Raw genomic sequence first — 144,179 nt, forward strand, 5'->3', positions numbered from 1 at the left:
ACGTATTGATTTACCAACCGAAGTCATATAGCTGGAATAACGAGTGTGGCATTAACCAACAATAGTGACCAACAAATTAAATCATGTAATGCATTATATAAGTAGCATGTCGTCCGATGTTCAACCTTCATGATGTAATCTCTAAAATTTTTGGACATTAACTTACTTCAGTGCAGTCCACTTTACCATATCAATTTCGTTTCAAATGTTTGGTGTAACTATGGTTTAATCATAGCCATTTTAAGAGCGCTTCGCGTTATCATGTTGTGAAAGGTTGGTCAGGTAGGTGCCGAATGCCGATTTCCGATTGTTGACATGGCCTGGTTGCAGGGCAGTGCGTCAGTATTGTGAATTTCTATTAACGTGTTTTTAAACTGTTTTCTGAAAGAACATAGTGTTTGTGATCACCCGGACACCACAACGTCTAAATTTTAAAATATTACCGGAAGTTAAAAAACACACTATCCCAGCCGGTCCCTTTACTCATTGCACCTGCTTACTACCCGTGAAGATCCGGGTTAGAAATTGATCTTCAGTAACCCACGCTAGTCGTGCGAGGAGACAAACGAGATCGGGTGATCAGGGGCCCCTTTCACAAAACTCTCGTAAGGCTAAGGTCTCGTAACTTTTCTCGTAGCATTCGTACCTCCTATACTGTAACGTAGTAAGTAGGGATGCTACGAGAAAACTTACGAGACCTTAGGCTTACGAAAGTTTTGTGAAAGGGGCCCCAGGATCGTTGTCTCGATTGACACGTCATCGGTTCCCGATGCCTACGCTGTTCACATTTTGGATTGTCTGGTCCACAGACTCGATTATTTACAGACCGTCGCCAGTGAGGCTTAAAATTAAAGTCAATCACTCACCGGAATGTTATAATTTTACACCGTTCACTCAAAATGGTTACTTTGCCTATTTGCACGTGTCAGGTTGCATCAGCCATTTACGAACTGGCCCCTCAAATTAACGATCAATACTACCTCGGAACATCCACAGACAGGAATTTCAAAAATCCTGAAGGCCAAAAAAAAAAAAAACACTTCTAAAATATCAAACCATCAGTAATTGTTTCAAGAATTTAATATCCTTCTCGTAAAGAGTGATAGCGTACAGATGCCATTTTCTTGTACTATCAAAATCCGTAAATCATCAGGGTACTTGTGTTACCTAATTTAATGTGCTGAAATAAATTGGCGTCGTATTCAGCTGTCAATCCAGACTGCATAGTGACTCATCGAAAACTTCCGCTTTGGCTTATCACAGAATGTCAACTTGTTAATAGTCAATAAATGGACGACAAGAATTCCCTTGATATCTGAGATAGTTAGGTATGGCTTATAATGGCTGAAGTTATCCCTACAGTTTAATATTAACCCATGCCTTGTGTAGAGACTTGTTGGCATCAACCAGTCAAATCATGGATAAGGATTATCGAAGGCCCACAGAAGCACAAAAGGCTGCCTTCTAACCCCAACTATTGTTTTTGGCGAACATTAATGTTGGTTTCCAGACCTGAGCGATGAATGCAGTCTATGGATTCCTCATTTGTCTTCCAACTGTTGCCTGTATTGAAATAGACTTGAGTTACCATCAGAAGCCATCTGGACCGAAAATGTGTGTGCACGTTTGCCGGAATATTGTAGGATGTTCGTCTGTCTTCTTCTCGACAGATGCCTTAGGGTGCCTTGTCATCACAGAGGGAACCCCATCTCTGGATGGCCGCCATGAGCTGTTTACAGAGATAGTGAGTGATTCTTCTTTCAAATATCTATTAGATCACTGCTGTGACATGATGTTGAACCCCTTATGATGGGGGTTAGATTTGATGTGCAGTAGTCCATGCTTGTCGAAAGAGTTTATTAACGTGGTCAGGCTCTCTGGCGTGGTTCACACATATCATTGGCTCCAGACTGTGTGGATCGATGGCCATGCTGATAATCACTGGATAGTGTGGTCTAGACTTTATTATTTATAGACCGCCTATCGCCACTCGATCAATGTTTTATTTTTGAAATGACGTATTTTGGAAATGACGTGCTACTTGAAGGATGAAAAACAAGTTTGTGTTTTTAAATTGTATTTTTAGTTTGGAACCCACTGTATCATGCGGTGTTCTGTGGTTGCTCCATTGATGCAAAACAGGTGATGGCGTTTGTGATTACCTCATCATACACTCGAATAATTATTTATTGCTGGTTATGTATCTAACCACAATCATTTTTGTTTACTTTTATTAAGTTAATTGCATCCAAGTTATTGCTTACATCCACGAGTGCGGATTGGAAGACATCATAAACTCAGTGCACATAAAGCAGTTGTACACTCCTAATGGAGCTGAGATTGATAACAGGATGTACTGTTGAGATTGACATCCAATGATCGAAGGAAAAAATAGCAGCGCCTCGAGCAAGCACTAGTTGCGTGGATATGTGCGCTACATAAATATCCTGTAACAATATTTATACCAAAATAACAAAGTGACTTCCAACAAGATACTTTTAATTTTATCTGTTAATATTTCATATTCTAGTCATTTTACTGTTCTTTGTTGATAGATTTTATGATATAACTTTGTCTATTATCAAAGAATGATTTGCTTTTGTCATTTTGATGTGACTATAATTTGAACTCACCCATTACACATATGAGAACAGGTACCGCGAGAAGATCCGAGGTAAATCCGATCTGAAGCAGCCTGTTCCTGTTGTAAGAGGCGAGTAATGGGAACGGCTGATCAGGCTCGCTGACTTGGCTGACACATTCCATCGTATCTCAGTTACGTAGAGTGATGCTTATGATGTCAGTCTGGTAAAGACACGATTACTGAGCGAGTGAATTTGGTTATACGCCGCTTTTAGCAATGTTCCAGTAATATCGCACCGTGGGAGACCGGAAATGGGCGTCAGACATTATAGCCATGTGGAGACTCGGACCCGGGTCTTCGCCATGACGAGCGAAAGTATTGACCACTAGGCTACCCCAACCGCCTCCCAGACACGATTATTTACAGACCGTCGTCATATAGCCACTGTAGCTCGTGACAGATGGCACCTATTATCTTATCACTTGTGTAGATCATGATGTGAGTCACTGGATTATCTGGACTATTTACTGGAATCCAGACTGGATTATTTACAAGTGTCGGTCATGTAGCCGAGATATTGAAAGTGCAGAGTGTAAAGCCCAATAAATAAACTTGACAAAGAAGAAGGAGAAGGAATCTGAATTTAAATCGCTACATATGCATGAGGGTGAATTACGGCGTAAGTGTTCTGGGTAGCATCTTTGTAAAGACTCTACCTCAAGGTCAATTCCCCAAATGGCAACAATATGAGAAGCCCGCTTCTGGTGTCACACGCCGTGATACTGCTGAAATATTGCTAGAGCGGCGTAAAACGCAACTCACTCACTCACTCTGGTATCCCCAGTTTTCATTGCTAGAATATTGCTAACGACGACTGAATGAGCTATGAACGTAACCCCAAAACCGGCAGCGTACAAGTTCACACAAAAGCGTTGATCATCTTGTGTTTGCATCAGTAATTGTCAGACTGAGATATAGTCGCGTTACAATACACTGTCAGCAAAATCGACTGTAAATGTAACCTTCCTTTCCAGCATGTGAATGATGTCTTCAACCTCCAGGGGAAAACATGTCCCCAGAATTCTAAAGTCATCATCAACAGGGCCAAAGTTAACAAATGCGTAAATCGTAAGTTGAGATGTCATACTAACAGACAGACGTATTTTCTTTCAGTTGATTATTTGAGACACATTTATGAGTTTGTAAAAGTTTGAAATGCCCAGTAATGACATGCGTTAGCACGCTGTCAAATCTCATTTGGTGTTTTGGAACCGAACAAGATCGCGAGAACATACCTATCCAAATTACAATGGTCAGAGGCAAAAGTTTGATGTGCTATCCCCGTGTGTGTGTGTGTGTGTGTGTGTGTGTGTGTGTGTGTGTGTGTGTGTGTGTGTGTGTGTGTGTGTGTGTGTGTGTGTGTGTGTGTGTGTGTGTGTGTGTGTGGAGAGAGAGGTGAAGTGAATTGTAATGGTGACTTTAGTACACATTGAATGTGGCCGTCTAGGAATTCGAAATCCTCACCTACCCTCCCCCCTCCCCTTTCTGAACGCTATCTTCATAAGCTTATCAATGACAATGCGTCATCGTCTAGGGTGTTTTCCGCTGTAATCTATTCGCTCTCAGATTATTACTCGAAGTTTTGAAACTACACGAACGATCAAAATAGGAATCAGTGCAGTGACGGGTTTGATTTAGCTACCAGTTAGACTAGAGCGTAAGACAACTATACATTATTGGACATACATATTCCTATGCATGTATGCGTGAGTGTGTGTGTGTGTGTGTGTGTGTGTGTGTGTGTGTGTGTGTGTGTGTGTGTGTGTGTGTGTGTGTGTATGTATGTATGTATGCATGTATGTCGTCCCGAAGCATGAGCTTATATATATATATATTTTTAGTATGACTTACTTTTAGCTGCCTTGACTTCGTATAGTACCAGCAACGGCGCCAACAGAAAGACTGGTGGATGTGCTATGAATGAACAGGCCAGGAGGAAGAGTAAAGCAAATGAACAAAACCAAATGGAAATTGTTAAACTAAAAAGTAAGTCGCCACCGGTATCACGTAAGAGGGCTCGATTTAATGATGTGTAAGTTGCACGGGTGCAACCCAATATTACAAAGTGCAGCCTAGTTATTAGACTAACTTGAACCAGGTCCAAGCCGTTTTTGAGCGAGTAAGCTTCTGAGAAAAAAAAACAATCTAAATATTTGCATCTGCATATTGCAATAAAAGCGGTGCACCTGGAACCTGACTGGTTCAACTGGGTTTTTATCTTAGGTTGCACTTGGTGCAAGTAGGTCAACATCTCTTAAATCGAGCCATACGCACTCTGAACTCCCTCGTGCTCTCTGTGAGTGAGTTCACATCTTGACGAAACTATGAATTGCACTGGGGATTTTTTTAATAAATGTAGCTCCAGTGTTCATACCATAACACATAACACATGACACATAACATTGCCACAGCTCCCTTCTGAAAACATAATCGAGTTACATATCTTAAACGGTTTTACGTTTTCCATACCTTTCTAATTGTTGAAAGGTTTTCCAGCAGCTAAAAAATACAAATACATAAGTTTATTGGGTGTATTTCAGGTTTAAATGAAGAGTCATTTCCTCGTTTAATTTGTGCCTACGAGGCGGATTTCATGCTTCTGTGTTACTCTGTATGCGGCCGTTTTCGTGCATGCCTCCCTGTCTTTCACTCCTCACTACCGTTTACCCCGCTCTCTATCCCCCCCCCCCACCCCTCTGTCATTCTTTCCTTGTCACTGTCTGTCTCTTGTCTTTTACTCTAGCACCCTCCCCTCACGTTATCGGTGTGACCTTCTCTATTCTGTCCTCTCACCCCTTCTCTCTGTCAGTCTTTCTCTGTCTCTCCCCCTATCGCACTTTCTCCCCTTCTCCGCTGTGTCTTTCTCTATCCATTCCCTCTACCTCTCCCTCACCCCGTCATACCCCCGCCCCCTCTCTCACTCGCTCCCTCTTAGTCTCTTTCTGTCTCTCAGTCTCTCTCTCTAACTCTCTCTTTCTCTCCACTAACCATTCCTTTCTCTCCACTCTCTCTCTGTCACTCTTTCCCGGTCTCTCTCTGACCCTACCCTCCTCTCTCTTCCTCTGTTGTGACCCAGAGTGTTGTCTGCCATTGCAGGACAAGCCACAGGATACAAGGTCAAAAAGGCCGGTGACAAAACCATGTTCATCAAGAGGTATACTCATAAGAAGACCTGGGATGACGCAATGTCCTATTGCCAGGAGGAAGGCGCTCGACTTGTCAAAGTTGACACTCGAGCTAAACTGCAGGCACTTCGAAGCATGTACACTCGATTTCAGCTTGTTAAGCATGGTATGTCACTATCATCAACACCAGTGATGATTCTCGTTAGAATTAGCCCACAAATGTGAAGTTAGATCGGTATGCTGGTAAATGTAAAGTAACAACTTTGACTGAAGGGCGTAAAACTAGGGCAAAAACCAGCGCAGAATCTTTAGACTAATTCATTTGACTGGATATGTAAATATTAAACAGTATGATTTGATACGTCTAAGCACTTGTAAATTACAACACTACGCTCCTTCTAATCGTTGCAAACACGTCGTACAGCGTGTTCTGTCAAACGGAAACTTGAAATCGTTGAAATCTCAACACGAGGCCCTGCAGCTAGACACAGCTGGCGGTCTGGTACGGAGTTGACACTTAATATGAAATTGTCAGCGAAACATGCTATATAAGCGGACCTCGACTCTGAAATGATTTGCATGCATCCCAAGTGCAATACCGTCAGGCTCCCCGTTGTTCTCGGTGTCGTTGCAATTTGGTTTGGTTCTTCCTAATCCTCTATCTAAATCTAAATGTTTCCTATTTCCCACTTCAGAGGTTATATGGATTGGTTTGCGAGATCTCCATGATAACAACACGTTCTTCTGGAGCGACGGAGATCCTGTTTCCTTTAAGACTTGGACCTCAAAGGAGCCAAGTCACATGTTCAATGGACATGATGAAGACTGTGTTGCTACAGATTCTGGCTGGGACAAGAGCTCTTGGACAGATAGAGATTGCGGAGAAACATTTACGTTTATGTGTCAGTTGTGTGTGAGTGAGTGAATCTGTATTTACGTTGCTTTTAGCAATATTCCAGCAAACATCAGGAGGGGGACGCCAGAAATGGGGTCATGTGGGATCACATACAGTGTAGGACCTTAATTCAATCAATTCTGGTGTGAAAATACCTCGTCTCACCTCCACATTCCTTTAGAGCTCGGTGGTGGAGCGTCATGGTAACAACGTTCGCACGTCACCCCCAATATATAGTGTTTTCCCGTAAAACAGCACACTGCACTTTTACTTGAGATGATGAGTTTATTTAACTAACTCTTCAACCTTAACAAGTAAATGTCTCCGATTCTTTCGATCAGTATTACAGACTTGCGTTATATAAATTGTACATGGTATTGAAATTTTAAAAGCTTCAAGCCACATTGGAAATTTCTACAATATAAGTGTACAAACTTTCACAGTCTTATAAAGTATACTCCGTTGGGCAATTTTCAAGTTAAAAACAAAGGTCTGGTCCATCATCGATCATCTCGCACCACGGGTAACTTGATCCAAGTAAAACAGATTTGACAATACTGACATGCATGCTCATTACAAGTTGCATTTGTAAGCAGAATAACGAATAGGTTAAGTGATTTGTCAGTGAATACCATCTAAGATATGGTTAGTGCACGTCCTGTGGAACTTTGGAATATTGCCAATATTCAAAAGCATTCCAGGATATAATATAGGCATCATTGTTGTGATATAGACCCGTGAAGATCCGGGTTAGAATTGGTCTTCAGCAACCCATGCTTGTTCTAAGAGGCGTTACACGGGATTGAGTGTTCAGACGCACGGACATGTCACCGTATCCCATTGCGTAGATCGATGCTCATGCTGTTAATCAATGGATTGTCTGGCCCAGACTCGATTATTTACAGACTGCCGCCATATAGCTAGAATATTGCTGAGTGTGGCGTGAAACTAAAGTCACTCACTCACTGTTAACAATTCTGTGCGCCGTCTGAAACCGCTCTAGCAAAAGACCATGAACACGAGAGAATGGGTTATAATTTACATACAGCCGTCACATAGCTGGAATATTGCTGACAGCGGCGTTAAACTACAAACAAACAGTCATGAGCCAATGATAGTTTCAGTGGAGTCTTCTGGATGTGTCGTTTTAAAGTTTCCAGAACCCCTGCTTGAAATGTCTTCTATCCAGCATGATGTATACTGGCACAATAGTTCATCCACATCGACTACTCTTGTTGTTGTATTGATGCAGCTCCGATGATAACATATCGCCGTCATCAAAGTGTCATGCTGGAAGTGATTAGAATATGCTGGTTTTGACACAATATGAACAACCCATAAAGTTGCATGGAACTCCAGTAACTTAGGCAACAGTAATCAGGATATTGAGTTCTGATGAACTGGCTTCTTCAGATCTGATGCTGGTCTTTCACCCAGCAGCCAGTACGTAGTCACGGCTCCCTTGCCCTGGAAAATGGAATGACTTTGCTGTCAGTCTCATCGCAACAAGTGTTGACATAGTTGGACAATGACAAAAATGTTCATTATTGCCATGACTTCAAGGAACATCCCAGTGGTAAATCAAAATAAATTCAAAATTGCATGTCTGATAGCGTGAGTTAATTTCCTTACCTTTAGATATGTAAAAACAATTTTGTTTTCATAAAAAAGAAAAGAAACCCCAAACCAACAACATTATTTCAGATATACTTGGACGCAAGTCAATAAAAGGTCGTTAACCCACACAACGGAAGTGCAACTAAGCTGGAGTGCATTTTGTTAGGCATTTCAATGCTTTGCTAATGAATGTTTACATCCAGAAGCATGTAGTATTTATATGATCACATATTTTGTTACTTTATTGTTACCAAATTGAGTTAGATCTTATTATTAGATTCTTATTATTCAAAACTAGCGTTCTGGAAAATACCTTCATTTCAACCTCTCCTCTAAGTTCAAGGTCAAACGTTTCAAAAACTTCCAACGCTTGTTTGGTCTGTGGACTGACGTGGATTTTCAATGCTGGAAAAGAAAGCAGAGAGTGAATCGACAAGCTGAAAAGGGTTTAAAAATTTTTCGCTGACTAAATGCATTTACAAAATACTGAACAGAAAAAAACCGTTTCGAAAATATGTAATCTCTAAACAGTAAGCGTTCATGACTAAGACGTCTATTTAAAATTTCTACTAAAGGATGCGTTTCTTTTGCTGATGGGTATATGTTCCCTCTATTAGGCCTATGTAACCATTCAACACCCAGTCACTGTTTTTGTGGTGACTACGTTGTGACTCACGTAATCCATTCGACTCCATCCTAGAGGCGGTGTTGACGGTGTCCCCAAACAAGCAATACCTCGGCATCTTGTGACCCACTACTCCAGCACATACCGGCCCTGGAAAGGTAAGGGTCAGTGTGTGATTTCCTAATCAAAGTGAGTGAGTGAGTTTAGTTTTATGCCGCACTTAGCAATATTCCAGCCAAATAGCGGCGGTCTGTAAATAATCGAGTCTGGACCAGACAATCCAGTGCTCAACAGCTTGCGCATCGATCTGCACAACTGGGAACCGATGGCATGTGTCAACCAAGTCAGCGAACCTGACCACCAGATCCCGTTAGTCGCCTCTTACGACTAGCATAGTCGCCTTTCATGGCAAGCATGGGTTGCTGAGGACCTGTTTTACTCCGGACCTTCAGGGATAGAAAAGGTGAATCAAGCATGATACATAACATAACGCTACTTACACGAGTTACAATCTGATGTGATCGGGTACTGTGATCAAGAATGTTGAAACGCAAGGGTATTTTGAATTGGAATATGCATTTGCCGTGTGGCGAGTGAGTGAGTGAGTGAGTTTAGAGTTACACCGATTTCAGCAAAATTCCAGTATTACCATGACAGGGTACACCGGAAATGGGCTTCACACATTGTTACCATGTGGGGAATCGAACCCGGGCCTTCGGTGTGACGAGGGAACGCCACGTGGTGAACTAACAAATGGTACGATACAAAACTCGTACGATCAAGATTTGATCACTGTATTTGCATGGCCATGTTGAGTCTTTTCTGTTTTATTCACAGCAATTATGTGTGGTCATTAATTTTTAAGAACATTCACTATCTCGATATGAATTCAGATATTGTTTGACAATGTTTGTTTGCTTTTTATTGTTATTGTTCCCAATATAATAAGTACAAAATTATAATGAGTACGAGCATACAGAGGAATTCGTTTACTTAGGGTATATTCAGTACATTAAATATCCATATCAGTATTATGCTGCGGTTAAAAACCATTCAGGGTCAAACTCAGGGATCAGAGGAAACTCCATTTGGTTAAAAACCTTTCACATTTATCATGTTTTTTTTTTCTTTTTTAAAGAGCAAGTGTAAAAATACCTCATGTAGGATAATATATGTGATTCAGTTATGGCCACACACCTAGAAAGCCAAACCAAATCAAAATATGTTTTCTTCACCTGAAGAACACTCGCTCGTCACGCCAAGACCCGACCCAGGTTTGATTCCCCACATTGGTACAATGTGTGATTTCCATTTCTGGTGATCCCCGCTATGATACTGCTGCAAAATTTGCAAAGATGAGTTAATAGGAACACGACCGATTCGTACCTGAATGAATGCCAATCCGCAGTTTCATCTGTTGCTCGGGTCGATGGCGTATTTTGAAAGACAGAACGGCATTTAGCAGGGAAAGCGACATGCGGGCAATTTCCCGGGCGTGGATATTTCCGTTCCTCACCGGAAGTCCTGATACCACCATGTAAGCATCCCCTATAGTTTCAACCTTGAAAAAGACGGAATAGTGTCAGTTCGGGTACAAAACATAGAGTACCTTTATACATAAGCTGCAAGTCAAAGAGTTCAGAGCTGGAGTTCATGTTTCTATTGTTATTCAGTGGCAAATGAATGTGTATACGTGCATCGTGACAATTTTGATATGCGCAATTTTAAGTCGACTGTTTTCAACCAGTGGGGCTTCAAATCGACAGTGATTTGTTTTTGCTCCAATAAAGTCTGCAGAAGTTGTTATATTTTAGAGAAGAGATACATATACTAAAGAGCAAAAGAAACGCAACTATGTATTTCGCAAAGTTTTTAAACGAAGACGTAACCATGAACGCTTTTTTAATGAGATTTCATTTTTTATACCTGCATTTCTTTTGTTGTCCATTGTGTTGTGGTTAGTAATATTTTTTTCTCGAACCCAGATATTTAACAGCCAACGACAAACTGCAGAATGATCAATGTTCCTTACCTTATAGACATCAAAGTTTTCGATGATGGAATCGAACGTAGTGTAGAGATCGTTCAACAAGTCAATAACCTGAACATGAAAAAAAAAATGCAAAGTGTAAAATGTGATGTGTATACTGAAGGTTAAATGGAAGCATCCGGTTTTTCCTTAGGAATCAGCCTTGGAATCAGTTACTTGTCCAGCCTGTAATACACACTTGCAATGGGGTTATTAGCTGTTGATCAAGAAAGACATACCTACCTGCACAGGGATACTAGCCCGTGGCAGATATACATGATACCTGCACTGGGGTACTAGCCGTTTACAGATATATCTGCCTTGGAGTACCAGCAGTTGACTGATATACACACCTGCGTTGTAGTGTCAGACGTTGACAAACATACACTTATTTATTGGAGTACAAACCGTGACATTTTTGAACACATTCATTATGGTGCTATCCGTTGAAAGCTATACACACCTGCATTAGGGTACTAACTTTGACAGATGTACACGTCTTCATTTGGGGTACTAGCCGTTGACAAATATATGCACCTGGGGTACTTACCTTGACAGTTATACACACATTTATTGGTGTACTAGCTGTTCACTGATATACACTCTGTCATCGGAGTACACACATTCATTGGTGTACTAGACGTTGACAGATAACACTAGCCATTGTCAGTTATACAAACCTGCATTGGTGTACTAGCGGTCGACAGATATACACACCTGCATTGGAGTACTAGCCGCAGACAACGCTGTGAACCCACATATGTCGCTGAAGTAGATGGTCACATGTTCGTATGCTTCAGCTGCCACGGATTCTCCACGGACAAGAGATTGGGCGACTGATCTGTCGAGTTCACAACCACAATTAGTGACAGTCTTTGACAAAGAAACCTCCACTGTTTCTCCCTAATAACCCTGTACATGCATTTGGTCTATGTTTATTCGTTTGGTGCCTATATGAATTTGGAACTGTGATCGACTGAGAAGGATGGACGAGGAGGTTAAGAGAGTGTATATTCTGTAAATTGTATTATTGATTAAGTAATAATTATTTTTATGTCACATTGTTTAGACTTTTGAGTGATTGATGCCATGGGTCACATTTCGTATCATCAATGTTCAGTACTTTTCGTATTTTGGCTGCAAACCTTTAACGAGGTCGTATGTGCTTGAAAATTCAAGAACCGGTGTCATTGTATTTAAGGACTGGGTGTCGTTTTGATACACGCACGCACGCAGAGAGATTAACCAACATCAAACTTCGTCAACATTTGACCTACATAACCACTGCCTGACCGCTCCCTGTGTTGCATCACGTAAACCTGTTTCTGACTCTCACTCAAAGACTTCGGTGAGTTGACATTATATTTAGGACCCATTACTTTAGATTTGACTCAGCTGCATTGTACATGAAACCTCTATTGTGAATCAGTTTTATCTTGCCTTTTGTTTTGCTGAATACAAATTATTGAAAATATCCGACTTCTCAGTGTTATATTTTGCTGGTTCTGAGGGAACTTCTTACACCTTTTGTGTAAACAAACTAATTTGTGTGTAGGCGAAATAACAACTTGGCAGATATTCCAAACGATCACGGTAGGATTAGCAAAAAAACAAAAATCGAAATTTTATAACTGTTCTGGTTCGCATGAAAAAGTCCTGAAATAAATCATCTTTGACGCGACGGACGTCTCAAGCTCCTTTGAAACAAGAGGTGTCCCTTTGAAATTGTATCTCCGCCTCTGGTTGGTTGATAAGAAGTTAATATTAATAAATGACAGATAAATCAGAGAGCTGAAACACTGCCACATACTGTAAGCAAACTGAAAAATACTGGCAAACAAGGATAAATTAAACAACGACCTAACAGTGGACCCGTGTTAGCATGTAAGAGTGCCGTCCACAGGCGCTTGTCATTGCGAAGGGAAGGGACCCCGGATTGTCCACAATCAAGTGGGATGGTGGAGCTTAAGAGATGTATTTACATGCGCAAGGCGCGTGCAGCCACGTGCGGAATCAATTTAATTGTCATGTACTGCACAAGCACTAGCCTACATCTAGTCTACCATTCACAAACCAAATGGATTGGCTCATTGCAGTGCACCGCTTTCTTCTCCAAAAGCCAGCCTTTGTTGGCCAGTAGAATATTGCTTCGCCGGGAGTGAGACTGGATATTTTACTACGGCTTCAAACAGTCTGTAAGTCAGCGTGTTGGTCCAATCACACATAAAATAACTGTTTCATCACACAGCTTCCAAGATAATGACCATCTGGACTTACAATAGCTTCATGCTGATTAACTGATGGCTGTTTAACGTCACACTCAGCAATGTACCAGCTATGTGTCGGCAGTCTGTTGATCCAGTGATCAACAGCATGGAGATTCGCTTCAAACAGATCTTGTATGAAAGCCACTTAACCTCAAATGATTTCCTCAAGGCGTGTCACTGAGCAGCCATTTCATGCCCAGCCCGAAGAAGATATCAGCATAGCAAAAAATAAATCAAACACTGTCAGGGAAAAAATATAAGACATATGACAGGTGTTAGTGTACTTTTATTTTGCTTTGTGGTATTTGTATATCTATTTAATTTAAAAGGAGGATCTATTTTATTAAAATTTCGTATTCCCTTAATGATTGCTCAGTTTACTTCTTGTGGGGTCAGAATTCACAACGTCAAACTAAGCATTCATTAATTTTTGTTCTCGTTTTCCAATGGAAATCAATTACGGAAATGTAGACTTTGGTTTGGGGCTTCAACCTGAACGCGGTGAAATCAGCATCTGCTGATGTGGTGTGTTTTAATTCATTATACTTTGAAGGTGTAGGCAGGATTCTTAACATTCGTAAATGATGTGCCACAGGGCGATGGAGCAAGCTTCAAGTTAAAGCTTTCGCTTGTCACGCCGAAGATCGGGGTTCGATTCCACGCATGGGCACAATTGTGTGATGCCTGCTTCTGCTTTACCCCGCCGTGATGTTGCTGGAATATTGCTAAAGGAAATTTAAGGTCGAAAGTATTCACTCACACAACAAAGCGTTCTCTTGAGTTCCACACCTTGAGAGATACAGTCGAAATATGCTGTTACTACAAAGATTTCATAAAGCGCTATATGACATTTGATAAGATTTACAATACCCAGGGTTCCAGCAAGAAAACATTCGTATCGTGAGGGTAAGTCGTAACTCAGTTTACCATAGGTTTACGAGTGAGTGAATATGGTTTTACACCGCTTTCAGCAATCTTCCAACAACATTACGGCCGGGAACACCAGAAATGGGCTCTACACATTTAACCCCTGTGGGAAATCGAACCCGGGACTTTGGCTTTAACCACTAGACTACCCCACCGCCTCATAGAGCTACGAATGGTTTGTGGACAGGTCATGGAATAATATTTACAAAAGGTGTTATGGTAGAAACGTGAACGGCACTACTTTTGTATCAAATGTTTCCCTGTTACGTTTTACAGATGATTTGAGTGAGTGGATTTAGTTTTACGCCGCACGCAGCAATAGCCCAGCTACATGGCGACGGGCGTGTGTTTGTGACCGGTATCCGTTTGTGATCGAAATGTTTTTTGTATGTCTACTCACTTTGGCAACATCATGTAGAGAAGATCTTCTGCCTTTTTCTTCTCCTCCAGATAATCAGACGTCCTCTCCTCCACAAGGGCCTCCAGGTTGTTAGCATACTGCTCCATCCGGGACAGCAGGTTGTCAAGGATATTGCCCTTGTCTCCATCCCTGCAACCAATCAAAATCATTCATTCATATTCAAATATCAAGTGCTTCCGAAACAGGCCGTGGTGTTTAACGCGTGGACATGACGTTTGTAGGATTTGAATTTCCACAATTTCTAATACCATCCCCGAAGGATGAAATTGTGTTGCTGTTACACTGGCGCTGAATGCGGTTATGAGCAAGTTCATAGTTATTAAGACCCGTGAAGATCCGGGGTAGAATAGACCTCCAGCAACCCATGCTTTCCATGATGCGACTAACATGATCGGGTGGTCAGGCTCGCCGACTTGGAATTGCGCAGAAGGATGCTCATGCTGTTGATCACTCGACTATTTACAGACCGCCGTCATATAGTTGGAATATTGCTGAGTGCGGCGTAAAACTAACTCACTCACTAAGTCAACGACAATGAACTAAATGATTCCCTTCAATGCGGCCCTGGACGTGCATTGTCTTGACTGGATGGTATGTAGGAGAGTTTTGAGTTCCAAATGTAACATCCATGAGTGGTCGTTGTTCTCATGGAGTTTGGTTTGTATGGTTATGCGGACAAGGCGTCCGTGGTTCGAGTCCCCAGATAACACTTTTAAATTTCCTGGCCGATGCAAAACGAATAGCTATTGCCATTCGTATTGTTTTACGAGTTTTATTCGATTTGAGTCAAATCCAAAAACTCTTCTTGTATACTGTTTAAGCTTTATTACGGCTTTAGAAACCAGTCGTGATAGTGAGCGACAGAGACAGACAGTTTGTGTGAGTTTATTTTTACGCCGCAGTCAGCAATATTCCAGCTATATTGAGGCAGTGACAAACCCGATGGCGTCTGTTCTGGAAGCAGTGATGGAAGCATCTGTTGCCATAGCGGTCTTTTCTTCATAAAAACGTGACGTGTGTTTTAGTGATCAACGCACCTGTTTAGCTTCCTAATGATGGTCTTCAGAGACTGGAAATCTGGTCGCTCAGTCGGATCCTCAGACCAGCATCTTTTGATGACATCAGCAAGTTCGTCACAGGGGCAGTCTGCATGCTCGAGGGAGGGGCGGAAGACGCCGCGGCGTCCATCCTTTACATCCTTAACAAGCTGGTAGACCTCTGAAGAACATGCAGAAATAGGAGATAAAAATACTTGCTTATAATTACTTTGATGACGTATTTTTGATTGGACTCCAGATCTTGGCCTTTGGTTTATTCTTATCATCTTGGTCGTTTCATCTGACTCCGGTATTAACGGAACGTCTCATGGTTCCTGGGTATCGTGTAGTCTCCCTGTAACCTCGAGTCTTATCGTACGTCGATCTAACTGTAAATGACTTATAGCACCAAAACAGTATTTTTACCTAGTGCGTCTCCTTGATATTGCTGTCAGCTTCATATAAAGTACCTGCACGTAAATGTTACCTTGAACGACTCTGGAAATTGCACTTAGCACGAGCGTCTCAGGGTACCCCAGTAATTCTGTACAACGGACATCTGGACATACCTGGACATTGCTATCGTTACATGATGCATGATAAGGCTGTGTTTCTTTTTAAATCATGGTTTGTTGATTGGTCTTAAAATGATTCAAAACAACCAGAATGGTTTCTTGTACCTAAGAGACCCATTAAACTACTGTTATTTAAACGTGAAACTATCAAAGCAACGTTAACTGTACCCTTTAATTTCCCATGTAAACTGTATGTATGTTTAAAATGGAAACGAAAATACTCTTCTAGTATAACAAGAAGAAAGTTTGATCACTTACTGTTCCTTGAGCGATTTTGTCATAGAGACATATGTCAATACAGCCGTTATCATGCCCTAATTCTATTCCGGGTTTAAGTGTTAGCTTAAGATTTTCAAAATGCCAATTACATTGACGTTTTACACACACACAACCCCAAACCTTAGATAACTTTCAATAATTCAACCAGAATGCTCACATTATCCATTCTCATCATCATTTTTATATCATTTTTATCACTACTGTCGATTAATAACGGTGTTCTATGTACGGCGTTCCGTTTGGGAGTTTTAGGTGTTGAAACAGAACGTGTAATAGGATTCAATCAAACGAAATCTGAGCCTAAGCCTTGTGGGAACCATCTCTTTATTAATAACTCTGAAGCAATATTTACCCTCGGGCGAGAGATCTATGTGGTGCATATGAAAAACGCCGCTTCTGTACACAATCTCTTGACAGATAATTGCAAAACTATAGACGTCTCCTTTTTGCGTGCCCTCGGGCGGTCGATCAGGCATGCGTAGAAGTTCCGGCGCTGTCCATAGTGTTCCTGTAAGAGCAAGGGATAGTCTTCCATTCAATCTAATTACAGACAACGTCGTGAATCAAAGGAAATGGGGAGAAGAGCCATGTTTGATAAAGAGACAAATTAGTGAGAAGATTTAACTATCCTCCGGCACATGCTGCAGTTGAAAGAGCCATTGAAGATGATCTGTGTATAATCGTGCTTAGAGGAAATGAACACAGATGCTAAACTCTGCTTCTAAGAGCTGCTTGAACCACGTCATTTCGTTGATCTCTCTGATAGTGGCCGGAGCGATGTATATTTGATTAGAGAAATCTTTCCGCATCCGGGTTAAAAATTGGAAGACCACTCTTACAACAAAAATTACTTAACTACTTTCTTCTAAATTCCCAAAAGATCAAACCTTAGTGTTTGTCTATGTTCCGAGGACTGAACTTTTTTTTAGTCAGGTGCATAGCAGGATAGGATTACGGAAACTTAAAATCTAAAATGTAATCTAAAATCTGTTCCTCAAAGCTGGTTTTCTTTGGTGATGAAAATTGCCAACTTTGTGTTAGAGGTAAATGTGAGGAAAGAGTTAATCAATGATTACCAACTGGAAGTTTCCTTGCAGAAAATATTTCCTTCTGAAATTCCGAAGACTAATTACTAATCAAAAGTATGGAGATATGCCTAGTTTCAGATCATTTTGTACATTTAGACGTTTGTTACTGAATTTGATGTTGCTACCGTATATATTGTTTACATCCTGTAATATGTACCACATCACATAAAACAAATTATGGGTAATATGGTAGATACAGTAATGGAAACATTAATGATATATATAAAATTACGGAGGTAAAGAATTTAATACTTTGGTTCCTTCAGTACCAGTAATATTGAGTGAGTGAGTGTGTTTAGTCTTACGCCGCACTCAGCAATATTCTACCTATATGGCGGCGGTCTGTAAATAATCGAGTCTGGACCTGACAATCCAGTGATCAACAGCATTATCATCGATCTACACAACTGGGAACCGATGACATGTGTCAACCAAGTCGGCAAGCCTGACCACCCGATCCCCCAATCGTCTCTTACGACAAGCATAGTCGCCTTTTATGTGGCAAGCATGGGTTACTGAAGACCTATTCTACCCCGGACCTTCACGGGTCGAATGATATTGAAATATGAACGGAATATTAAAAAAGTATGGACGTGCATGTGTATGACAAAGTATGCACGTGCATGTGTATGACAAGGTATGCACGTGTATGTGTATGACAAAGTGTGGACGTGAATGTGTATGACAAGGTATGCACGCGCATGTGTATGACAAAGTGTGGACGTGCGTGTGTATGACAAGGTATGCACGTGCGTGTGTATGACAAAGTGTGGACGTGCATGTGTATGACAAGGTATGCACGTGCATGTGTATGACAAAGTATGCACGTGAATGTGTATGACAAGGTATGCACGTGCATGACAAAGTATGGACGTGCATGTGTATGACAAAGTATGCACGTGCATGTGTATGACAAGGTATGCACGTGCATGTGTATGACAAAGTGTGGACGTGCATGTGTATGACAATGATGTAAATGGAAGCAAACAAATCGATGTTTTAAACTTTTTGAGTCTCTCGTACCATGGAAATATCAATGATAATAAAGGAAATGCAAATCTGGGAAATATGTAAAGTTTACGTTTTCGATTATTTTAGTCTTCAAGGCTACCAGTTTAACATACTTTATGACTTTTCAGAGTACCCAGTAAGTGAAAGAATGAGTTTAGTTTTACCCCACTTTTAGCAATATTTCGCCAATATCACAGCAGGGAACACCAGATGTGGGCTTCAAATATTGTTCCCATGTTGAGAACTGAACTGGGTCTTCGAGTGACGAGCGAACGCCTGACCCACAAGACTACCCCACAAAGAAACCTTAAAGGTACCCAGGAACAGGAACTGGCTTTGCATACATCAGAAAAATTTCGTTTCACAGTATTAAATTAGTGCAAGAGTACATAACAAAGCCAGTTTCCTCAAGATTGAAATCTGACGTCTCAACTGAATTGAAGTTCGTTCAGATTCACATCACTCACACAACCGTACGACATCTATTCGTGACATTTGTTGGCTAATTAACTGACAACTTTATCGTGGAAATGTGTAAATATTTAAAAAGGTTTTACAGCATCATTAGACAGTACTATTCCAACAGAGAAGGTGCTTTATCAGAGTGCTTTATCAACCATAGAGTCTGTATTTAATCATGATCATGATCATGAATTAATAAACGGATCCTACTGAACCATTTTTAATACCACAGGCATCATTAGTCGCGCACAAGTGAATATTGTATCATACTTCAAAGCTGCTTCATCAGCTGAGTGAGAGGCGGGTGCCATCAAACATACAACTGTGTGTCCCTCTGAAATAACAGACTCTCTTTGCTTACAAAAGCGGAACATTGTGCATTCCTAATGAAGGTAGTTACATGTGTGTCAACAACACAGTAAAGTAATGAATATATTTTAGACGTAAGCCAGATTCACTAGACTATGATATACCTAATGATTTGTGAAAAGGGTTTTAATGTTAAATGCGTTTAGATGTTTCAACATAAACACATTATCCACTAACCACTGTTTCCTGACTGTTTGTTGTTTTCCGATTCGCAAACACGTTTCGATGAGTAGATCAAAGGAATGAAAGCATCGATTTTGGATTGAGAGATAATTACGTATAAGGTATGGTCGCGAAAACAAAAAGTGTTAACTTTCCGATGGGATACAAAAGAATGTATTTCCAACTGTTTCATCAGTTTGTCACGAAAACGGGTTAATTGTACGCTTATAATATGACGCTCAGCTCAACGTTTTGGCGACCTCGATGGGCATTGTTTACATGAGTTCTAGGGTTGGTTGAAATCATCGATTTGAAAAAATCGATTTGAAAGTATCGTAGACCGGAAAAATCATGGATCATTATCGATATGAAAATTGTGTTATCGATGAATATCGTACGTTAAATTTTGTGATAGGAGAAAAACAACTTTTGTTTTCCCACAAATATACAAATTTAGGACTTTAAACATGGAAAGCTTCTTAATACTGTTCAGATTGTTATTTCGTTTGTACTCCAAAATATGTCACAGCTCACCCGTGATGTGTAATATAGGCATTTCTCTCGGACAGGTTTTGTGCGATTTTACTTGTCCGTGTCCGAAATTTATCGGTAATCGTTTGATATTTAGATTGTCGATCTTCATATTCCATGTCAATAGCCAATCCTAGATGGTTCTCTTGTTATCTCATTAAAGCAAGGGGCTGTTGGGTAGCCTAGTGGTTAAAGCGTTAGCTCGAACCGAAGACCCAGGTTCGATTCCCCACATGGATACAATGTGTGAAGCCTATTTGTTGTGTCCCCAGCAGTAATTTTCCTTGCATTTTGCTAAAAGCAAAAAAACTGAATTCACTCACCCACTCTTAAATTGGGGATCTCGCTGAAAGTAGTTCGTGTACTGAAAGACCGTTTTAGAAAATAGGTGATTATCAGCTTAATAAGGGTCAGGTATCGTTTGAAAACAAAAGTCCTATAGCCCCGGAGCTTACTGTGAATGTCTTAGTCTGCAACAGATGCTTCTGGTTTGGAGTCCACAACGTACTCCTGATTGTAAACAATCGGTGCATAACATTATGTTTTTTACAAAGACACGTGGGATGGGTGGATATATGGGAATAGCTTTTCATGTTTTAGGATATTTTCGCAATTAAAGATTAACACTGATCTTTGAAATGTACACAATCGTCCAAAATGATCAGATGAAAACGGACTGGGTAGGAAGTTCATTTGTGACAGAGGTATATAGTTGACTTGGTCGAAACCTGTCATCATATCCAAGTGCCCTCAGCAATGGTCGTGATTGCTCACTGGATTGTCTGGTCCAAACTCAAGTCAAAGATGTTTATTGTGCAAAAGTACCTCAAACATTTCAGTACCACAGTATAACAAGCTTTTTGTTTAAGTACGCGGTATTTACGACGGTGTGCCATGCTACATAAAACTTATTAGCACTATTTTTCCGTTAAAACTCCATTTGAGTCCAAAATTCTGCCATATATCGGCTTTTGCTTTATTGTTTGGTACAGGTTCGTAGTCAATGTCCGCCATGTTGTAACCTGGCAACTTGTAGCAACATGTTTCGTTGAACCATTCACATATTAAAAATCATCATGTTGATAATTAATCAGTTAGCGCATTGTCAATACTTTAGGTTTCAGTGGTTTCTTCATTCACAACATTGGATTGCGGTATTTAAAAGAAACCATAAAAGGAAAATTATTGAGATCACACATTTTGCTAACAAATAGCACTGTGAAGAGACAACTTTCAACAAAAAAAATTGTCTGGTACGTACCGGCTCATGGAAACAACCGCGGTTTACCGGTTAACAGGAGAACCGCCAACCTCTATACAAAAAGCCCCTGGTTCCTGATGTTACCAAGCTGACAATATTGTCAGTACTGTATTTGCAGCTCATCCCGGAAAGGAGTACACGAGGCTGTTCGGAGTTCTATTGTTAGGGTTTGAGAGCTTTCACCCTTCTTACAGTACACGAAGAACCGCCGATGTTCTGATGTTTACACGACGAAAGTAATGTTACATGCTGCAGTTTAGCGTTTGGTAACGTCATATTGACGTGAACGAACCTACATCCAATATGGTTTCCTTCCGCGGTCTTGAGTGAACCCGAACGAGGATGTAACATAACTAGCTTTTGTGGAAGGCGAAAGTGATGTCCTGTCCCATAAGGCATTAACCATCCTCTGCGTAATCTAGGTCACGTGAACGCAAGTACTTTCAATATGGCTTCCTGTCAACGCCTGCCGAGGTTCTGATGGACTAAGCTGAGCAGGATGGGCAAATGGGATCACTTACTGTTATAGAAGGCGAAAGTGCTCTCCTGTTCCATAAGGCCTTGACCTTCCCGGAAGTAGTGAAGGCCAAAGTCTGTGATTTTAACAACGAATCTGCTGTCCACCACACAGTTCGTGCTCTTCAGGTTGCCATGACTACGTATGTCGCTGCTGTGTAGATACGCCATGCCCTGCAACGAGAAATACTCTGGGTTGAAAAACAGTCGAGCACCGTCTTCTCGAGAATAAGTATCGAGTTATCCGAACTTCGAGACATTCGGCCAGGGTGTATCATCACAAATCACTGTGGAAGAAACTTAAACAAAAAATTAGATGTCGTGTATGTTTATTTGTTTGTAACATTTCTACCGACAGGGATGGTAATCACAATAGGTAGAACCCTTGTGACAATGTCCATCTTGAATGATACAAAAGTTCGTCGTCTCAATTACTGTCTCAGTTACTCAATTACTAAATTACTGTCACCTGTCTCTTTTTAGGTATACCAGTATCTGATCTACTTATCCACTTGCGTTACTTGTTTGTACCATGAAATTGTACCAAGATGTCCGAAATATGGAGACATCAATATCTAGTCCTAACAGCTTGAATAATGATAAATTATGACGGTTTTTGCAGGGACCGAGATGTTATATCAAGACATCGGTGCTAGACTTAAAGTCTACATGAAGTAGAAACTTCGCGTTCGGTTCTCGGACTACACCTGCACATTTAGGTTACACTGTATCACTGGCGATTTGGAATACCATGAGTTACCATGGTCTGAAGATACTTTAATTGACATATTGTTAAGATGCATGGTTTAAGTACAAATCCTTATCATTGTACATTGTCATATCATTGTCATCACTAAGTGAAACTGAGCTGTAAACCTGTTGTCACTATGTAATGGTAACAGCTTTTATATTTTTCCGTTTTTAATTAATAATGTCGTGAAAATATATAGAACCCAGTTGTACTTTGTACTTAAAGAGTGTATGAATTCAGACTTGACAATGTCACAATATGGTAAGTGGCTGGAATAATGCCGAGGTCATGTAAAGATCAACTCAGCTCATACCAAAATATCCCATCACGACAGAATTTAAACAGTTACCACATATACAATCTAGAATTTATTATTTATTGCACGGTCAAGTGTGTTTTCCCTTTTCTCCCTGTTACAGCGGAGACGGTAGTGATCAAATTAGGTGTACGAATTGGTTCCAGAAACCTAGATCTCTGTATGTAGTTTACCGTTATTAATTTCATTATGATAATAATAGTGATAGTTGGGTTATATGGCACTAAGACCCAGACGCATTGCCTGCTAACGGCGCTACGTACATTACCACAGAACACTATCGTAGTTCCGAATATCTTTTCAAGTCCCTGGGATATATACAGACATGTTATCTGTTAGGCGCATTGAACAAAAACCTCACATTGCCAGCACATCCTCACGGGTACCCATATTACAGCTGGGTGAACTGAGACATGTGCGTGTATTGCCCAAGGATACTACGCAAATGTGCCCACCTCAGGACCCGAAACTAGGTGCCTCCACTGGGAACGAACCCAGGCCTTCAGCGTGATAGGCAGACGCCCTACCACTGCACTACTGCGAAGTTATCTTACAGTTATATGTGTTTGTGTGAGATAACAGATCAAATAATACTGAAGACATCAGTCTGTTGTTGAAGCTAAGATACACGATGATAAACTGTCTATTCCATCAAATAAGATTATCCTCGTTTCAGCCGCCTTCGTAAGTGTAAAAACTATTTTACCTACACATTTAGTACTGTGCTAGTAATACTTGGTTGTGCAACACCGCACTCAGTAATATTTCAGCTGTAAGGCGCCGGTCTGTAAACGATTGCGTTTGGACCAGACAAAACAGTGATCAGCCGCATGAACATGAATCTACGAAATCGGAATGCGATAACATGTGTCAACCAAGTCAGCGAGTCTGACCACCCGATCCCGTTAATCGCCTCTTGTGACAAGCCTTTTGTGCTGTAGATCTTCACTAGTCTACTGTGCCACTGGGCAGTGTGTTAAGGAAACAAGATACTTACCCTAACTATATCCTGCATTATGGAGTACCGAAACATCCAGTCAAGTTTTATTTGGTCATTTTCCAGTACATCCTGAAAATACAGTTACTGATTAACACAAAGTAGACAGTACACGGTTACCATTGCACATGAGAGTCGGTCACGATTTTAACCTGGCCGTGTGCCATATGCAGACAATATGTCTTTATGAAGGTAGGTGAATAAATTTAAAGTGGATTTACCTGTAAACTGCCTTTAGGGCAATATTCGGTGAGTATGCACTGGTTGGGTACATCTATGCATGCCCCAACGAATCTAACGATATGATCGTTCTGCAAGTCTTTCACCTGAAATGGAGAGAGGAAATGCAAACATTGTGTCACGCAGCTCTTAGAGTGTAATGTGTACTTTATTATTACGTTATTACGACACATTGCATATTACCAAATGAGAACAATTACATCAATTTCGGTAATTTAAAATCGTCTCTTACCCGTTTCACTTCGAGTAACAACGGCTTGCTGATTGTTATAGTTGCCCTCCGTATTGGCTTTATGGCAACGATTGCACCCTGTGGAAGCAATCATTGAAAGTAATTGTCGCAGTGTTTTACCGTGTGATAAACTGGAATTAAACGCATATACGTGGTATAACGTGTATGCAGTTTTAGCGTCTATGTATGTGTGTGTGCGTGTGCGTGTGCGTGTGCGTGTGCGTGATGTTACGAGTGTGTATTTTCTGTATATTTTTGTTATTAATTAAGTAATAATTATTATTGGGTCACAACATTTAGTGTTTCGAATATTAAATATGATGGGTCACATTCGGTTTTAATAGCTGGTCAACACTCTCAGCATTCTGGTTTTCCGGAATTTATCTGCTTCTAGTTTTCTATGTGTCTACTTCCGGGGGACTTATTCTAGGGCATTCTATAGTGTTGACGATGTTCGTTTGTGCCCGAACTTTCGGGAGATGACTTAGTAAATACATATAAAGGCTGGTTGCCATGTTGAGGGCGACACTCACACTCATTCATATTTGCTGGAGTTACTGCCACGCTTTGAATCCCGTCAACGCCTGAACCTACATTATCTGCTGTCGCACCGATCGCTGTGTGGACATTCTGCCATAGCTGTTCTCTCTCACACCAAGATTTTGGTGAGTTTGCTATATTGTATTTTGTGACCCATTGACTTAGATTTTGTCTCTCTTGAATTGTACCTGAAATCTGCATTGTTATATTGGCTTGTGACTTTGTATACCTTGCTCTCGTTGCATAGTAATAATATCTGAATATTTTAAACTTGTCTTTGATCTGTTAAGCTTGTTCACAAGGGGATTTCTTACATTGTTGTCACGGTAAATTCTTAACCGTAACAGTGTGCGTGTGAGTGAGTAAGGTGGTAGAGGATTGATGTGTTGGGGTTAGAGGAGATCCCAAGCTATGGCCATTTGGTCGGGTGGATTAACTTGTGACTTAAATATCGTTATCCTAGATCATTGTTCATACTATCCATCAGTCGTTGCGTTTATACACGGACCCGCGTCTTATAGCTAGAACTGGATGAACTAACAAACAATACAGCAATAGCATCTCGTTTCAAATGTGTGTTTGTGCAGTTTAGCATTTGACCTCTGCTACTGGGGTTCATGAGGGGTTGAGGGGTAGAATGTTGGTGTATTATATGTCTACGGGGGAAAGCATGTAAGCTGTGTGCAAGCTGTCATTGCTGACAGAGACTGAGACTGACGCCAAAGCATGCCTGTGTCCCCTATTTGGTCGCAGAAAATTATGTAGCATTGTTTTCCATTGTCTGACAGTGTTCCACTGTAGTGCATTGTTTCTGTTGATATTCCGGGCTAGGCAATGGAGTGCTAAAAACAGGGTTTTGGAATGTGCTACCTGCTAGGCAGTGGAGTGTGCTACCTCTTCATTATATTCAGACCCAGGGAGTTTAAGAATCTCCTCTAGTCTCTGCTGGGTACAGGACTGGAGTTCTTGCCTTACGAAGAGTACAGTAAGTTTGATTTCATTTGAGGCCGACGAACTGCTCACTAACTCACATCTTAATACTTGCAACAGTCAAATGAAGTCGGCACACCAAGTCAGATGATCTGTCTCATAATTTTGGACTCACGAATAAAAAAAAGTAGTTTAAGAAACGATCATTATTCCACTGTCACCTATTTTCGACCGACCTGAAATGAAGTTTCACTACACGCGCCAGTTGATTACCTGGCTCCTCGCCAAGTGGTCTTAGTGAGCGATTCATCGGTCTCAAATTAAATCAAACGGACTGTAGTGAATGTGCAGAGATAATTATTACTCTGGGCCTAATTTGGAAACACATATAAACTATTGTTGCAGTCAGAAGGCCATTACATTTGCTTTTATTGCCATAAGTTCAACATGAAATGTTAATTATAAAACGATATTTTAGTTATATCACATTTCTTTGAACTGACCTTACGTTAACTCTTGCATTAATGTCAAGATGAGAATCTCAAAACAACAACGTTATGTTCAGCGGTGTCCTCCCATTACGCAGACAGGTAGTTCGAAGACACGTTAGGACAACAACATTTATGATTAATGAACAGTCAGATAAAGCACTACCTGTTACGTGCACACTATACTGGAATAGTTCAAATAGTACCACAAGGAAACACTGAAACTTAATATGGCTTAATTATTTGAAAGATAGCTGAAAAAAAACCATTACATTGAATTTCGATTGCTTCAATATTAATACAGTTGGTTTGTATGAACATTTGGGTTTAATATAACCTTCTCGCCCAAAAGACATCTAAAATAATTGGACCGCTAAACAAACAACGCAAGTATTTTCTTCAGGATTTAATCCAACCAGTAGTAGGGGTTATCCTCCCATTACGCAGACAGGCACACCGCAGACGCCTTAATAATAAGGAAATCATTTACGGTTCAACGAACAGATAAGCTTCTACCTGTTACCTACACATAATGGAATAGTACAAATATTAACACAAGACAAAACCGAATTCAATTGGGAGATAACCTGTTCACCTTGTAGTAGCCTGTTTTTGTAAAAAGCTGTTTGTTGGCGCTGTCGTTGAGGTGTGCAATGGTATCTCCTGAACACGTGCTCATGTAGGAATTTTTCTGAAATTGAAGAAAATTACATTTACGCACATTTCTTACAAAACCAAACGAAGCATACAATTATCTAGTTTGTAAACAGCGCCGTATATTTGTAATTACGGCCAAGATTGTTAGTTGCATTATCTGTTGTCCATTTTTGTTGAAGATGCGGTGGCGGAGTGGGTTTGATCGCTTACTGTTTGTGTTTGCGATTAGTTCCCTCTCATTGGGAGTGTACATGCTGGTTTGAAGAAATACCATAAAACATACCGAGAAAGTGTAATTACAACGTAACACGTATTGTACGCGGCTTACATTTAATATGGTCATTAACAATCACTGGATAACCTAGTCCAGGTTCGAACCACTGCATGCCATCGCCACGTCCCTGTGACATTGCTGATTATAAGTAAGAACGTAGCAAATATGGAGCTTCTTAATGTGAGTTTAATTTGACGACGAGTACGCCTCTTGAGTGGTAACAACGCAGGTCGAAACCATAAAGTTCATGAAGGCGGAGTGTAGTTTTATGGGTAACTACGGTTTTACAAATATGTCTCTTAACAGCTTCTAGGCCCTTTGGTTTGCCTTTCACACAGGCAAATAGATACTGTGTCCTCGGTAACAGACTTCTGCACTCCTCTGCCAGAGTGAAGGGAATCTGCATCGGGAGGCATTTAGGTAACTGTTAATATTTCACCGCCCACCTTGGTTGTATTATCCCTAGGGAGCTGAGAACAAGAGTCTAATTACACTAATTATAGTGATGCCGATGTCATCATACTTCATCGGAAGCCTGCAACGCATTCAAGTATCAATACTTATGTATTATTAAACACGATTCCTTTCGGATGATATTCTCGAAAGTCGCAATATCTAAAATTGTCTGAAACAACTGAAAAACCGTTCAATCACATTATGTCCATCGCGACAGTTACAAATAGGAGACTTAGGACATTCAATATGATACCACCACAATCGCGTTATTTCTAACTTTATCTCATTTACAGTCGAGATTTATCTTCATTAGGACCGGGGTGTATCGTCTAGAGACACGGTAACACAAGCGCCATATACAAACCTTTCATATCAATTTCAATCCACGTGTATATTTCAACGGAACCGTGTAAATAATTAATTCTTGTCAGACAGAATTATACGATTATATTCCACTTTGTTTATGTGTGAACGCATACAAATAAAGCATGCCCACGTTCATGCTGATAATATCACTGACATCGCTATATGTCATCATATTCCGTCACACACACACACACACACACACACACACACACACACACACACACACACACACCGCGAATCGTGATGAAAAAGAATAGGCTGATTGCATGTCAGTATAAGTTACGTGACTGTTACTGTAAAACTTTGAAATGGGGGTAAAACAACGCAGAGGAGTTACAAAAAAATCCTGTTGTGTACAAGATGCAGTACGTTGTCATATCTGAACAGGAAGAAAATATTTCTCGAAGCATAGATAGCAGCATAGAATGAACGCTCATTTTAAACTTTTAAAGTCTGAGTGATCGTTGCAAACAAAAGAGTTACTTAATTTACGGAGTTTAATCTGGGATGCTAGTTTAAAATACCCGCTGGCCCGACAATCCTGGCTTTTATGGTGCGGACGTTAAGTTTTTTCACATTTACATACAAAATGATAACTGTTTATTGTTTTCCCTAAATTGTAAATGTGATTCTAGCCATAACTTACTGTCAACTCGAGACACATTATTCCGTTATTTCAGCAAGTGTTAGTGTCGGGTGTCTGGATATATCGTATTGACTTTGAACGTGTTTGTTGCATAGGAGCTGAATAAGTTAAAGTTCCTAATCTGACTAATCACAACTTACTGTTAGTTTTGGGAGCTAGCAGTTTGAAAAGTGTTTTTCAAGTTCTAGCCTTTGGTGTTTGTATTTCACAACTTTTGATGAGCAATCGTGCGAGCACGTTTTATGAGGAGCCATATCTCTCTTACCCCTAAATTGTAAAATCAGGTCTAAAACATTGTAGGCCTCAGAAATCCATTCAAGAACTTTTATGGTAAACGTGCGGATGGAGTATCCAGATTTGATGCATAAATAAAAAAAATGGTGTTCGACTTTGACTTACACCAAGGTTTTCAGCTAAGACCCTCTGACCGGAAGTTTTGTTATTTTATAGATAGCTGGAATAATGAATTTTGGAAGATTTAAAATTGGTAATGGAGGTGCACCGCTACTATTATGTGCGTGCGATACGATTCGTATCATGATGGGGGCGGTGGGGTAGCCCAGTGGTTAAAGTGTTCGCTCGTCACGCCGAAGACCCGGGTTCGATTCCCCATATGGGTACAATGTGTGAGGCCCATTTTCTGGTGTCCCCCGCCGTGATATTGCTGGAATATTGCTAAAAGCGGCGTAAAACCAAACTCACTCACTCACTCACTCACTCACTCGTATCGTGATGACTTCATTTCATATCCTTTCTCTTGATGCAGGTTTATCGAACAAAGAACTATTTGTTTTCAAATCGCAAACGTGGGATGTTTTCGGCAAGAAGCATACAAGACTGTAATATTTTGGTCACACTGGACGCATTGGAGAATCTGTGTATACAGCTTCCTGAACAGTTTCTCTTATGACACACGTGTTTTGATATCAACACACAAAGAAATGAATCGCATCACCATCGCTTGACACAGTCTGCCAGACTACTCACTTTGTAAACAAGCTCTCATTGTAAAATGCCAACATTCTGGTGAGTTAATACTTTATATTTGTGACCTATAGCCTTAGACTTGTGACTCAAATGCATTGTACTAGAAATCTGAATTTGTGATTCATTGTAACTTACTCATTGTTTGATCTGTATATTATTGACTATTTTAGACTTGTCTGTGTTATAAGTTTGCTGGTTCAGAGGGGATTTCTTATACCTTTTGCCACGGAAAGTTATTAACCGTAACAAAAGCACGAGTATGTATGTACCAGTCATTAATATCAGTCATGAAATCAGGTGAGAGCGATCTACATCGCAAGTCTCTTAGTACTGAAAATGTCATGTAAATGTTTTTTAATTTATGAAAGCTGTTAGCTCTTTTTTTGCTTCGATCTAGACAAAGCTGTTGTGACGTAATGCCAATGCGAACTCATTTTTGGCCACTACCTGAACTATATTTTGGTTCACATCAAAATATTGAATTGTTTAGCACACCGTTTGAACATCAAAACATCACATTTGGCAATACCTACCACATTCTACCATAAATGCTCTGAAAAACTACATTCAGGCCCAACCTGGAAAACACTGACCCAAAAACGTTTTCATTATGAAAACTGAAAGAAACTCTCTGTTTCTGCGCCGATTTTAGCAACATTCCACCAAACCTATGCCTTTGACGTGAAGAGCGAACGCTTTAATCAACTGGCTACCCACCGCTCCACAGGGTACCCGGGTACCGAAATATAACGAAGGTATGGCATACATTGTACCGCTAAAATGGATAACAACTCAATAACATTGTGTTATTGCTATGTGTAAACAGAAAATGGAAAATGGATACTTTGCAAGAAAAAAATGTTTATCATTAAAAACTGTGTTCTACAGGAGGTATCGCTTGTGTGAGATGAGAAGATATCGCCTAGGAGATAGCGTCTTGACACTAGATTTTGCACAATGCTATGATGTCATGAACTTGATGACATGAAAATGAGTAATGTTATGACACCGCTGCACAGCAAATCTAATGGGAGTGCTGAGTTCAGAGATTTTTCATTGGAAACTAATGACGAATGATTTGGGACGGTAAATAGAATCTCGCCCGCGTGTCTACTTATATCAATTACATCAACACTCGTTGATAAAGGTAAAAATATCCTCGACAAGCCTCGGATATGTGTTACTTTATCAACTAGTGTTGATATATTTCAGATCAGTAAACACGCGGGTGAGATTCTCTGTACGTATGCATTACGATGCGAATATAAATCTCCTGGCTATTTTAAAAGCTTCTGAGCAAACACTTAACAACAATGTTAATCGAAGGATCCCTACTTTAGGGTCCTTGACATCATCAAAAAGCATCAGCTCGTAAAAATCTGGATTTATTAATAACAAAGTACGAGTTTACATCAATTTAACTGGAAAATCTTCACTCGAAAAGACGTATGCCTTTTGCAGGTATGAATGAACATATACCAGTCTCCTGACACTTTTCTATGATGATTCTTAAAGTTTGAATGGTACCAGATAGTCTTAGATGATAATTTTAAAAATGTTACAAATTCATATCGTGAGACAAAAGTGGAAACTTCTCAAAATTAAATAGATAGGGATATGGTGCGGATCGGTACTTCTTGATTTGACTAAGTGAATAGAAACTTTGGTTTAAGTATACAATGAATACAGGTCTTCAATCACAATGAGAAAAGTGAAATTTAAGTTAAATCTGTTTTAATGTTACACAGTACATTACTGACATCGCTTTTCAGCACTGAATACGCGGAATGTTAAATTCACGTAAATATGGCGTGTGGTCCTCTGTCCTGGGGACTGTATATAAACGAAGCAACCTTTACTAAGGTTAACCTTACCTCACATTCTACAAACTGCACAAAGGTTACCTTAGTGGCCTCGATCACCTTGTGAAAGGAGTCATTTAATGTGTGACTTTTGTGACTAATGTTTCTTTTCTAAACGTTTCTGTCCAGGGCCCCTTTCCTCAAAGTGATCGTAGCGACGAGGTAATCGCACCTCTCATACTTTAACAATGACTTACGACAATCGTAGTGCTAAGGTAATCGCAACTCTCATACTTTAACAATGACTTACGACAATCGTAGTGCTAAGGTAATCGCAACTCTCATACTTTAACAATGACTTACGACAATCGTAGTGCTAAGGTAATCGCAACTCTCATACTTTAACAATGACTTACGACAATCGTAGTGCTAAGGTGATCGCAACTCTCATACTTTAACAATGACTTACGACAGTCGTAGTGCTAAGGGGATCGCAACTCTCATACTTTAACAATGACTTACGACAGTCGTACTGCTAAGGTGATCGCAACTCTCATACTTTAACAATGACTTACGACAGTCGTAGTGCTAAGGGGATCGTAAATCTCATACTTTAACACTGACTTACGACAGTCGTAGTGCTAAGGGGATCGTAACGCTCATACTTTAACACTGACTTACGACAGTCGTAGTTCTAAGGGGATCGTAAATCTCATACTTTAACAATGACTTACGACAGTCGTAGTGCTAAGGTGATCGCAACTCTCATACTTTAACACTGACTACGACAGTCGTAGTTCTAAGGGGATCGCAACTCTCATACTTTAACAATGACATACGACAGTCGTAGTGCTTAGGTGATCGCAACTCTCATACTTTAACATTGACTTACGACAGTCGTAGTGCCCTGTGACGAAACACATGCGGTCGCAACTAAGGTCTGTTCGCTAAGCAGGGGTACCCGATGGGACAAGTATTAACCTTCTCCCCCATCCCGGGCAACTTGGGTTATCGGGGATAACACTGCCCATCATGGTGTAGATTATACTGCCTCTGTGGCATGGAACTAAGTTCTGTGGCCTTATCATTAGTACAGATGTCGGGAATGAAATCAGGGTCTTTCGCGCAAAGAACGACTTCTTACACTATTTTGACGACTTCTGATGCAAATATATGGTTCTTCTTTATCGCTATTCTAACAGGAGGACTGGAGATCGGGTGGTAAGGCTTGACTTGCTTGACACATGTCATAGGTTCCCAATCGCATAGATCGATGCTCTGGTCTCTGGATTGTCTGGTCCTAACTCGATTATTTACAGACCGCCAACAAAAAACTGGCGTGAAACTAAGCTTAGTCTCTTACAGGAGACCCAGAAAAAAACAAATCCCGGCCAAAACTCATGATGACGGAAAGCTTTAACCTAACACTACCCTCCCGACCAGAGTACCAACTCACCCTGGTGACTCCACGGCGACTCCCTTGTCGGTCCAGCTTCTTGTTCCTCTCCGGGGACCCGAACAGGATGTCCTCCCACCTCACCCTCCAGTTCATCTCCGCCAGTTCCGCCTCCAGGCGGATGTGCCTGTAACATGGTCAGATATTTCCTAACAAGTCGAACCAATTCTTATGTCGGAGCGAGAAGGCAGACAAGGTTAAATTGATGTATTAAGACATAATATTTGACGCCCATACCTTCTGAAAATACGTGATTGGTGAAAAGGGGGCGCGTCTGGCTCAGAGTTGTGTCCCTTAGCTGCATTAAATTGTCGCAAATTACCATCCAAGGGGATGTAAGCGCTAACCGAAGCTTAACGATCTGGCGATCCTCCTTCAAAACCATTCCGACAGTCTGTTAAATTTATGTCTATATATAACATCCATTCGGTTCAACACAACTTTAGATAAAAGAAACGATCTGACGCCAAGATGCTTGATGATAATGGGTGTAGGTGACTCAAAAAGCATTACAAACTATTTCGCGAATTTAGAGATTTCACGCTAAACAGATTCCATTTCCTGTTCCGAGCTCAGCTTAATTCACAGTCTAAACGACCATTTGGTCAGATCATGAACATTATCGTTCAGTGTTCACATAATTGGCTCAAGCTGAAGTGCACTCATAGTTCTGAAATTTAACATTCCACCTCGTTATGTCAACTGTCCCTTCTTCTGTCTGATATACTAGAGTGAGTGAGTTTAGTTTTATCGTGCTTTTAGCAATACTTCGGCAGTCTCACGGCGGAGGACATCAGAAATGAACTTCACATGTTGTACCATGTGGGGAATCAATCGTCTTCGGCAACACACAGATATGAGTCTCTCCGTACGCAAGCATGCATCAGATGACATAGTGGTACCACAAACCATTTGTAAGAACATATTTTGTCCTGTATAAACTCTCCATGACGTACCTTGACGAATATATTTCCAAAAGAACCTAGTTGCAAGTATGGCGATTGGGGAAGGTAGGATTCGGGTTTCATGAAATTAGTTTTGTTCTTGAGGACATTAACGGGATCGAGTTATCAAATTCGTTGATTTGGTTCTCACACCTGCAAATACGTTAGGGCAGATCGACGCTGACATCACTGGATTGTCTGTTCTAGACTAGACTAATTGCAGAACGCATCTCGAATATTGCTGACGGCGGCGTGAAACATCGATAAAGCCAAGCAATCCACCATATCACATTTGAGGAGAAATAAAACCGTTATGCTAATGAGAAAACTGAAAAAAATCAGTCTGATCCAGACTCCATTATTTACGCTGCAAAAAAATATCCAATAGATCCATCAACGTCCAGGATATATGAAACACAAGTCAGGATGAAGCTTAATGTATTTTTTTCACCATGCATATCCCTCTCTAACCACCATATGTCAGTCACAGACATATGTAATCTTCGATGTGAAAATGTCGCAGAATTGGTCAGCACGACTAATGACGATTCTTTGAATGCAGACATCTGTTAAGACTTTCAATCAGCACGGATGCGGGTGACGGTGCTAATAGGACGTTCATGATGGATCACTGTCATCAATAAGTTATTCAGCGACATATAAAGTTAATGTCAAAAGTGTCTGTTTTGTTGTCTTGACTTTACCGCAATCAATCATACCAGCATTGGACGTGTTGGTTATTTTTGTGTTAACATCTGTATGCAAGACGTTGAATGCTAGCGGAGCTGAGTGATCTGCGTGCTGTTCAGGTTGTCATTATCTCTCTCCCTCTTTCTCTCTCTCTCTCTCTCTCTCTCTGTCTGTCTGCCTCTCTCTTTCTCTCTCTCTCTCTCTCTCTCTCTCTCTCTCTCTCTCTCTCTCTCTGAGAGTGTGTAGATTCTGGTATTGTACATAATATTTGAGTTTCCGAGTGCTCTCTACGTCTCCCTCCCTGTGACGTTATACATCCAATGTTATAATTTAGTGTATCGCACTGGCAAACCGGACTGATCCCTCTATTCTACACCCTCACTTTCTCTCTCTCTCTCTTTCTCTCCCTCACTTTCTCTCTCTCTGTGAGCGTGTAGATTCTGGTATAGTACATAATATTTAAGTTTCCGAGTGATCTCCACGTCTCTCTCCCTGTGACTTTATACATCCGATGTTATAATTTAGTGTATCGGACGGGCAAACCGGACGGATCCTTCTCTTCTACACCCTCACTTTCTCTCTCTCCCTCTCTTTTTCTCTCCCTCACTTTCTCTCCCTCCCTCTCTTTTTCTCTCCCTTTCTCTCTCTCCCTCTCTCTCTGATTGGTAATCAGTCTCTCGCTCTCTGTTCTCACAGTCCGTTTCATCCTCCCCATTTCTTTTTTCACCCAATATACCGGTTCTGGGAAAAGGAAATGCAATATGTGTTTTTGGAAACGTATTGCGGTATATGGGAAACCAAGAACGACCCTGTAACTATCACATACCTGTATATGAAGAACACAGCTATGAGGACGATGACAAGCAAGGAACCGAGGACGATGATCACAATACCATACTCTGGAAATGGCTCTGTGAAAGGGAGAAACGTATCGTTAAGCAGGTGCGTCTATGACGGTCACACTCTGCGATACGAAACACGAGTACATGCATACTACTCATAGTAAGTAAAGGAACACATTTTATAATGGCATACAGTTAAACTTTACTGACGGCATACTGAATGTGGTCATCTGAAATAAATAATTCTGTAAGGACGTCATAATGGTGCATTCGAAACAAGTGCACCAGTATGACGATCTATATTTATCACATACCCTCTTATCTGGCATTAAGCTGAAAGTGCCGAGCCTTGGAGAATGTAGAACCGGCAGGTGTTCAATATCGAATTTGGGGTGGAATAAGGTGTGTGACCAGTTCATCCGTATTGCACCCCTTTATTACTATATCACGTTTATGTGGGTATATAGCAAATCAGATGTTCTCTTCAGTGATATACAAACACGGTTGTGTCGAACTCGGAGGGAACCACGGATATACTTCGAGTTATCGGAGCTTTGACACAACCCCCATATGGTTAAGCAGGGTTGCACATTTTACAACCGTGCGTTCGCTATGGCTAAATTCGACACATCAATGGTCGGTGTTAGTCTACAGCACCCGAGGAGCAATGTAAACCATTGTCATGAAATCAAATTACTACGCCTTAGTATCCGAATGAGAGAATTTTACGCCGCACATTCTCATTGCGGATCATATATTGTACTCAAATGTCCGCTGGAATATCGTGCAATTTCTCTTAAACACTAGACTACCAACTCATACCTATTCGCTAAGAAAGAGAAGTGAGTTTATAACGTATACTAAAAAAAGTAAATATAATAAGCATATGGCAATGAAAGAATTATCAGACAAAACATCGAAAACTGAAATACAAGTGTAGGGAACAATTATTTTTATTCGGGCACAATCAGTTTTCATTCTTGCTGGTATGGATGCCATCGTTGTCATCATAAAGACATTAATGATATTCAATTAATGAGGTTTGTACCACATCAAGTATTTGATTGTCTGGTGCGTTCTGTCCGAATTACTCTGGCTGTTAACTAGAAAAATACCGAAATCACACTTCAAGTGCGATGTAGTTCAGTTTTACGTTGCCTTTCTCAATATTCCAGCAATATTAAGACACGGAACACAAGAAATTGGTTATATACATTCTACACATGTGGGAAATCGAACCCGGATCTTCGGCGTGGCGAGCTGACGCTTTAACCACTAGACTACCCCACCGCCCCACCACACGTTAAGCTACTCGGGCATATACACTGCCTCAACATAATTATCGAAAATAAATCAAATCTCTTTGTAGAACTATTGACATGTATCATGGTTAGATATATCAGGCCCAGCCCCATGTTTCGCACACTCGGGGAATGTTTCATTGCGATCATATCCGTAATGTCAAAGTGTTCACAGGGGTGGGCCGGATGGCTCAGGTAATTAGTGTTGTTACTGAGGTCTGTGTTTTGGGACGTCTGTCTTTTGGGAGTGAACAGGCAAGACTCTTCGAGGAAGTTTCATACGGAGATAATTGAGGGTGGACGAAAGAAAAGATTCACCATAATAAAAATGATTACCTGCCAAGCCAATAATGTAAACGAACTTCATTTCTTTGTTGTTATGTTTTCTAGATGTACGTTCATAATAATTTGAAACGCACTTCGAAAATCTTTAAACATGGATTTATTCATATATTTTTGATTGCTATCTTTCCGCGATGTAAAGGTACAAAAAGCTGCACTTATAGGCTGTGAAGGAAATGCGTGTGCTCTTTTCTTGAAAAATCAGAATCGAGTGCTTTATCAAAAATATCCTACCTTATGTCGTGGCTAGCTTTTAAGAAAAGTCAAAATCGTTTATTTTGTACGCAAAAACGCAAATTGCGTAAAAGTATGACTGCGACTGCCACTAAACTAAGAGGCAAAAGAAAGAGCACCGAGCCTACACTTTTATGAGATCGATGGAACTGTTTATCAAATATGATTATTCCTACTTAACCGTCATATTTTTTTCTGCAAATAATAAGCTGAAACTAATCCACAGCTTGTAAAAATGAATTAGTTTAATGAAGACTTGAAATTGGGTGAGCAATGAGTTGCACCAACATGTTTGACCAACAAATCATGTTTGACTTTTTGTAAAATGGCATTAGAATATGAACCAAAGTTATTGATTTTCAGACATCGGCATAAGGAAGTAACATCGCCTGATTTCACATATGTTCAGCGAGTGAGGTTTTACGCCGCTTTTAGCAATATTCCGGCGATATCACGGCGGGGCACACCAGAAAATGGGCCTCACACATTGTACCCATGTGGGGAATCGAACCCGGGTCTTCGGCGTGACGAGCGAACGCTTTGACCAGTAAGCTACCCCACCGCCCCTCACATATGTTCGACCGAAACACAAACATTTGACAAATAAACGGAAAACTTTGTCTACCCCTTCCATTTTGGAATGCTCAAGCTAGTTCAGTTTCTACCACCGTGCACTGAAGAACCCATCTGTTAGGTTTAGATTCAGCAATGCGATATTATCACTTGTACACTGGTCAAGAGGACTGCATGAGTTGATGTGCGCTCGCCGTTTGTTTATGTTCCCTTGGCCTGAAGGAGAACTCAACGTTATTATCTCGCCAAACACCTTAATGTTAATTCTGAATTGTTTGAAGTACGGGTACAGATCTTTATGTAGCCATTGGCAGATTTTCCTGACAAGGAAAATAAACCCACAGATTTAGAGTTATCTCCCTTCCATCTATTTGCATTCGCAAACCAACGGCAATTTCCGTAATCACTCGTTAGTCATTGTTATTGGAGGTTAAGAATTACTACCACGAAGCGCCGAATGAGTTGCCACTGGCAGCGGGGTACATTGAAAATAGTGGAAGAGGTCTCAGCAAATCAGAAAAGACATTTAGTGCGACTTTAGGACTCAATTGTAAATTGCATATCTAAAGGGATGAATAAACGAGCGAACGAATAAAATAGAGAAACAAACAGATACGCCTTATTACATTATTGATTTGTTTTTGCATGTCAAAGCTTGCCAGCTTTTTACCCCCATATTATCGAATAAAGGAAAGAAGGAACGAACGAAAGTTAAATACGCAGATGAACATAGAGCAAACGAATTAATGAAAATATGTGAAATCAGTGGGATTTTGCTGAGGTCAAATAATCGTTATATAACGTTTGTCAACCATAATGAAATGTGATGGACCTCGGGCAAATACGTTTAATACAACGTCAGTGGTATCACCACAGTCGTTGCTCCTTGGTGTGTAGAAATGTCGGTCTTTTGTTAAAGCGCAGCCCCGAAATGGATGTCCCATGTACTGAATAATGCGCTTACAATTTTAAACACAGTCTGACATTGTCGATGGCGGTATAAAACTCTCTGATCATGATACTGAGGGTTTGATTATCACACATGTATGGAGAGTCCTAATCAAAACTTCCATTGTCGCCAATCTAGACTGTGTTAATGGGCGCTAGGTGTTGTGAGGCATTGTCCTTCAAATTGCCACTTTACACCGTTGCTCACGAAATCTCCATGGTGACCCATGGGGGTTGCTGGCGTAGAAGAGATCACCAACAATGTACGCTGGTCGTGAGTTGGATCAAAATGGTCGGGTGTTGCTTAGCTCGATCAACGCATATATCTTTACCACGCGTGTTATTATATGGTTGGACGAGATCATTGCAATACCGCCATCATATGTAATCTTAGTAACATTAACAGATATACAAACCTTATTAAAGCTGACGTACATCTTTTGGCTACGGTTCATTCACAATCTAAAACATTCTTGTGACAGCGCTGTGAAATGAACCAGTGAGTGACTTTAGTTTTACGTCGCTTTCAGCAATATTCCACCAATATCACGTCTGACACCAGAAATGGGTTGTACCCTTAGCACCCATGTGGGGAATCGAACCCGGGATTTCATCGTGACGAGCGGACGCGTTAACCACTAAGCTACCCCGCTACCCCTGTGAAATGACATAGAGCAGGTGGCGTGTCACTGATATATCTGCCTACTATATAACTGAACATACATGTTTACACTTTATTACTGTTTATGATGCTGATGGGGAAACTCTGAGTACATTTTGTCGATCTCATTGATTTTTCAATAATTTGCGCAGATTTTCGCACATAAGTACCACACGGATCCCACCATTTGATTACTTTGCTCCACGAAAATCATTTACAAACACAATAGCAGCCGATAAAGGAGATAAAGACATCACAGACGCTTGCTCAAGAACAGCCCCAAATGCAGTTTTATAATGAACATCAGGGGGATATTTGAAACTGTTTACATAGAACCTACGTCGATTGAACCAATATTAACTGCAGGTGTCAGGATATGGGCGGAGAATGAGAGGGAATTGAGAGGAAACATGATATTCTCATCCAGGTTTTATCACACGCCTTTACCTTTACCGGGCGAAACTAGGTTTGTCCTCTATTTTTCTGGTGGGTAAAAGATAAGAAAATATTTTATCTTTACATTTTCAACAGATATACCAAACTTGTGAGTTGATATATGCACATGTGTAGATACAATGAAAAGCAGTTGAAGGTGAAGGTTGTAAAACCTCTTACATATAACAGTGGTAAGAACAGCTTAGGATTTTGTGAAATTCATGTCCTAGCATATCCTCAGTGTATGAAATAAGACGAAAAATTCAGTCACACACCGGGGCTGGTACTTCTTAATATTACCAGCCCAAAATGGATTTAACCAGACCAAACACCCATGTTTACTCCGATGTATGGAACATCTGCACAGGGCCATTACCAGACAATCGGGCAGGCAAAAAACGGCCCCGTCTCGGGCGGTAGGACGGGCCTTATATCCAAGTGTATTTCTGGGACCAACCTTCAGGTGGGCACTTGGAACCATCGTATCCACATCTAGGCGTGTCAGGGGGTGCGGACCTTCTCCCCCCTGCCCAGTAGATCTGTGTCCCGGGGACGGGGACGTATCGCTTTCTGCGTCCATAGTAGTCGGCAACAACCTAGCGGCGGAATGGAAAAACAAAGTTACGAGGTGATTAACAGCACCGCACCGTTACTTTGTGACAGCTAAAAAAAAATAGCTACAACAAAACAATAGTTAATTTAGCATAGTTACAACAGTGCTACAACATAACTACACATAGTGACAACTTAGTAACACTATAGTTACAACCTTGTCATAACATAGTTACAACATTGTTACAGCTGTAACTGTTATAGTTTCGGCCAACAGAGCCCGTTTGGGGTATGTATTGTGGATTTACCGTGATTTCAAACATCGACTCATCCATGTATTCCCAACAGGTTTTATTATCTACCCATATTTTATAGTCAATATTCCCAGACATATTATTTCCCAATATTACAGACGTAGCTGTAGCTGCATAATTTCAAAAAGTGTTTTTGAATAATGGATCTAAAAATGGGATAGAATTGTCAATTTGAAAAAAAAAAATATTACTTGAGAGATACATGTTTTTTTTATGAAATGGGAGAAATTGAAGGTTCAGAAGTGGTTATTTTGCAATAGGGAATATAATTCAATCGCTTTCATTCGGATGAACAAGTACACTGCGGGTTTTTAAAAAACTGCGACCTGGAACCTAGATCCTTGAACCTGGAGTTGGTCAAAATGTGAAGATCGCAGAACTTAGGAATATTCTAACTGTGTCAGAGAAGGGTATCCGATCATTGCAATTATGACAGAAATCGAACCTTTACTTTGTCATGACGATGTAATGTTTGAATTTCCCCACACTTTCCATTTACAAGCTGGTTAATTTATGTTCCGCTTTGAGCAATGTTTTCATAATGTCACTACCTGATAGGAAGCTCAATATAAATCTACACTTATAACAGTTACGATAGTGTTACTTGATGACCAATGCTTTATTAAACTGACCTCCTAGCATCATTTAATGAGGCTCCAGATCCCGCAAATGTGAGGTCAAGCAAGAGATTTAAACGATGACGTCTCTAGAAGCAGTACCTATCAGTAACAATCATTCACCCGAGTAAGGATATACTCCGAATCGCTGAGTCCCTAATAATGAAGAACACCACAAACAACGTTGCCTTATCAGTTATGTGCTTCAAGCAAAAGCAGAAAATTCGAAGGAAAATTATCGCGAAGGATATGAAAATATTCTATTTCACCCACACAGAAACAAGATGCAATACAGAATTATGGTTTTCGATCTTTGCAAATGGGCAGAAAGATCTTAGCACGAAAGGCAACACGAAATATTTTCGATGATCAAGCGCGTTTTTGCAACTGTTAATGTGTATGGTTCTCGTATGTTCCATTTCGTTGGAATTATCGAGGAAAACTCCATCAGCCATAATCAAATATCCATACGTCGCAATCATTGCAACGGGCAGTCTAGGTCTGAAGTTCCCAGCGTCATTTCGACATGTGAGGTCTGATTAGATTTAGTGTGTCATGTGACGGTAGAAAGGTTCTTGGAGGGTTGGTTGTAGCGTTCTGTTCACACCTTCCCCTCATACGACACCAGCACACAATTATCAAGGCATTAAAACAATATTAACCCAAAAATCCTTTTGCATAAAACAATCGTTTCTGATACGTTGTGATATAAATCGTCTTCATAATTTATGTTGAATTTTATAGATGGACTAAGAAACACGACCTTCCATTAATATACGTGTGGAAATATATCAGTAAATCTTGTCAGCCCTAATCACATATCAATACGACACAATCATTTCAACATGCAGACTAGATCTATAGTTCCAAGAGTTTCCGCGCGTGTCATTTCTGATTAGAATCAGCTTGTAAAATGAAAGAAGAGAGGAACTTGTATTTCTCTGTCTGTCAGTTTAAAGATGCAGCTGAGCATTTGATCCATAATAACACCAAAGACCATTGTTAGAAAAAGATTAATTTGGGAAACATTGAGACATCAGTGATGTTCATATTTATGTTCTGTCTTAAAGATGAAATATGAAATTTTATTAATTACGCGCAAATGAAACAAAGGCGTAATATAAGGTTCATCAAATCGGCAAATGATACTAGGCAGTAATCGAACAGTTTTACAGTTTGCGGTGTATGTGTATAGTATGTGGTAGTATGTCACACTGTGTATAGAGCTCAAGTCACAGATCATTTGAATTTAAATGCAGTGTTGGACGCGTAGAGTTCTTGGATGGGTGACCGTGTTATAACGTGGCTCTTGAGGCTTTCTAGGACTACAGTTCTCCCCTACAATGTTAGGTAGGTGGGTTTGTTCAAAATAGCCTCAGTCCTGAGTTCATCCAGCAGAAAATGTGTACCCGGGGGATAACATGCGTTAGCGCTATGTGCGTGAGTGCGTGTGTGTGTGCGCGCGTGTGTGTGTGCGTGCGTGTGTATGTGGCTTATTATTATTATAGGGTGATGGTAAATGATTTGTTTTGAAAGGTTTAGTAAAAGTCCCTTCAAACATATTCGATGGAGGACAAGATTTATTTCTTATTGAGAGACAGATAGAATTTACTTTTTCAGACACTTTCACAAAATTCTTTGGACATGTAACTATTATGTAAATAATATTGTGAAAGGTGTGTCCCAACTTCGAAATCTTGATCTTGCGTTGAGATCATTAATTGTAAAACAACAACTTCGATTCCATTGTCTCGGACTGAGCGGAAACTATACTTCGATTCCACAATCTAGATTGCGAGATCGTTCGCTTAGTCATCAGTTAACATGTAATTTATAAACATCGATTCAAATGTTCTTTGAGATATGCAAAACCTTCATTCAAACCCGTGATTTGGGCTTAAAGCAGTTAAACACCATGATCGCTTCCGCCTGTTCTGTTCTTTGGTTGAATGTAGACGCTAGTAAATGACTTAACATGTCCTCTTCCTTGGGTTGCGCTTGACAAACCTTTCATCTGACTTCTTGCCACAGAGAGAAAACTAAAGATCGCTTTATCACATTGTAGCTATTAATTAATTCCAACCAGGCCTTCATCCTGACGATGTAATATTGCAACCTTCACTGTAGACCATTGTAACATAACACCTTCCATCTATAAAGCCCGTTTGTTTCTCTTCCCCATTGGACAGTGGTTCTGTAATCTTACGTATCATCCAAGTGAAAGCGTAAAATACATCTGCACCAATAATTACTACGGCCGTTTTGCTTCATGACGAATCATTTCATGAAACCAACCTCGAATTATAGTCTCAAAAACCATAATATAATGTCAAGAAAGCGATGCAAACAATGACGCATCCATTAGCAGAGTGATAACGGTCTTACTCTTTATGCACAATCAGAAGAAAGAAAATATTATCGGGCTCATCTATTGAGAACACCCACACCAAACAAGATGCAGTGATGAGTAACGTTTTTTCGATATTTCCAAAGCAGAAGAAACTCAGCTATTGATGTTCAAGAATGCTTTTTCAACTCTCAAAGTGTATGGTTCTCGCGTGTTCCTTTTCTGTGGAGACATTGCAGTAAAACCTGTCAGTCTCAATCAACTATCCATACGATGCAATCATTTCAACAGGCAGACTAGGTGTAAAGTTCGAAGTGTTTCAACACATGTCAATTCTGATTAGAATCAGTTTGCCATATGAATGTAGAAAGGAACTTGCATTTACTCTTCCTGTCAGCTTACACGTTTGGAAGAGCATTAGATCAATAAAACACAAAACATCATTTTTAGAAAAAATGAATGTTTCGAAAATATTCGGACAAAAATCATTTTAATATTTACGTTTCGTCTTAAAGATGAAATAAGAAGGTGGCATTTCATTAATTACGTGCAAATGAAATAATGGTCTAATAGCATCCTCTGACATATACAGATGTAATAAAAGGCTGCACCTGAAAGGCTACTCGAACTGGCAAATTATACTCTGCACTTAACGTGTAGTATTACAGCTTGTGTCATTTGCGTATGTGATGACGTAAAACGATATTTTTGTCAGTTATAGCTAAAACCCCATGCAAACGTCTGTGGCCTGAGGGCAAGATTCATTTCTTGTTGTGAGATAGGTCAGGTCAATTTTACTGTGACTATTGGTTCTTGCAGTAACTTTTTAAAAACGTTCTAAACTTCCTCAAACGTGCAAATATGGTGTAAATAATATTTCAAATGTAATTCAAATAACCCTTTTTCGTTGTCTTGATGTTAATTCAGATCAATAAACATGTAACGTAGTTCGATTCCACCATTTTTATTATTTATTTATTTTTATTTTTTAAATGTATGTTGCTTGATTCACATATGAGTTGGAATTTTAGTTTGTTGGTTTAATTCACATTTGGGTTGAGATATGCAAAACCTTCATTCAAGCCCATGTTGTTCCTGTTGTTTACGAGAGGTGACTTTTCTTCAAGCCCACGCTTGTGGATTGAGCTGCTACTAAGCTGTGATAGATAAAAAATTCTGTAACCTGTGTATGAGCCTGTTAAAACGTTTGTTCCTTTTCTTTATACGATCACCGAGTTACAAAATTAAATTACACTCAAAATAAGATACAGTATTAGTCAGAACAAAAACAACGCTAGCTGATGAATCTGCACTTATACTAAGATGATAAGTATTGACATCGGTATTAACAGCTGATCACTTACAAAAACTGACATAAACATAAACAAATGACACCAGAGATGAGGATAATACTTTGTCTAAATGTTTTGTGGTAAATTCCATCTTTTAAAAGACCGATAGCAATGTACAGCGGAAGCTCTCTAAACCGGCAGTCATCGGGGCTGAAGAAATAATCCATTTTAGACAACGTGCAGGATTGGAGAGCTGATGATAAATGTAAAAGCCACAAACGGGACTGAGAACGGTGTTGACAGTTTATCGGAATGGACAGATGCCGGTTTGGACAGCTAGCCATGTATTTTTCTACAGTGAAGACGCCTTTAAGGTACTTTTAAATAAATTAATACACGGTTATGTCCTTTGATGTTCATAAAAATATATATATATGTCATTTGGCTAGAATGGTCATATGAATTAATAAACTGTCAACACAAGAAAGAAAAAAAGGTCATTGTTTGTTATTTCAGTATGTTTTCTGATCATTATATCAACATATTTGTTAAAATCCTCCCAGATGGGTTTGACGCATGGAAATTTTATGTACACATGGTCAATATTTTCGCCTTCTCACCAACAGAAATCGTAGTAGTCGATGAATTTCATTTTTATTAGTTCCTTTTTCGTATATATCAATCTGTGTAAGAATATGTACTGGAATTTTGTGTCTATATCGTGAACAAATAGATATGCAGTCTACAGATGGAAGCCGAGATGGGTGTGTCATAGAGAGGTCTAGATCCTTCACAGAAATTATTAATATCGTTCCAAGGGTAAACAGTTTTAATGTTCTCCATACATGTATCTTAGGATGTTAAATAATAAACGACTGAAATCAAGTATGTCACCCCTTATATTGAAAAAGACAGCCAGATTTGCTAGAAATGAAGGAAATGGCACGGCACTGGTTAATCAATAAATATCTTTGTCGGCAACTATGCAATGTTTTCTCGAGCACATGAATGTCCTTTTCTCTGCACTCTTCCCTCGTAACAAACAGTGAACGGCCTCAATATTTTAACAGCTTTTTCATTTTTAGGGCAAACATTTTGCAAAAGTCTCAAAGGAGTTGATATGATGTTTTGCTTATGATCAGCGTTTCACTGAGTATATTGTGTTTAATAGTTTTCGAGTTTGCAATCCATCTATGCACACAAAACATTACTTCACACTTTAACATTTTATGAGTGGTATCGGGTATTTCATATAACTTACTTCAAACTTGTTAGTGTGGGGATTTAGGTCCAACAGCGAGTAATCTGCGTTTCTGTCTCCATTGGAATCGATGCTCACTGTTCCAGTGATTCCTGAAATGAGACATTTGAATGTCAGTAAATATTTTACCTCCACCACGGGTGTCATCTTTGATTGGGATTCTAGAAGCTAGATACTCGACAACGACATTAGAATCAGGATCGAAATGTATAAAGAATACAGTATAAAGAAGTTGTATGTCTATACTATAATAGTGATCATTCTACACTTCAGATGGCTGTCGCGATAATATATATAAAAATGATGAGTTTATGATACAAAAACTCTTCCATGGTCATGAGAAATGTGTACTGAAACCAGAGCCGATTCAGGCCATTACGTTTGTGCGTCCCTACCGAATAGTGATAAGGCCGTGTGGTCGCGAGAAAGGTGACAGTAGCCAGTCCAATCATTGTAGGACCAACTACACTATTTCCAGATTCCAGACAGTCGACTGTCAAACTGGTATGTGGTAAGCATTTGTTCCAGCTGCATTACAGCTGCACAGCTGTTTCTGCTAGACATTGGTGTATGGTAACTTTAAAATTATAATAATGTAATATGGTTCAGTCTGAAAGACAAAAATGTTACTCCAGCCATGACTAGTGTATGGCATAAAATACGAATAAACATATACTGTACGAGAAATTGTGTTCAACAATCTTATATTGTTGCATATCTTGCCACATGAACTGGCTACAGTTGCTTTGTCGATGGAACAACGCAAGAGAAATAATCATAAGTGAATTAATAAAATAAATTTTTAAAATTAAAACATTTACATTAAAATATTTAAGAGGACAGGAAATTATAGTGGAGAATCATGTGCGATATGACAGAACAGCTGGAAATGGAACCAGTTCTGGAGACATCTACAGGAACGTCTGTGTGACTAACTCTTCAAAATCATTCCAGACAATTCCGAATCTTGATAACCACTTACGAAATGCATTCATATAAACACTACAAGACCCTTGTTCTGGAAATCAGCAGTGTAAGTTCCTGTCTGGTGAAGGAAGCCTGCTGATGGTAGCCTATCACATTTTGAAAAATGTGTGCATGACTAATTTTGTAAGCTTGCCTTACTATCACCTTTGCTGTACATAAATATAGTTTGTGTCAGAGAGAAGTGCTTAGGAAAGACTCTCGTTGTCATCATAAACAAAACTAATGGCTCACTCCCGACCTTTCTGTTGTACTAATCCTGTTACAGAAGTTCCAATTAAGGGGACTTTTGAAATTTGAGCCAGCGAAAGTTTTGCAGATGACAATCGTTCTAAGCCAAGTGAGTAACTGATCCATGTGATTACGAAATGCAAGTTGTTTTGAAACATTTATTCTGCAAATGATGACGGGACAGTTGTGGAAAGCCCAGAGAACGAAACTTTTGTTGATAACAATCTTGCCCTGTCAAGAGGAGATATGGTCCTTGTGTTAACGGAGAGGGAATGGCTTTGCGGACCTTGCTTACGGAAATTGACAATTTCATCGTTACTGGACAGGATGCAGTAACTACCTGCACTAGATAGTGTACATAAGGCCATCTACTGCCGTGAGGCCAGCTGTAAAACTGTTTCTTGCAGCCTTACTTTCTATCCCTTGGATTAATGGCTTGAAACTTCATCATGTTAAGAAACTGGATGGCTGGATGGATTGATTGATCAGTAAAATATTCGAACATGTAGTTTAAAGATGCGCGAGGGGTTTCTTTGGCGCAGTCATATCAAACACGTCTCGGTACAGGAACACCACAACATGGAAAATATATTCTGGTGAGACCAAAACCCGGAACTGAATTTACCACTTCACTTTAATCAGTGCAAAACACCAGGAAAGGTTCCGCCAAAGCTGATCCTAAAATGGTCTCTCCAAGTAAAAAAATATTCATGTTTTATACGTTTAAGAAAACAAAAATAGAGCGGACCACCAACATCAAAGGAGCTAAACAGAAAGAGCATCCTTCCGTCTTCACTTGAAAGATACAAATCTGTTTTCATTAGAGAAAATATTTTTGAAGTGCAATTCGTGTGCCCCTGTTGTTCTGATGTTCAGTGTAAGAGCTTCTATTCCCAAGCCAATCTAGACACATTACAGAAAGTTACACATTCGTTCACGTGAATTTCTAATCTGTCACCCGCAAAAAAAAGAATTATCTGAAAAGAAACTCTATATAAATGCAAATCGCTTCAAAAACATAAAGCTTTCGACGGATAATCAATTGCAGACCTTTTCGTAATAAAAGCATTTTCCTGTGTCGCCTTTTTGATATTCCCAAGGTGACAGGACTTCTACAGACATTCGAAACTTCATTTACAAACTTCATTTGAGATCCATTTAAAATTCCTGTTAAGCTCAATGGGGGATAGGGCGAATCTGGAATAAAATCCCATCGAGTGAATACTTAACGCCATTTAGATAAAGAACCATAAGCCCACTCCACGTATTAGGATCCACTCCAAATAAATCAAGGAATCTGTAAGGGCTCCACGGATAACATGATCAGCCCCCATCGGGTATTATGTAATGGTAAAGGGGTTTTACCTTCAAAAGTCCTGTTCCACATCCGCTTGGTGATGGCAGTACCGTCGGATACAGATCCATTAGCTTGGAGGGTCTCGTTCAGCGCCAAGGCATACAGGATAACAGCATCGTGGAAGGCCCCTACAAAACTATTAACCTGTAAGTAGAAAGAATTCGTGTTAGAAGAAAATCTGAAGAGAATAAAGAGAGAATACATCACATGTTGAAAGAACGCCTGTCAAGGAAGAGTTATTTCTCTTGGCGTCCCCTTTTATCTATCTTATGTAAGTGTTGATGAAGAGCCTCTGTGCGGCTGTGGTTTTTGGGATGTCTTTTTTCAGATTTGAATGACAAGCGTGCCATGTGCATCGGCTTTATATTTTTGTTAGCAGTTCCAATTTCGTTTTCTTTTGTTCCTTGTGGTTTTACATGAGGCATGTTGAAGATATTGTCACCAAGCGTGTGGGCACATACACTCAATGAACTAAACCACTTCTGACAAGTATTTGTACCAATTAGTAGAAATCTGGTTAAGACTGGACAACCTGGCGAGCAAAAACGCCGGATGTAAGGACGGAGGCATTACTTCAAGTAATGCAAATAACACATATCATGATTGTTTTATTCAGTACTTTTTAATCAGTATTTGTAATCAACTGTGACAGCATCGTCAGCGTGGGGGATTTGCCATGAAAGAGTGTATATGATTCAATTCTAAACCTCTAGTATTTTCGATTTATAGGCTGAGGGAATCTGCGAGAGCAGATCCTATTTTAGGACAAAAATATTTTCACAAATTTATGATGGTTATCTGGTACACAATAGACCCTATAGAACATCGTTCTGTTTCATATTACCAGAGGAATCTAGCAATTGTTTAGATTTTTCTTCAGTGCATCGATATCATTGTACCACAGAAAACAAAATGAAAAAGCAATATCTTTCATAACAGGATTTTGTTTGAGACAAGACGATCAAGAGAGGCAGTAGGATAGCCCGACCCAGTGGTTAAGTACAGGTGCACCAAGAAAATGGAGAAAAATGGAGGGTGGATAAGGTGAAAATCGCGAACTTGCTTAAAAATTTTAGAATTTGATCAGATCACTATATTAAACATGGCTGAGGTAGTTTTCAAAACGTACGTGCTCTAACTTTGATGATAGGTTTATATTTCCCAAAGATTATACTGAGGTAGCCAAGTGACGGTCTCCATTACTTTGCATAGTAGAGTACTGTTACTTTGAAACCAGATTTTGAATAGCAGCAAAGGTGCGGCATATAATGATATGTAAGTATATGTGCTCATACGAAAGCCGTAATCCAACTTTTTCCGTCATAAAATAAATCATACGTACAATTGCAATTTGTGATATATAAAGTTAATCTAAACGTGGGTCAGTTTCGTAGAAAACCAATTAAATGTATATTAATGAAAACTATTGAGAGCAGAAACATTTTTGAGTAACATGACATTTTACCAGCTCAACTACACCAAGTGACAAAGTTAATAAGAAACTTTGGACTTATCGACTTCTACATCATTCGTATGTGGAATGCTACTTAAAACGTTTGCTGGTCACGCCGAAGACGAGGGTTCGATTCCCCATATGGGTACAATGTATACCCATTTCTGCTGTCCCCCATCGTGATATTTTTGGATTACATGTATTGCTAAAGGCGGGATGAAACTAAGCTCACTTACACTCTTCATCAAGACGTTAGTTACAATGAGGACAGAGAATATGATTTGGTCACCAGTACCCAACGTCCATTGAAAGACCTGACTAAACAGGAAAGACATAGGATATAGGGTGTACGTAGTTTTTCATGGTTTCAGTCACAAGTTTGTCTGGCCCTGACTCTATTATTCAAAGGCTGGCATTAAACATTTGCTGCTGAACATCGCATTTAGTAATATTCTAGTTATATGACAGTGGTCTGTAAGTATTCGAGTCTGGACTGTACATGAGGTCTGTGTATGTTCGAGTTTGGGCTATACATGTCTGGACCATACGTCTGGACTATGCATGTGGTCTGTAAATAGTCTGGACTATACGATACATGTACTGATATCGTGTACATCGTCTGTAAATATTCGAGTCTGGACGATACAATGCAGGTACTGATATCGTGTACATCGTCTGTAAATATTCGAGTCTGGACGATACAATACAGGTACTGATATCGTGTACATCGTCTGTAAATATTCGAGTCTGGACGATACAATACAGGTACTGATATCGTGTACATCGTCTGTAAATATTCGAGTGTGGCATATACGATACAGGTACTGATATCGTGTACATCGTCTGTAAATATTCAAGTCTGGAATATACGATATAGGTACTGATATCGTGTACATCCTTGTACATAGATGAGATGAGATGACAGGCATCAGCCAAATCAGCGTGTCTGATCACCCGATTATGAGAGTCGTCCCTCAGCAGAAAGCATGGGTCACTGAAGAGCAGTTTATACGAAGTTTTACTTATTACAACGGGGAGACTTTGTATTAAAACGACAATGGTTACATGGAAGTAATCCCGTATTGCACTGATATAGCCACCTATGTGCGAGTGGATGAGTTTAGTTTTACGCCGCACTCAACAGTATTACAGCTACAAGATCGGGATCGGCAAATAATCGAGTCTGGACCAAGCAATCCACTGATCCACAGCATGAGCATCGATCTGTGCAATTATGGTATGATGACACCCGTCAGGTTATCGAGCCTGACCATCCGATCCCGTTAGTCTTCTCTTACGACAAGCATGAGTTACTGAACATCAGTTCTAACGCGGATCGTCAAGGAATTGCATCCGCGTAAAAGCTTAAGTTGGTACATGCGTGTTGGCGAGTGTGAGTAATAATAACCCGGATGTTCTGATGTGAAGCCTCTAGGTTATTGATGGTTGACACGTGAAACAATCCTCACTCGTTTACTTGTAAAAGATGTTTTTAAACTAATCAAAGAGACCACTATTTAGTTACTTTTTACCGTAATTCGTTGCAAGCATTCTGAAGAATAATTAACTAGAGTAAGTTTATGCGAACATAAAACAATAATTCGTTATATCCATCAGTTCGTTAAATGCGCCGTCATATTGCTGGAATTTTGCAGAGTGTGGTCTTGAATAATAAACAATCATTAAAAGCCTGTATCGATTAGTTCGCTAAATCCGTGCATCCGGCAGTTCAGATATGCCAGCGACTACGCTTTTCGTAAGCGGCGACTAACGGGTAGGGTGGTCAGGCTGGCTGACTTGGTTGTCATCGGTTCCCATTTGCGCAAATCGATGCTCATACTGTTGATCACTGGGTTGTCTGATCCAGAATCGCTTATATAGAGACCGCCGCCATATAGCTGGAATAATGCTGAGTGTGGCGTAAAACTAAACTCACTCACTCACTCAGATATGCGTGCACGTGTACGGGTGATAAGGTGGGGGCAGTAGTACTTGTATTGTAATAACTCACAAAGACGTCATGACGCAGTGTTACATGGACCGGATTTTCTACTTAAACGGATCGTTTAACGTTGATATGACCGCTTTCATCGCTGGCTCCAAGTATCGTGTTAACACATGTAATGTACATCTCAGGGAGAGAGGTCGATATGCATTAACAGATCACTTGCTACGTTTATTGCCGAAGCTAAAGTCAGGCTGAAAATACTGAACTTATTTTAACTTCACAGGACTTAAATGGGACTAAGTACCTTGAGCAATAACGCGATAGAGGTAGTCAATTATCAGTCGTGAATAGCTTTACAACTTAACGAGATATCATTTCTCATTATGCAGTTTAGGTTTCCAGTTTAGTCTTAACTGTCCAGGAAACATGTCGAATGATCGATGTTACGTTATTTTTGTATAAAGATGTAAACAATCGACACAATATGTAATTGCTACATGTGGTAAAAAAGCTGTCGGATCTGATTCTGTATCCCTAACGGAAAGAAAGAATCAAACGGGCCATCCTCCTCAGATATGTACCGTTGTTTCTTTAGAAACATATCATATAAATGCATAATACGTTTCTAAAGATAACAACTTCTGTTTACATATTTATACGAGGCTAATGCTTGCCCCTTCACCGAATTACAAAAACTATTCATGCAAGCGGGCAGTTTGTCTGACCAAAAAATGTATCGAAATTTCTAACCAAAGTCTTCCTTGGTAATGTAAGGGTTATCATGAAATCAGATTTCAGAGAGTCATAGATAAATACGAGATATCTAAATTTTCCAGAAAGTAAGTTAACGTTTAAAACTATGTTTTGGTGATTGCTAAAATGATGCAAACAAGAAAAGTTTAATTTCAAGGTTATGTTCTTGACACATGCAATGTGGCTAATATGGTTTGTGACTAAAATTATACGCGTGTTTCTGTGAGTGTTAATAACGTTTGTAGTTTTCTTTGGTCAAATGCAGACTTCAGATGTATACTTTATTTTGTATGTTACGATTTTACCTTATAGATGCCGGTATAGACAACTTGCCGGATTGGACAGATGTCGGTGTTGACAACTTCCACTGTAATGTCTTGGTTCCTGAATTGACCATTGTCCGTGAAGATCCGTGAAGTTGTCTTTAACAACTCATGCTTGTCGTAAGAGACGACTATATGGATTGGGTGGTCAGGCTCACTAGCGAGTGAGTGAGTTTAGTTTTACGCCGCTTTTAGCAATATTCCAGCAATATCACGGCGGGGGACACCAGAAAATGGGCTTCACACATTTTACCCATATAGGGAATCGAACGCGGGTCTTCGGCGTGACGAGCGAACGCTTTAACCACTAGGCTACCCCACCGCCCCGGCTCACTAGTAGTTACAAGTAGTATAATATATTTACATGTTAGTAACGAACAAAATAGAAGTGGTCAGTCTTACTTCTTCCTCCCCGTATGTGAAATTCTGATACAGAAGGCTGGCTCTTCTTTTCACCTCCTCGGAGAAGGCGTGATACTCGGGGCTTGTTGGTTTCTTCAGTGTGACGGTCATCACCGACTCATAGGCTTTCCGCGCCATGTTGTTTCTTTCTTCAGTGTCGTTAACCCGAAACCATGGTCTCTGGCTCTCGTTCTTACTGAAAACATACAAATTATTTCAATTATATTTTTTGACATCCGGGTTCGAACTGATCTTTTGTAACTCTCTTGTCTTGTCAGCGAAGAGGTGACAAACGGGATCGTGTGCTCAGGCTCGCTGACTTAATTGATACATGTCATAGGGTCCCTATGTCATTGCGCACATCGATGTTCATGCTGTTGATCACTGGATTGTCTGGTCCAGACCTGATTATTTACAGACCGCTGTCATATGGTTAGAATATTGCCGAGTGCGGTGTGAAACTAAATAAACTCATCCTTCCACACAAACATGATTTGAGTTGTGTGATTTAGTATACTTTCGCAGATGCGTTACATGGTCAATGTAACAAGGAATGTCACAAAAGCATATCAGTAAACAGTACGCTATGCCTCATGTAACTTCATTGGAAACGTGACTACTGTACTAAATTTCAGTATTTTGAAGAAATCTGAGTTCCAGCAAGGTCGATTTACCATTCCGATTATATCCTTTGTGTTTGTTTATGAATCAGTATCAGATGTAGTGGCTTTGTTCATAATTGCTTCTGTTCACTCAGCAGAAAAATGGGTACCCGGTGGGTTTGGTCATGTGAATATATATAACCTTCTGGATTGGGTTAGAATGATAATCAAATTGTAACAAAACTCTTACCTAGTGCATGATACCTTGCGCTTTACAAATATACTATATTACAATTATTAATCCATCTGCCATTCTAGGATTATCATGTGGAAAGCGATCTATACTTAATCATCTTACGACATGAGAGTGGAAGGAGCTCCAAATAAAACAAAATGTTGATCCATAATCCTTGAATTTCTAATTATGATAACTATCAACTCCATATTTAATCAGATTACCACACGAGAGTGGAAGGGGCTCCAAATAAAACAAAATGTTGATACATAATCCTTGAATTTCTAATTATGACAACTACCAACTCCATAATTAATTAGATTACGACACGAGAGTGGAAGGGGCTCCAAATAAAACAAAATGTTGATACATAATCCTTGAATTTCTAATTATGATAACTACTTCTGAGATTTTATATTAGCCACTGGTTTTTTGACGGGTGCACTGAAAATCAAAATAGAATAAATGCCCTTTCTTACTGCACAATAAAACATGGTGTATGAGGTGAGTGAGTGTGGTTGTATGCCGCATTTAGAAACATTCAAGCAATATAACGGCAGAGGACACCACAAATTGGCCGCACGTGTTCTTTCCCTATCGGGAATCGAACCCATGTCGGATGTGACACACGGACGCTTTTACCTTAAATTAAGACTAACGGTGTACTGAACACTGATCAAGGGAGGTTAATCTACGTGGGTTGTGGTGAGAGGATGAATGGGTCCTATGACCTCCATTTCCTGCCTCCAAACTTGCATATCCTACCTAAACACGCTTGACTCATTTCACATGACGAGCAGTTGGGTAGCCTTGTGGTGAAAGTGTACGTCCGTCACACAGAAGACGGATGTTTTATTTCCCCCTTGCCGTGTAAAGCACGCTTATGAGGCCCCGTGCCGTGATATTGCGGGAATAACGCTCAAAACAGCACTCACTCATTCTCTTCCTTAAATGAACCAATAACATTGTCCGAAATGTGTTATAATATAACCAGCAACGAATGGGTACCCGACAGAAGGAAAATAATGTGACTCTTACGAGGCTGTATGTGTTTTATAGTCAGCAGCTGGAAAAACCAAAACATGCACAACAATATAAAGATGTCTCACCACCTAAATCAATTTATGCAGATATGACCTGGAAAGGGCGCTACACAAAATACGACAGGAAACGAAATACATCATTATATTAAATATGCTCATGGAAGAACACATCATTTACAGGTTTTTTATTCATTCATTCATTCATTCATTCATTCATTCATTCATTCATTCATTTTTTCATATTTTTTTTATTTATTTATTTTCACATTTTTTTTCCAAAGAAACGTCACAGACACGGCCCCCTTTGCTTCTTATTGTTAACAGTTTATTGGAATTTCAAACAGCAGGAATGCAAGTAACTTCTTCCTATTCCGGAAAATTATTAGCAATCTCGGAAAATAGAAATACGAACCCTTTTGATGTCATGTCCTTTCATGAAGTAATCTTAAATACTAATTTACCAGCTATAAATGAAAATTTGACATCCAACATGGTATTCTAGTAGTACTGAATTTGTATCAGATGTCGTGTCATATCAAATTTCAGCCAAAGGTTACGGCAAATATAGAGGCCGGTACCAGCAAGCTGTCAATCAGTTCGAAACGATTTATGTTTATAACAGCATAGAACTCAATCAGTCACCCAATACACTGCAGCAAAAATATCACTGACCCAAGAGGGGACGTGGGGTAGCGTAGTCGTCACGCCGAATACCTGTTCTCCACAGATGGGTTTATTGTGCCAAGTCCATTTCTGGTTTCACTCACTCACCACGGAGCACTAAAACCCACCCACAGCAACATGAGACAAAGCCAACACCAAGAAAAGACGTTGACCAAACCCGTTAACCCTATCCAGTTTCCAGTAATTATAACACAAGCACCATTTGTCTTACTCGGATTTCAAACATGGCGAAGATAGGAAGGCGATCTCTGAACATACAGGAAGCATAATGAATAATTGAAATGAGATCTCACATAAACCTCCTACATTAATGGCTTGACAGAATTCTTTCCACAGGGACAGGATGAGTATCTGAAGGATAAAACGTCATATCCCTTAATCGTTGTAATGTCTGATCCGGAAGTATAATAAACGTTGAATAAAAGAGGTAGTAAGAGAACACCCTGTCTGATCATGGAAGAGTGGAGGGCGATTACAGTTCCCAGTAGACTTTCAGGAATGCTGATTACCATAATTATATATTTAACGACTAACGCTAATATGAATCCACAAAGGGTCGCGTACGAAGCGAAGGTAATTATCTTGAAAGTACTGCTATGACTTATTATAATGGAACTACGAGAGCGTACAGAATTGTAATAGGGTTATGACTGTATGCCTGCTTACACTGTGCTTGCAGGCGTTGAAGTGAAGCTACTAACGTTTCATGTATTAAGGCACATTATTAAGGCACATGCCGCGGTATTATTACGACTTTCTGCTGTAGTGTTGGTTCTGCGGGATACAAATGATATGGTAGGCGATTTAGTTAAATGTGACATTGGTTATTTCAGTATGGGCATTATTGTAATCGTTTAGTTTTGTTTCACTAGTTCCTTCGTTATTTCGTTTCATGGATTGTTTGATTATTCTTTCATTATTAATTCTTTAACACATTCTTTCATTCATTCATTCCCCAAAGTCCATATGTACCTTATCGTAATAGTTTCATTTGTTTTTTCTTCATTCGTTCATTTTTCGTTTTGCCGATCGCTTGATCATTTATCTATTTATTCATCTACCCTGCAACTCATTAATTCATCTTGTCGATTGTTCAAATATTCATTCTTTTACTCGTTTGTTCCGCCATTCACCACTTAATTCATTCATTCGACTGTTCGCTTATTTCTTTGTTATTTATTAACCCGTTTACTCGCGCGCCCCGGCATTCATTCTTTCACTCACGTACAGAATTCTTTCAAATCCTACATGCATAGCGTGTGGTTTTGTGTGGTGCCACGATGACCTTCACAATATCCTGACGGGCAGCACCAAGAATGAGACCAGGTAGTGTGACATTCCAGCAATAATTGAACAGTTCATAATTCAACTCTCCATAAGTATTTTAGTCATCGCGATACTACCGTAATGACTTGACAGGCTATACCAAGGATGGTCCCAAGTACGGTACATTCTACAAATAGTTTAACAGGACGATTTCTAGTAATTTATCATTAAAATAATTTTCCCGCACATGCACGAAAGTTTCTCAACTGTATTAACATGAGGCAATGCCACGACGACAAACACCGCAATGACTTCAAAATTAATACAGAAGTGTTTCTGCACTATATAGAAGCGCCAAGCAAAGAATGATGCTTACACAAAAGGTAAGATCAAGTATTACCATGACGAGCACCAACACAATCATTCCATGTGTAGAAGCATGTCTGCAGCACATAGAAGAGTCACGCCAAGAATGATTTTGCGTTAGCACATCCTACCTCCCTAATGCACCCGTCACTCAAGCAATCTGGTTAAAAGAGTAAGTAGAAGTTGGTGCTGTCGAACAACAGCACACCACGTGTGCTTCTGAGATCACCACTATCAACTATAGTGAGCACATCTTGTAGAACGTATTTCTTTACCTTTAATGAGATTTAAAGCATGTAACCATAGTATACCTGTTGAGATAAGCCTCTAGTATGATATTCCAAGGGACGAGAAAAACCTGTTAACGATGTACTTCTAAAAGCATCGCAGATGAGTATCATTGCATTTTTCATTTCAAAGCAGAACAAATTTTTTGAGAAAAAAATATTCACCCATCCGCCCAACCTTCTTTTCCTGTGATTACACAATGCCATTTAGAAAGTGGTCAGTGACATATGTCATATTTTGGATTCCACCATTTGGCTTTCGGCCATGGGAGCCGCGCTCCATTTTTGTGGTAGTCGCGGTGATTGACTTACTTTGTGTATTGGCGATTAGTTACCTGACTCTGAGAGTGCTGGTTCGAATCCCGGATGGGAATCAACCTAAAAAAAGTACTAGAATTTGTACTTTACTAAGAAACTGTAATCCCAAATATAACATATGCTACTTTGTCCCAGTGAAACAAAGTTTACGAAAATATTATCCGTAAAAAACATCTCTAGACACCGTGGATCTATCAGTACATATTCGACATCTGTCGTCTCTGTCAGAAAAATGTTAATTTGTTGTTTTCTGCCATCTTGAATTTGAATTCGTATGCCTGTTACAATATATGATCTTGTAACATAAAGGTGGTTTATGAGAATATAGTCTTCAGTTGTAAAGCATGTGACCTCTTCGCCTTAAAACCTTATAACTTGCACCGAAACTAACTTTTCAAGACACATACATACATGTTCGTGTCCTTCAGTAATAAATGAGTCCATCAGCCTAATAGCCTCAGGTTTGATGAAAAAAACCTCTGATGATATAAGGCAACACAGACTCTTTCATTCCAACTTTCCTCGTCTCATGCTCGCGAATCGACAATTAGGAATCTTCCTGCTAGACCTTCGTATATTTTTTTCTGTAAGATTTTGAAAGAAGGTCTCACTTGTGGAGGGTTATTGAAAGGGTAATCTAAAAAGAGTAGATGCAGAACACTCTGCCAGGGGCTGAAGAAATTCTTAGAAACCTGCCACAACTTGACTTCCCCGCATGTCTAACAAGGACATTTCTGTCTGAAACACATCGCTGGTGTCGACATCTTATATGGTCGAGTGATAAAAGTAGACAGAAATCAAGCCAGGCGCTGTAGCTTACCTACATAATAATTTAACGAGCGCGTGAAATAGGCTGTCATTTTAGTTTCACGATTCGATTGTGCTGATTGTGTCCTCTGTACTAGTTTACCGCTAGTATGCATGGATGCGTGCGTACACATATTAAAATACCGGTTGTTGTGCTAGAGACATGGATGAATGCATACATGCATTAATGAATGCATATGCATGAATGCATAGTTGTTTGTCAAGGTGTTAACAAAAAAACAGACAAAATTACGAGATGACGTTTTGTGTGATTCGCAATGTCCTCGCAACGAATCATGGAGGTCACCGACTTCCAACGATTTGAAACTTTACAATCAGACATCGGTTTCGAATGAAAGGAAAACTCTGGGTTATCGCCCACTGAACATGGATTAATGAAAGTTAATGGCGACAGTGCATTTCATTGTGAACGACATGAGCGCTCGTGTCCCTCCTTAACAGAAATGAAATTCCTGAATTAATACAATATATTCTACAGAATATTCTATATTCTTCAATCAATACTAAAATATAAAAGTTGCTTTACACGTAATTGTGGAAAAATAAAATTCTGTTTTTGTCACCCTCTGAATGATAAAAGACAAAGGTCATTGACATTTATAATTGGCTACCTGGAAATAGATAAGCGATGGTTCATATCTTTCATAGTCAAACAGGGAATAAAATGGCAATGGTTTATTTCATCCTTTCGTTGAAATATGTCAATATTTGGTCATCTTCTTCATGGACAGACGAACACTGCTTTTGATGCAGAAATAAATATGCTACTGCTGAGTTTTGTGTGTGACATATGAAAGCCATATAATGTCATGGCTAAATGAATGCTGGTTTTGATGAAGTAATAAATAAGGAACAGTTATAACTGTGTATAACGTATGAACGCCATATAATAACCACCCTGATTATCTGAAGAAACCTTTAATTTGGAGTAAAACTTAAAAAAAAAACCAAAACAAAAAAACAAAAAAAAACCAAAAAAACAAACAAACAAAAAAAAACCCAAACAAACAAAAAACAGTAAAACAGTGAAAGTTGCCAGGGTTCGACAATGGTATTTAGGTCCTGACCTACAGACAGAGCCTGTCACTCGCAAAGTTTGCATAAAAGGTTGGAGAGTGTATATTCCTTGACGTTACCGATACGTAGGTGGCAAGTGAACCAAACATCGAATCAGGGTTTGAATCGAATTTTGGTGGGTATGGTAAAAATAATTAAATACACGATGTTCGAACAATGGCTCATTCGTCATCATAATGACATTAGAGACCTCTTAACGGGTGTTAAGTATACCATAGCTTTTGTGTTTGTTATTCACTGCCAAACAGTGATGATAGCAGGTACAGTTGCACCCTTCAAAAACACAAGCAAGGACAATTGAAATGTTTAGCTAAAACACACCACGGAAACACAGGCTAAGGATAATCACTGATGCATCAAGGAGGGAAGACCCCACACGTCCTTTCTGTTCTTTAAGGGACGGTGGGTAGACCACTGACTAATTATGAACGTCCAGGGTTCGACTCCCCCAGTGGGTACAATATGTGAAGCTCAGAAACCCGCGCAGTGATATTGCTGGAATATTGCTGAAAGCGGAGTGAAGCCATACTCATCCACACACACACACACACACACACACACACACACACACACACACACACACACACACACACTATTGTTATTTACTATCAAGTACACACGTTATTTACGATCAAGTACACACATTCAAGCAATGAACACCTCGTGAACATATAGAGTCAAAATTTACTTCATAAAAATCAGATAACGTTCCAACAGTCTTTTCTTAACGCCTCAGCTTCTTTTCGATGCTACCTTTAACACGGTCATTCATTCACAGGTTACCAGAGGATAGCCATTAGCTCTGTGTGCCGATCCGGAGCTTTTAATGTAGCCCATAGATAAACGGCGAAGCCTTTTAGTGCTAATGTTATAGTCACGTTACCTTGTCCTCGTGTAATCTATACTAATGTGTGGATTTCTTGACTTACGCGAGTTTTAACCTAATTCCGTCCTGAGTTGTGGTTTACATTTAAACTTTCCATCACGAATTTCTTGAAGGCAGATATCTATCTCCAAAGTCCTTTTTCCGATTTTGGTGTCTGCATGCCTAATCTTTTTATCATTACTGAACAGCAAAACTGACTCATCAGTTTAATATATGCTTTAGTTCATAGATGCAAAGTTATAGCATGATGTTTGTGTTGACCTTATGGTAAGATCGCATCATTCTCGCACTCACTTAATCGGGCACTCATACCAGACATCGGCTTATAACACGCACGTACACTCTCTCGCATCAACAAAAATGGGATTTTATATTATGGGGGTTTGGGATATGGAATGGGCCCCAGTCTGAGTAACGTTAGTCTTAGTATTAGTTGCTACACTCCCACACTGAGTCTAATCAACCCAAGTAGGGAGTCGCCTCAGGTAACCTTTGAGATTGACCAATCGGAACGCAGCTTACCAAATCAGGCAAGTGGACATTCGCACACACTTTTTGAACTTTTGTCTCGAAAAGGTTTGTACCCGAACGATTCCGAATGCTATTTTCCCTACGATGGCTTCCGGGTGATGCACATGGATCAGGCTAAAATACTGTCAACAGTCAGTAAACAGTCGCTGAAAATACAATATTCAAGGATGTCAGCGTGAGGACATATTGGCTAATGGTAACCATATCACCAGAAAACATTACCTATTTTCTGATTGGTTAAATGCGTTTGACCGTCTCAAGTTTGATTGGACGGTCACAGGTCGCTCAAAGGTTACCTGACGCGACCTCGTACTAGGTTTTAATTGACTCGGTAGTGGAGTGTAACGTATAACACTGACACTAAGTTTACTGGACGGAAACCCACTCTAACTTACGCTCAACACAGCAACAAGTGCGATTTTTATAAATGACAATGACAATCACAGCTTATTTCAATGTGAAGGCCACATGGCCTAAAGTACATTAAATATACAAAAGAAACAGTGCACAGCGGTGTACAAAGTGCGGAGGGTTGTGTACTGCCAATATACTCAAATAGGCAAGTTTCGTTTCAAATAGATACTTAAAGCTAGTATGTGTTCATTCTGAATTGATGTCAGTAACTGATAATATTAGCCCGTGATGGATTAGCATGATAATATGATGGAATAATTTTCTTGCGGCTTCCAGAATAATAAGAACAAATAAGCAAAAAATGGTACTCATCCTCGATTTGATGCAATTGGCACTTAGTGCATAATAACATTCTTTTCTCAACAGTTTTATCAAACCTATATAGCTATGCTGTTGAATATTCAACTTACGTGAAAGACAACGAAATTTACATAGGATTCCTCTCAAATCGTGGCTCTCAGCAAGTGCGTATATGTATTTCTCGGAAGTTAATAGTGATATTTTTATATATGCTATAATATGGACGGAAATCCATTCTAGCTTATATTATGATGGTAGTCTTCACCTGTCAAAAAGAGATCAAAGTGATATATACCTCGTACTTCATGCCTTAGCCAATAATTCCAAATAAATAATATAATACCACGTCCTTTTTAACATCAACGCTGCGTGGATCAAGCGGATTAATGTGCAAAAACCTAATCGTTCCTGTGGATTAAAATCGTGAAAGGAAGTATTTAAAATTCTTGCCATGAAATGAATGCTATCACGACCCTGTATCTTACGACACAGAAGTACACCGGACGTCTTTAGGATGTTATTCTTAATGAGACATGCCAACATTCGAGGACCGACTTCTACAAATATTGATTTGTTCAATGGTATTGGAAACCATCATAAAAATATTTAAAGAATTTGCCGTGCTGTAAGTCTTTGTGAAAGGATGTTTGGATTAAGGACTCCTAAATCTGTAGCCCAAACAAAAGGAGTCCATTTTTTTAGTTAGATTTGCTTGCGGTGAACATCAAAGAGTTGTGATTCAGGCTTACCTTGAGAATAAATCGATATTAAAGAAGACATATTCGCCGTTGTCGAAGTTGAGCTCGTGCGCTTTGATCATGATGTCTCTCACGGTGTCGGGCGATGCACACAGCACGACAACTGCAAAAAAAATAGCAGATTTATTGTCAGTGATACAGATGGTAAATTAGTCGTATTTTCTAATTCAAGTTGTAGAGAGTTTCCAGCAGATAAACCTACCGTCTTTGGAATCAAATCTTCAAACGAAGACTTGATAAAATACCTTTGATTTGTTCTTACCTTCAGTTTTTAGTTTTAAGAACAAATAATCTTACATGCATAAAATACAAAATTTTTTGCAACAAAACTACAAAATCATCGGGGACTGGTTAGTTTTATTGTATTAAACTATAGATCCAGTAGAAATGCAAAGATGTTCGAAAGGCGATTTAGAATACCAAAAAGGTAGTACTATCTCTTCGCCTCTTACGACAATCATTGGTTATTGAAATTCAGTTCCAACCTGGATCTTCACGCGCTGCAAAATTGCGGTTTAAAAGCAGTGGACGATAAAAATCGTAACGTTATATGACACTTTAACATCTCTATCTGTGATAAAGGTGATTGTTTTACTGTCCTTTGTCAACAGATTCTATACTCTAACACTATTTACTATTGTTTTAGTTACAGCACTGCTGTTCCGTTTCACTTTAAAGAAAGCGTGTACTATCAAGTTTTTAGTTTTTCTTGACTCCTGTAGGCGCTACCGGCACGTCCCGCTGGTGTACAGAGTCACATATATGGGCTGTATTGTTACGTTAATACTTTAATATCGATATGTGGCTACAAATGTTAACTCACACACTTCCGACGGTGAAATACATCTGTACGTATTGCGCGTTTTCAATTTTGAATGCTCAGCTCTTTGTGTTAACCAGTCGCTCAGTTCAGATGGTAAGATTTAACTCACTCACTCACTCACTCACTCATTTCAGACGGTTTAGTATGCATTGTGTGTTTTCAATTTTGATTGCTCACTTTCTTGTGTGAACTCAACCAGTCGGTCAGTTCAAACGGTTAAATGTAACTCATCCACTTCAGACGGTAAAGTATGTAATGTGCTTTAAAACGTAACTCACTTCAGACGGTAAAGTATGTAATGTGCTTTAAAACATAATTCACTTCAGACGGTAAAGTATGTAATGTGCTTTAAAACGTAACTCACTTCAGACGGTAAAGTATGTAATGTGCTTTAAAATATAATTCACTTCAGACGGTAAAGTATGTAATGTGCTTTAAAATATAACTCACTTCAGACGGTAAAGTATGTAATGAGCTTTAAAACGTAACTCACTTCAGACGGTAAAGTATGTAATGTGCTTTAAAACATAATTCACTTCAGACGGTAAAGTATGTAATGTGCTTTAAAATATAACTCACTTCAGACGGTAAAGTATGTAATGTGCTTTAAAATATAACTCACTTCAGACGGTAAAGTATGTAATGTGCTTTAAAACGTAATTCACTTCAGACGGTAAAGTATGTAATGTGCTTTAAAACATAATTCACTTCAGACGGTAAAGTATGTAATGTGCTTTAAAATATAACTCACTTCAGACGGTAAAGTATGCAATGTGCTTTAAAATATAACTCACTTCAGACGGTAAAGTATGTAATGTGCTTTAAAACGTAACTCACTTCAGACGGTAAAGTATGTAATGTGCTTTAAAACATAATTCACTTCAGACGGTAAAGTATGTAATGTGCTTTAAAATATAACTCACTTCAGACGGTAAAGTATGTAATGTGCTTTAAAATATAACTCACTTCAGACGGTAAAGTATGTAATGTGCTTTAAAACATAACTCACTTCAGACGGTAAAGCATGTAATGTGCTTTAAAACATAACTCACTTCAGACGGTAAAGTATGTAATGTGCTTTAAAATATAACTCACTTCAGACGGTAAAGTATGTAATGTGCTTTAAAATATAATTCACTTCAGACGGTAAAGTATGTAATGTGCTTTAAAATATAACGCACTTCAGACGGTAAAGTATGTAATGTGCTTTAAAATATAACTCACTTCAGACGGTAAAGTATGTAATGTGCTTTAAAACGTAACTCACTTCAGACGGTAAAGTATGTAATGTGCTTTAAAATGTAACTCACTTCCGACGGTAAAGTATGTAATGTGCTTTAAAATATAACTCACTTCAGACGGTAAAGTATGTAATGTGCTTTAAAACGTAACTCACTTCAGACGGTAAAGTATGTAATGTGCGTTATCAGTTTTGAATGCTCACTTTCTTGTGTCAACTCAACCAGTCAATCACTTCAGACGGTAAAAGTTATTTATTCACTTCAGACATTAAAGTATGTAATGTGCTTTAAAACGTAACTCACTTCAGACGGTAAAGTATGTAATGTGCTTTAAAATGTAACTCACTTCCGACGGTAAAGTATGTAACGGGCGTTTTCTATTTAGAATGCTCACTTTCTTGTGTCAGCTCAACCAGTCAGTCACTTCAGACGGTAAAAGTAATTCATCCACTTCAGACGGTAAAGTATGTATTGTTTCTTTTCAATTTTGAATGCTCACTTTCTTGTGTCAACTCAACCCGTCAGTCACTTCAGTCGGTAAAAGGTACTCATTCACTTCAGACGGTAAAGTATGTAATTTGCTTTAAAATGTAACTCACTTCAGACGGTAAAGTATGTATTGTGCTTTAAAATATAACTCACTTCAGACGGTAAAGTATGTAATGTGCTTTAAAACGTAACACTTCAAACGGTAAAGTATGTAATGTGCTTTAAAATGTAACTCACTTCAGACGGTAAAATTAACTCACTCACTTCGCAAGAAACGCTGCTTCGTATGTATCTGTGCACCAGGGTGTCACTGTGATATTGGTCTCTGACTCATATAACGTTTGCTTTCATCCCAAATGAAGTTACACACGCTGCATGATACTACAGACGTAGTCAACCCAACAATCAACGTCGTCGAGGAGCACGACATTGACCGGATTCAACATGGTATAGATATTTCATCACAGAACACGCGTCTTTCTTCTTCCCTGGAGGTGACACTGTGTATTGTCTGTGACAATTGTCTTAAATGTTTATTGCATAATGTTTCTAGTACATGGACAATACATTCAATATTTACTTTAAGGTATATATTATTTCTTATTTCAGACATAATATTTACGATTCCACCATGGTCAGTCTACCGGATTGTGCACATCCAGAAACAGCTCATTAGAGCCAGACTTGCTTGTAGAGATGGGGCTGTTATGGCACAATAATGAGGGTATCGCAGCCATGGACATCACCGAGATGAGGGAATGATGCAGAATGATACAGATGTTGATGAGTGACCTGGTTACGTCTTTCTAGGGGGACAATTCAACAGTTTTAAAGTTTCTATTTAGTTTCTTGAAATCTCCAGCATGAGACAAAAGCGACTAAACGTTTGAGGGCTCCGTGCCAAAATCTCTGCTGAAGGCAAACCCGACTGTACAATTCGGACTGTGGTATTAGTATCTTCTTGCTTGTGTGTTTGCACTCAGCAGTGTTGATAAAAAGACACAGTCATCAATATCTTCCGCATTATCTACAATTTAAATTTGCGGGGGCCAAAAATGGTCGTAAATAATGGAGTCTCGAATAAAAATTTGTATTGTGAGATATAATGACAGAGTATGTGTTCAAGAATCAAATGATGACTAAAAGGGTTAGCATGTCGCGCTCCAGCGGTAGCACCCTCCATAAACGCATACAAATGCTAGTCCGGTGTAAACGTGTAACTGAAGTAAGGACTATAGGACAAAGCCCCACTATTAAACAACACAGTCGTGTATGCATGTGCTTGGTTGGCTGGTTGGTAATTGTTGTATAACGCCTCACACATCAATATTCAAGCTAATATGTAAATTATCCGATCTGGACCAGACAATCCAATGATCAGCATTATCACTGAGCTACGCAAATGGGATGCGATGGCAAGTATGAATCAGGCCAGTGAGCCTGCAAGTGAAGAGGAGAACAATTCTTGCCATTGAACATTAGTTCCTAAAATATCAGTTTGACAGTTTAACAGTAATCAAACATACTTATTTGACAAACAAAAGTACTATAATTTTCTCCAATCCTAATGGTCGTGTTTCCAAGTTTGCCAATATGAAATACATAATTAAGACAAAAATGGGTGAAAAGTCACCACGAAATTAATACTAAACTCAAATTAACAAAAATCACAAAGCCTGTTTGAAATCAAAGAGATGTTATCAAACTAATTAATGATATAATTAACAAAAAGCTATTGTCTTTGCATTAATGGATAATCCATTTTTGAGAAATAAGACAGGGAATCGTCATTTTGTTAATCACTATCTGTGGCATTAGCAGAACGATGTCACGAAATGAACACACGGGTATACAGTACACCTGTTTGATGTATATTGTGTCTGGGAAGAGAAAGTTCATTATGAACACGCTAAATGTCAAACTGTAAAGTAAACAGAATTTAATCAAATCACAAGAGATTTAAAAGTTCGCTAACTTTGATAAATCACGTTGAACAGTGACTGAAACTGCTCCCCTGTATTACTGAATGAAACGGTGTTTTAAGATATCGAAATTACTTGTAATGTGCATCTTTCATAAACATAATGTTTATATAAAAATAAATGAAAACTGAAACTGACTGTAGGTTAATAAGAAGAACGCTATTTTAAGGCATTTATATTACGCAGACAGAACATAAGTGCATATTGCCTGTAATTTGTCAAATGAAAGGCAGTGAAATGTTAAACCAGACCTCCAAGAGTCAAATATACTGGACAATAATAGCTATGTATGTTTGTAAAATCTGAAATAATTAAAAATGATTTATTTACGATATTTATTATAAAACACCAGTCATGAAAAAATATCCCTAAAAAATTATCCCTAAAGTATTTTGTCAGTTTTGTCTAGTATATATATATACCGTTCAGCGCTTGAGAAGGAAACTTTGATATTTGACGCCTAATACATTAAAAGCATCCGAGGTATTTCCTTGTGATGCCCTGCGTTATGTGTTATCGTGTATATAAAGATGTACACCGGACTAGCCCTTGCAGGTGGGATTGGCTGGAGAACTCTAACCTGCCCGCAAGCTCCAAGCATCATTCATTTTTTCTACTGATTATAATACTCATGGTCGTGGCATAATCGAAAACATACAGACGTAAACAAACAAAGAAAGAAGTACATGCTAATGATATGGTCCGAATTGTACAATTGACTAGCCTTAGGGCATTTCGTATAAATGGACCCGAGAAGGTCCGGGTTCGAACTGTCTTCAGCATGCCAGGCTGGTCGAAAGAGGCCACTAATGGAGTCGGGGGTGTTGGCTCGCTGACTTGGTTGACATGCACCATCGTATCCCAGTTGCGCAGATCGATGCTCATGCCGTTGATCACTGGACTGGCTGGTCCAGACTTGATTATTTACACCCCATCCCCACAGACAGTGGCCAATAAATCAGACCCTAGCATCTAGTTTTACATATTTGTTACTATTGAGTACTGACTGGTTTATGGATGTCGAGAGATAATTAATTGTACATAAATATGTAAAAGTAAATATTTGAAAATATTGGCATTTTACGTTTAGCATAGTCAGATACAGGTGTCTGGTGTCCCCCGTCCCTGTTGTTGCGGGTATATTGCTAATACGGCGTGAAACAAATGTCACTCACTCACTGTTACACACAGTTGGTACCAAAGAGGATTAAATACTGCGTCATGCTTTTGAAACGATCCCCCGAAAACCCAATAACAACGGGCGCAATGTGTCTATGTACAACACAAAGAGGGGAGACGAATTGCCACTTAGCATCAAAACGCAGATAAGATACAGACGGAAATAAGACCCAGGCGTAATTTGTGTACATCTCTCGTTAAAATCAGTAACCAAAGCAAGCATATCTGTGCTCGTGGATCTGTAACTAAAAACACATTTTGCCTCAATCAAATGTTTTTCACAGATATATTCTCATCAACGTCCTACATAGTGTTTGATCTCAATGATATTGTCCATCACACGCTTTGCCATTTCGACGGGTAGATAAATATGATATGGGGAATGCATAGCGTTTCGTTGCGTGGTGTAGTTGATATTGATGGCTTGGTAGCTTCATGACGTCATTGTATATCGTTCCACTGTCACTGAAAGACTTCTTTTTGTGATTAATAAATAAAAGTGAGTGGGTTTGGCTTTAAGTCGCTTTTAGCAACAACCTGACAATATCACGGCGGGGGCACCGGAAACGGGCTTCACACATTGTACCCATGTAGGGAATCGAACCCTGAGACTTGTAGAGATGAGCGGTCTTTAACCACTAGACTACCCCACCCCGTCTATTAACTAAGAAAGAGATCAACAAGGGTAGCTAATTCCATTCGATCGCTCAAGATTAAAGTTCGTAAGATCGATAAACAGAAACATCCTTAACCAAAAGCGATATGTTCAAAATAAAAACAAGGAGTTGTTTTTCACCGGATAGAGTGTTGAAATTTTCAAAGCACGTTTTGACCCCAAGATATCTGGGATATTTTTCTCATACTTCATTCCAATATGGAGCAGGACAACATTAGCCAGCTTGCAGGTATATTGCTTACTCGAAAGCAAATATATCGATATATTTAATCGATATATCGATGGCCGAAACATTATGAGCAATTGTTCCTGTCATTGTGACTGGGAGCACATAGGACACTGTCTTCCTTCTAGCATGAGCTTTGTGAAGAACTTTGATAAGCTACATGTGATCATGACTGTCACTGGAAGTTCAAAAGATCATCTCAATGGCAGCGGAGCCACCATATGTTGTTGAGAACGTGTTGCCGAGTAGGGTGAGTTGAGTGAGTGAGCGAGAGAGACTACTATACATTGAACTTAGATTTGACTAGCTAGTTTAAACGGTGTTAAATTATGATGGAAATAGTCCCTGAAACACTCAGTCTGATAGCTGAAACATATTTGACACTGGTATAAAATGTATCACCGTGCAAAAACTACTTCATTTCTCTGATTACAAGCCACTATAAAAATGTCCGTGTAAGTCAAACGCCTTGAAGTAAAACCCCAGTCATAACTATTCCTTTTACTGTTATAATTGTGCGGTTGTGCCATGGTTCTTATAACGAGAACGCAATTATCTACGTCCATTTTCTTTTACTTATAAATGTGTTCAACTTTACTTTCTTTTGTCAGGGAGCTTCGTTCAAAGATCAGATGGCACGCAGTCATTAAGAAAGTTTTCGTCGACTTTTAAAACTCCTAACCTCCAGGCTATGAAATGATAGCAAATAGTTTCTTATCAAACCCTACCTCTATTAAACGCTCGTTATATGTTTCTCATAAAACGTAAGCCTATTTGCAAGCATGTTCTTGATTGAATGAGTTTTGAGGTAAGCATGAGCTTTAAATACCGTATTACCATGGTTTCATTTGCTGCCTGAGCCGGTAATTGCAGAGATAGGCTGTTAAGTCAACCTTCTTGGTCCAAGCTAATAGGCCACGGCTGTTGTAATGTGCTACTACTTTCGTGTTAACTAGCTTTCATGCTGAATCGACCGTCAACCCTCCGTGGGTCTTTGCTAAAGCGAGTTTTTATAGACCAGGGATTCGCTTGATTGGTGGGTTTGTTTTAAGAGTGTAACGTCTGGCTAATAAGGTACGTCGTGCCTGCATTTGTCACTCGTCTGTTCATGGTCTTGTGTTAACGAAGACACTGAAAAGCTTTTCCCAAAAGATGTTTTAGACGGGCACTTGCACAAAGTTCATGCCCAACGTCTTCTTGTTAGCGCCAATTTAGCAATTTGCGACAACCATGGGAATTACACAGGAAGGGAATTGCTTGTCCACATTTCTAAGAAGCAGCACTGCAAGATCCAGAAAAATACCAGGAACAAAACCAACTGTTGCTTCACGTGATAACGAATTATGATCTTTTGGGGTTGACAGTACATGCACTAAGGAATTAGTGCAATTTCCTTTTCCCCCGTTTCACTCAGTTGTTATGAGCGTCGCGTCTTCATATGCATTGAGTGTCATGGCAAACACACCATGACAACTTGAAGATGAATTCAAGCGAAAAAGCAATTATCTTAAAGACCAGTCTCACACACGGGACATATTCAGGCAACATAATTATGTCCACTAGCGGGAGACTTTTGGCATACAGTGTTATTGTTGGTGACAGAATTTTCGATTCTCTCGAACAGAAACTGTCTCAAATACTATATAATTTCCCAAACCGCGGAAACCGAGAAAACCAAACATTTAATCGTAGTAGTCATCAAGAAGATGTTAGGGGATTATAACTTAGACGACCTCCCTTCATTGCATTGTCATTCATCAAGTAGTGATCTTGATGATGGCCAGCAATTGGTGACGTCATACGCATTGACATTAGACTCCTGTGGCCAACGTGATCTTGACCTCGATGGTCAAGAATATATAAGGTGATACGTCTTACCGTCTTATCTGTATCTTTCCATTACACTCCAGTGGGCAATGTGAGAGGTTCTGATACATGTTTCAATTACCGATATTGTCAGATTGTCACTATACACAAGGGGAGTCCCACGTGACCTTGACGAGGGAAACGAATGGCTTTCATGCGACCTCTATATAAACAGGAAAATGGTCCTCATAAACTGTAGCTTTAGTCTCGTTAATCTTTGCATCGACAGAATACCGTTTGATCCACATTCTTCTTTGGTGGTGCGTGTTGAATCTTGAGATTCCTACTTAGCAGTGGCGTTGTTCCTGGCCTCATTTATTTTGTAATTGACATGAGTTACTTCAGTCTTCCCAAAGAAACATGTAGAGATAGGGCTGTTTTGGGCCTACTGGGAAAATCAAAGTAACCAGAAACAAAAATAACAGTTAATTATTTTTCCTTTCATCTGCACCTGAGTTTTATCCTCTGGCATCACCAAGAAGGGCATACAGGGAAATCCAAAAACTAACAACCTGTATATACTGCTTGCATAAACCGATATATTTGTCATCTGACATATTCAATTAGAGGCTACAGAAGACATCTAAGTATACAAGAACAAAAAAAATAACAATTTGCCACTCTTGTCTTTCATGTACTCATGTGTTCTGTCATCTGAGAGATCCAGTAGGGGCTACAGGAAACATGAAAGTATACAAGAACAAAAACAAATAAATTTACCATTGTTGCCTTTCATGTAGTAATATGTTCTGTCATCTCAGATATCAAAGTAGGGGCTTCTGGATGGTTCAAAGTGTACAAGAACGAAAAATAACAATTTGCCAGTTTTGCCTGTCATGCACTCACGTGTTCTGTCATCTGCATTGTTACATCCACCACCACCCCCCAACCCCCCAAAATAAATAAATAAATAAATAAATAAATAAATAAATAAATAAATAAATAAATAAATAAATAAATAAATAAATAAATAAATAAAAAGACAAAAAAAACCTCAAAAAGCCAACAAATTGCCTCGGTCTTATTCTTTCATGTCCTTATATGTTTCATCATCTGGCATCAACAATTTAGACTTGGGTGGGGGCGGGGTTGGGGGTGGAGATTTACAAGAACAAAAACAGGCAATTTGTGTTTCCCTTGATCATTGGAAGTCATTCGCAACGGCACATCGGATACAATCTCAGCTCCCTTGGGACTCCCAAGTCTTGCTGCCTCTAGGCGCAACGAGTTCATGTGTCTTTGCCATCCTGACGAGGTACCCAGTCACAGCTGGGTGGACACTAGTCACAACACTTTGTCCAAGTTTCATGCACGATGCTGTACCCGCAACTAAGTGCTTACACGTATTCATGTGGCAACTATCTGGTGATTTACCAACGGATTCGTGGGCTCTTTTAGGTTCACAAGCTTGTACATTGTACAGTAAAGACTGCGACTTAACTGAAGTCAAAGATGACACCTAGGTCATAGGCGGTCATAGTTCTTGTGAGTTTACCCAGAAGAATGGAACATCTATTTCTTACACCAGACCATCGGGCTGGCTAGCTGTAAGTATAGACCGGCCGTCAGAAATCTATCCCGTCTTGGGCCGTCGGATGGGCTTTATTTCACACACTGGTACACAACTGTACTACACACATGTGTTTTGTCGTCGGCATAACCAACTTTATATCGCGTCAACTTCTGTATAATGACTCGACACACTGTTATGACAGATCATTTGGACACTGTAAAGAGTCGGGATATTTTCCGAAGCGTCCTGTTTATATTATTAGAAAAGGTGGCATCCATGATATCTCTCCTTTACATGCAATTATTGATAACAACAATGCTTTCTGCGTAATTTCCACTCATAACGTGGATTATGTATGACATGGTTCTTCTAAGTCATAATCCTCCAGGATGATTTAAGGAACAATGTCATCAGCAGCCATTTACATTGTGGACAAATGTAGATCAATAGTTGCGTGCCTTACTTGAGCCAGGATTCGGTGTTTTTAAATAGGAACTGGACGGATTACGATCTAGCTGCTGTGAGTACCATAATCACATGTACACGTATTAGTAACGAGAACAACGAGGATCATCCTACAAGCAGCTAATCTGACCTTGGGGAGTGAGTTATGGATGTGTCATGCCGAAGATTATTTGACAAGGGACAGATAAAAACTAATTACTAGTAATTGAATGCAGGATATGAGATATTACTCACGAGTGTGCAACTGTGTTTATTTCAGTGAAAGGGCCACCGGCCCATTATACGGGTACATAGATAACAACATGATGTACAGTCGAACCCCGTTTACTCGGACCCCACATATCCGGAAACCCCGCCTTCCGGACGTTCATTAATTGTACTCGCTTAACCGGACCCCGCGTTTCCGAACCCGGACGGCGAATTTTCGAACCATTCTCATGAAAAATGATCGAATTATCCGGATCATGTATATGAGACGATGATGAGCCGTAATACGAACCACATTGCATCAATTCAATCAAGAAATTGTGAACGTTTCTTAGCTGCTAGAAATACATATTTAGCTACATCAGTAATAATAGATGCATTTTTAGATGAGAACAGTTGTACAAACTTATGGAAAGATGCAGAAGAGTAATGATACTTTGGAAGCATGACCTGACGTAGATTATTATAAAAGTTACATTCAATGCAGAAGTGGTATTCAGGCTCGATAGTGGGTACAATACAAAAATCATGGCGACAAGGAGCGGAAAAAGACGTAATTACTAATGCCATGTAGGATATGATCTATAATCACGAGTTGTCGCTGTGAGAATGAGAACGAAGGCGGTATTACCTCCTTACTCTATATGCTATCTCAGGACGAGGGTCCATTGCTTGATGAGTTTGCTGGCATGTCGTTTGACGCCGCACTGAGTAGCATTATATGCAGTTATTTGACGGCGAAGCTATAAGTACTCGAGTCTGGTCCAGAAAGCCCAGTGATCAACAATCATGAACGTCGATCTACGAAACTGGGATACGGAGTCGTGTGAAACAAGTCACAGGGGCTGATCAGTTGACAAAACAATCCAGTGATCAACATCATGAACATCGATCTACGCAAATGGGATACGATGTCGTGTCAACCAAGCCGCCAATGCAGATCACCTGATCCCTTTAGTCGCCGTTTACGACCAGCATGAGTTGCCGAACGCTAGCTCTAACTCGGATCTTCATAGGAGTCAGACATAACCGTTGTCACAGACATGTGACGTCATCCCGCATCTTTCCAAAGATGCAGCAGCATAAAATCATATTGTTTCATTGCTTAATGATAATCTGCAACGACAGGATTCTTAGTGTTAAAGAATCCAGGATTCCATGACACTCGATCTCAATTAAGCATCCCGTAAGAACAATAATGTGTTATACCTTGACATAACTTTTACAACGCATCTCTGACAGGCAACCTCATGACGAAGTTGTATTTTGGTTTCTTTAGGATCTTGATACGTTGGACCATACAGTCAATATTGCCATACCCTTTTTTATCGCCATGGATACATGGGTTCGCCATTAGCATTAACGAATGCATGTTGCATTGTCAGTAAGTTGAATTAAAACAGGATCCTGTGATTAAAATGAACGCCCTTGAAGACGTCATCACACCGTGGTTGTTGAACGAATACATGTTGCATTGTCAGTAAGTTGAATTAAAACAGGATCCTGTGATTAAAATGAACGCCCTTGAAGACGTCATCACATCGTGGTTGTTGAACGAATACATGTTGCATTGTCAGTAAGTTGACTTAAGAAACAGGATCCGTTGATTAAAATGAACACCCTTGAAGACGACACCACACTGTGATTGTTAGTATCAACGATAGTCTGTCATGAAAAAAAACAAGACAATTCGCGCTTAAAACGGTAGAAATTCCTTTTTGGGAAGCATAAGAATCAATCTTTCATAACATCACCATTTACAGGGACATTTAGTTCATGCATATTCGCTTACCAGCATTGGAGACTTACACACCGTAAATGGCGCTGTGCTTTCAACCGATAAACAGATAGGCCGATGATTCCTCTCCGACTTTTCACTTTTATCATCAGCTAAAGGGAAGTTTTGTGTTGTTAATCGGATCACCTGATGATTCTTCTCCGACTTTTCACTTTTATCATCAGGTAAAGGGAAGTTTTGTGTTGTTAATCGGATCACCTGATGATTCTTCTCCGACTTTTCACTTTTATCATCAGGTAAAGGGAAGTTTTGTGTTGTTAATCGGATCACCTGATGTGCTGGGCGGTTTGTTTTTCTTTTATATTTGAACATATGAGATTTCACTTCTTGCAACACCTCAACGGACTGACTTGATTCAAAGTCATCGTCTTGCAATGTAGTGGTCTTTTGCATAGAACACAGGTCTCTAATTCGAGGAATGTTAGAACATCGGGCTCTGGCGAAGATGAGTGATCGCGTCTGGATGCTAGATTCCTCAGTTTGTAGACCTCTGTCCTTGCCCGCAATGAGTACTGAGTTTGGGTTTACGCTGTTCCCAGCAGCATTCCAACTATATGTCTGTGGCCTGTAAATAATCGACTCTGGACAAGACAACCCATTGACCAACAGCATAAACATCGTTCTGCGCAACTGGAAACCGATGACATGTGTCAAACCAGAGGCGACTTACCGGATCAGGTGGTCAGGTTCCCTGACTTAGTCGACACATGGCATCGGTTCCCACACGCGATGTTCATGCTGTTGATCACTGGATTACCGTGTTTACTTACAGACCTCCGTCTTATAGCTGGAATATTGCTGAGTGTGACTTAAAACTAAACTCACTCACTCATCTTCAGAACATTTGTGTTCTGTTGACTCGAGATGAATAATTATAATTAAATGGTTTACGACAGTAAGGGATCCCGGGAGGACTCAAACAAAGGTCAAAGCATGCCTAGTTATTACGCTTGAGACTGCCAAAAGAGACGAAGCGTGAAGAGTGAAGCGTGAAGAGTGAAGCGTGAAGAGTGAAGCGTGAAGAGTGAAGAGTGAAGCGTGAAGAGTGAAGCGTGAAGCGTGAAGAGTGAAGCGTGAAGCGTGAAGAGTGAAGCGTGAAGCGTGAAGAGTGAAGCGTGAAGAGTGAAGCGTGAAGCGTGAAGAGTGAAGCGTGAAGAGTGAAGCGTGAAGAGTGAAGAGTGAAGCGTGAAGAGTGAAGCGTGAAGCGTGAAGAGTGAAGAGTGAAGCGTGAAGCGTGAAGAGTGAAGCGTGAAGAGTGAAGCGTGAAGAGTGAAGCGTGAAGAGTGAAGAGTGAAGCGTGAAGCGTGAAGAGTGAAGCGTGAAGCGTGAAGAGTGAAGCGTGAAGAGTGAAGCGTTCTGGGCTCAATTATTGCTGCATTACTATTTTCGTCATTGCCTTTGATGGTATTTGTAGATGTGTGATTGATTTGAATATTCATGTGTATATATTGTTAATAACCTTAACTAGAATTCGCTGAGTATGCCGTGTAACCATGGAAGCGATGATATCCCGAATATCCTTTTCTCGAGTGACGAAATGACAGATCATATTTTCTGGTCACATGGAACATTCCATTTAAAATATATTATCAGTTTCTATTTAAAAATATTTTAAAAACCGTAATCCCCTTGATTACATTAAATTTGATAAACAAAATCCACAATACCCAAACTGAAAACTCACTTCACTTTTAAGCCACACAGATAAGAAGAAAGACACAACACATATTTGTATCAAATGCTATCATTTTATGTTCACTGTATCAATAAAATCAGTGTTTATGATACAATCCATCAAAACAAATCTTTCCGACTCAGCGTAAACTTCAAAACTCCACAAAAAGAACCTATAACACCCGTTTACCTAGAGTAAACGAGAAGTAAAAATTGAGAAAAAACTAAACCTTTCCGTATCAGCGTAAACTAAACTTCAAACCACCACAAAAAGAATTTTATAGACACGTTCGCTTATAGTAAACGAGAGAGAAATGAAACCGGGTGTCAAACAAGTGAAGTATGGGCACTTGTTCATAAATTGTCAGTTAAAACGCATTAATCTCGAAATTAGTCGTGGCCTTGACAAAACACAGCGAGGGACCGTCACACGGCTCTGACTTGGTGATCGAGTTGATGAGAATGACAATTTCTCTGCAGTGAACATACAAAATGTCCATCATTGAAATGAAAACATCACTTCTCTCAACCACACATTATCTAAGTATGTTATACCTACTGATAATTAATGCTACATACAAGCGCGAGTATGTAATCGTGCTGTATAGGCACAGGTACATGCATGTTATCGTATCTTAACTAAAGCCTCAAGGAGAATACAAAATGACATTAAATAAACAAACAAGTGAAGCCACTAAAATAATTTTAACCCATTGTGACCAGTGGGTGACGTATATTTGAAAAATGCCGGTATTCATTCCCTTACTCGATGCGATTCGCGGCACCGGGGTTAATACTCGAAATGAGAGTTTAGCGGCAACTGGTATATCTTTCGCGTGCGGCTTTCCAGGGCGCCATATATACAGCAATATACCAATGTATGGCTCTTTTGTTTTCATGGTCATTGTCGTTTTTCAATATCAGCGAAATGAATATGAATTCTATGTGGCCTAAAAATTGAAGCGATATTGTCAAACATGCTACAATAATAAACATGCAAGGCTCTGGTATGTTATATGAAATTCCACTGTGTAATGAACCTCTAGGGTAACACCTGCGTTGCTAATCAAAGCGGCACTCATCCGTAGCTTCACCCAGTCTAACATTGCAGCCAAGGCCTCGTTAGCTGCCGTTAGAGGGGATTTCCCGGGGGACGCTAACGAGCGTGACATGAGACTGGGCTATTGTCTACACGAACAGCGGACATACACTTTCAGAATACGTTCATGCGGATATAGGGATTCCAAAGGGCGTATCAGAGGTATTCCTAATTGTTCTAGTCTGATTTTAATAAAGTATCACAGCAGTGAAAGCAGTTTTGGGTGTCTGATGAGTGGATTGTATTATGACGAGTGAGTGAGTATCGTTTTACGCCGTCTCAAGCAATATTCCATCCATATCACGGCGGGGGACACCCGAAATGGGCTTCATATATTGAACGCATTTTGGGAATCGAATCCAGGCCTCCGCCTCAACGGGCGAACGCTTTAACCGTTACGCCACCCTACCTCTTGATAAAGAGTCAGTGATGTATTTTGTGCTCGAATCGTATTCTAAACAAACATCTTTTTGTTGTTTTTTTTAATAGTATATTGAGTGAGTAGGTGAATGAGTGAGTTCTGTCCTAACAAACCTAACAAAACCCATAATCGGAACAAACTGTTCACAGTGGTTGCAGTTTTCACGGAGTGGGTGAGTGAAGATTACTTTTGAAGACCTGACATATCGACATCATAACACTTTCTTTTTTGTTTCATACACCAAGCTGCAGCTGTTGTAGTCCCTACACATCGTCATTGTAAAATTACTAATTTTGACCAAAATTTGTGCTTACATCAGTCCTGCGGTTGCAGCCCTTATATATGCTTACTTAACAAATCTTTCGCCGTCAGTAGCTGTAATAACTAGCTTCTTTAACAATAATATGATGTTCTTGTCCACACAACTAGTTTCTTTAACAATACCATGATGTTCTTGTCCGTACAACTAGCTTCTTTAACAATAATATGATGTTCTTGTCCACACAACTAGCTTCTTTCACAATACCATGATGTTCTTGTCCGCACAACTAGCTTCTTTAACAATACCATGACGTTCTTGTCCGCACAACTAGCTTCTTTAACAATACCATGACGTTCTTGTCCGTACAACTAGCTTCTTTAACAATACCATGACGTTCTTGTCCGTACAACTAGCTTCTTTAACAATACCATGACGTTCTTGTCCGCACAACTAGCTTTAACAATAACATGATGTTCTTGTTCTTATATAATCACATTCACAAAGTCATGATTTGCTAGTCCTTACACATAGGCATTTTAACTATACCACGATGAAACAGTCCTTTCATATAGCCACTTTAACTATACCATGATGTAACAGTCTTTACACATAGCCATTCTAACTATACCACGATGTAGCAGCCATTACATACAGCCACTTTAACTATACCACGATGTAACAGTCATTACATACAGCCATTTTAACTATACCACGATGTAGCAGCCATTACATACACCCATTTTAACTATACCACGATGCAGCAGTCATTCCATACACCCATTTTAACTATACCACGATGCAGCAGTCATTCCATACAGCCACTTTAACTATACCACGATGTAGCAGCCATTACATACAGCCATCTTAATTATACTACGATGCAGCAGTCATTACATACAGCCACTCGTTCTGGTTCCTAACTTTGCTTGTTTATCTATACCTGGAAATTATAGTACTTAAATATAGTAGTAGTACTGCCATTTGCAACAAATACAAGCTGCAGAAGTCATCACATATTTATCAGTCCTCAAGTGCAATACGTTAACAGCACTAAAACAGTAGTCCTTTCATATAACTCTGCTAACAATGCCAACCTGTTGTCGCCGTTACATGTAGCCCCTTTTTCACTCCACGACAATTGTAGCGAAGCGAACACTGCTCATCAGACGATATGATTTTGACAAGTTACAGTTCGTTCTGCGTCATCAGATCCTGAAATCATTAGCCCGCATATTTGTCAGCGATTGGTTTCGTATGTGTTTGTGTTGCCCGTGTCACTGAAAGACCAGACTCGGGGAGCGGGCAATTGATTGCTGTGTGTGAGCACTGACATTTGGTGGCAGTCTTCTTTTGTTTTGTGCAAAGGTCGAGAGGAAGTTGTTTGCGAATGGTTACGATTGCTGCGAATTATTTCAGCTGAAATTAATAACGAAATTCACATCAACGCCATCATATCGATTTGAACATTTCAACATTAATTTTAATGGAACGCATCGTTGTTTTCACATAGTGGTGAGACTCCCATGTCTATTCATTACCTGGTTTGTATGCATTTCAACTGACATTTTGTTAAAATTCTAACACGCGCTGCAATGATGCAAAAACGGTACCAAGGTCGACCGTCAGTTTGCAGACATGCTACAAATGCTAAAAAAGATACAGCAAATGTTGGACCAACATATTATTACCAACGATGTCACAAAATCACATTCATTACGAGCACTTTCTTAAATCCGGGAATGATTAGAGAATACACCAAAACGTACATATTAAAGTAATGTATCCGAAGCAAAAGTTACATACCTTTCCCCCTTCCCCCCTCTCCCCCTCCCCCCCCACCCAAACCCCGACACACACAAGCGCGCGCGAAAATAAATAACTTAAAAATAAATAAATAAACACACAAAAATATAAATAAATAGCCGAAGACAGAAAAATTCATTACAATTAATGCTTTTTTAAAAGATATTCTTTGCCACTGACATTCATTCATCCTGCCGTCAGACAAGGACTTCAGGAGGGGTTTTATACAGTCGCCTGTGCGTAATGATATTTCGGTACGGAATTACACGAAAAATGGATTCCTAATTCCCCTGTATCTCGCAGTCCTTTCAGGAACGGTGAATAGCAAAATATCGCAAATCCGGCCAAGAAATTGATAAATAAACATGTCAGTTGCCGGCGGTACGGAATCCTCTCTAATGTTGCTCGCATTCTTCTCGGGAGTCCAAGGCCCGATTACTCCATCCTTTGCGGATGCAAGACTCAGGCTTTAAACATACCGTATTAAGACTGGGCGCGGCTCTTAAGATCTCCAGCCTTGTGTGAAGGTGTAAAACTTCAATGAATCTCACGATTTTCTGTCGATTGATGAAATAGTATTCCCTGTCGTCAGCTAAACCTTTTAGGGTCATATCTTTGAGTTTATTTCAACCTTAGTGATTAAGGGAGAGAGGGTAAGATGAACACAAAACTGTAAATAATTTAAGACTAGAACTCAAGTAGAACGTAGGCCACTGGTCCTTATTCTGTAAAGAGTGTGGACTGTTAAAGTTAAGGAATTGCATCGCACACTTTCAGCCACTGCTGCATCAGATTTGGGCAGATCCTAAAAGAATCCATTTTGGACAACTTTACCGAGGTCATGAATTGTTTGATCAAACAACTTTAGAGCAAAGAGTCGACACAGCAAAAATAGCTTGGTTTCCGCAGTGCGGAAACCTGATGGAAAGCGCGCCGAAACTTAAGTTTCCACCAAGAATCGAGTGAGTTTCCGTTCTTTTACACTGAGTTTCCGCAATGATGGAAATCTACAATTACCCACTTTCTAAGGGTTTCCGCACGGTATCCGGTACCCATTTTCAAACAGGTTTCCGGTGAGTTTCAGTTAACTTAGAGAATCCATCAGGTTTTCGCAGTGTTTCAGTTCCCAAGGTTCCGTCAGAGTTTCAGTTACAAACTGACTTCCATGCCTTACATCCTGAAACTGGAACCTAGCGGAAACCCACATTACCCAGTTTCCACCAGGAAACGGAAACCAAGTTATTTTTGCTGTGGCACGTCGTATGTGGTTGACGCGGAACATGCTCGATTGTACCTACAAATATGTGAAAACGTAACACCGGTGTCATGAGCCGCTGGCGTTATGTTGGAAATTAAAAGGAACATTGACTTTGAAACTTGGAACGTGTTGTCATTACGAGTAGTCAGTGATAGTTACGTAATAACACGCAGTTTCATCTACAGCTACAGATCAAGGATCTTTCCCCGTATAAATTCCGCACCCGAATTCGTCCATATAATGTAAAAGACAAGTCATGAATAATTGTGTTCATTTATGTGTTTATCCCAGGCGACTAACAGGATCTCGTGGTCAGACTCCCTGATTTTGTCGACACATGTCATCGTATCCCCAATGTGTATATCGATGCTCACGCTACTGGTCACTTGATTGCCTGGTCCAGAGACCGCTGTCATATGGCTGGTATAATGAGTCTGACATTAAACAAACAAACAAAAAGTCCCCTACTACAGATCGCATACTTTTGTTTCTTTGCTTGTTTGTTGGCTGGTTCTTTGAAGCAGCAAGAAGAAATATTGCTGTAAACTTCTGACTGCGGCGCTTAACAGCACTCACATGATAGAGTTCACCTAGCAGTGCAATGGAGTACAGACAATTACACCGTTCAATTATTAGTAAGAATCGGCGAGAACTTCATATCTGTGATATCACAGCATGCAAAAACGCTAGCATGATCTAATTAACCCACTCAGCAAGCTCACGTGATTTTCTTCTCCCAAAATAACTAGAAAAGAATTAAATGTTGACAAAAAATGGCCTGGCTTATAAAATTTTGATACTGATCGATAGTTGCGGGTTGATGGATAAAGGATTTATGATTATCACGTTCAAACCGGATTGGCTTTTTTCCCCCAAGTCCGACATGATGCTTTGAAGAAGCGAAAGAAAGCCGCTTGTCATGGCGTAATGCAAGAATTATATTAACATGCTGGAACACACTTTTGCCCTTAACTAATTAGATGCGTTTTCCGATACGAAGCTCCGGTGAGGCTTGAGATTAGGATGCTTGCGATGAGGTGGCGATGTGATGGGTATCTAGATCTTCTCCAGCCGTTTCCATTTTGTCTGCATGTTTTGGTTATTTTTTTTGGAGTCGAATGCTTCTACGGATTGTTAATGGCTGCTCGGATAACAAGATTGTGATATCATCTTACATTAACACCACTGCAGCTGTAGTTGGACCTGTGCCAGTAGACGAGGACGGTCATCCCGTCCAAATGCTCTCAATTTACAAGTACAGACCACGGGGATTTTCTTTTCCGACTATAAAGTGTGTGGATAAGTAACACTGTCGAAAAGCCGTGAAGATACGAGTCAGAAATGATCTTCAGCCGTGAAGATACGATTCAGAAATGATCTTCAGCCGTGAAGATACGAGTCAGAAATGATCTTCAGCCGTGAAGATACGAGTCAGATATGATCTTCAGCCGTGAAGATACGAGTCAGAAATGATCTTCAGCCGTGAAGATACGAGTCAGAAATGATCTTCATGACTCATTCTGGTCACATAAGACAATTAACTCTCACGGGTGGTATGGCTCGCTGACTTTGTTGAAACATGTTAGCGTATACCAGTTACGAAGATCGATGCTCATGATGTCAGTCGGGGGATTGTCTGGTCCAGATCGCCACCATGTAACTGGAATATTGCTGAGTGTTAAACCACAAACACACAATATAGTCAACAACATCTGCCATCAACACCATCTGCCATCTTCCTACCAACTGTCTGTGTGAAATGCACGTGTTCTCCCTAAACTCCTTCTAAAGTAAGTTACCAAGCAACACACAGAAAAGGAAATACCAGCCAGAATGAATGGCCACAATGTCATCTTATCATTATGATTGTAACAAATAAACCCGTTTAAATTGAAAACGAACCCAAGGGTGAGAGAACCTAACCCAACCCAACCCAGAGATTCAGAACCAAGAGAAATATAGGCTTGCTTCAGGGCTGCAGGGGGAGTTAGCCTGTGAGAAAGCTGGCATGGTTCAAGGGCTGTGAGACAGGCTGTGAGTCTGCGAACACTGAAAGGTTGAGTGGAAGACCGAGACCTTATGTTGTTTTTACACCTACTCCAGCTAAAAATGACCAAATGCAATTCACCAATGCGGTGACTCTCGCAGTCTGTATTTTATATGAAATAAGCAGGCATAGAAATATTCACTATAAATATCACCACACCTTGCAAATACTTCATACGTTCATATCTATTCTAAAAGCGGAATAAACATATTAATATGTTGTAGCTGAGTATTCTGAAGTATTCTACAGACATAAACAATGTGGGAAATAAAGATATGAGAGGGAAGTATGACTCATCAGATGAGGTAGGCGTGTCAGAACATTTCACCTATTGAAATAAGATTATCGTGCCAACAACAAGTACGCGAGTGGTTGTATATATTCAGTATTTAACGTAGGGGTTTGGGATAACCATACATTACTGGAGATATCAGCTCTATATCCTTGTTGATTGCAGAGGGTCGCTAATTGCCCTACCTCGTTACAGTGACCGGGGTACATTGTGGGTGGCGTTGGATGTGGAGGCTGATGAGGATTTTTATTTTTATGGAGTAGCATCTACAATGTGAATAACTCCCCCCACCCACACATTCACGCACTCCACACACAAAGCTGATGTACAAATTAAGTGACCCCACTATTTGTCATGTACAAAATCACAAAATCAATGGTCCCCTTCCAGATCATGTAACAAAATTGGTTAAACCCCCCACCTCCCTAAAACAAAATGGGTGGCGACCCCACCCCACCTTAAATTCATTACCACCCATAGCCATAAATTATGAACTGTCCCTTATAAAACTATTCATTCATTACGTTTTCTAAACTGTCATTAAACCGTGGATCTGTGAGGACGCATTGCTATCGTACCCAGTACAATTCACCCCCACTCTACAACGTTCTTCTGAATGGTCTGCACGATTTATTCTGCTTTATTTACAAACTTTGAGAGTCTATGAAACATCCATCAGCTTGCGACAAATTCTAGACAGTCGGTCGAAAGGGGCGGAAGATAAATATATGTAAAGGTGATTGAGGCAGAGTTTATTGCATGGGGGTTGCAATGTTTTCTTACTTCCAAAGTTTAATTCCAAATGGCTTTTAACTTGGCTTTCCCATATCCGTTGCCAATGGCAGAACAGCATTTCTTTCCAGATGTTACCTAAAAGGGATAATCTCTACAGATCTCACTTCTAAGGATAAGTACAAAGTCTTCTGTCTTTAATAAGATCATTTATTTTGCCGACACAGTTATTTACCAGATGCTGTTTCTTCGGAGTTCTACTTTTATAGACGGAATTCATTACTTGAATCTAGTTTCAAGATAAATATATATGTCCAGGTCAGTATTTGAATGTTGGCTTTAGATCCTACGTGTTTTTTTCAACTAATGGCCCATGTGTGGTCAGGCAGTCAACTCTATTCTCTGGAACAAGACATCAGTAAATAACGTTTTAATTGATAAGCGACCCTTGAAGATCTGGGTAAGAAGTGATCTTCAGTAACCAGTAGGAGTAATAAGTCGCTTTCTGTGAACTTGCTGAATTTCTTTTTCAAATTTAATAGGCTTTCAGCAACACATGCTTGCTATAAAAGGCAACTATGCTTGTCGAGAGAGGCGAATAACAGGATCGGGTCGTCAGGTTTGCTGACTTGGTTTGCCCATTTTGTTGATCACTTGATTGTTTGGTCCAGAAAACTAAAAGGAGGCGATCAAAGGTAGTAGATGCATTGATGGATCAATATTTGAAATAAATAAATAAATAAATAAATAAATAAATAAATAAATAAATAAATAAATAAATAAATAAATAAATAAATAAATAAATAAATAAATAAATAAATAAATAAATAAATCTGTGTGTGTGTGTGTGTGTGTGTGTGTGTGTGTGTGTGTGTGTGTGTGTGTGTGTGTGTGTGTGTGTGTGTGTGTGTGTGTGTGTGTGTGTGTGTGTGTGTAAGCTGTATTACCATTGTTACAATGGAAAAAGTACGATCCGGTGTAAAATTTAGAAATTGTTATGTATATACGCTTTGTACCAATGAAGGTGATTCACGAGAACAAGAATCTGTTCTGTTCCATGGCACCTCGTACCTCTTGCCACAGTTTCTGGCAGAGCAATAAGTAGCCAATTTATCGACAGAAGTCTTAACGAAAGTGTTTCATACCTTCTAGGGGAGAATCCATTAACGGATTATATGGATTATCCTGATCATTAAGTCTGTTCAAGTTCACGTGCTCTTGATTGAGACATGATGCACACATCCCGATGTTGAAGCGGGAGTGAGTATTGTTTTACGCCGCGTGGAGAATGGAACCGAGACTTTGGCGTGATGACCGGACGCTTTAACAACTAGACTACCCCACCACCCCGTGCAACGTTATGAATGGAACATATACGATTTGATGAATGACATGGACACTCCATGGGCAAATGAGCGGCGCACTTAATCTTGCCATAATGATTCTCCCCGGGAGTAATAGCTACCGACGATTCCGGAATCGGTAGGGAAAAATAGATTCATAAGATGATGGAAATGCAGTTATTGCTGTCTTTTTAAGAACATAGCATGTTCTCAGCGTAGTTGAAACTGGGATATTGATAGCCAGAAATATACTTCACTGGAAGCGCCAAGAGAAAAAAAAGTCAGCTCTTGAAAACCCTCAAGACAAGAAAAATACACTTCACACACTCATGGCAAATTTGGATGTACAAAGTCGTGTTGGAATCACTGACTTAATCAGATTAAAGTGCGATTTTTTTAAACCAGCCCGTTGTAATTCTGAGTGCATATGCACTAGGTCGCCAATCCTGTTAACGTAACATGGATCAAACCTTGCACAATGACCAGTTGAAACACGCAGCTTGATTTTATGCTTCAACAATTTCACATTTAATAACTTAAGATAATTTATTTCATTTACCAAAACGCGACCGACGTGGATTAGATAGATGTGTTGGACATGTATGAATGTAAAATAAATGAATATCAACACAAATATCTCAATAAAACTTAAAACGTTGTCTCCCCGATGGAACTTGCTTTAAAAAAGTGTCCTGATTTAATCTAATTGGTTGCCGATAAATGTAAGATCTGACGACGGGTGCTGATAACATTCTTAGATGATAACATTCTAATGATATTATTGATATATTTCTACATGTTTTTACCTTTCAAAGACACGTTTCAGAAAAATCAAACATGACATCTAAGGTCTTAATCAGCATGGCTAACGTGTTGAAACCAAGCGCAGACACAGTGTCTGTGCTGGTGGCCATCTGTGCGGAAAACTGTAACTGTCAAAGAGCACGACCCGGCGAACCATCCAGAGGATGAAATTTCAATTATACTGCACCAGAAGATATCTTTGATCATCGTATTGGTATAAAGCTCCACTGAGAGTCAGAGGAGGGCGTTGTGCATAGCCGATGGAGTTGTCCCGTTGGTGACATCCCTGATGCAAAGGTTAACGTTGGTCATGTTGACAAGCCGTACGACCTCGGTACCAAAGACCTTGGTGTGGCTGACAGCATGGAATTCCCACCATACTGGTGCAATTTTCGTAATTAATTATTTTTGGGGAACTGACATACTCCCTTCGCGTCATCCGACTGATGACATCCTCACCCTGTCAGCCTGCTTCCAAGGTTACCGTTTTTGGTCATATTAAGAAGACGTACTTGTTAGGAACACGCAAAACCTCGGAACCAAAGGTCCCGTCATGGCACCAGGATATGGAGAATCTAGAATGGTGCAACGTATGTAATTTTAGCAAAATTGGACCACGTTATGCGCCTCAGTTATAATTATGCGTCATCGTGTCAACTCTCTACCAAGGTTCATGTCTTTGGTCAGGTGAACAAGGCTCAGTACCTCTGATCGGAAGGGTTGGCCATATACAACACTTTCTTTTGCAAGCTAATTCACGATTGTGTTATAATGGATTCTACCAAATCTTTGAAGGGGATTTGCTTTTCTCATGGTTTCTACCAGACGGGAAGGAAAACCTCTATCATCAGTACTTGATAGTAATAATAGTAATAACATGCCGGGATCAGAAAAAAACAGAAAGATCTTTGGATGTGGGACAGGGTCTCATCGCCTGTGTTTACCGTGCCGTGTTCATGTTTGGGTTCCCATTCTATAGTTAATAGTAACGATACGAATAATACAAGTACCCGAGAGATTATAAACTGGGTGTCGATTCAAACATCATGCATAGATTTTGAGATATTTCGTTTTTGTTTATTCCTAAAATGATTAGGATCGTTTCGTCATGATACCGGGTTTCGGTTTCATAGAAAATACGATAATATAATGATTACAACAAAAAGGCGCAAAATAGTAATTATAACTCATAGTTTCCTTGGACCAGTACCACAACGTGATCACAGCGATACGACACTGTGCTGTCCTTCAGGCGAAATACATGAGCAGAATGAATTATGATCATAAAAAAATGTATGATCATTCTGGAATTCAATGCATCGATTTATTATTGAGAGAAGTGGACCAGTTGTGGAATTGAAATCTAAAGAATTTATTGTATCCGGAATGGATCCTTTTCATTAAGAAGACATGACCGTCAGTGAAATTGGTGTTTACGATATGACAATGAAGGATCCTGACATCTGATACAGAGGCGGCTCTAGTGGTTAGGCTTTCGAACGGAGAGCTGAAGATCTGGGGTTCGATTCCAGGCCGCGTCATACGAAAAGGTGTTAAAATATGGTACTTGTTGGTTCCTGCCTTGTGTTCAGCATCAATGGGTACAAGAAGGATTGTCGACTTGGTGTCAGTATAATGCTGACCTCGCAATGAACTAGCACTATAAACCCAGTTTAAGTTTGAGCTAGTACAAACAGCACTTAGTGACTACCACCCACATCTTTCGTAAACAGGTTCAATGAAATCATTGTAAAACAAATTAAGATCGCTAAGGATGCCAGATCTTGGTGCTATCCATTGTATCTGGAACAGACAAAGGCGAATTCCTCATAACATTGCTCTACTCAAATGAATGCTTGCCCTTTCACATTGCCACGAAACGCGTTCAGCCACAACACACCAGTAATTTCTGTAAGTGTCAAAAACGTCGAATACCGTTAGAATTCTGTTTAATCGTTTAGATCGTGTCCTGTAAAATCGATATTCGACTGAGCCATGACGTTAATCCAATGATGCTGGAAGACATATCAATTTCATCGGCTGATATAATTATAAAAGTAATTGAGTTTGGTTGTTCGGTGCGTTTTGAAGGTTAACTTGAGTAACAGTCTGCCTGAAGCTCATCACGACCCAAATACATTATGTAATTCGACGCAACGCATGACGGGCTAACATGCCGCTGAAAATCGCACCATATTTGTAGTGGTGTGCAGGGAGTTGATATGAGACGAAATAGGGTTTAACGTACTTAAGAATATTTCGCTCATATGGCGACGCCCATGCGTGCGCATCTGTGGCTGCTTGTACTAGCCCAGACTTACGCTGGTTTAATAGAGCCAACACACTGAGATACCATGCCGCTTTTAAGCATGAACACATCACTCAGACACATCATACTGAGTTGGAACCGACCAGACCTTGTCGTACTCATTAATGCACCAGGCAAAGACCAACAAGTACCATTTTTAACGTCGATTGGTATGACGTGACCGGGGATCGAACCCGGACCCTTCCGTTCTCCTGGCCGACGTTCATGGAAGCATGCGTGAATGAATATTCAAGAGTGTTCTTACGGGTAACGGGACATCGAGGTGTGGAGAGGAGTGAAGATGAGGTTTACGTTTACAGATAATATGATTGTAAATTCGTAAAGTATGGCTTACAGTAGCGTGTTTGTGTGTATGTATTGAGACAAAATTTGTTGGATGATGTAAGCTATGGTTCAGGATCGAAGTATAGATGTAATTCATTCTGTCTCGTGCGAGTGTGTGCGTGCGCGTGTCCGTGTAAAGAGACATGCTGCTAAATAAGTTTAGACATGGCGTACTGTTCCCTATAGAATAAGAAGAAATATGATCTGAGTAAACTTAACCTCAGTACTTTCCGTTACACTCCACAACTGAGTCTAACAAAAGCTTAAGGGAGGTCGCGTCAGGTAACCTTGATTGACCAATCAGAACGCAGCTTACCAAACCCCGAAAGTGGACATGCGCACATACCTTTTGAACTTTTTATCTCGAAAAGGTTCGTACCCGAAAGATTCCGAATGCTATTTAGCGTACGCTAGCTTCCGGGTGACAACGGTGTGTAAACAGTCGCTGAAAGTAATGTTTTTGCAATATTCAAGGATGTCATCTTGCGGAAATATTACCTAATGGTAACCATGTCAACAGAAACCCAAATCGTATTTACTGCAGGTCAAATAACTGTGTTATATGCGGATTTTTGTTTGTGGAGAGATCTGTGTCAGTGACCTGAATATTTTGAAAGTCCCTCCGATCCCTAAAAAGTAGCCGTTGTCTGATTGATTAAATCAATGTAACCGTCTTGCGTTTGATTGGACGGTCAGTGGTTGCTCAGAGGTTACCTGACACGACCTTCTAGGTTTTGTTAGACTCAGTGGTGGCGTGTTACGAAGTACACTGAGACTAAGTTTACTTAGACTGTATGCTTGGGTGTCCGTGATGACTTACTACTCTATAGCCTGTTAATCTCCATAAGATACAGGGACGCCGGGGTACTAGACTAACAGCTAGTCTGTGAAATGAACATATTTTACCGAAAAAACATTCATACTGAAAAAAAAATAATATAATGAAATGGAGCCCTGAGACTTTCTTCATTTTCAGAAAATGGAAAGCTATGGAAATCTAACCTTGCCACATTTTCTAGGCTTGCGTGGGCTTTCTTGGATATTTCTACTTCAGGGTCTGTACGACAGACTACCGGGGTACCTTAGTGGTTACAGTATTCGCACGAGACGCCGAACACCCGGGTTTCGATTCCGAATTCGGGTACAATTTATTAAGTCCATTTCTGGTGTTCCCCTCCGTGACGTTGCTGGGATATTGCAAAAAGCGGCATAAAACCAAACAGACTCACTCCATAGGATACAAGTGGGAACATGAGTACCTGATGTAAAAATACAGCAGCCCAAACTCAGATACATCAACGATGACTCAAGCCTCAAAGAAGCACCATAAATCTTGGCGTCTCAATAAGACTGTCGACTCGACCACATAATGTTTCATTTCTTACGAACATTATAAATAAAAGTATGTTCATAAGTATCCAGACTATAAAAATCATTAGGTCATAGTTTGACCAATGCAATTTGACCTAGCTTTCAAAAATCTAGCCCATGGAGGAAAAACAGTTTGCCCCATGGGCGAGAATGTTTACTGTTGCTCAACATATATGTTTTCTTACGAGAGAGCGATTTTGGGGTTTTTTTTTGAAAAATAAAACTCTTTTGTCATCCTTAGCATAAATTCATGACAACAGCCTCTTTAGTTTTGTCCCTTGGCAGAAAGTGGTCACAGTGGGGAGAGTTTCTCGACTTATGGGTGTCCAGAATTATGAGGTGTTATAGTTCGAATGAATACTGTTTTACGACACATTCGACAACTATTCGACATTATATTAAGACAGAAATAAATATGTTAACTATTCGGGCATGCTGGCCAAGACGTTTATATCGCGATACTTCGAATCCACTGTACAAAATGCTTCAACCTGCAAACTTAAGTCCGAAATCTTGGGATTAGTCCCAAACGTCCCCGAACGCACTTCACGAGCGAAACTTTCCCTATATTAAAGTGAACACTGTATTCACTTGATAGATAATGTAGGTGAGACGTTTTGGGTCGAGTCGACCAATATAATATGCTATGAAACTGTCTTTCAAAACTATTTCATGTCCCTAATACAGTCACACCTGGATACTGGATACCCCTGGATAAACCGCCAAACAGTTTGTATCACTTTTTATATAATTTTCTAGGTATACCACCATGAGTTACCAAAACGGATTTCCTCTCACTATAATTCCCTGGATGTACCGCTCTTGGATATACCGCCAAACTGGATATACCGATATGAGTTGCCAGAACAGATTTCCTCTCACTATAATTCCCTGGATATACCGCTCTTGGATATACCGCCAAACTGGATATACCGACATGAGTTGCCAGAACAGATTTCCTCTCACTATAATTCCCTGGATATACCGCTCTTGGATATACCGCCAAACTGGATATACCGACATGAGTTGCCAGAACAGATTTCCTCTCACTATAATTCCCTGGATATACCGCTCTTGGATATACCGCCAAACTGGATATACCGACATGAGTTGCCAGAACAGATTTCCTCTTTATATTATTCCCTGGATATACCGCTCTTGGATATACCGCCAAACTGGATATACCGATATGAGTTGCCAGAACAGATTTCCTCTTTATATTATTCCCTGGATATACCGCTCTTGGATATACCGCCAAACTGGATATACCGATATGAGTTGCCAGAACAGATTTCCTCTTTATATTATTCCCTGGATATACCGCTCTTGGATATACCGCCAAACTGGATATACCGATATGAGTTGCCAGAACAGATTTCCTCTCACTATAATTCCCTGGATATACCGCTCTTGGATATACCGCCAAACTGAATATACGGACATGAGTTGCCAGAACAGATTTCCTCTTTATATTATTCCCAGGATATACCGCTCTTGGATATACCGCCAAACTGGATATACCGATATGAGTTGCCAGAACAGATTTCCTCTTTATATTATTCCCAGGATATACGTATACCGCTCTTGGATATACCGCCAAACTGGATATACCGATATGAGTTGCCAGAGCAGATTTCCTCTCACTATAATTCCCTGGATGTACCGCTCTTGGATATACCGCCAAACTGGATATACCGATATGAGTTGCCAGAACAGATTTCCTCTCACTATAATTCCCAGGATATACCGCTCTTGGATATACCGCCAAACTGGATATACCGATATGAGTTGCCAGAGCAGATTTCCTCTCACTATAATTCCCTGGATGTACCGCTCTTGGATATACCGCCAAACTGGATATACCGACATGAGTTGCCAGAACAGATTTCCTCTTTATATTATTCCCTGGATATACCGCTCTTGGATATACCGCCAAACTGGATATACCGATATGAGTTGCCAGAACAGATTTCCTCTCACTATAATTCCCTGGATATACCGCTCTTGGATATACCGCCAAACTGAATATACGGACATGAGTTGCCAGAACAGATTTCCTCTTTATATTATTCCCAGGATATACCGCTCTTGGATATACCGCCAAACTGGATATACCGATATGAGTTGCCAGAACAGATTTCCTCTTTATATTATTCCCAGGATATACGTATACCGCTCTTGGATATACCGCCAAACTGGATATACCGCCATGAGTTGCCAGAACAGATTTCCTCTTGACATTTTTCCCTGGATATACCGCTCTTGGATATACCGCCAAACTGGATATACCGATATGAGTTGCCAGAACAGATTTCCTCTTTATATTATTCCCTGGATATACCGCTCTTGGATATACCGCCAAACTGAATATACGGACATGAGTTGCCAGAACAGATTTCCTCTTTATATTATTCCCAGGATATACCGCTCTTGGATATACCGCCAAACTGGATATACCGATATGAGTTGCCAGAACAGATTTCCTCTCACTATAATTCCCTGGATATACCGCTCTTGGATATACCGCCAATCTGGATATACCGACATGAGTTGCCAGAACAGATTTCGTCTCTGTATAATTCCCTGATTATACCGCTAAGTTTGATCACCGAATGCCTTGCCTGTTAGAGCAACGCAAAAGTTAATCCCTTATCTATTCGAAATCAGAACAATTTATTTTTTTCAGTACAGCGTGTGTTTATTTTTTTAATTTTTTTTTCCTTTTCTAAAAGACACGTACATGGTTTCATATTTAGAAATAGAATAATCCTTTTACTATCAAAACAGCATTGTTTAAACTGAAGTGATGTTAATTGGTGTAGTCATTGCTAAGTATGGGGATTTTGTGAGATGATTTCATGTGGTCAAAACAAATACCGCCCCGGATACACCACCAAACTGATGAGTGAGTGAGCTTAGTTTTACGCCGCACTCAGCAATATTCCAGCTATGTAGCGGCGATCTGTAAATAATCGAGTCTGTACCAGACGTCCCAGTGATTAAACATCATGAGCATCGATCTGCGTAATTGGGATGACGTGTCAACCAAGTCAGCGAGCCCGACCACCTGATCCCGTTATTCGCCTCCTACGACAAGCACAGTCGCCGTTTATGGCAAGCATGAGTTGCTGAAGGTCTATTCTACCCCGGACCTTCACGAATCACCACCAACCTGGATATACCGACAAAATGTGTCTGGACGGAGGAAGGCGGCATATGCAGGTTTAACTATGGGTGCACGTTTCAAATAGTTGCAACTTGTGCGTAGAAAAGTGAAACGATTTAATTTTGGCGAGTTGGCATAGCCATTCATGCATAACTTTCTATCGACAAACAGACCCTAAACTGCTCAATATTGCATGAATGTACATTCACAACGCATACTCTCATGAGATCGATATTTCAATCAGTACACTTAACGATGCATGTAGAATTGTTGTAAAGAGTCATAACAATGTTGGCTATAAAAACATCATGGCGTTTCGTACTCTACTGCTATTCAAAACAGATACCATAATGCGTGTAGTAGTTATTTATGTTTCATTTAATGGAAGATATGGCACAGATTATCGAAATTGATATTAAATTATTCTACAATATTATCAAAAGAAATAGTATTACATTTCCCTGTAGGGTTCTATCCCTGGTTGGTATTTCATGAATAATTAACTGTCTGTTCGAATCTGAATACTTTGTTTCCATTAATGTTGAACATCATTCAGTGTTTACCAATATTCATCAGAAGAGATGTGCAAGCACGTTGCTGAATAGACCATACCATCTAAACAATATCAGTTTGATCTAGTGTAACTGAGTGTAGTTTTACCCGCACTCAGCAATATCTAAGCTGTATGGCGGTGGTCTTTAAAATAATCGAGTCTGGACCAGACAATCCAGTGATCAACAACATACGCAACTGGAAACCGACAACATAAGTCAGTGGTGAACCAAGCCATCGAGCCTGCCGGCACGCCTCTTGAAGATCAATATTCTAATACGAACCTTCACAGGTATGTTATTGTGTAAAATCACTGTCAAATTATTGCCACATGTCCAAGTGCTGCACAGTTTCTTATTCAAGTTCTTTTTTTTGGAACCCAAGCAAACCTATCTTCATTTACGCATACTTTTGCAAACGATTCCCTTTCTAGAGACATTGGCGATTTAGCTAAATCAGATTTACGTTGACATTTTAATACTTACTTGAGTTGTCCGCTCCAACTTCCTCTTCTAACATATCACTGATTTTGTGAATTTCGGGCATAAATATATGGAAGCCATAGGACAGTTTATAGTCTTTGCTGTAGGCGACAAATGCCGCCGCAGCCAGAAAACAGAATCTCGGAGCTATATCAGAGTGTCCAGAGCCGTCGTAGATGACCTTGACCTTTTTCCAATGAAACACGTGCAACATATCAATAATTGACGTTGCTAGAGAGTTGAAGGTCGCGCCAACACGGGTCAAGGTTGGATATTCCGCATTTGCCACTGATTTATCGGCACCAAAATCGTGAGCGAAGCCTCCAGGAGATATGATGGGTATGTTCCAGTAGGGGGCGTATCTAGCAACCGGGGCTAAGCTGTAATCACAAACGGGACCGAAGAAAACGTCGGCTTGGTGATGCATATAAAAATCGAATGCTTTTATGGCTGCATCAGCAGAATTGCATTTAGAATCTCCGAAACGAACGCTGAAACGCAGCCCGTGCTGCGCATGCATATGACGTGTTCGAGAAGTGACGTAATCAATTACCGGTCTCACATGCTGTATAGAAAACATGCGTGATTTGCTCGGTGCTATTACTGCAAGTTTTACATGTCTTCTTGCAAAAGCATACTCACAGAACATACATACTAAAAGTAAACCTAAGTATGCCTTGATCATGATTGCAATACACTTCCTATCCAATACTGTATCAACAACTTCAATATTCCGGTTTAGATGTTCTTCACAAAACCCTGTTCTCTATCCAAGGTTTCCGGAGACGATGAACCACCTTGCAGGTAGGAGAAATATAGTATAAGAACTCAGGAACTGTTGATGAATCTCGGAAACGTCTCAGTTAGGATTGTCTAGACGAAGTAAACGTCGCGCGAATTCCTCGAGTCGGCGTTATTCTTTAAGCACGTCTCAGGTGCCGAAGCTTTATTAATCGTCTGGCTGGTGCCCGAAGGTGATCGATTTAGACCAGTATGTGTAGGGATGTCACCAACTTGTATTCTCAGAAGAAAATGAATCCAAAACACCAAGGCATCAAAAAAGCAGTAAATCTTCCCCGTCAGATATTATTGCACGTGTGACGTTTCATTGCATCGTGGCGTTGAAATCAATTGCAAACACAACCGCGACTGCGTTGGTCGGAAGACAATAACCAATGACCAGCTGGTCTCAATGGTGGGGTTTCGCTCGATTATTGATTCTCCTTCGAGTGAAACACTTGACAAGTTGTTGAACTCCTGAATGTTGATTATTGTTCAAGGTGGACGTTAGGCGATCTGTGGATCCGGAATCAAGTATCATATGTCTGAGACCCGGGCACTCTGAAAGGGTTGTACTCAACTTTAATATTTCCATTTCAATTTGGCATCGTTATTATAACACATCTAACACTCTCACCACTCCGCTCGTACCTGAAACTGCTCATTTTTATGCAAACATATTCACGATACAAGCACACATATAACAAAGGCCTGGGTTTTGGTCTTTAATGGTTTACAATGTAACTCATCTGAATACTGGCATTCGTTTATTGAGAAATTATACCTGATTCCCCCACTTCTACTACAGAACTATACACAAGAGGATATGGTTAGCGAGAAATATGAAGTATTATTGTTTATGACCACGCCATATAACGCCCTGGAAACATTTGGCATTCATTTATTGCAAGATTTCATCAGCTCATTATTCAATAGAACTATACACAGGGGAAATAGTTGGACAGGTTATACAAATATTATAATATTGAACAATATTCATTGAAATATAGGTGAACATAAAACGATGTTGTCATATTGCGTTCCGTTTATTACATTGCTGCTTTTACTATATTGGTACTTCATTTCAATTCATTTAGCCGGTTTTTTTATTTTATTTTTTAATTTTTTAATTGTGGGTGGGTGGGTCGTATATTGGGGTCGGGGTCAGTGTGGGGTGTTCGAAGATGATCTGTAGGTACCACACACAGTTCACTCATCTCACCTAAGCGCTGTGTTCGATTCTCCATATGGGTATGTTTACGTCTGTAACTGGTAAATCCTGATTATATTACGGAAATATTTCTCAGCGAGGTAAGGAATGACAATATATTGCTTTGCGCCATACCAGCGATTGTCCTGTTCTCGACTTCTTCAACTCACATCAATAACAAATAACACTGAAGAAGTGAGTGGTTCTATATCGCGTTTAGCAATATTCCACAAATATCACGCTGTGGGACACTACACATTTTACCCATGCGGAGAATCGAACCGGGCTTTCAGCATGACGGGCACACGCTTACACCATTAGGCTAGCCCACGGTCCCGTTTCTGGAGCAAGAAGGAACAATCAGGTGTGTTCTTGGGGTAAAGTCTAAAGTATTGGAGACGGTAAAGGATGGATATATCGAGGGGGTATTAAGAATACTCTTACCAACAATATCCCTTGCTCGGAGAAACGGTCTCGGGTAATCCTATCACACCGACCACACAATAGTCTGAACAAGACAGCCGGAAGTATAATGCTTTTCTGAAGTTACACGACAATTTGCCAGACGCGCTGCCGTGGAGCGGTATGCATACAAAATGCGGCGATTTGTCCAACTGTCAAAACTCCATTTGAAGCAATCTAGTTTCATAGATACTGTCTGTCACCACGTGACGGAGACACATCTCCAGACCACAGTAAGGGAGGCTTTTCACGCCGTCGAGTATGGATCCATCACGTCGTGCCCACGAGCCCACGTTTACAACGACGCTGACAGTATCCACTAGTGTCTTGGTGGACCAATTGGTCTCAAAGAGACACTTCATATGAGAACTGTCCTCCACAAGGAAAGGGCTGGTAAATGACAGTACTCAATCATTCATCTTGATTTAAGTTCCACGGGAGGTCTTAAATCATCGTACTGTCTCGGTGGGCCATTTCCTTTAAGCTGCACTTCTACAAATCCCTGTCACACATATTTTCTTTTTACTTAATTTTTGTGTTTGAATTTTCATAAATTGTTTCACAATACAAAATACGTTATTCCCAAAGGAATCTAAGCATTTTCCATCACTTCTTCATGATTTAATTACAAGCGGAAATAAGTATTTACCACATAATTGTGCATAGTTCAAAATTCGTTCAACAGAAGACGTTAGACGTTGTTTCCATGGTTACTGCTTACTTACGTCGAACCATCGACCGTCGGCGTAGTCGTTCTATCCACAAATCAAAGGACTTTATGTGACGTTATATGAGCAAAATGATGATCCCTTTGTATAATCATATATATATTCATATTTTACGCTGAATAAAGTTTGCTTTACGCCAGTTAGGGGGGGGGGGGGTCTCCTGATTGAAGCGTACGCTCGTCACGTCCACATGTATGCGCTCAATGTGTGAAGCTCATTTCTGGTGTCCCCGCTATTGCTGAAAACGACGGAAAAGCTAACTCATTAAATCATTAACGTAAAGCGGTTTTCCATTTGAATCAATGTGTGTCAGTGCAAGTGAAATGACTGCTTGAGTTGATAACTACCCCACACGTTTACAGTTAATACTACCCGAGAGTACAAATACAGACCTAACAAATGTAGACACCCGGACCTTATGATTGACAAGTGGGCGCTTTAAACATTGAACTACCTCATGACCCGTGGGTGTACAAAACATCTTTAAAATGATACATACCAAACTGGATAGCATCAAGGAGTGACAATGTCAGCATGTCAAATTGATTCGCATGTCATTTATACGAATTCTTGACAATTTACTGCCTAAAGACCATAGTCCGCTATGGCTTCTCTACATTCTCTGTTAATTTTTCGTTCTTTCGTTCCTATCAACAGCTTAAACATAGTTTACAGTCAGTTTCATTTGAACCGATGAGGCTGGGCTGTTGTTCTTGAAACTAAATCTGAAGATCCCCGTCGGGCTGATTTTTCAAAGTACCACGACACGGATTGCATTCTTCAGACGATAAAGCACGAGTAATGATTATTCAGTAAAATAATGTTGAATGATCAGTCACGACAGTCTGAAATCCTCATGGATATGTACAACAGGATATGTATCGATGATAATGAAGATGAGCGTGAGGATGAAGTCCGCTGTTGTACTGGTACAATCACGAAAAATAATTCAGGGTACATCAAAATACGACCACATGGATCCTGATGACCACTTGGTCCATGAAATGGTTCAAACAGAAAATCTCACCTGTGTAACCAACCTCAGGTAATGAGCGTTTGTTGGACAATAATGAACTCTCATGGGATTTGTTCAGATTATTTGTTGATTGTCGTAACGAGAAGTTGGGGCAATTTTCTGGCGCTACCATCGAGTTGGCTGGTTCGTGGTTCAGCTTAAGTCGTGAGAGAAAGCTGATACCGGAGGTAGTGATGAAGATACGATTTCAAGAATATTAAGCGAGTGAGCTCTAGCTTTAGTCCGCTTTCTGATCGTAGTTCGAAGTATAAGAATCGAATTAACCCCCACTGACTTAATCTCTAAAAGAAACATATTATATTTCGGAAATGAGAGCGTTAGCCGGTCGTAGCTACATTAGAGTAATGTGTCTATTCGCTTGAAATGTCAGTTTTGAAAGACAAACGAAATATATATTTTAACACGTCGTAACACTTTGTTCATCATATGGCGCATTAGATAGTCATTTTATCCCAACAAACTAAACTTACCTACTGTGACATGCTATCTCATTTTACTCAAAGTAGGGATAGCCTAGTGGTTAAAGCCTTTGTTGTTCACGCTGGAGACGACGCTGGAGATCCTCTGAGAGGTTCAGCATATGAAACCCGTTTTGGAATACCACACTGTGATATTGATGGACTATTTGCTAAAAGCGGCACAAAACTAACCTTATTCACTATTTGACTCCAGCAAGTCATCCTCAATTCATGTGACACACTTTCCCTTAGTGTATATGTTTGGATGACACTAGCGCATATATAGATCTAAACAATGATAAAACGTACTGATTGATTAAAGTCAATAATACACGTATAACGAAACGATCAATGTTATGCTTACATTGTCTGATTTTGTCCATAAAATTAAACAATATCAGGAGAGACCTGAAAATGATGTTAAGAAACGTTGTAGCGGCTTATTATCGAGATACGACACACGGAAGTGGAGTGAATCACGTTGTCGTCTATTGTTACAAACTGGTGTTAATATCTTACAGCAGAACTACCATTAATTAGATGATTAGCGAGGCACGGGGACAAGACAGTCAGGGTTGAAATCGATTATTATCTTTGTTAGGTGCATTAGAGCAGAACAGATAATGTGATATACAAGAATAAGTGCTTAGGTTCATTGTTTAGTTACTGTGAGTTTCTGAGTATGGTTTCACGCCGCTCAAAATCAGCAAATAGTTATTTTCTCAGCACGTAGCTTGGATAGAGCTGTCCGGGTAGTAAGGATGTGATATTCTGAGAGTTCTTTTACGCCGCTCTAAATCCGCAGATCTCAACCTTTTTCCAAGAAGCCACGGAAGACAGTTCCTAGGGAAGTTGACGATGTAATTTCAGTGAGTGAGTGAGTTTAGTTTTACGCCGCTTTTAGCAATATTCCAGCAATATCACGGTGGGGGACACCAGAAAATGGGCTTCACACATTTTACCCATGTGGGGAATCGAACGCGGGTCTTCGGCGTGACGAGCTAAACAATGTAATTTCAAATTCAGATTGATGATGATTTCTGATACTGTGATAGCGAGAAAGTTTTTACGCCACTCTAAATCGGCAAATTTCAAAAATAAACTTCTTTGCAAGAAGCCATGGAATTCTAATCCTCAGGAAGTTGAAAATGTAGTTGTAAATACACACTGATAATAGTTGTTTCTGATAATGGAATGCTGAGAATGGTTTTACGCTACTTTAGCAACTTCTTTGCAAGAAGCCTTGTAAGAGAGTTCCTAGGGAAGTTGAGAATGTAATTTCAAATAAAGATTGAGGCCTGCCGTTATTGACAATCTGAGAGTGAGTATCGGTTTACGTCGCATTACCAATAACGTAGGGCTATCGCAGTGAGTGAGTTTAGTTTTACGCCGAACTCAGCAACATTCCAGCTATGTGGCGTCGGTCTGTAAATAATCGAGTCTGGACCAGACAATCCAGTGATCAACAACATGAGCATCGATCTGCGCAAATGGGAACCGATGACATGTCCCAACCAAGTCAGCGAGCCTGACCACCCGATCCCGTTAGTCGCCTCTTACGACAAGCATAGTCGCCTTTTATGGCAAGCATGGGTTGCTGAAGGCCTATTCTCCCCCAGGACCTTCACGGGTTGTAGGGCTATCACAAGGGGAGGAGGGAGGGGCGGTGGGGGATGGGGGCAACACAAATTGTCGTTACACTTTCACCTGATGTAGGCAGTCGAACCCGGGTTTCCGGATACCACATTTACCCTGAAGCTCTTTTCAATTATAATTCACTCTGTAATCGTGTATTCAGTATAACATCGTTGCTGGATTCACATTCGTATCACGTGTGTTAATATATTAGGAATAATTTACTGGTCAATTTACAGTCGTGTCTCTTGCGTTACACGCTGGTAGGTTTATATTAATATATTATGCTCTATTCGTTGTTCTGTTTATATTCATATCACTTGCATTTTTACGTTGATGGACTGATATTTATAAATTATGAATTATAAACAGATAGACTTATATTCATATCACACGAACTGCTCTCTGATAGTATACATCCATGTAATGCAGCAAGTTCACTGGTATCTTATCATGTAGGTGACAAGTTAGATGTACTTTTCCAAGCCATGATAGTGCTTAAAACAACTCAAGTATCTACCCTATTTCTATCCAAAGTTTAGGTATCTCGTGTATGCATGCTTGATTGTAAATCATGTATGCTTATAGTGAAGTTGGAATCACATGTAAGCGTAATGCTGGACGGAACACTGAAAATGACATGGAGTATTTGAACCCATGTTCTTATCATACACCGAAAGTCAAGATTAAGAAAAACGCGAGTTCTTGTGGATAGAACGTCTACCTCGTTTAGACCAGGTGAAGGTTCATGGTTCTATTGCAAGGCAAGTTAGATGTTACGAATTGTTTATCTGCCAGTCATATTGCTTTAATGGGATACGACAGGTACTTCCGGGTCAGAGACGGCAATCGGAGTGGAGTATCGGTTTTAAAAGTGGTATGGTTTGGCCCACTATTTCACACACAGGCGAGAACACCCTCTTTCCTCACTCACACATACACTCGTGCTCTCATCACTTCAACACGCAGCCTCTCCTCTCACTCACATACACACACATACACTTTCTGCCTCTCTCTCTCACTCTCTGTCTCACACCTTCTACTCTCTCCTGTCTCACATTCATGCTCTCTCTCTCTCTCACTCACGCGCGCGTGCGTTCTCATAAAATACGCAATCTCGCTCTCACATACGTTTTCTCCTCTCCTTACACTCACACACACGCTCTCTCCGAACTCACATTCATGCTCTCTCTCTCTCATGCCATACTCTCATTAAATGCGTAATCTCGCTCTCACATACACTTTCGCCCCACCGACAAGGCTCTCTCTTTACATACTCTCTCCTCACTCACTCACTCTAAATAAGAGCACTAATACCTCTGCCAAGTTACAGCCCATTTCACCCGAACCCACACTACCATAACCTACGAGTCGTGCACCTACCTTGTTTGGTCCAATCTTGTTTCCACAAATAGCATGTCAGCATCTCAACATACAAATGCAAGTTACATTAACATCACAGAAAGATGATTAGTGCACCTTGAGAGATATCTAGGGCAACTAAGCTCATACAAGATTACCCACAACGGATCAATTCAAAGCTCCGCGAGTACAACGGAAAACATTGATGTTTGGTTAGCAGTTGAAGTCTCCGACGCCGTTGCGGTAACAGGTATACGTGACTCTATAGCATCCCGCAAGGATCATCTGAGACGAGGTATGAAGGTGCTGTTTGTGATTTTGGTCACAGGTCGTTTATTAAAAATACTCTTGCATTCTTAGCGTAACTGCCGAAAGACCTGGATATAACGGCGATTACGTATCCACGTGTATCCACCTCGGTATCCTCGTCTTTCTTCAGACAGTAGTCATACGTTTTAACTCCAGGACGTAATGTTCGAAACATTGGAACTTTGTTGTCTCGTGTCCTTACGATTACGGTCTTTGTCGGTGGATGATCCAATTTCAGAGCATTTATGAAATAAAGGAAGGAATTCCTCTGTCACAGATGTTCCAGGCGTCTTCCCCCAGTGCGTGTAAGACGGGCCGTTGTTGGATTATACGACTTTTAGTTAGTTTGGAATTATCTTTTGTAGCATTAATGTTTCCTCAAGTGTTCCAAGAGCTGCAGTCATTAGGTGTTATATGAGAGCTCCGTCCCGGGGTCATCCGCATTAGAATTTGACTGATTATACAATAAGTCCAAATACAAAGTATTGTTCATGTGCACGGCATTGTAAAAACTTGTGACAATAATTCATCTTAAACGTTCATCAAATGAGTCAGAGGATTTGATACTTCCACTTTAACAGCTCACCACAGACAAATCCACGCCGATTCCTCGCGTATTGTAGATATGAACCCTTCTGGACAGACCACAGTCATGAATCATCGACATAGCATGTCATCAATCACAGATGTCAGCAGTATCAAAACGAACATACATCCACTGGCTACGGAAACATGTTCCTTCGTCAGGGTGTCTTCGAATATGTCCCAAGAAAATTATTCAAACACAAATCCAGGAAGCCTGATGACGGAACGTTTGTTTCAAAACAAGTTCGACAGGCGCTGATCCGTTCATCGCTTTAGGGCGCTTGGCACTGGTAATGCTTAACCTTCCATAGGAGAATGGACCAGTCTATGCGAACGCTTGGACCACTGTTGATGAAATGTGTGATGAGGCATCGTCAACATCGCTGAGCATGCCGGTGTGGAGGTAGCCAACTGTTTGCTGCGGAAGAGGGACTGGGCGACTAAACCCCGTCGGTGGTGGGGATGGATTAGCACAGATCGATGTCACAGCCAACACGTGTTGCTATTCCGATGGGCGTTGCCAGGTTGATGTAATTGCACGTACAGTGATTGCCAGGTCGCTTGTCTTGCGTAATTCTTGTTTATGGACGTTCAAATGGTATTTAGCTCTAGACAGGTTAGTTGTTTATTATTTTTCAGTTTTTGAAGATTTTTGAAATAAGGATTCTGCCTCTTAAAACTGCATACATCATTTTGGTATGTTGTAAATATTTCATGATTTTTTTATAGAGTTTGGGAATGTTAATTAATCTCTACATTTGTTCTTGTTGTCTTGAATTTCTTTACGTTTTGTTTTTGCTGGGTTGTTTTGTTTTGTTTTTTTGTTTGCTTGTTTTTTTTAAATGAACTAGTGAACTATTGTAAAGCTCATACGCAGCTGTGGATATCACTGGTTATTGTTTCCTTGTGCTTTGCCTTTATTAAGGCAGATCGCTATTACAAGCTGTGTGAGCCTGCAGATATATGAAACTGCCGACCGTTACAATAACAAACGGCGCTGGGCCTCCGGGCCGGCGATTATTTCGAACGCAGATGAATGAGTTTAGTTTTACGCCGCCCTTTAGCTATGGTCCAGAAATATCATAGCGGGGACTCCAGAAACTAGCTTGACTTCTTGTACCCATGTGGGTAATCGAATCCCGGTTTTCGGCGTAACGAGCGAACACTTTAACCCCTAGGCTATTCCATCGCCCCAGTAGCGTAGCACCTTATTTCGGGAGGAGAGCCGAACGTAATGCAGGCGTGAGACCCTTACCACTGAGATAGAACCCACGAGGACGTGATGTGGTACTGGCACAACCAGAAACATATCATTACAGAATATGGATTCGAACCCATGAAACGTTTTGGAATGTCCGAAGGACACAATAATGCAGAGCAATGTTACACCACTGGAGCACCTATGTGTTCCGTGTACTGCCAACTACAGTACTGTCAGCATCGGTAAATCTTCTATAATGTCATTTAATTTCTAGGTAAGTCAAAATCCTTGTAAAAATGTAAATTGAATCCATTTGGCTTTGATATTCTATTTTTTAAAATAAAGTTAATGGGGTTATTCCTTTGAACCGAATGTGGCCGAGTTCATCGGAACCCGAGAGTAAGCGTTCCCTGTTTTTGCCCACCCTTTCTGTATACGATAACATACGGTTATACCTAAGTCACAGGAACCAGCAACTTCAGTTCTGTATAACGGTAGTTAGTTACACCGAAGACTAAAACAGTTTGGTATATCCAACAGTTCTTTCTAAACTGTTTTTAGAATATTATATTCAAAGATATATCACAAATTACGCCTGTTCCGAAATTAACTTAGCGTTCCCCTTTAGTTCGTTACACCCAAAGTTAGCTCTATCCTGAACTAATTAGGAATGAAACCATGTCAGTGTTTCGCATTCTCACACATGGGAGTTTCAACGAGTAGAAAACGTAACCCTGACACATGTGTATCGGAACTCGAACATAAAAGAAGCAAGTCACAACATTGATAGCAGAACAGTCTCGTTTCCTGTTTACCGGGTTCCGCCCTATTGCGCAATTTAGTGCGGTAACCAGTCCAGAAACTTTTAGACTAGTTCATTCAACTGGTTGCCTAGATATTCATCAGTATGATTTGATACGCCTAGGTACTCGTATATTGCAACACTACGCTCCTTCTAATACTTGCTAACACGTCGTACAGTGTGTCCTTTGATTCTGAGAAACGGAAACTTGGAACTCTCAAAGCGAGAAGCATTGTGAATCATTTTGCGATCTCTTCAAACATAGGCAGTCTATCATTTCTCGGTTACGGTATGCTGCCTAAACATCGAAATCAAATATAGAAATACAGTGTTATCAAAGTTTAGAATTAAATTTCATTTGTGAATACCTGTTTCTTATGAAACAACGAACTGGAATTTAGTGTACCAGAGCTGTTTGTGGTGTCTATTTTCACTTTCACACGAGAAATTTCGGATCGGCTGAAAAGTAGGTCATTGTCTGAATAGGTTAACGAGACATGTTTTGGTATGGCGGAATGAAAACAGCGACGATAGGGGTTATGAGTGAAGATCATGAGACAATAATCAGCTGATAACTGATCCTATGTTTGTTATAAACGTATTTTACTGTGTATCGTAACTCGAACAGAAATTAGGAGCGACATGGACACGATAACGATTAGAGCAAACATGGAGGACACGAAGACAGCATGCAGTTAATATGTGGTCGTGAATTCGCCATGACCATTGTTTACTACATGTCAGAACTCGAACAGATTAGAAGGGCGAGGTGGAAAGATGATGATTTCAGACAGACAGACAGACAGACAGACAGTTTTTTTCGGTAATATACAGGCTTATGGCCCAATTTACAGCTGAGATATACTGCGTTTATAATGTCACGTGAACACAAATTAAAATAATTATCTAGCAATAAATATATGTAACAGTTTTAACAAAGCTGCAACTGAATGTATAAGAAAAGGATTTTGTGGTGTTAGTAAATTTACCATTAACATATTGTTTTTATGTACATGTTTAATATGTGGAAGATATCTCTCTCTCAGGACCTTATATATATTTATCGCAGACTAATAGTACATGAAATTCATCTTCAATACAACCCAATTTACAGTTTGCACATTTACTTAGCTCAATATCTTCTTGTTTATGCCTTCTGGAAAAATTGACATTGAAATTGTGTAGGGAAAGTCTAAATTTACACATGGCTCTTATCAAATCCTTGTTTTCTAATAATGTTAAATATTTTTCTTGCTTGATGATGATTTTGGATATCATGGAACAGCAGAAGACATCAGGCTGCTCATAGGTTGTCGTGAGTGAACATATTGCTGTATGTTGCCAACAGGGTCAGATCGATGACGACTGTGATTGAATAGTGTTTGATCTTATAAGGTGAGAATGTCAGATTGTAGAGGAGGAAAAATATTGATAGATCATTGTGTCTCCAAAATAATGCGAGTGTCGATCCATGATATAAAAGCATTCTGGGTATCCTTCTTCTGAATTAACTCGAACACGTTAAGACTTTACTTCTTCATAACCATGTGATTTAGGTTCCCTAAGGTGGGGTAGCCTAGTTGCTAAAGCGTTCGTCCGTCACACGGAAGGCCCGGGTTCGATTCCCCATGTGGGTGCAACATTTGAAGTCTATATTCAGTAATATTGTTGGGATATTGCTAAAAGCGACGAAAAACCAGTCAGTTCAACGAAATCAAAAACTTCAACTCATAACAAAGTACATGTACACTCATAGATCGAGATCAGATTTCCAACGCCGAATGTGTTATTTTCAAGCTTTGATACTTCAGTTAGCGTTTATGAACAGTATTATGTAGTTATCACCGCGGCAGCAATCACTACGCTGTACTTTCATATTCACGTCTAAGGTGAATGTGATTTTCGCTTTAAATTGAAGATAATTGACCCATAATGGTCCAATAATTGGATGCTAGCAAATACCAGAATAAAATGGCTTATTACAAGCAGACAAGAAGTATAAATCCCAAGCTATGTAGCCGCCGTCTGTTATTATTCGAGCCTGGACTAACAAGCACGTGATCAATAGCATGAGCATCGATCCAACGGTGAACCAAGTCAGTGAGCCTGTGCACCCGATCCTGTTAGTGACCGCTTACGATAAACATGTGTTACTGACGCGGATTTTCATGGATATATCGAAGATGAAGCGACTGAATCTATGACACATGATCCTGGCTTACCACACCAATGCACAGTGCATTCCGTCCTACAATAATAGCGTATCCTATTACAAGAGACTCGTCCACAAGGACCCGTGAAGGTCCCGGGGTAGGATAGGCCTTCAGCAACCCATGCTTGCCATAAGAGGCGACTATGCCTGTCGTAAGAGGCGACAAACGGGATCGGGTGGTCACTTGCTGACTTGGTTGACACATGCTACCTGCTAACACTTGTGCAGATCGATGCTCTTGTTGTTGATCACTGGATCGTCTCGCCCAGACCTGATTATTTACAGGCCGCCGCCATATAGCTGGAATAGTGCTGAGTGCGGCGTAAAACTAAATTCACTCAGTCGTCCACAAGACGACATAATCCTAATCTATCCAATATTCTATCCAACTTAAACATCCCATTATAGTGTGACTAGTGGGATCACGGTCGTTATGAATGTCACGTTGCTTCTGTCACATCATTGGTATACACCTTTGAGATAGATGGAGTGTGTATAAACGAACCAGGGATGTTGGTGCCGCAAGGGCGAGTAAAATGTTGAAGAGAATTCTGATCTCTTTGGACCATATTTGGTGGGATTTGTCCAAACTTTGATTGACTTCATGGATTCACATTTGTATCTGCTTTTTAGGTGTACCCTTCCAGGTCTTTGTATCAACCCTAACCCTTTGCAGAAAAGGAATTTCACACATTATACCCACATGGGTCTTCGGCGAGCCCGGCAAGTACTTTAGCCACAACAACATCACCCATTCAAATTCAAACCAGAGGTAAACCGAACTCACTCACTAACGCCGCTTACACTGGCGGACCATCATACAAGATACAAATGATCATTATTAAAGAATAAAACTGACGTCTCGTATATCGGTAAAACTGCTCCATTGACGTCGAGTTCTCTGGTGTCCCCCTCCTTTATTTTGCTGGAATCTTGCTAAACGGGGAGTAAAACTCATTGTTACAGTGAGCATGGATTCAAAGGCCAGACTAGCTATTCTCGAAACGTTCGTAGCCCTACGAACTTCTTAAGCCCATTCGTAACACATTGGTCACGATCAAAGTTAAGAATTCTTAGGGCCACGAACGATTCGAGAATATGGGCCCAGGTCCTTAGACCCAAGAGTTCATACAATACAATATGTGTAGAAAGAACACGCGGGTATAACAAACTCGCAGCGTAAACACCGTACCCATTCACTGTACGTTCCCATTATATACTCTTAAAATACAGGGAACTGTACATTAAATTACGATTGTCGAAACTGGGAGATATATCAGATTGAATCAATATTGATACAATAATAATGCATCACAACATGGACTGGTGTATGACATGAAAATTTCAAGTTTACAATTTTCACGTAGTAGTGTGTGACGTGACCCTGAAAACCCCGACCATGCACAGATACAAGAAAATTATAGGAAAACATTGGTCTACAGTGATGTATCAACCTGCCTGAAAAACGTCAAGATTCATAATGATACCCCATGCACGTGTAGGAGGTTCCAACGTTGTGCACGTGCTTCCCATGCATTGTCTTGGGAGTTTGCTGATAACGTGAAATGCTGCTGCTCACACAAGATGAATGCCATTTTAACGTTCCTCAATGGGTTTTCTTTCAGGTTCCCCTACTTTTTAAGGAGTATATATCAATGTTGATACAATAATAATGAATCACGATATGGATTTCATTCAAAGCAAAGCTGTTCGTTCAGTTATCTCCCTTGTTTTGTGACTGGAGCATGACATGAACATTTCAGGTTTACAATCTTCAATCAGCAGTGTTCAGGTTTACAATTTTCAGTCAGCAGTGTGTCATTTGACCGTAATTAATGTCTATTGAGAGGAATCTACATGACTACAAAATATTACAAATTGATAACTAATAATCTTTAAAAAATAATAATCTGCAAAAACAAAGTGTTCATTAGGAATCCAGACATCAATGTCAGTATGTGAACATACTGAAAATGTCAGAAGCCAATGAGCCTACGTTTTCACCTGGATGTATAGCTGCAAGGGAGGTCTGTCTTCCACATGCCTTAGGATGTCGTGTTTGGGCGTTTGAATCAAACATGGTGCCAGTGTGTTTCAGCATCCTTGGTTAGTGCCGTTTTTGCCAATGTTTCATTTCACTCAATCTCGACAAATATTGAATCAGTTGCTTCACTGCATGTCCCATCATGTCGTTTAAAGTGCCCATTAAGGACACAAAAAGATGCATTTACCTCAGAGTATAAATGACCTCGCCGCGTTTAGGTTTATATAAGTAATAAGTTTTGGAGTGTTACCATGCTTTTTGTTTGTAGTATTATACGAGGAGGAGCGTGTAGACATGATCCATCTGTCCACTATTATCATGCAGAAAAGCTTGTTGTTTTTTTTATAGAAAGCATGAACTCCTATAACGCTGATGAAAACCCGGTATTTCTATCAGATACAAAGAACCCCAGGGCTGCTTCAATACAATATCTTTGGAAATTGCCTTTTTCATCTTGCTGTTCTCATGATATAATGCTCGTTTCAGAGACGAGAAGATAAATGAAAAGACATTTGTTAAATGTAGTTCGTTATTAACATGCATCAATGCGGTGGCTTAACCAGAAGAGGGAAAAGTCAGGTTTATGTCTTGTTGTCTGTATGTTGTTTAGCGCCGTATTCAGCAATACTCAAGCTATAAGAGACTAGACAACGCAGTGATCAACAGCATGAGTATCCGTCTACGCAGTTGGGATGTGATGACATTGATCAACCAAGTCGTCCAGCTTGACCACAAAGTCTCGTTAGTTTCGTTATTCTCGTTAGTCGACCCTTACCACAAGCGGTTCGGGTGGTCAGTTGCTGGCTTGGTTAACACATATCGGTTCCCAACTGCGGAGGTCGATGCTCATTCCGTTGATCATTGCTGGTGATACGTGTCATAACTCGTTGACATGTGTCAAGCAAGTGAACCTCACCACCCAATCTCATTAGTCGACACTTACGACAATCGTGGGCTTATGAAGATCAGTTTTAACCTGGATCTTCACGGGCCGCTCTGTGAATAATCGATCAGACAATGCAGTGATCAATATCAAGATCATTAATCTACGTGGGTGGGATGTGATTACAAGTCAGCTAGCTTTACCACAAGATCCTTCTAGCTGCCTCTGACGATAAACATTGCCTTCTGAAAATCAATTCTCGCCTTGATCTTCATGGGTAGGTGACGTCAGTAATACTAATGATTCGTGAAATTCGATGACTTGACACGTGGCCATAACAGTACAGAATATCTTTTACTTTGGATGTCGTGTGAAACAGTGAGTGAGTTTAGTTTCATGCAACCTGTACCAATTACTTGGAGAGTAACGCCAGAAAAGGGTTATGTACGTTATACCCATGTGAGGAATCGAACCCGGGTCTTCGGTGTGAATGCCCTGACAATTACGCTACCCATCACCTCCAGATTTCAACAGAGGGTTGTTAAGTTACTGACATTAATGAACAGAAAACACTTGGCTTTCTTACAAGGTTGTCCTTGTTATCATTCGAAACAGTAGAAGGTCTGCTATATGAAACTGGAGATTTGACGACGCACAATACGACGCAATGTACCACCCATACGTCATCCGCATGGCACAGAAATAGCGAATTGTTTGAAGTTTCCTTGTGATCTGGAAGGGCGTTCGCTAAGACTAACATCGGGGAAGCAGCTTTGACTGGTTTTATTGCCCAAAATAAAACTGAAGTCAGGACACATTTTAACAATTTATTTGGCTTTCAAATTACGAATACCGTGCATGTGTAAGTGTGACAGAACAGTGAATGTTTAATAGAACAGTGAATGTTGGCTGACAGCTTGTGGAAGTATAACAATGCATGTTTTGATAGAACAATGCCTGTTGATTGACAGCTTGCGGAAGTATGACAATGCATGTTTTGATAGAACAATGCCTGTTGATTGACAGCTTGCGGAAGTATAACAATGCATGTTGAACAAATATTAGTAAAGCTACCACGTTTACTTCTTAATGTCACTTAAAGCTTGTAATACCAGTGCAATCTGTTTTTATTTTGGTGACTGTTTTAGTTTATCGTACGAAACATTCCGACTCATCTACTACAACATTATGTCAATGTATAGTAATATCATGTGAACTTTCCTCGAACAAATGTGAACAAAGTATGTGTTCTGGAGAGGCATTAATATAAGCCATACAGGCTTGTTTGCCAATCCATTTCCAAGTGAATAAATCATGTTTAAACCAATAGAACATTGAATGTTGGTTGATAGTGATACGCATGTTAATTGAACAGTGCTTGTTGGTTCATCGCGTTAAGCTTGCGTCACAAACCATAGTGGAGCAGTTTGTGGCAGGGATTGTACAGTGGAACGATTATCTGGCTACATTGGTTATTCACGCAGGCCTGCAGACCCATCCAGAATGTGATCATCATCATCAGCAGCATCATCAGCATCATCTGTGATGAGGTGAAATATGAGTGAGTGAGTCAGTATGATCTTTGAGAATATTCCATCAATATCACGGTGGGGGCACCAGACAAGGGCATCACACATTGTACACATGTGAGTAATCGAACTATTGAGCAAATGCTTTAACCACTAGGATACCCCATCGCCCAAGGATGCCCTTAGTTGGACTAAGTATTTACACAAATATGAAAAAAGAGAAAAAGAAATAGAGTAAGCATGGTAATGACCCTACAGTGTCATTAACAACCAGACTCTCCTCATAGATTCAGTACTGTGCCTAGAAACACAGTGACCTTCAATCCTCTTGAAGCCATGAAGTTGGTGTTGTTATCGATGACGTCCAGTGGTTGTCGATGCCGCTCTCCAATTTCGACTCAAAATGTGTGAAAAAACTCACTCTATGTGATTCGAAAGCGTTAAGTATGTCTTTGAGCCATGTACAGATGCAACGCGCATCTGGAAATAGCACTGATTGGACGTCAAAGTGTGGGTAATTTACCTCTTCCTGCAATTTAACGTGTTCCTTTCAAGTGCAATGTAGGTTGGGTACTGTCACTAAAGAGGAGACTCGAGAGAGTAGAACATTACATAAGTTGTAATTATTACATCATTAAACCCATTGTGATGACATCAGTCTTTTGATGATTCTGCGACGAACTCTGACATTTCTGAGTGAGTAAGTCAGTATGGTTTTCATTGCGAGGAGCACCAGATGTGGACTTCAAACTTTGTACCCACTGGGGAATTGAACACCGATGTTCGGTATGATGAACGATCGCTTTAACCACTAGGCTACCCTGCTATCACTGGCAGTAATGAATGCGCATTGAACAGTGTTAGAGATGCAACAGTAATCATTATAGAGATTTACAGAGAAGTAATGAATTAAATTAAACGTAAATCAAATATTTAAGTGTTGCCATAGGTACAGCAAGAAGGCAGTGGGGTAGCCGAAGACAGGGGTCCGCTTTCCATTTTTTATTTGTTTGCATAAACACATTAACAGTGAAAATACAAACTTTTAAGGTTAAAGAGCTTATCGTTATCAACATTGGTGAACAAGCGAAATATCTGGGTGGTGATTATATTAGGCTGGAATATATTTGATACGTAAATCGTTATAAACTCGGCATTCCAGAATGACATGGAGCTTCTGTTCTATCTATAGTTTAGAGTATGAACAAAGTGTATCTGTTTCTTTTATAATATCTGTAAGATTTCACCAAGTATATCGTGTGGTGTTATTTGTGTATCTCTTACGAAAACTCTCTTGTACACTTCGCGCACCAGTCTGACAGTGTGAGTTTAGTTTTACACCGGGACACCAGAAAAGGGCTTCACATACTGTACACATATAGGGGGCGAATCGAACCCGGGCCTTCGGTGTGATGAGTGTACGCTTTAACCACTAGTTCACCCAGTCTAATACCCGTTGGATACCCGATTCTATCAAGGAGATGATAGTGCACGATGGTGTCTGAAAATGTCAAACATTGACTTATTCAGTCAAGTGAATACATCGATTTGATTGATTAGTTGTCTGCTCCACCTACCAAGCGTTTGTCGATTGTCACCTTTCATATTCATTAATGAATAGGGATTTGGGTCACATATTTCATTTGTTATAATGACGTGGTTCCAAGAAACTATTCAAAGACGACAAAACTGATTGGGTCATCGTGATTGGAGTCATGGTGTCAGAGTGCCCGGTCCTAATAATCAGTTACTGGCTTGCCAAGTCCATAGCGGACTGTTTCATTTTCGAATGTAGATTAGCGCGACGGGAATGATCCCGAAGAAGAAGAGTTCGGCCTTAAAACTGAAACTTGGCACCCAGAATAGGTGTTCTACGCTCGTCCAATTAGTTACGTTTATTACACGAGCATTGCCGTAATTTAGCTAGTCGCGGCATAAAACACAACTCAGTCCAAAAACTGAATCCCTGCGTATTTAGAATTGGCAGCATTGTCCGTGGAGACCAGCCTACATGAAACAACTAATCGGATCCAGAATTCAACAACAAAACCAAAATGCTTGTGTGCCGGCCTGAAGATTTATGTTTGTCAGCTCCAGACACAGGCCTATACACAATGCAAAATACAACAAGAACAAACCACCTTATCTCACCTCGCACAGAAATGTCGTTTTCTGATTGGCTAAGCACTCTATTATTTTTAGTGTACCCCTTTTACAAGCGAGGTACATTGCAATGCAATGTACCCCGCCGCTAATGCCGCTGCCGATGTTTTGCGAATGTTCAAAGGGAGATAACTGTCAATCTGCTTTTCTTGTGTCGTCTGCAAAATCTAGCGATGGTTACGAAGATTTTGCCTCGCATTCCAATAAATAAATTTTGACAAAACGTTCAAATGTAGTCCCTGTGAATGTTAAAAGGGGGATTTACACCTTGGGAATTACACAATACAATACCTGCGGGAAAAAACCCAGCAAGATGGAAGATACGAATCGTTTGATTCATCACAATCAGGTTGGTTGAAGTGTACAATCCGATCCCCGAGCTTCAAATAGTTCAGAATAACATTAAAGTGTTCGGTAAGATAAATGCGCTGTTCACTGGTCACTTGGAGTCCATGGGTTGATGTACTCTTGATGATTGTTTATGTTCCCCTCTCCCTTTCGGGCTCATGGAACAGAAGCAACAATTGAGGTACATCTACCTATGTCCACCTCATGACCAAAGAACAATTTGTAATTTACCTTTGGGGCGGTGGGTAATGCGTCCGCTCGTCACGCTGAACACCTGGGTTTGATTCTCCATTTCTGGTGTCTTCCAGTGATTTGCTGGCTTGGCGTAAAACCTTGCTCATCCATAGCGCAGGAGGTCAAGCTTACCCTTTTCCAGGGCGCCGGGTGCTATCATTGATCACTGATGAGTTCATGTCACTTTCCACCACGGCATCCATACCAGGGATATCGGTTTGAATCGATAATCGTCACTTGTCATTTATTTGGCGTTAACATTTTACACTGGACACCAAAATACAGGCACTGTACATAAACTCCACAAACATATTTACACGTTGATGAAACATATTTACACGTTGATAATATGTTTACTGATATGCCAAATTAGGTGAGGTGACAGGTGTCAACAGTTAACATCCGCGTCAACGGCTCTTTCGAGGTGACGTTTTAATTGCCCCCTTTAGCTATCGCATTACCGGAAGTCTTGTTCTTGACGTGAAAGTGTTAAATAGTCACAATAATAAGGTGTGTAGGAGTGAAGTCGTTATCGTTGATCGGTGGTGTAGTTTTGAAAATCAATGAAATTAGAAAATGAAATATAAAACTTTATGGAGGACATCTTCTTGCTTACTGCAGAGAGCGACGTTTTAATGTAGGTTCTTACGCTGTTATCAAGCTAAAAGTGAATATGGTAACTCTTATATAGGTGAAACCTCCCGATATCAGCATAAAAGAACATAAAACCTCGACGACCAAAGCAGAGAGCAAAATCCGTCCTCTGAACCAGGTTTGTCAAATTCGACATTAAATCCACTAAGAAATCAGGACATCTGAAAACTTTGTAAACCATCCAAATTCGTCGCCACAAACCTTAATCAACAGAGACCACTGATACTACATACAATCGGCCTATGAAGAACTGATTGAGCCATAGACTATCAAAGCATCCTCTGGGTTTGCTCTGACAACTTAATTATCCTTGTTTATTGGCTACATCACCAGTCCTGTTTGTTGTTCTTAGTCGCCAACTAACCTCCCCTACCAGTTACAGGTTGTCATCTACATCGAAACCCAGTTCTTTACAAACCAACAACAACAACAACAACAACAACAACAACAACAACAACAACAACACACAAAAAAAAAAAAGAAAAAAAAAGAAAAGAAGAAATTTCCATTCAAAAAGTGGTATGTTTCATTTTTGACACCCCAGCTTCCTTTCGGAATACCCATGTTTACATATAGAGGTGAATGAATTATGCCACATAATGTAAGTTCATATCTCAATGTGTCTTTCCAACAGACTTGATAAATTGTGTGAAATCAATATGCATAGAGATACATATTTCATATATTATGGCAATATGCGTAAAGATCCGAGATGGAATCGATCTTGTAAGATCGATGTCAATCACTTGACTGTCTGATCGATGTCAATCACTAGACCGTCTGATCATGACTCGAATATTTACAGACCCCTCTTATATAGCTGAATGCTGTACACTGTTGAACCTCAAAATGATGCACAGTTGAGAAACACACCTACATACATTAAACAGATTTACAGTGGAAGCTGTCTAAACCGGCACTCGTCAGGACCGAAGAAATAATCCACTTTAGATAACATGCCGAATTGTAGAGCTGAAGATAAATGTACAAGCCACGGACGAGACTGAGATTTTACGCCGATGTTGACAACTTGGACAAATGCCGGTTTTGGCAGCTTCCTCTGTATATCATAATGTCAGCAGCAGAATGTCCGTTCTGAATATGGAATGGAATAAATGTGAACGCTGTCGGTTCAAACCATGTTTCAATCAGTCGTAACCCTGGCATAAATCTGCAAGAATCGCATCTTCAACATATACTATCAGTGGTATCAGTGCTATTACACACACGGGTGATGTTGCCTATCTTCAAGGTGACATGCCTACCTTTGTAGCGCTGGGTTGAGTCGCCCTATTATCTGATGCTATCAATCACGCTTGAAGTATGCAATAGTTGGTTTCATTGAAATCTGTCGAGCCGTGATCGAGTGGACAACATACATGAAGCAAGTTGACGTTGTGAGGACAAAGAGGGATTCTGACACTTCTTCTTCGCCATTTGTCTACACACGCACAATTTTAAAACATATTAAATGAAATATTTTTTTCGAAATATGCGTGTTTGTTGATTCATGTGTTGTTATATTTGATTTAAGAAAGTTCGAGTTTTGACATACTTGTGTTTCGAAAGATCGAGGTGAACGGTGTTGGTGTACACTAAATCGCAACATGTTTTTGCTTGAGACAATTTTAACGTTAACGACAATTTGAGATAATGACTTTCGATCTAACGAAGTGATATGTGTAGGAATAACTAAGTTAAATAGCATCAGCTGTCAGACACACCTGACGTGTTCGATTTAAGTAGTGTACTATAGTTTGTTGTCCACACATGTTTGAATTGATACGACAACACGTTCTTATTACATAACTCTTTGCATTCAGTTTAAGAGAAGTTCGCATGTACTGTGTGAGTTAATAGTTAACGTCACATCGGCATTATTGAAGCCATATCGTGACGAGTCGCATGTAATGCAATGAAGTCGCATGAAATGCAATATAAACGTAATTCTGTTTTTTCAAGTTCTTAAACAAAAGGCCTAAACATGAACGCTTTCTTTCATAAGCTTGCACTTTTTGATATTTTGGCATCACAACAGCTACACATTTTAAACTGAGTTTATTTGCCTTCAACGTTTGTAATTGTCATTGTAATTTTGTATTTGTCACACTTTATATCGTCAGTATTGTCCTTGTAGATGATATTTTGCACCCAGTTCACGTGTACGTCACTATCTATCATTATTGATAATACTATTGTAGCATTGTTAGTTAGCATCATCGGTATAAGTATGTTTTATGCGTGTTTGTCAATACCGTCATGATGGCATAAGTAAATATGTTTTAACCACAACTGACCTATCTGTTCAACAACTATTTTTGACTCTAGACTGTCTTTGCTAAAGAGCTTGGCGTGTGCTGACCAAGACTCGACTATTTACAGATCGCGCAATATAGCTCTAATTTTCCAATGCGCGACGTTAACCAACCAAAAAACAAACAAACCTTCATTCGACCATCTGTATATTTACGATCCATTATATATTGATTGAAAATGCATAGCTATGTGCAGTGTTAATTTACAATCAGTCACATGGTAGAGGTGTTAAGCAACAGAAACGGTAACGACAATCGATAATGAGACCATACGCACCATACCAATCGGTCCCGTGTCAGTCCAAACTCTCAGCAATGACAAGTTGTTTTGTCCTACCAGTAGAATTAAAACTCGTATTTCCCTAATTAAGACATTAGCTACTGGCAGGATAGTATTTTTACGCGAAAACATTCTTGTTATTTAAAACGAACTGGGAGTTCTTTCAATGAGGCAATTTTTGCTCTCTTGTCATTGATTTTGATGATGGAACTTTGGTCAAAAGCTTGGTGCTAGTTCCATTTCCTGTCAGTTCAGTAATCACTGTAGGTGACGTTTTCAAGCAGGGGTTGTCAATTTCAGCACGTGATTGTCAGACACAGCTACTTTTTAGCTAATGCGCCGTATTTTCGTATTTTCTCTGTAAGGCGCTCAATTAAACCATTCCTTGAATGTACCTGAAAAACTGAGTTAAATGGCAAAGAGCTGAAAAATGTTTCATGTTTACCTTGGCTGGTTAAACGTTCCTCTTAAGAGTCCTTCATGCAAATAAAGTAAACTTTTTCACATTAAACAAACTTGTGACCTTGGTGATGCTGCACTATGTTGAGTTGTGGAGATCTTAATACTTCAGAGATCTTACTATAATGCATTTAACAGAGGACGAAGATGTTAAAATGAGTGCCTTGGGGAAAACTTCATCACACCAGAGAACTGATCAACTCGCCAACTGCTTGGCGGACGAAGCCAGTGCAACATTACGCGACATAAGTATTGGTTCAAGTACACTAGGGTTGGATACTGTCTGTTTAGACTGATGTCATTATGCTCCTGTTCGAAAGGTACTTAGGAGTGATACTGGAACAAATTATGAGTCATGAATTTCCACTTCATTCCGGTTCATTGAAATGAACAAAAGCGGAAAAAATAAGAATATGTCAACATTATTTTACATGAGTGTATTTAAAAATGCACGATCATAAGCGTTTCGCTGGAAATTGTGTTTGAGAATGTATGTTTTTGTTTATTTCTCACAAGTCATATGCAGTAAACTGGGGTTATGACGTACTCAAAGGGACCACGAGTGAGTGAGTGAGTGAGTGGATGGGTAAAATCCATTCAACAGAATCTGAACGATGTAAGGACAGTGGAGTATGCAGCCTTTTACTATGGCTGGCTAATTTCCATAATTTTACCTGCCTGACTAAGAAAGGTATTCACACTGGATTTGTCGCCCTAATTCCAAACGTTATCATGAAGAAATACGACCACCTGAGGAACCATGACAGAACTATTTTCCTTATCTAACACAGCACCATCAAATGGCCAGTTCAGCTTCGTTTCATTTTGCGTCCATCAAGCATGTGTCTTTAATTCATTCGATATGTTGAGGGGCGTTTGTGATAGCCTAACGGTTTAAGCGTTGAGTCGTCACGCCGAAGATCCGAGTTTCCATGTTTGTGGACAATGTGTGATACCTATTTCTGGTGTCCCCTTGCGGTGATATTTCTGGAGTAATGCTAAAAGCAGAGGAAAACTAAATTCAACCTTACAGTCCATATGATTTCATGGGTCAGTTCTTGGAGCCATTTGCGGTGTAGAAACAAAGGGGTATTTCTAGATATTTCTGAAACCAGAGGCTACTCAATAGGACTGCTCAATAAGCCGACTCAAGCCAAGTTCTTGCAGCCATTTCTGGTGTCCAACCGCCACGATATTTCAGGATTTTGCGAAAAGCAGAATAAACTTCACTGAGTCTTACAGTTCTTAGAGTTCTCTGGTGTTTCCCTTCCTTATTTTGCTGGAATATTGCTAAAAGGGGAGTAAAATTCATTGTTACAGTGAACATGGTTTCATAGGCCAGTTCCTTAGAGCCAAGTGTTGATACAATACAATATATGTAAAAAGAAAACGCGCATGACCAACACGCGGGCATAACAAACTCGCAGCGTAAACACCATGCACATTCACTGTACGTTTCCATTATATACTCTTAAAAAAGTAGGGGAACTGCACATTCAATGTACGATTGTCGGAATTGGGAGATACATCGGATTGAATCAATGTTGATACAATAATAATGCATCACAACATGGACTGGTGTATGACATGAAAATTTCAAATTTACAATTTTCACTTAGTAGTGTGTGATGTGACCCTGAAAACCCTGACTGTGCACAGATACAAGAAAATTATAGGAAAATATGACCTACAGTGATTTATCGACCTGCCTGAAAAACGTCAAGATTCATAATGACACCCAGTGCACGTGTAGGAGGCTCCCACATGTGCACGTGCATCCCATGCATTGTGTTTGCGTATGGTGATAACGTGAAATGATGCTGCATACACAAGATGAATGCCATTGTAACGTTCCTCAATGGGTTTTCTTTCAGGTTCTCCTACTTTTTTAAGAGTATATTTGATCGTATGTGTATGACATTTTACCTATGCAATGAGCTACATAACTAGAATGTTATATCATAGTAGTGTTGGTGTCGTCCGCCATGAACTCTGCTGTACACATGTTACAGCCTAGCTATGGTGCTTATTGGGAATTCCTGGGTACAAGCGAGAGAGCATGGATACAAGGTGACATGACGGACTAAACCGTATGTGAATGAATATAGCTTTAGTCTTCATAGAGTCAAATTGACAAGTAGTTTAAACATACGAGAACGCATATCTTAACCAATGTACACCGGTTAAATCGAATATCTTAGTGTGTGCATAACATTTGATGTAATATAATAGTTTAAGCTTCTAATCGTTGGAGCGAACTATGTTACAAACACACGCTTTACCTTCATATGTAATAAGTCGACATCATAAACTGATAAAGCATGAACAAAGATAATAACGCTTGAATTGACAAATACACGCGAAAAATATATTTCAGTTAATCTATAAAACATTAAGTATATTCCTAGATATACATATGACATAAGACATGTGCACGTTTAGACAACAGGCGAAGAAGTAGTGTCAGAGATGTAAGGCATTGCCTTCCCAACGTCCATTGGCTTCGTGGGTGATGTCCTATCACAGCTAGAGAGATTTCAGTGAAACCGTTACAATAAGTGAGTGAGTGAGTTTAGTTTTACGCCGCGTTTAGCAATATTCAAGCAGTATCACCAGAAAATGGGCTTTACACACTGTACCCATATGGGGAATCGAACCCGGGTCTTCGGCGTGACGAGCGAACGCTTTAACCATCAGGCTACCCCATCGATCCCGTTACAATAAGCCCTTCGAAGGTAGGCATGTTGCCTTGAAGATAGACAACATCTCGCGAGTATGTAATGGTACTGATACCACAATATAGTAATGTCAGTGATGCGACCTGCTAGGGTTCAGTTCGCTGATTATAGTGGGTAATGTTGGCAGGTTTAAAATAGTTCTTGATAACCTTGCTACTGTTACCATCACTACAGTATTACCATGGCAAATGTCGCTATTACTGAAGCTGTTACTGAAGCTACAGATACTTTATCAAGGCTAAGATAGGTTTGGATGATGTTACCACTGCTATTGTTATAAGATACTGTTGCTACCGTTGCTATAGATAACAGTCTGTTACCGTTGCTATAGATAATAATGTCACCACTATTACCGTACCCTATGGCTAGATTACCAACGTCATTAGTGACGGAGGCAAGATTACCCAAAGTTATATTATCCGTGGCAACGTTTGTAGTATCTACAGTATTAACGTCTGGACAACCTGCAGCTGCTGCAGACCACTGTTACGACTGGTTCACTGCTGGTTCTCTGAGAAAAGGATTTGGGACATTTCCATTGACTGACGTCTCTATCACAAGACATCAATGACAAGGCTCATTATGCATAGAGGGCATTTCGACAGAGTTACAGTCAGCAAGCAAAATAAAATGGAACAATATTTGTAACCATAGTGACGAAGACACCTTCTGATAACACAACTGGCAAAAGAAAAACACATTTGATGGTGGCAACAAATTACATAACGTTGCTTTTTTATCTTTGCTAGGAGGGTGGTATATCACAGTGACATTTCCACCCTATCAACGTTTTGACAACCTTAATTTCTTATCATATCCAGTGTGCAATGTGTACTTTTTTCCAGAGAGCAAACTGTTACTATTAATGAGGAGAAGTGTCATGAAACAGATAAATATTATCTCTCGTGATAGTATGTCTAAATACACATGATATCAGGAAAATAGTAGTCTTGAAACGCTTTGCCGAAAAATTGATATTGTCCAACCTTAACCCTCCTTACTTCATACGTTGGATACCTAACACTTATACTGTTCGTATCATGTTCACTGCGATCCTATGACATGGAACTTGGTATATGAATGAACCTTTATGTCCAATGTAGTAATTGTTATTAAAATAAAAAAGAATGTTGTTTTAGACGCTGGTATTGTGGACAATATGTTCACCTAAAACGACGCCGCTGACTTGCAACATCGAAGCTTGGTCAAATGTTTCGGCGTTTCAAAAGGTCGAAAAGACATATCATATGGTATTCTAATATATATATTTTAAAAAAAGGACTGTTGCTTGTTGTATTTACTAATGCTGGAAATGTTGCATTTGCTGACGAATCCAGAAAGAAAAAAACCGATCCCGAATCACGATCACTGGATACTGGCACCCCCGAAGGAGGCAACTCTGCAAACAAAATGTCTACACGACTGAACCAATATGCAGAATCTTTCGAGTGGTCAATCCCAGTAATGATTTTGGTGGAGGTACATCGAACAGTCTTGCTATATCATATTGACCATACTTTTGTTCCAATAACGAGTCCGTTAAGAATGGAACCATGGACTTAAGGAACACTATTTCTCGCTATGTCTACCACAAACTCCATTAATTTATATAACACTACTGACAAACTGGATGAAATGTTATTGACTTTTTGTGTGAGAACAACCCAATTACTTGATTTAACGACAAACTTGACGCACGGATATGTTCTGAATAAAACATTAATCCTCATTCCAACCACACAAGAACATAATGACGTGGTAAAGCAATCTGGAAGCCATGGTATGATTACAGATTGCTTCAAATATCAATAGATCCGGTGAATGCATGCATTTACAAATGCAGATATCATTGTTGAACACCAAAAATGAATTAAAAACGAAACATGAATCAGAGAACAAGAGTGTGCAAAGGTTGGTCCAGTTTGATGGGATGATCAGTTGATACAGAAAACATACGAATGGGATTAAATATTGTATTACAAAAGGCTGTTGGATATATTTGTCCCAGCTGAGAGACAAATAGTTTATCTGCACAGAACACTTCCATTATTGTACATCCATAATGGTCTTGACATCAAAGTTTAATGTAAGCGCATCGTTTACTTTTACAGCGAGAGAGTCAGAACAATGCAGTCGATGGTGTCGCACAGGATGCACAATGCGTGACACCGATGGATCACTGTGGTGCACAGGTTGATGTATATGAGGACAGTGATGGCATTTTATTGATGTACGCTGTCATTATCGGTGTCGAAACTCTAGACGATACTACTGAAGGAATTTATCCTAGTACACATAGGTGTAATAAATCTTGGCATTTCATAACCTGTTGTTGCGGCTTTGTCTTAAGGTTAATAATTGAATGGTAATGTTTATCAGGCGTATTATATCAATGAATTAGACAATGTATATATTTGCTAGACTTTATGGTGATACGACACGTTATATGACACGTTATAGGACACGTGACAGCCTTGAACTACAAACCTTCGCTGCTACAATATCAGTGGGGGTCTATTTCTGCTTTCGGTTCATGGATCTTCATCGAGAAACAAATTGTTTTGTAAACCAATCAAATGCCAGGAATCACATGCAATCCCACAGTGATCCACATAAAACCACATGCATGTCATGTAACAAGATGACAGTTGGTAATAATATCAAATAGACAAACAGTATACAACGCAGTATTTCTTGCAATCAAGGCACAAGCGTCAACGCACTCGAAATGGGTGGGAAAGAACGTCAATGTTTAACGTTGAAATTCTCAACCAGATAACTCAGTCAAAACCAGATCCCGCCCCTATCTGGAATATGTTTCACGGCAAATCTTGAATTTTTCAAAAAGAATATTTGTTTAGTTTCCGTTTTAAAACTATGTATTCAAATATGTACGGACAGAAACGTAGAGTCATTTGGTTTGTTTGTTTTGTGTCAGACAATCCAGTGACTGACATCATGAACATCGACCTACACAATCGGGTACAAATACGTCAGAGTGCCCGACCACCCGGCCCTATCAGCTGTAGGCATGAGTGATGAATTGTATTACCACTAGCCACTTTGAATTCTCCGTTCCATATTGATCGTCCAATACACATGAACCATTTAAGATAAAATATCTGCCATACATAAACTAAGGAAGCAATAGTAGATATCAATAACTGTAAAGGCATTAATTACATTAGGAAATCTATATTGCGCTGAACGTCCAAACAAATATCAATACATATTTAATAGCATTGTTGCATCATTCAAAATGTTGACATAAACAAATAATGTAATTCAAATTTAATTCATTAAATATTCTTCGCGCCGTAAACATATCTATATTTGTGAGCCATTAATCATCAACCTTTCAATTGCAGTGTAACGTGAACGGACATAAAAAGAGTTTGATGTGAATTTGCTCAGGGTTGAGATGGGCCCGCCAACTCTGGCGTTAATTGTAACCTTTGGAGATGGTGGTGATGTATCTACTTACACAGATGAAAACCATCATAAAAGGCAAAATACAAAATAAAAAATGTGACACGTCTCTCGGGCATCAGTGCGACACTTTCATTTGTGTGTACAACAACTTTTTATTGCCATTAAAAAAATAATTTTGACCGAGTCCACTCGAGCGGTGTCAGTTACTTACAGGTGACGGGCAGGCTATTGCGACAAATGGTGCTAAACTGGGAAACTGAGATAAACACAATGTCAGGCGACTTCTGGGTACTTCGTAGTTGGTGAATTATAGCAATGTGATGGTTTAACATTAGAGCTAATAGATTAACTTAGTGTTTACACCTATCTTCGGTAAATGTAATCATGTGTGCATTAGTTTTAGCAATGTTATAACGTTCACAATTTGACTACATTATACTTTTGCTAGAAACATAATCTTTTCCGTTTAACAAGTTATTCTCCCCTTAAAAATATTTTACTTTTACCTTTCTATCTTCTTATTACCTGTGCCACATTTATATGAAATGTCTTTTATAGTGTGCTTTAAGGTCTGATTTTAAAATCTACCACATAATCTCTCACAAGCCTAAACGGGTGACTCACTTTCATGTGTTTCAAAATATGTATATGTCTTGTAGGTTTCATGTATGATGCGAATGCAGTATATAATCTGTCTGTTTGTGCTAATTTTGTATTTGGGCCATATGACACCGTCACCTAACGACTATACGGCTGAGACTCAACTATGCTCAAATTGTAATGTCAGTCTCTCTAAGACTGGTGTGGACAGTATCTGAGGTTCAGAGGAAGTACCAAACATCGAGATAAACCTTGTTCCGTTTTGGGTAATAGCAAGATAGTCACAGCTGAACGTAAGGGAAACGGGAATTCGGGCTTTGTTACGCAGACTGGCATGCATTGTCTCATTGAACATTTTTGTCAGAGTAACCGTGGACACTATTACAGCTATAGCAGAGAGACAGTGGACAATACTACAGCTGTATCAGAGACACAGTAGACCCTATTACAGCCGTATCAGAGAGACAGTAGGCACTATTACAGCTGTACCAGAGAAGTAGTGGACACTATTACAGTAGTATCAGAGAGACCGTGGACACTATTACAACTGTATCAGAGAGACCATGGCACTATTACAACTGTATCACAGAGACCATGGCACTATACAGCTGTATCACAGAGACCGTGGACACTATTACATCTGTATCAGAGAGACAGTGGACACTATTACAGCTGTATCAGAGAAACCGTGGACACTATTACAGCTGTATCAGAGAAACCGTGGACACTATTACATCTGTGTCAAAGAGACAGTAGACACTATTACATCTGTATCAGAGACAGTGGACACTATTACAGCTGTATCAGAGACAATGGACACTATTACATCTGTATCAGAGACAGTGGACACTATCACAGTCCACCGTTCGTCAATGCCAACTTACAGAGCCAGTGTGGTGACTTATATTTGTGCCACTTTTCTACCCGTTGATATCAGCATAAGAGATTCACGAACTTCTGCATTAAACTGGGATACATTTAAACAACACCACATTCAATTTACCCATTTAAAGATTCAGCAGGTACCATATTGTACGATATTTTAAATATAACAAGACTTCCACAATAAATTCTGTCTTGCTTGATATAAATACTAAACGGCCATTACAGTTCATGTTCTCTTGGAACAACACATTCAGGAAAACCCAAACATTCATAACATACATTTTAAGTCGATGCATCAATAGTACGGAAATACAACATTTCTCTGCCGCTTGTAGTAAAAGTCGTGGGTGTTTTATGAAACTCTTACATATATTCATCAGTGTAATTTATCTTTCAGTCTGTGAAGGCAAACATCACGGTGTCCACAGCGAACAACAGTGACAGTCTTCCAGCACAGATATCCATTATATGAAATTTGTCTCCATAACACTGAAGGTTTGGCCAAATTGATTCAGGTTGAAAACAAGGGATTGCTTTCAAGCTGTTCCCCCCGAGCAAGTCTGTGAAGGTCAAGTGACCATTTAAGTCTCTTGACCAGGTCTTAATGAGCAATTGGTTCAAATGTTACCATGACCAAAGAAGGTACTACTACTACTACTACTACTACTACTACTACGTTTTCTTCTACTACTGCTACTACCACGTAAACTGCAATATGTATACGGCTACAAGTCGAATAGACGCCCCAAAGTCCTCAATACTAACATCTATCTCAGTGGCAGCGTCACCTCAAACCATAAAGGCAGAAACAACTTCCTCCTTATATCTATGAATAATATAGCATGCACGTATACGAGGGATTGAAAAAGCGAACACCAATAATTTTGATAACGATGAAAAATGTTGTTTTCAAAATTATCGACAACAAATATCCGATGAGTTAACATAGAGCCATTTCAGACGTCACATCTGATATATGTTGGCACAACTCTCTTGGACGGACTTATATTATATTCCTGCAACACTCCCCCTCCATCTTTGTCATAAATCAAGGAAGAATACCCATTGGGCTCGAGTGTTGTCATAAATATCTCGGAATTATTCCAACGTGGCCGAGACCTTCTAGTAGTCATTCCCATATTTGTGGATAAACATCAGTCAAAGAAAATACTACTTTCCTGTGCTCTAATCATCACGACGATCTCCACTAAAGACCTTCACCGAAAGCCATTAACTTGCAGGGTATTGACACATACTGAAAGCGCTGCCTCATCGGCGGATTTACTAGACTGATGACTTGTATTAAGTCGGCTAGGATGCTAGAAATCAAATTGTGGTAAACGAGTTTAAAGAAATTGAATTACATCTTTAAAGTTCTCAGCATGATGTCTCACAAAAGTGCACGTAAAACTGTTGCCCGTGGATATTGCAGTAAATCTTAGGATATTGTATCCAATGGTATGACAATTGAGTCTAGAAGGCAAATATGTCAGTCATGGATGGCTGGGAGGCCAAAATATTACATAACATACTTTTCAATAAATAAATTTCATCATTTACAATATATGTAGAGAGTAACTGTTTTTATTTTTGTTCAGCAAATCGAAATGTTTTCTTTCCAACATTGATGTATCCCTCCATAACCAAGGAATGAGTCTTGTTATACTGCACTGAAGGGCGTTTAGTTACATCTCGCTTAATGTCTGGTTTCATTTACACCGTTCTTGAACGTTATCTGTATCAGTAAGAAAGGAATGTGCTTGAACTCATCAGACGGCACTGACAACCTAATGTGAAATGTGTCGAAAAAATCATGTTAACTATTTAAACGCACGCTATATATCTTATATGATCACTTGTAGTGCTTTTGAGAATAGCAAGAAAAAATACGTTTGTCAACTTAACATTTCATTTTGCACCCTCATTGATCGTTGTCAGTATACAAGGTTCAGAAATAACAACGTGAGTGAGGTAGTCTGGGTTCCTTTACTATCATTCCGCTGATAAAACGGGTGGAGATATCAAATAATATTTCCATATATAACATGTATTCACCGCCTTCAACCAGTATCCATCTAACCTAGTCAAGGGGACCAAGCAAGAACCGCCCCCGACAGAATTAGCCTTCCTTATATTGGCAAGACCTCCTATAAAGTCAGCAGACTCCGAAAACACCAAGCAGGCATCGACACCATCTTTTCTGCCTCTTCAACCCTCAGGACGATCGTCCAAGCCAATGGCCGTAACCCACCCTCCAGCATGCAGCCCCCGAAAAGAGTGATTTACAAGATCAACTGTGAATGTGGGGATTCATATACAGGTGAACTTCCCGCCCCGCTGACACTCGCATAAAGAACATAAATCCTCTACAGCCAAGGCAGACAGCAAATCAGCCATCTCAGACCATCAACACAAATTCCCCACTCATCGAGTCAAGTTCGACCAATTCGAAGTCCTGTCAACCCAAAACCAGGGTTTCACAAAAAGGAAACTGTTGGAAGCCATCGAAATCCGCCGCTACAAATGATCAATAGAGACCAAGGACACTACATACCATCGGCCTATGAAGAACTAAGCAAACCATAGACTATCTAAGCAGTGTGTCTGTTTGTTTTTACTACTTAATCCCGTCATTTGCTTCATCACTAGTGCTCTTTGTTGTCTTAGTTCCCCACTTCCAATTATGTACCACTTGTTTACTCTATCACATGCTGTTGCTAAACATTCTTGTTATTGAAACCGTAGCGGGAGTTCTATTGATGAGACCATCTTTGCTCTCTTGTCATTGATCTTTATGATGTAACTTTGGTCAAAAGCTTGGTCCTAATTCTATTTCCTGTCAGTTCAGTAATCACTGTAGGTGACGTTCTCAAGCAGGGGCTGTCAATTTCAGCACGTGATTGGCAGGCAGAGCTACTTTTAGCTAATGCGCCGTAGTTTCGTATTTTCCCTGTAAGGCGCTCAATTAAACCATTCCTTGAATGTACCTGAAAAACTGAGTTAAATGGCAAAGAGCTGACAAATGTTTTCTTGTTTACCTTGGCTGGTTAAAAGTTTCTCTAAAGAGTCCCTCATGCAAATAAAGTACTAGCCTTTTTCACATTAACCAAACTTTTGACCTTAGTGATCCTGCAATATGTTGAGTTGTGGAGATCTTAATGCTTCAGAGATCTTACTATATTGCATTTAACAGAGACTGAAGTTGTTAAAGTGAGTGCCTTGGGGAAAACCTGGGGCAGCGTCTTCATCACACCAGGGAACTTATCAACACGCCAACTTCTTAGTTGCCGAAGCCAGTGCAACACATTACGCGAAACAAACGACAGGAGTATTGGCCCTAGAGTAAGTCCACTAGGGCTTGGCAACTGTCTGTTTTGACTTGGGTCATTATGCACCTATTCGTAAGGTCACTCTGCAGCAAATTATGAACATGAATTTCACTTCATTCCTCATCATTCAAGTAAAAAATCCCTCGTAAATATCCAACTCTGTTTTAAATGCGAAAATAAGCAAAAACAAATAAGAATAAATCAACATTATTGACACGAATGCATTTTTAAAAGCACGGTTATATGCGTTTTGTTTGAACGTGCTTCAGGATGTATGAATAAGGTATGTTGTTGTTTGATTTATTTCTAATTATACAGTAGTGAGTGAATGAGTTAATATTTAACGTGACATCGGCAATATTTCAGCCATATCGTGACGAGAACATATGTGACATTAAAACCGAATGCATGTAAATATATATCATTAAACCTGTCGAAGAAGACAGTAAAACAAACAGAATGTCACAATTAGAATTAAAACTAGCGTAGTTAAAACTGTTATAACTATTTGGACATTACAACATAAAAACAGGCTATAGTCTGCAGTAAACCATACTAAGAACCTTGGGGACTAAAGGTACCTTCGCTGACTGCATGGACCCTAACTGGATTTAAACCATCCATTCAGATACTGGCGATTGTAAAAACATTTTAGCCAAAATTAAAATAACAAGAATATAAAAACCTGGTACACTAAAGTTTACATCAACTGGTTTGGGCCTTATGTACCCCATACGGTTAACTAGGGTTTGGGCTCATGACGTACTCAAAGGGACCACTAGTGAGTGAGTGAGTTAGTAAAATTTACATCCATATAGCCATTTAGAATAATATGAACAAATCAGTGAGGTACACGGCTTTTTACATAATCTTATCAGACTGGCAAAATGTTGTCTTGAAGAAATACAACCCGTAAGAAATCAAAACAGAGCACTTTCCCGTATCTAATACACCTCCAGCAAACGGCCAATTCAATTCCGTTTCAATCTGCTTTCATCAAACATGTGTGTAACCTTCATGTGACATTTTGAGGGGTATTGGGATAACATAACGTTTCACGTATTAACTCATCCCGCTGAAGGCCCAGGTTTCCAACATGTGTTCTATGTATGATACCTACATCTAATGTCCAACACCTGGTATTTCTGGAGTATTGCTAACAGCACAGGAAAACTAAACTCACTGTTACAGTCAACACGGTTTCATTGGTCAAGTTCTTGGAGCTATTCCTGGTATCCAACCGCTGCGATATTTCGGAATTTTGCTCAAGGCGGTTTAAATTACAACCACTCTTTCAATGAACAGCGACAATTCTGGTGTCTCCGCCATGATATTTCTCCGCCATGATGTTTCAAGACAAATGGAGTAAAACTAAAATCATTCTTAAAATCAACATTTTTTCATAGACCAAGTTTTCAGAGTCCATAGAATATAAAAGAACACGCTCAAGACGAACGAGCGGGTATTGCAAAAAATTATAGGCGGTCACTGTACTTTCTTCACAACATCATATTTGAACGCATGTGTATGGCATCCACCCAACCTTTACCGATGGCATTGCGCTTTTTCAGTAGAATGTCTTACCAAAGTAGTTCAAATATATGAGAACGCACACCTTAACTAACTTAATCTTAGTGTGTGCCTAACATTTCATGTACCTTAATAGTTTAACTCGAATTAACTCGTTTCGTACAAAGAATGAATGTCAACGTTAGTGCATACAAATATACTGTTTTTGTCGACTTATGGATGTTTCAAGACAGATGTGTGTCAAAACTCGACAGTTTACATTGATAAATTGTGAACAAATATGACAACACTTGAATCAACAAACACACGCGAAAAAATATATTTCAGCTAATGTACAAACAATAAGTATATCCCTTGACATACGGTTAACATAAGAAATGTGCATGTTTAGACAACTGGCGAACAAGTAGCATCAGAGACCCAAGGCTTGGTCCTCACAACGTCCGTTGGCTTCGTACATGATGTCCACTGTATGATGGCCCGACAGATTTCAGTGAAACCGCTGTTACAAACTTCCACCATGACTGATAGCACCAAATAATAGGGTCTACCCTGCCAGAGCTGCAAGAGTAGGCATGTCGCACTGAAGATGGGCAACATCCGACGAGTATGTAATAGCACCGATACCTGTCAGTGATACGATTTGCTAGATGGTTTATGCAGGGATTACAAGGTATCGAAACGGCTGATATACTTTTGCTATTGGATAATGTTGCCAAGGCAAATTTCCCTGTGGATAATGTTGCCACTCTTGCTACTGGTGTGGATAATGTTGTCAACACTAATATCACTTTTCATGTTTCCATGCTGTTATTACTATAGATGATAGTGATAACAGTGACATCACTCTCACTGTTGGTAAAAGCATGCACAATGTTGGTATGGCTAATATCGCTCTTGATGATGTTGCTGTTGTCACTATTGCTACGGGTAATGTTGGCACGGCTAAAGTAGCTCTTGATAATCTTACTACTGTTACCATCACTATAGTATTGCCATGGCTAATGTCGCTATTGATGATGTTATCACTGTTATCACATGTACTGTCGCTGATGCTAACTTATCGCTTTGGCTAATGTTGCTTTGGATGACGTTACTACTGTTATCATATATACTGTCGCTAATGCTAATTTGTCGCTTTGGCTAACGTCGCTTTGGATGACGTTACCACTGTTATCATATATACTGTCGCTAATGCTAATTTGTTATCATTGCTACAGATAGTAATGCTACAAGTAATAAAATAATCTAGCAGCATTACCTATAGCAAACAGGGACGGGGGTAACATTATCCAAAGTCATTTTAACCGTGGCAACGTCAATAGTTTCAACAGTTAGCATTAACCACGGGGCAACCCCTCCCCAAGACCAAGGGTTACCACTGGTTCACTGCTAATGAGAAGGGGATTTGGGGCATTCCTATTGATTGACTCCTATTGATTCCTATTGATTCCTATGCATAAAGGGTACACAGCTACGGTCAGTAAACAAAACATAATATATGACTTATAACAAGGCAAACATCTCTATAAAAAATAAATAAATAAAAAAGAAATGTCTGGCAAAGTGTAAACCTATATTTGATGATGGTAAAAATTGACATAGCGGTTTTTTTCGCGTTTTTTCAGCTTTGCTTGGAAAGTAATGTTTCCCACGTTTCAGACCTTTCGCTTCAATCGTATCAATTGCTACTGTTCAATTTACATAGCATATCCAGTGTACAATGTTCTCATTTCTTTACCGGATTCCAAACTGTTACTACTTTTTAAGAGTGCTTCAACGGAACATATAAACATTTTCTCAAATGATAGTGTGTCTAAAAAGACACGTGATACCACCAAAATACTAGATATTTATAATGTTGGTTCTGAAACTCTTTACCATTAAACTGACATTATCCAAGCTTAACCCTCGTTACCTCATACGTCGGATGACTGACAGTATAATTATGTTTGTATACTGTTCCCTATATGATATAGAACACGCTATACGAATGGATCTTCGTGGTCAATACTATTGCTGGTATTGTTATTAAACACAAGAAGGTTATTAGTCTAGACGATTATACTGTGGACAACATCGTCTTAACGACGTCGCTAACTTGAAACATAGTAGTTTGGTGAAATGGTGCATCGATTCAAAGGGTAAACACGACAGACCGCATGCTATTTATATAAAAGAAACTGTTACATATTGTATCTACTAAGTTTAACGATGTTACATTTGCTGACAAATCCAGAAAGAAAAAGGTAGAAAACTGAATCTGAATCACGATCACTGGATACTGGCACAACTGAGGGAAACAACTCTGCAAACAAAATATCTAGAAAACTGAACCAATGCGCAAAATCTTTCGAGGGGCCAATCCCAGTAATGGTTTTGGTTGAGGTACATCGAACAGTCTTGCTATATTACGGTATTGATCATAAGTTTGTTCAAATTACGATTCAGTTAAGAATGGAACCGTGGGCTTAACGAACGCTATTTCTTAAACATCAATAGGTCAATAGGTACAGTGAAGACATGCATTTACAAAGGTAGATGCCATTGTTAAACACCACCAATGAATTCAATGATCATGGATCATGAACAACATGGAAAAAATGGACAAATGGAACGAACTAACATCTTGCTTAAGAGAATGTTTCAATTAATTGATACAGAAATCATACGAATGAAATAAAATAATTTATTACAAGACAGCGTGCGATATATTTGTCCCAGCTGAGAGACAAATAGTTTATGTGCACAGTACACTTCCATAACCGCATATTCATTATGGACTTGACATCAAAATTTTATGTGAATGCATAATTTGCCCTTACAGTGAGAGAATCAGAACAATGAAAGTCGGTGGTGTCGTAAAGAATGTAACAAGCGTGACGCCGATAAATCAGTGTGGTGCACAAGGTGATGCACATGAAGACATCATGCACATGACGTTTCGGTGATGTATGTTGTCATTATTGGTGTCCAAACTCAAGCACTGAAGGAATCCGTGTATAAAGGTGTAGGAAATCTTCCCATTTGATAGCTTGTGGTTGCGACTTTGTCTTACTGAAGTTGATAATTGAATGGTAATGTTTATTAGCCGTATAATATCTATATTATGTATTAGACTAAGCATTTGCTGGACTTTATACTGATAAGCGTTATTGGACATCTGGGAAGCTTAAAGTGCCATACTTCGCTGTGCAGAGTTGGGTTCCTCGTGAAATTGAATCGCGGTTTGTACGCTCGGCCAGATTGCACGAGCTTAGAGCTGCGGTGGTCGGAGTTCCCATACTTTAACAGAAACGTGGACCGTCCTAGTACAAAGGTCGCATTATGCAAGTGACCGTGTACCTCATTAGAAACATTTATGTATACAGCTTCAGAGTCGTCTATGTAAATGTGACGTTTATATCAGAATGCACATACCTCGATGCATGTTCTAATATACCGATGTCGCATTGTGTTTGTTCAGATTAAATCTTTCAATTGGTTTGTCCAAACAACACACAATGTGTACAGATACAAAAGAACAAGCAAAACACAATGCAAACAAATATTACATTTTCACAAACTAATTCAGATTATGCACTCATTAATGCCACATATATACAAATCAATACAAAATATGTAAACATACAACATATGAACAAACTGAAACGAAACATCTACAAAACAACACCCTACAAATCAATACAAGAGTATTTACAAAATATGTACAAATCTATTCGGAAGATGTACTGACCAATATAGAATATGTTCAATACAAATGATGTACTAATCAATACAAAATATGTACAAGACCACGATAGAAAATGTACAAAACAATACACAATATTTACAAAATTAACCCCCAAAACACTTCAAAATACACAATCGCTGGTCTAAAAAAATGCATCAAATCCCTCTCACGCTGAATCAAAAGCCAATTTGTAGACCGTAGTCTGAGGGTGGGCGTGTATTTTTTCGACTCATGAAACTTCATCGACTCACAAATTGGTTTGGAAACCAATCACTTGCCAGGAATCACTTGCAAGTACATAAGGATCCGCATAAAAGAACATGCCTGTCATGAGATGTAGCAATATGATAGTTGACAATTATATTGCTTAATAAGAAAAACAAATGTACGACGTGGAATTTCCTGGAACCAAAAGACAACTGTCAACATGCTTAAAATGGATGGGAAAGAACGCATATATTTCATTTGAAGAAAAATTTCCACCAATCGACTCATTCAAAACTAGAATCTCCCTGTGACTGGAATTGGTATTAATGCAAAGTTTGAAAATATGCATTCCAATATTTATGGGCAGATACATTAAGAGTTTTTGTTTTGCTTGTTGATTAAAAACACGATCAGACCTATTTCTCCCATATCACGGCAGTTTGTATATTATCGACTATGGCTGACAATCCGGCGGCTGACATCAATCTACGAAGTTTGAATACAGTTATGTGCATAAATCAAGTCAGTACACCTGACCACCCGTATGAACCCATGTTGTACTGACATGAAACTTAAATTAAAACTTAGATTGCTCCCTGGAACGCACGTTTCCGTTAAATATCATATTCTGTTGCATCTCTTGTGCAGTGGATAGAATATCCTACTGGAGCGTGGAATGTTTCGGGTTTGATACGAAAAAATATGGTACTAGTTGATCCCTGTCACAAGGCATAAATGGGTTAAACAATGACAGGTCGGCCCGCAGTGAGTATAATGTGTCTGAGTGGGGTATTCATGCTTAACTCGGGCATGATATACCTAGCGTTATAAATCCAGCATACATCTGGGCTAGTACAAGCAGCCACATATACACTCACATGCACGTCGTCATATGAGCGAAATATTTTTTTATCAAGTACGAGGTTAAACCCCATTTCAAACCCCCCCCCCCCCCCCCCCCAGGTATCACACTCAGCGTCCAGTGAAAACGAACTATTAAGAGTTAACACGTCAAGGATAAAATAAAGAAGAAAAAAAAAGAAAAAAAACACTAATTGCAAAAACACCGATTACACGACAAAATCTATATTGCGTTAAACTAATCAAAATATTAAAACATGTGTATATGCACTGTTGCATCAATCATTATATTGACATGTAATAGTACTACAATCCAGTTTTAGTCATAAAATGACCAGTGAAGGTCCCGGGGTAGAATAGGCCTTCAGCAACCCACGCTTGCCATAACATGCGACTATGCTTGACGTAAGAGGCGACTAACGGGATCGGGTGGTCAGACTCCCTGACGTGGTTGACACATGTCATCGGTTCCCAACTGCGCAGGTCGATGCTCATGTTGTTGATCAATGGAGTGCCTGGTCCAGACACGATTACTTACAGACCGCCGCCACGTGGTTGGAATATTTCCGAATGCGGCGTAAAACTAAACTCACTCACTCTGAGACTGGAATACATCATCTCCCTGTCAGTCTGTCTATTGCATTTGAGCCATATAACACCACCACCCAGCGGTAGCATGTCATCTATACTCACATTATATTGTCAAATTTTAGATTAGTGTACATATGTGGACAATATCTGAGGTTCAGAATGCAACACTGAGAAAGTACTCATAAGGTTCGTCTCTCCCTCCTGTTGCCCAAAGTGGGTTTTGTCAGTAAATTAGTCATGCTAAACATTTATTGGAAGATGGAAATTTAGGGGTGAGCCTTGCATCGTAAGGGGTAATGACTGAGAGCTGGACATAACTGAAATTCCTTAATTGTGAGGCAGACTGCCATGCCAACAGCACTGTCACATTACATCTGTAAACAGGATGCCTGGATAAGTGAAGGGTCATGCTTCCATCAGCAGGAGGCACTATGGTTACAGCTGTATCATGGATACAGTGCACAGTATACAATCTGTATCAGGGGGACAGTAGACACTTCTAGAGATGTACAATAGAGTCCTTGCTTCATTCGTGGCAACTGACAGTGCCAGTGTGATGATATTTATATTTGTGAAAACTCCCTCCCTTGCTGTTGATACGAACATAAAAGAGAATATAATATCAGCTAAAGCAGATGGTACAAGATCACCAACAGAAATACCCTACCCATGAAATCAAGTTTGACAAATTCGAAATCCAATCCACGAGGAATCAGTACTATAACACAAAATATAAAAAAGTATAAAAAATAAAAAAGCACGTAAAAAATAAACAACAAAAAATAGAAAAGAAGAAAAAGAAAAATACCTTTTGGAGCCGTGTACCTTTCATCAATCGTAGACCAAGAATACTACATATAATCGGCCTTTGAAGAATTAATCAAAGTACAGACTCTAACAAAGTGGTGTCCTCTGACTTTGCCATGGGGATTGCCTGTATAATCCAAGATTCTGTCAGCATCACATTTAATTTACGACTTTCCTGATTAAACAGGTAATAAAATGTGCAAAGTTATATAGTGAAACAAGAACCCCATAATAAATTCCCCTTTGCCTTTTGAATTCCAACATTAATAGCATAAATTTTACGGCGATGCAAAGATACAATATTTCATGGCTTCTCTGCAGCTTGTAGCAAACGTCATGGATGTTTTATTACAGTCTTTTGATATTCATCAGTGTAATTTGTCTTTCAGTCTTTGAAGGCAGACTATGAAATCAGTCTTCATAATGTGAGCAGCAACAGCAAAGGCTTGGCCAAATTGCCGAGGATAAAAACAAGGGATTACATTCTGGCTAATCTACCCAAGTATGTGGAAGGGTCAAGTGACCATTACAGTTTTCTTGACCAAGTCTTAAAGAGCAATTGGTTCAAATGTTGCCACGGGCAATGAATTATGGAATTATTCATACTGGCTTGAGCGCAGTCTGAACACTGCTACTACTACTACTACTGCTGCTGCTGCTGTTGCTGCCATCCCATTCACATTATTTATCACCATAGTACCGCAACTACTCCAGATTCTACAACGATAATCGTTACCAATACTACAGCCACCACAACTATCACTACTAGTTTGACCAGCACAACTTCTGCTACCACCATTACTTCTTCTGACACAGCCACCATCAGCGCTTCTACTACTACTACTACTACTACTACTACTACTACTACTACTGCTACTACTACTACTACTACTACTACTACGCACCAAGTGAGAAGAATGCAGTTACAAATGCCCCAAAGTCCTCAAACCCGACTTCTATCTCAGATACACCTTCACCTCACCCCATAATGATAATACACCTCCTCGTTCTATCTATGAATAATATACCCCATAAATATATGGCGGATTTAAAAAGCGAAAACAAATTATGTGACTAATAAGAATTTAATTTTTTTCGAAACCTAATATCTGACGAGTGAAAGGAAAGTTGTTTCGAATTCCACATCTTGTATCTGTTGGCATAACGTTCTTGGCCTGACTTAATTTATATTCCTGCAACACTTCCTCTCCTTTACCGACGATGCCGTCCATCTTTGTCACGAGCAAGGAAGAATGCCCATTGAGTGATCTCATAAATATCTCGGAATTATTCCAACGTGGCCGAGACCTTTTAGTAGTCATTGCCATATTTGCGGATAAACATCAGCCAAAGTTAATACTACTTTCCTGTGCACTATTCATCACGACGATCTCCACTAAAGACCTTCAACCGAATGCCATTTACTTGCATAGTACGGAAACATGCTGAAGAACCGGGCTCATCGGAGCGTTTACTGGAATGATGACTTGTATTAAGTCAGCGAAGACGTTGGAAATCAAATTGTGGTAAACGAGTCTAAAGGAATTGAATTACGTCTTTAAAGTTCTTAGTATGGTATCACACAGATGTTGAAAGCGTGCGTAAAACAGTTGGCCCGAAGATGGAAGACACTGCGTCCAATGGTATGACGACTGAATATAGACTCAATATTGATGGCTCGAAAGTATATATACAATTGTCCATCATTAAACTCAAATCAACTATGCAGCCTATCAAACAGAATTGATGCAAAGATGTATTGACTGAACATTCTTCCATCAGTTGAAACGTCTCCTTTCAAATATTGATTTATTCTAGCATAATCACCGTGTCAGTATTGTTTGATGCCGGGTTGACCAGTGTTGTTTGATGCTGGGTTGACCAGTGTTGTTTGATGCTGGGCTAACCAGTGTTGTTTGATGTTGGGTTGACCACTGTTGTTTGATGCTGGGTTGACCAGTGTTGTGTGATGCTGGGTTGACCAGTTTTTATTAGTATGATGCTTCAAATGGTAGAAGTGGCTTTGGGCATTGGTAGGTGCTGATTTGTGAACAATCGCAAGAGTGTTTGTGTGCTGGGATTAACATTGAGACATAATACAGGTTAATCTAGGATTAGTGGAAACATCCGTTCTTACCATGTGGATGGTTCGGTGGACATCAATCACTGGAATGCCGGCACGCAACATGAATATTGATGAAAATACTTATTTTCGAGTCTAGATTGAAGTGTGGAATAGCATGTGTATGGTTCTTCGCACCTCGGATGCATATATGATGACATGTGTCAGTGAAGTCAGCAATCCTGACCATCCATGCGAAAACAAAAAACAACACTTCTAACCTGAATCTTAGGGGCCAATGCATATCTGAAAGGACGTTTCCAATGTAACTGCGTGTGGGTATGCGTGCATGCCTTTATGGTATTCTGAATTTGTGTATTTCAGTAAGCATGGAATCATTCATCTACTCATAACACATTGTTTAACGCGACATGTCCAGCTGCAAACATTTTTTTTCTTTTTTTTTAATCAAATTATTTGTGTATGTCTCTGTCATCTTAATCTTCCGTGTATCGTTTTTCGATCTATCGTAAACAGATTTGTCTTCATATTCTGCACAAAAGGTTTAGTGAATGACCGATTAAGTGAGTTTAGTTTCATGCTGCTTTTATCTTTTTAGCTGCATTCCTGCAAAATAATAGCGGGGGACATCGGAAAGGGCTTGTACACGTTGTGCCCATGCCATTTAACCACCTGGGCCTTCAGCAACCCATGTCTGCTATAAAGTACGACTATGGTTGTCGTGAGTGGCGACTAACGAATCGGGTTTTCAGGCTGGCTGGCTTGGGTGACACATGTCATCGGTTCCCATTTGCACAGATCGATGCTCATGTTGTTGGTCACTGGATTGTCTGGGTCAGGCACGATTATTTTCAGACCGCTGCCATATAGCTGGGATATTGCTGAGTGCGGCTTAAAACTCAACTCACTCACTCACTCACTCACTTTAACCACCTGGCCACATCATCGCTCATCGAGTATACATCCAGGTGTGGTGGTGGCAAAAAAGAAAGAAATTAAATGTCCATAATTCACTTTCAATAATAAACTCAAACTAATAGAGAGGGTTGCTAACACAACCATCTTTGCTCTCTTGTCATTGATCTGTATGATGTAACTTTGGTCAAAAGCTTGGTCCCAATTCTATTTCCTGTCATTTCAGTAATCACTGTAGGTGACGTTCTCAGTTCCTGTCAATTTCAGTACGTGAAATTGGCAGGCAGAGGTTACATTTAGCTGATGTGCCGTATATTCGTGTTTTTCTTGCATGCCGCTCAACTGAACAATTCCTTCACTGCACACGAAAAAGCATGAGTTAAGTGGCAAAGAGCTGAAAAAACGTTTTCGTGTTTATCTTGGATGGTTAAACGTTCCCTAATACACACAAAACAAACTTGTTACTGTAGTGACCTTGCAATGTGTTCAGATGTGGAGATCTTAATGCTTCAGAGATTTTACTATATTGCACTTTAACAGAGGCTGAAGATGTTATAGTGGGTGCCTTTAGAAAACCCGGGGCAGTGTGTTCGTCACAAGAGCCTCGTTAACTTATTTTCCGAAATGTAACGAAAAACAAATGACAGGTGTTTTGGCGCAAGAGGGCAAATACTGCTTGAATACTGTCATTATCGACTGACATAATCACGTGCCTTCGAAAGGCACTTTGATGTCATACTTGCGAAAAATATTATCATGAATTTCCATTTCATTCCAGATCATTCAAATAAAAAGAAACTCGTAAATTACCAAGCCTGTTTAAGATGCGATAATAAGCAGAAAAAATAAGAATAAATTGCAGGCTGTTCAACTTGAGCTGAACTACTCTACATATGCATGGAATGCGAGGTCAAATGGCACAAACGGCTGGGCGAGTTAACTTCATATAAATAGGGGAGCAGAGAATGTTGTTATTTTTGCGTTCGTGAGAAACATGCATTTATCAACTTGTCGCGGAAAACAACTCTGAAATAAACAATCATTTCATGTTTTACTTGAATAGTTTTTACGGGCATCTAGTATAGCTATCTAGTTTGATTTACTAACTTTATGGCGTAAAGTGTGTTTATTCAGAATCCCGTTCACAGCTGTTGCAGCTGCTCGCAGCCTAAAAGCCAGAATTGGAAACATTAAACTATCTGTAGCTAACTGTTTAAAGAAATGTATGACACTGCTGAAGATTTCTCGACACTGAGATGTCAAACAGCGACCTTGTCTCGGCTGATCGGACATGCTGACAATCAGCTGACAAAGGCGCACCCCTTCACAATAATTGACCTAGCCAGTTGTCACACTGTGACACGATCTATTAGCATTCATTTGATCAGGTCAAGCTGAATAACTTGTACCATTATTTAACACGAATTCATTTTCAAAGCACGGCCATACGCGTTTTGTTGGGACACGTGTTTGAGAATGCACAAATAAGATATGCTTTTGTTTATTTCTCACAGGTTATATGGAGCAAAGTGGGGTTATGACGTACGCAAAGGGACCAAGAGTGAGTGAGTGAGTGAGTGAGTGAGTGAGTAAGTGAGCAGATAAATTCAATTTCATTTAGCACAATCTGGGCGTTGGATGAGCCAAACGGTGAAAGTGTTGACTCGTGACGCCGCACATACAGACGCTGACTCGTGACGCTGCACATACAGGCGTTGACTCGTGACGCCGCACATACAAACGTTGACCCGTCACGGCGCACATACAGGCGTTGACTCGTGACGCCGCACATACAGGCGTTGTCTCGTCACGCCGCACACACAGGCGTTGACTCGTCACGCCGCACACACAGGCGTTGACTCGTAACGCCTCACGTACAGGCGTTGACTCGTGACGCTGCACATACAGGCGTTGACTCGTGACGCCGCACATACAAACGTTGACTCGTCACGCCGCACATACAGGCGTTGACTCGTCACGCCGCACACACAGGCGTTGACTCGTCACGCCGCACACACAGGCGTTGACTCGTAACGCCTCACGTACAGGCGTTGACTCGTAACGCCTCACGTACAGGCGTTGTCTCGTCACGCCGCACATACAAACGTTGACTCGTCACGCCGCACACATAGGCGTTGACTCGTCACGCCGCACACACAGGCGTTGACTCGTCACGCCGCACACACAGGCGTTGACTCGTAACGCCTCACGTACAGGCGTTGACTCGTAACGCCTCACGTACAGGCGTTGACTCGTAACGCCTCACGTACAGGCGTTGTCTCGTCACGCCGCACATACAAACGTTGACTCGTCACGCCGCACATACAGGCGTTGACTCGTCACGCCGCACACACAGGCGTTGACTCGTCACGCCGCACACACAGGCGTTGACTCGTAACGCCTCACGTACAGGCGTTGACTCGTGACGCCTCACGTACAGGCGTTGACTCGTGACGCCGCACGTACAAACGTTGACTCGTCACGCCGCACATACAGGCGTTAACTCGTGACGCCGCACATACAGGCGTTGACTCGTGACGCCGCACATACAGGCGTTGACTCGTGACGCCGCACATACAGGCGTTGACTCGTGACGCCGCACATACAGGCGTTGACTCGTGACGCCGCACATACAGGCGTTGACTCGTGACGCCGCACATACAAACGTTGACCCGTCACGCCGCACATACAGGCGTTGACTCGTGACGCCGCACATACAGGCGTTGACCCGTCACGCCTCATGTACAGGCGCTGACTCGTCACGCCGCACACATAGGCGTTGACTCGTCACGCCTAACGTACAGGCGTTGACTCGTCACGCCGCACATACAGGCGTTGACTCGTCACGTTGAAGACCCTGTGTTCTATGTGTGATACCCATTTCTGGTGTCCACGCATAGTGATATTTCCGGAGCATTGCTAAAAGCTGACGGAAACTAAACTCACTTTTACAGTCAACATGGTTTCACTGACCTAG

The 144,179-nt window shown here is 39.9% G+C and overlaps 1 protein-coding gene across 1 annotated transcript; it reads right to left on the reverse strand.

Moving 5' to 3' along the window:
* Nucleotides 1-7,249: 7,249 nt before the first annotated feature.
* Nucleotides 7,250-104,784, reverse strand: LOC137259779 (atrial natriuretic peptide receptor 1-like). Its single transcript, XM_067797392.1, has 23 exons — nucleotides 103,495-104,784; nucleotides 95,806-97,143; nucleotides 63,370-63,481; nucleotides 53,784-53,979; nucleotides 48,913-49,048; nucleotides 46,333-46,424; nucleotides 40,407-40,545; nucleotides 35,440-35,524; nucleotides 32,980-33,106; nucleotides 26,931-27,026; nucleotides 24,378-24,455; nucleotides 24,127-24,231; nucleotides 23,906-23,977; nucleotides 21,847-22,015; nucleotides 16,794-16,949; nucleotides 15,588-15,768; nucleotides 14,530-14,679; nucleotides 11,653-11,776; nucleotides 10,939-11,007; nucleotides 10,293-10,467; nucleotides 8,958-9,056; nucleotides 8,595-8,686; nucleotides 7,250-8,131 (listed from the first exon to the last, which is right to left on the reverse strand). Exons 2-23 carry the CDS (start codon nucleotides 96,485-96,487, stop codon nucleotides 8,042-8,044), a joined length of 3,225 nt encoding a protein of 1,074 aa, XP_067653493.1. The 5' UTR covers nucleotides 96,488-97,143; nucleotides 103,495-104,784; the 3' UTR covers nucleotides 7,250-8,041.
* Nucleotides 104,785-144,179: the final 39,395 nt, after the last annotated feature.

The sequence above is a fragment of the Haliotis asinina genome, chromosome 13 (genome assembly GCF_037392515.1).
Source record: "Haliotis asinina isolate JCU_RB_2024 chromosome 13, JCU_Hal_asi_v2, whole genome shotgun sequence".
NCBI lineage: Eukaryota > Metazoa > Mollusca > Gastropoda > Lepetellida > Haliotidae > Haliotis > Haliotis asinina.

Excerpts from the sequence above, each read along its gene's own strand:
- LOC137259779 (XM_067797392.1), bottom strand. The coding sequence starts at position 96,487 with ATGATCAAGGCATACTTAGGTTTACTTTTAGTATGTATGTTCTGTGAG. Across the intron at positions 15,769-16,793 it reads CATAGATCTCTCGCCCGAGG|AGGTCTACCAGCTTGTTAAG; the intron begins GTAAATATTGCT and ends CATGTTCTTCAG. Across the intron at positions 11,008-11,652 it reads CGGCTAGTACTCCAATGCAG|GTTATTGACTTGTTGAACGA; the intron begins GTGTGTATATCT and ends TTTCATGTTCAG.